The sequence below is a fragment of the Canis aureus genome, chromosome 8 (assembly GCF_053574225.1).
Source record: "Canis aureus isolate CA01 chromosome 8, VMU_Caureus_v.1.0, whole genome shotgun sequence".
Taxonomy (NCBI): Eukaryota; Metazoa; Chordata; class Mammalia; order Carnivora; family Canidae; genus Canis; species Canis aureus.
In genome coordinates this window covers 38,058,413-38,178,474 of record NC_135618.1, presented here as the reverse complement: position 1 = coordinate 38,178,474, position 120,062 = coordinate 38,058,413, and the positions used below count along the sequence as shown (strand labels likewise).

At 67.5% G+C, this 120,062-nt stretch overlaps 4 protein-coding genes and 5 long non-coding RNA genes across 19 annotated transcripts; 6 read left to right on the top strand and 3 right to left on the bottom strand.

Moving 5' to 3' along the window:
• Positions 1–16,483: 16,483 nt before the first annotated feature.
• Positions 16,484–20,757, bottom strand: LOC144318771 (uncharacterized). The gene is made up of 3 exons (XR_013384798.1): positions 20,252–20,757; positions 16,809–19,226; positions 16,484–16,547 (listed from the first exon to the last, which is right to left on the bottom strand). It is a non-coding gene; the product is annotated as an uncharacterized LOC144318771 (long non-coding RNA).
• LOC144318770 (mast cell tryptase-like) lies at positions 17,694–20,398 on the top strand. Its single transcript, XM_077906039.1, has 3 exons — positions 17,694–18,457; positions 18,730–18,875; positions 19,824–20,398. Exons 1-3 carry the CDS (start codon positions 17,839–17,841, stop codon positions 20,016–20,018), a joined length of 960 nt encoding a protein of 319 aa, XP_077762165.1. The 5' UTR covers positions 17,694–17,838; the 3' UTR covers positions 20,019–20,398.
• A 3,672-nt stretch (positions 20,758–24,429) lies between the features above and the next one.
• Positions 24,430–26,417, top strand: LOC144318095 (tryptase). 2 transcript variants are annotated; one of them, XM_077904920.1, is made up of 5 exons: positions 24,430–25,052; positions 25,196–25,367; positions 25,483–25,748; positions 25,861–26,024; positions 26,123–26,417. In XM_077904920.1, the coding sequence occupies exons 1-5, from the start codon at positions 24,992–24,994 to the stop codon at positions 26,399–26,401; spliced, it is 942 nt and encodes a 313-aa protein (XP_077761046.1). In that variant the 5' UTR covers positions 24,430–24,991; the 3' UTR covers positions 26,402–26,417. The 2 variants fall into 2 exon arrangements, with proteins under 2 accessions (XP_077761046.1, XP_077761047.1); XM_077904921.1 differs by having other exon boundaries at positions 24,437–25,052; positions 26,094–26,417.
• Positions 26,418–29,644: 3,227 nt separating this feature from the next.
• Positions 29,645–79,043, bottom strand: CACNA1H (calcium voltage-gated channel subunit alpha1 H). 8 transcript variants are annotated; one of them, XM_077906030.1, is made up of 34 exons: positions 78,748–79,043; positions 52,447–52,557; positions 52,227–52,360; positions 51,817–51,914; positions 49,963–50,122; positions 48,970–49,285; positions 48,758–48,850; positions 46,971–47,763; positions 45,714–46,156; positions 44,094–44,245; positions 43,255–43,440; positions 42,637–42,754; positions 42,261–42,416; positions 41,962–42,052; positions 41,615–41,823; positions 40,214–40,624; positions 39,697–39,797; positions 39,430–39,553; positions 39,282–39,350; positions 38,991–39,175; positions 38,722–38,848; positions 38,439–38,564; positions 38,152–38,241; positions 37,701–37,923; positions 37,164–37,181; positions 35,725–35,876; positions 34,955–35,064; positions 34,658–34,791; positions 34,455–34,525; positions 33,528–33,606; positions 32,458–32,579; positions 31,883–32,306; positions 31,624–31,787; positions 29,645–31,431 (listed from the first exon to the last, which is right to left on the bottom strand). In XM_077906030.1, the coding sequence occupies exons 1-34, from the start codon at positions 79,027–79,029 to the stop codon at positions 30,424–30,426; spliced, it is 7,080 nt and encodes a 2,359-aa protein (XP_077762156.1). In that variant the 5' UTR covers positions 79,030–79,043; the 3' UTR covers positions 29,645–30,423. The 8 variants fall into 8 exon arrangements, with proteins under 8 accessions (XP_077762156.1, XP_077762157.1, XP_077762159.1 ...); XM_077906031.1 differs by having other exon boundaries at positions 31,889–32,306; XM_077906033.1 differs by having other exon boundaries at positions 37,731–37,923.
• On the top strand, positions 38,966–49,644 carry LOC144318769 (uncharacterized). 2 transcript variants are annotated; one of them, XR_013384797.1, is made up of 6 exons: positions 38,966–39,136; positions 39,307–42,095; positions 42,549–42,738; positions 42,845–43,800; positions 43,879–49,367; positions 49,408–49,644. It is a non-coding gene; the product is annotated as an uncharacterized LOC144318769 (long non-coding RNA). The 2 variants fall into 2 exon arrangements; XR_013384796.1 differs by lacking the exon at positions 38,966–39,136 and having other exon boundaries at positions 39,257–42,738.
• Positions 79,044–85,376: 6,333 nt separating the features above from the next.
• On the top strand, positions 85,377–88,923 carry LOC144318767 (uncharacterized). The gene is made up of 2 exons (XR_013384795.1): positions 85,377–85,588; positions 85,866–88,923. It is a non-coding gene; the product is annotated as an uncharacterized LOC144318767 (long non-coding RNA).
• A 5,799-nt stretch (positions 88,924–94,722) lies between these two features.
• LOC144318094 (uncharacterized) lies at positions 94,723–96,481 on the top strand. Its single transcript, XR_013383943.1, has 2 exons — positions 94,723–95,453; positions 95,891–96,481. It is a non-coding gene; the product is annotated as an uncharacterized LOC144318094 (long non-coding RNA).
• Positions 96,482–100,678: 4,197 nt separating this feature from the next.
• On the bottom strand, positions 100,679–110,422 carry LOC144318766 (uncharacterized). Of its 2 annotated transcripts, XR_013384794.1 has the most exons (5): positions 109,425–110,422; positions 109,068–109,165; positions 106,498–108,478; positions 104,470–106,129; positions 100,679–102,662 (listed from the first exon to the last, which is right to left on the bottom strand). It is a non-coding gene; the product is annotated as an uncharacterized LOC144318766 (long non-coding RNA). The 2 variants fall into 2 exon arrangements; XR_013384793.1 differs by having other exon boundaries at positions 109,068–110,421.
• Positions 109,791–115,488, top strand: TEKT4 (tektin 4). The gene is made up of 6 exons (XM_077906028.1): positions 109,791–110,445; positions 112,154–112,224; positions 112,601–112,744; positions 113,182–113,404; positions 114,183–114,337; positions 115,174–115,488. Exons 1-6 carry the CDS (start codon positions 109,795–109,797, stop codon positions 115,388–115,390), a joined length of 1,461 nt encoding a protein of 486 aa, XP_077762154.1. The 5' UTR covers positions 109,791–109,794; the 3' UTR covers positions 115,391–115,488.
• Positions 115,489–120,062: the final 4,574 nt, after the last annotated feature.

The following is a 120,062-nucleotide window of genomic DNA, read 5'->3' as shown; positions in this document are numbered from 1 at the left end:
AGGACCTCAGCTGGTCCCTGTCCCCCAGGCCCCACCACCTTCAACCACATTAACGTTAAACTGAAAGCATTTTGACAGAGAGCACAGTGCTCCGCGCTCCCAATGCGCTCGCAGCCACTAAACCAGATCCCAAGTGCCTGGAGATGCCCCCGAGACGTGTCCACAAGCGGCTGGGGTCTCCTGGGCACCCCTCCCTGCACTGGGGGAAGGGGGTCTAAGAGGGGCCATCCTGGGCTTAGCCATGGGGGGCCCATGCCCAGCTCCTCCCGAGGTTGGGGAGCCCCTCCTGAGGGCTCCGGGGGCACTGCTTTCCCATTTCCCCGGGCGTGGGTGTGACCTGGCTGAGCGAGGGCAGGAGCGCCCACGAGCAGACGAGGGCGTGGGTGGGGATTGGCCGTAGGGGTCGGTGCCGGTGCTGCAGGTGGCTGCGGGGACGATGCGGTGGGACAGCTCCGGGTGCCCCCTCGTCCCTCACCTCCCAGGTTTCAGTACTGCGCGGGGTCACACCCAGGGTCGTGATGACCGGACCCTTCCCTGGCCGCAGCACCCTCACCTCAAAAAACCTGAGCCAGACCCTGGGGCAACCTTCTCCGAGGTGCACTGGTCCCGGGCGTGGGGGGTGGGGGGAGGGAGGGGGAGCGGGACAGGAATGGAGGATGGGGAGGGGGGAGGACTGCATGCTGGCCGTGCTGGGTCCCCGGGGACCTCCCTGTGCCTCGGCGCCGGCTCAGGCCACGTTCCTGGAACTCTTGTGGGGCTGCCTGGGGGAGTTGGGAGTCCCACAGGGCTGACCTTCCCGGGTGGATCCAGGGGGGAGGCGTGGACCTAGGGCCTAGGGCTGGGGAGCCCGGCTCAGGCCTTACCCCTTGGGTCTGCACTCTGACGAGGCTCCCGGGTTAGGCCTTTCCTGGCCCCAGGCACCGCCTGTCCCCACGCTGCCACTCGCCACCACGGAGAAGCTCGGTTCACCCCAGGACGGGCATTTGTCCACTTTGGCCACAGCGTCCCCAGCACCGAACCCTGGGCCAGCCACAGTGTGTTCTCTGCAAACGCTGATGCTCTGACCCCTGGGGGGAGGGAGCCTGCCCCCCCAGACCCCCCAGCTGTTGCCCCACCCGCTTACCCACGCCAGGGCGGGGGATAAAGGGCCTCAGATGCCCCAGGAGCAGAAGGCAGAGGACCTGGAGGGGTAAGGGCCGCGCACACCCCTGCCCTCCCCCCACGCAGATGCTGGGGCTGCTGTTTCTGACCCTCCCCTGCCGGGGGGCTCTGTGCCTATGACCCCAGGTGCGTCCTAACCCCAAGCAATAACCCTGCTGCCCTGGGGCCCCTTGGTGATCTCAAGTCTGTGCCACCCTGGGCTGGGACAGGCGGTGACCTCCACGTGAGGACAGCCGTGGGAGAGACTACGCGCGGGAGGCCGTGCTGAGCTCCAGGCAGGGGCATCCGGGGCACTGAGGGCTCCCCACTGTGTGGCCCCAGATCCTGGCCTGGGGGCTAAGCCAGTGGGTGTCGGGCAGCAGGACGTCCCCGCCGGGAAGCAGCTGTGACAGGTCAGCCTGAGGATCCTCAACCAAGAGAGTGGCCAGGGGCAGCTCACCTGCGGGGCTCCCTCATCCACTCCCAGGGGGTGCTGGCCACGCCCCACTGTGCTGGACCGTGAGGGGTTCCCCTGGCTGCCCCCTTGGTGGGGCGGGTGGAAGCACGGCCAGGAGAAGGGCAGAGCCACGTGAGGACGGTGTCCTGGGGGGGACTCAGAGCCCCTAGAGACATTCCCAATGCCTGTCCTGTAAGGTGCCCGACACCATCCGCCACCCTGAGTTCAACGTGAGCCTGTGTGCCCGGCGAGGCGCGGACATCCCCGTGACGCTCTCCAGGGGGGTCGGGCCTGTCACCCCGATGCTCATCCCTGGAATGAAGTGCCGGGTGACCGGCTGGGGCACCTCTGGGGGCCACAGTAGGATCGGGAGAGGCCACAGGCAGGGGCGGGTGGGGGCCACACGGCCAATGGCCTCAGGGGGGTACGGCCCGGGTCACAGACTCCGGCAGGATTCCTGGCCGCCCGCTACCCGCCGGGCTCGGGGACGCATCTTAAAACGTACTCGTCTGAACTTGGACAACATCCCGGGACCCACGGGTCATCTCTGTCTGCTGCTTGGGACGTCGGTTGCTCGGGACTCAGTCTCAGGAGAGGGGCTTTATTCCTGTGTTTTCCCAGTAAAAATTGCTTAGGGAGAACAGGTTCCCTCATTTCCCTGGCCTATTCCTGTTTACCCAGGCTGTTTGCCCCGGGGGAGGGGGGAGGGGAGAAAACAGGCGCGGGCTCTCAATCACACAGTGATCCCAGGAAAGGCTCCTTCTCCACTCCGGCTCTTGGCTCCAGAGTGGGTGTCGCTGGCCGTGGGGCAGCCCCCCCGTGAGGGCCTGTAGGGTGAGCGGGAGGGCACCCCCCCATATGGCCCCGTGTGCTGATCAGACCCCAGGGAACTGCGTGGCTCCAGATGCCCGAGGCCCAGCGCCAGCTGTTCGCTTCTCCTGAGTAAAGTTGCAAACTCCTCAGAACACGGGCCGCACGACTGTCCACCCGTCACGGCAGGGACTTTGCTGTGGCTCTTGTCACACGGCTTTCGTCCTCTTTCTTCAAGCCGGGGGTCGACTTCCACAGAGTAGCTTTCAGAGCCCGACGCTGCACTGGCCATGACTCCCATCCTTTTTCTATCCAAACTCTGGTGTCATGTGTGAGTCTGAGGGGCGCGGCCCAGGCCGGCTGCAAGGACACGGCCCCGTCCCCGGGACGCCACCTGCAGGAGGCCGAGGTCCCCATGTGAGCAACCAGGCCTGGGGGAAGACCCACCCCGGGGCTCCCGTGGCAATGTCAGCATCTCAAGCAGAACATGCTGTGTGTGGGGAGGAAGTGGGGGCTCCCGCCAGGTGAGACCCAGGCTGGCCCACACAGGGTCCTGCAGCCACCTGCCCTGTGACCGCCCTGTACGGGGTGATGCCGGGGGCCCCTGGTCCGTTACTGGCTGGACACTCGGATCCAAGTTGGAGTGCTGAGCGGGGGCGCGGCCTCCGGGCACATCAGCTGTCCTGGGTCTACACCCGAGGGATGAGCCACTCATCCTGGATCCACCAGCACGTCCCCCTGGAGCCGTGATGGACGCGTATGAGCCAAGGAGCTGGACACCCCCGCTGCTTCCCCCGAGCAGCAGCACCGGCTCTGCGGGGCCCTGTCCTCCTCTGACTTTGGGGCCCGGAGGCAGGCGGGTTGGGTACGAAGCTCCGGGGACCTCGCCTCCTCCCTGCTCCCTGCGGTCCTATTAAGCCGCGTGCAAAGCAGCCTCAGGATTTCTGCATGTACTTGACCGTGCCGAGGGTGCCTCCTGGTGGGGGTTCCAGGCGCTGAGAGCCTCAGGGACAGCCTGGACCAACCGCACTGGCAGGCAGGGCCGGGCACGCCCTGGGGTTACTGCCCTGCCCTAGGCAGCGCTGTCTCCAGGAGGCCACGTTCTAGGCTCCCCCAGCAGCTCAGCATCCCTCCCCAGGCTTCTCCCCCAAACCCCAAAGATGAGACAAATGTCCTCTCCCAGCACCCCTTCTCCTGGTTTGGACAGTGTCCCCTGTCTGCACCCTTAGACCCAGGTTCCCCTGGAGGCTGGACACCAAGAAAATGTGACAGGTGGTCCTGTGCCCGGTGCCAGGAAAGGGGTGGTTGCTCCCACTCCCCCAGGACAGCCTGGACCCACCCCTGCCGACGTGGGGCCCCGGGAGCACCCACCACGTACACACGACTCAGCTAAGAGTGAATTATGTGAAAACTGCCGTCCTCAGTGTCACACACTACACGCCCCGGATGTAGATACAGAGACACGGTCCATTGTCCTGGAAGGTTCCACGGGGCGTTTCTGTTCACAGTTTAGAAAGCAGACTGCAGCATGATCCAGAGGTGGAGGCAGGAGGAGAGCCCTCCTCTCTGGCTGGGTGGCTGCCCAGCTTCCCGAGAATGCAGCTCCCTCCCTGCTCCAGTCTCCGTGCTCCTCCCTCCAACACCTGACTCCTCCCTGCTCCTCCACGTCATGGGGTCCTCATCCCGTCTGCCCTGGTGGACGCTGCTCCTTCCTCCCTTGTACTGAGGAGAGAAATGGAAGCTGCTTTGAATGAGGCTGTGATTAGGAACAGTGGGGTCTGGGGCCAAGTCTTCGTTTTCTTTCATTAAGCTGCTAGCAAGGCAAGGTGCCCAGTGATTTCTTGGGGATGTGTGTGGCGGGGAGCGGCCCAGCGACCCCAGGGCTTCCTCACGGGGGTCCATCTGCTCTGAGAGTTGAGCTGGAGACATTGCTGCTCCAGGCCGGACCCTGACTGGGGGTGGTAGTGGGAATGGCAGGATGGAAGGGGTGCAAGAGGGAGGAATTCTCAGTGACTATTCCACTCCTGGGGGCCCCTGCTTGCAGCCTGCCCTCCACTAGAAGGCCAGCCTCATGTCAGCATTGCAACCACGACCATCCACCCACCCACCCATCCACGTGTCTATCCATCCACCCATCCACCCATCCGTCCATCTACATGTTCATCCACCCAACTACCTGTTCATCCATCCACACAGCCATCCACCCACCCACTCACCCACTCACCCATACATCCATATATTCATCCATTCATCCATCCCCCCACCCATCTACACATCCATCCACACATCTATAGATCTACTCACTCTCATCCACCCATCCACACACACACACATCCATCCATCCATCATCCATTCACACATCCACCCATCCACCCACATATCTGTGCACCCATTCACATTCATCCATACATCCATCCCCCCACCCATCTACACATCCATCTACACACCTATAGATCCACTCACTCTCTCATCCATCCATGTATCCATCCATCCACCTGCACACTCACACATCCACGTATCCCTCCAAACATCCATCCATCCATCCATCCATCCATCCATCCATCCATCCATCCATCCCCCTACCCATCTATCTGCCCCCCCCATCCATCCATCCATCCATCCATCCATCCATCCATCCATCCACACATCTATCCACCCACCCATCCATCCTGAAATGCTTTGTGGCAGACCCTGGGCTGCATATGGAAGATACAGATAAGAATAGAACATGACATCTGCCTTCCTCAGTCCTCTAGTCTAGCAGGAGGCCACCTTTTAAACAAATAATGACTACAGCATGTGGCATACAAGCGGCACCCCAGAGGTAGATCCGGTGGCCGTGCTGAGGACCTGAGCAAGCTTTCTAGAGGTGTCAGGGGAAATGCTCCAGGGAGGAGATGCCTGCCTGGCGCTCCAGGGAGAGATAGCATGTCCCCTGGTGGACATGCTAGGCAGGCTCCCCACTGCCAAATGCAAGGGGCGTGAGCTGGTACAGGTTACCAGCAGGCGCGCACCTGGAGTGTCAGCTTGAGGCAGGATCTGCAGGGCACCTGAGTGGAGGGGAAAGCAGGGGCCACACAAGAAATGCCATGAATTGGCTGGGAGTCTGTTTGTGGATGGCTCACCCAACGCCATCTCAGAGTCACTCCGAGGGCTTTGTCAGGTCCGCAGGGCCGTGTCTCCCCTGCCCGCTCCCTGACTTGTAAAGCTGCTTCTGGAGTGTCCACCTCACAGACTGCTTGCCAGGGCGCACAGGGGGGTTTGGCACCGCAGCATGGGTCGGGGCCTGTGTCCACCCTGGGACCGGGTGCCGGGCCAAGAGGCTGCTGGGGGTGTGGGCAGCACAGGGCAGCCCGAGCTGCCTCCCCTGCTTCTCCCTCTTACAGCTGTCACCTGGGGGTTGCTACACCGGAGGCCCAGGGGGGCTGGTCTACACCCCATGTGCTGGGGAGGAGCGGCTCCGGGGGGCAGGTGCAGGAGGGGTCTTCCCACTCCCCCATGGGTGAGGCAGGGAGGACCCCAGTCTTCCCTGGAAGGTGTCTCCCAACCACCCAGGCAGGATCTCTGTGCTGCAGGCAGGGTGAGGGCCTGAGGGGCCCCCGTGTCTGCGAAAGGGGTGGCGGCACAGAGCGAGGGTGGGGGTGCTCCGGGACGGGACGAACCAAGCTCCACCAAGGGGAAGCCCGCGGGCTGTCTCCTGTCCCTGCCCCCGAGCCTGGGGGTCACTGCGGCCACACTGGAGATGGGACAGGCCCCTGATGTCCGACCCCGTGCCCACCCGCCTGCGGCCAGCTCTGCGGCACGACACAGGCTCCCCTGAGTCTGACGGCCTCCGGCTGGCTTCCAGGCTGACCGGCTCCGCGGGGACGGCCCCGGGGCCCCCACCGCCACGGCTGCCCTGTCACCAGCCCCTGGCCCCTGAGGTGCGAGCCTGTGACCCGGGCCTGTGCTGAGCTCCACCGTGACCACCACGTCCTGCAGCGCAGCCGCCCTTGGGTCCCCGGAGCGCGTGTCCCTGCAGCCTGCTGGGAGCGCTGTCCGCCGTCTGTCCCAACCCCGGGGACCTGGGCCCTGCCCCGGCTGGGCTCCGCTAGGGTGCCAGGCTCGCCTGTGCTCCCTGGCGTCTGCCCGGGCAGTGTCCCACTTCCTTTGTTGGTGTGTTTTCCCCTGAGGTCATTCAGTTTCCTCGTAGCTGCCCCTGGCTCCAGGGCAGGGATGGGGAAGGGAGGCCGGAGTCTGGGGCCCTGTGTGGCCCTCCCAGGGCTGCCCTCCCTATGGGTCTGTCGCTGGGTTGTTGGACTGGGAAGGTCCAAATGTCTCCAGCAGAAACGAAGTGTCTGGACACATGCACGGCCCATCTGCACGCACGGGCGCAGCGAGGCAACTTGGCCGGCCCCCCGGGCGGCCCGAACTTCCCGGGAGGCTCCTGGGGATGCATCTTCGGCCGCTGACCTGGGGCGTCTGAGGTCAGCGCCTGGAGGCACCCTCAGTGAGCACCAGCCTGCCCTCTGCTCCCGAGCTCACGATCGCCTGGTACCCAAAACCAAGAGCTGGTGACGTTGTTATTTTAGACTCGCCCATTTTTTTTTTTTAAAGATTTATTTATTTATTCATGATAGACACAGAGATTGAGAGAGAGGCAGAGACACAGGAGGAGGGAGAAGCGGGCTCCATGTCAGGAGCCCGACGCGGGACTCGATCCCGGGACCCCAGGATCACGCCCTGGGCCAAAGGCAGGCGCCAAACCGCTGAGCCACCCAGGGATCCCCCCAGACTCGCCCATTTTTATATCAGATTCCGGATGCAAGCTCCCCTGCATTTGGAAATTTAAAAATACACTTCCCAACAAGGCCCAGGTCAGAGATGTGCCGTCAGAGTACGGGATGTTCAGAACCAAGCGCAGCAGGCACCGCCTGCCGACACTTACAGGGATCGACGCGGGCGCCTGCGGGGATTCCTGGGTCATTCCCGGGTTTAGGAAAAATGGGATGACACAGAGTGCAAGGTCCAGGTGACGAAGTGAGACGACAGTAGAGGGAACTGAAAGGAAGCATCAGGGTGGAATAAAAGACAAGACGACTGAAGGAATAAAGGAAAAGTCAATTTAAAATAAATAAAAGAGGGATCCCTGGCTGGCTCAGCGGTTTAGAGCCTGCTTTTGGCCCAGGACATGACCCCGGGGTCCCCGGATTGAGTCCCGCGTTGGGCTCCCTGCATGGAGCCTGCTTCTCCCTCTGCCTGCGTCTCTGCGTCTCTCTCTCTCTGTGTCTCTCATGGATAAATAAATAAAATCTAAAAAAAAAAAAAAAAGAAACAAGAGGGGGTGAACACATGGTTTAGCCGAATTTGCCAGCAGGTTCAATGGACGGCACGGGAGGTGAAAGAAGCTGAGCCCCGCCCAGACACAGGTCTGCGCCAACACGCCAACCCTTCCAGGGCATGGGAGACACAGCAGAGAGCCTGGGTGGGACTCGCACAACCTGGAGAGAAGTCCTGGGCACCCAGGATAAAGGACACTTTCGGGCCACGTTCCCCGACGAATAGCAATTTGAAACCCAACATCAGGCGACAGGACCCGGTGCCAGCTGCGTATCTCAAACACACGACCAACCGGCGGAACGCGTCTGAAGCAGGATGTTTTGACGCCCGAGAAGTCTCCCGGCACAAGTGACCACAGCAGCGGAGGGACAGGCGGGCAACTGCGCGGGCGTCTCGACATGGGAGAAAACGCATTTGATTCTTCAGGTTGATCAGTTCAGCCGCCGCGCTGATATCACGCGCGCGTGATAAATGTCTGAGCAAACTCAGGCCGCCGGGGACCTCGTAGATTTGATAAGAGGCATCTCGCCAGCAACCAGGCGCCTGGTGTCTCCCGGAACGGGCCCCTCGTGGGGACGGCAGGCCACGCGGTGGGGGGGCAGGGGGAATAAGGGAAGGGAGCCCACGCCCCGGCACCCGCCCACCTGGAGCCTAAGGGGTGGTGTCCAGAGAGGCCCTCCCTGGGCTGTCACGTGCCCCCGCAGGTGTTCTCAGCGCCACATGGCTATGTCAGGGCTCTGTCCTCCTGGGAGCAGCCTCTGGGTGTGAAAAGGCAAGTGGAACCCCCATTCCAAGGATGGGGAGGGAGTGAGGAGCCTCCCGTCGCCCTGATCCAGTTCCCAGGTCAGCTGGCCAGGGTCCCCCTGTTTGGCCCGGCTCCGGGAACCTCAGCTCCTCTTCGTGCCTCCGCAGTTTCCTGCACCCGGACCCCCGGCCGCCTGCCCTTCCGTGTGGCCGAGCTCGCCCCCCTGCCAGGCTTACGAGGACCAAGTCCCCTTGGGCACTTCCTCGTGTAGGGGTGTGGGCGGCTGGGGCTCCGGTCCCAATGGGGGGTCTGGGGGCTCCACGGGGCGTGTGGCCCTCGTCTCCCCACCCCCCCTCGTGACCTCGCTTGTGCTCTGTCTCAAATAAATACAATGAAAGAAAATAAAGCTCCTCGTGTAGATGCTCTCTGTGTCCCCGGCTTCCATTGCCTGACGCTTCCCCGGTCCCAAGGGGCCCTCTGTCCGCTTGGCCCTCCTCCTCCCGCTCTGCCCTCGGTGCCCTGGCGTCGGGTCCCGGAGGGAGGGTTTGAGCGGTGCGGCCGCTGCCTCATGGGCACCCAGGGGCCTGGCCCTTGAGGATGACGCGACCCCTCCCATCCAGAGCCCACCCGTGGGCGCCTTACCGTGTTCGCTGCTCCCTGCCTCCCGCCAACTTCCAGGGTTCCTCTCGACTGGAAATGCCACCCGGACCCGGAGCGCTGCACCTGCTTGCAATGGGTACTTTATTTGAACACAACAGTGAGAGCTACTGACGTCTTTGCTCCTGCTTCTCCACACTTGTGCTAGTCCCCGGGCCGCGGGTCGGGTGGGGCTCCTACAGCAGATGCCCCTGCAGCCCTGGGCTGGGGGTGGAGGTCGGGGCGGCCCTGCAGCCCTGGGCCGGGGGTGGAGATTGGGGTGCCCCTGCAGCCCTGGGGTGGGGATGGAGATCGGGGCAGCCCTGCAGCCCTGGGCCAGGGGTTGAGGTCGGGGCGGCCCTGCAGCCCTGGGCCAGGGGTTGAGGTCAGGGCGGCCCTGCAGCCCTGGGGTGGGGGATGGAGATTGGAGCACCCCTGTAGCCCTGGGGTGGGGGTGGAGATCGGGGGACCCCTGCAGTCCTGGGCCGGGGGTGGAGATCGGGGCGGCCCTGCGGCCCTGGGGTGGGGGCCTAGGTTGGGGCACCCCTCCAGCCCTGTCTCTGGAGCCCCACCAGCCCCTCTCCTGTGTCTCCCTGTGTTAACCCCCTCTCCTTTGTCTTTTAAGGACCCCCGTCACCGGATGCAGGACCTCATCCTAAGATCGTCAACTCAATCACACCTGCATAGACCCCGTTTCCCAATAAGGTCGCCATCGCGGGTCGCGAGGGTAGGAGGTGGACGCGATTCAGCCCAGCGCCCCACTACTTCCCAGGGTTCATGTGTCCCCCTGCAGGACACCGAGCCGCCCCCCGCCCAGCCTTGTCGGGCGAGAATGCCCAACCCACCCAGACCTCCATCCGCCTCCAGGAGGTAAGGGACGCCCGCGGGCTGCTCCCAGCCCCTAAGGACCTACGTGGCCGCTAGAGAGCAGCTCCCGTCGGACTGTGTTCCCGCGCTGCCCCTCGGCTCAGGCCTCACCCCCATCCTGACGGCTGCCGTCCCTGCCTTTCCGGACCCCCTAGTGCGCGCTCCACAGGCCGTCGAGGGCGGGAGGCCTGGTCTGGAGTCTCGGGGTGTGCTCTGCGCCCCGGCCTGAAGCGCTGCACCTCCACACCACCTTCCCCCGTGTCTCGGGCCCGAGGTGCCGCGGAGAGCTGAAACTCCAGGCTTGTCCCCGTGTCCCCTGAGTCTCCTGTGGAGTGGGAAGGGAGCAGGGCTGGCGCTCCAGGGGCCTCGGGCCTCAGGGGCTGCTGTGCCTGCAGGGCAGCCTCTCTGCCTGCCTCCTCCCCCCGGGATCCGTGCCCTGGGGACCTGCTGGGACCATCACATGCTGGCTCTTGCACACGTACAATGAGACTCCTGATCCAGAGAGACGTGCTAGGCTCCCCTTGGTCGCCTCGGCCCCCAGAAGTCACTGGGCCACAAGGCGGGCACGGGCGCTGGGAGCCTGGCCGTTTTGGAGACGCGTGTCCCAGGCGTCAGCGGGGCCGCTGGACAGCGGGCTGTCCCTGCATGCCTCCGACGTGTGGCACCCGGCACCCGGCACCGGGCGGGATCTGCTGGGCGAATAGGCTGGGCGCTGGGCTGCGTCACGGGCTGTAGCTTCTGAGCCCCCAGCAAGAGCCGAGCGCCAGGCCTCCCCCGGGGGAAGATTCAGTTTCTCCGGGTGCCCAGGGCCGCCTGCCTCCGTGGCCTCCGGGACTCACCCCCAAATGGCTGCGCCTGGACCGGGGCCATTTCAACCTGGGCTCTGGACACGAGGGCCTGACGACCTCGCGTTGTGGGGGCTGCCGTGCGTTGGAGGGTGTTTAGCGGTGTCCCTGGCCTGTGCCCGAAGGGCCCCTAGTCCGGCACCCAACATGTCTCTGATGTGTCCAGTGGCCCCGGCTGAGACATGCTGGTCTGGACGGGGCATCCTGCTGGTCCGCTGCGTCTGCCCCAGGAGCTGCTCTGGGCCCAGCCAGGGGATGGACGGGCTAGGGCTGGGGCAGGGCCCTGACCGCTACGCGGGTCGCAGCAGGAGCGTGGCACCACTCCCCACCCTGGGGGGAGGCAAGTCTGGCCAGACCCCACCCACTTCCTTGGAAGGAGAGATAAAGGGACTCCCAGGGAGGACAGAGGGGAGGGCCGCGGGTCCATCCGCGGTGAGGATGCTGTCAGACCCCTGAGGCTGGCTCTGCAGACCCTGGGATCTTGCCTTGGTCTCCTGACGCCAGCCATCCCCCTCCCTTCTCCCCTGCAGATGCCCTGGCTGCTGTCCTTGACCCTCCCCTGCCTGGGGGGGCTCCGTGCCCACCAAGGGCCCGGGTGAGTCCTAACCCAGTGCAGTGCCCCCCTCCCTGGACCCCAGCCCTGCCCCCAGGCCAGCTGGCTGTCTGACGAGGTGAGAACAGTCTAGAAAGCTCCCGGGCTCTGTAGGATGGCACAGCCGCGTCCCTGACCCCTGCCCATTGTTCCTCCAGCGTCCGTCCCCAGCGGGCATCGTCGGTGGTCACAATGCCCCCCAGGGGAAGTGGCCACGAGGTCAGCCTGGAACACGAGTACCCCTGGGCCTCCCAGGTGCACCACTGCGGGGGTCCCTCATTACCCCCACCCCCCGTGGGTGCTGACCACCGCCCACTGCATTTCCCGCTGGCTGCTGGGGAGCCGGGGGGTCAGGAGGTGTGAGATCTGGGCTCAGACAGGATGCGGGCCGCAAGTGCCAAGGCCAACCCTGCGGCATCCAGGGCTGTCCCCCCTTCCCGGGAACTCCAGGTGGGCGGGCGGCTGCAGGTTCCAGAAAGGAGAGAAGGGGCCTCTGGCTCCTGCTCACCCCCCCACCTCGTGCACCCCACTGGAGAGATCTGACCCCGAGGTCAGCCTGGAGGGTTTCTGACCAGCTGGCAGTCAGTACTGGGACGGAAAAATGAAATGTTTATATTTTACAACTTAAAAGAAGCCATTTTGGGGGAAAAAAAACAAAAAACCCCTCAGCTCTCTATTGTCTTTCTGGTCCTTCCATCAACAGAGTCTTAGGAATTTAGAGGTGGACGGGGGGGGCCCTATGCCCTGGTGCCCACAGGGGCAGCTGTGCTCTGCGGGGACCCTGCCAGCCTCGGGTCCCCTCTCTCAGAGCTACTGCCTCTGCCTGACCCCCCGTAGCAGGTGGGAGTGGAGGTGGTGGGGAGCCTCCTCCACCACCAGCTGTACCTTGTTTCCAGGCACCGCCGGCGGGATCATCCGGGAGGACATGCTGCATACGTGGAGTGAGGGCTCAGACCCTGCTCCGGGAGTCCCTCCCCGTCCCCCTCCCCCTGCCCCCACCCCTCCCTTGAGGCCCCCTGGTCTGCAAGGTGAGGGGCGCTTGGTACCTGGCGGGAACAGTCAGCTGGGGCTACAGCCGTGCCCTGTGTGACATTCCCGGGGTCTACACTGGGGCCCGGACCTACATGCCCTGGATCCAGCAGCAAATCGGGGGGTGCCCCCTCCTCCTCCCCGTGTCTGCGGCTTGAGCCCTGGCCCCCCTGGCCCTGGCCTGGGCACCACCTTCTCTTCCAGCCTTCTCAGCGTCCGGGGTTTCCCCACTGCTGGGGGAGGGGCAGCAGGATGCAAGGGAGGGGGTGAGGGGCTCCTGGGGTGGGCCGTCCTCTCCATGTGGTCTGCGTCAGATTAGAGAGCTTGGGGAATGCCCAGAGTGTGGCCACAGTCGTTCTGGGATGGGCTGGCCCCGGGCAAGGTGGCTTCCCACAGGAGTGTCCCCAGGCCCATGTGGTGACTGTGGTGCAGGACAGAGCCAAGGGCTGTGACCCATGAGTAGAGCTCACACTGACCCTCGCTCGCCCTGTCCAAGTCTGTACGGTGGTGGTTCCAAGGGGCTTGACCCAAGTCCCAGGATTAAATCTACCACTCACCCACACATCCCTCCCTCCCTCCGTCCCTCCATCCCTCCATCCATCCCTCCCTCTATCCCTCCATCCCTCCGTCCCTCCATCCGTCCATCTGTCCATCCATCCATCCATCCATCCGCCCATCCACGTGTCCCTCCATCCCTCCATCCGTCCATCCATCTGTCCCTCTCCCTCCATCCGTCCATCCATCATCCATCCGTCCACCATCCATCCCTCCCTCCATCCATCCATTGGCCCATCCACGTGTCCATCCATTTGTCCATCTCCATCCAACTCCTCCCGTGAGGCCAGGTCTGTCCTCTGAATTAACCAGTCGCCATGTAAAGGTGGCCTGGCTATGATGCAAATATCTCTTCCTCCCTACAGGGGGGTGTCTGCTTGTCTGGGTACCACTCAGGTGACAGCCTTCGCTGACCCTCCCAGGTACCTTCCCTGGCTGGGCTGAGTTCCAGATGCCAGGCACGGCCAGGCAGAAACGCCCATAGGCAGCTGAGTGTGGGGCTGGAGGCAGAGCAAGGGGTCAGGAATCAGGCTCAGTAGAGCTGCGGCACGGGGCCCCGAGAGTGGAGGGGCAAGAGGAGGCCAAAATGTGGGTGTGCTTTCCCGGACTGCCCCACAGCGGGCACCACGGCCACGATGGGGGAGCCTCGGGGCACCCAGCCTCCCCGGCCTGCGCCCCCTGGGGCCTCTGTCCTGGGCATCTGTTCATGGTTCTTGGATCCAGCAGAGCTAGAAAGATTGCCCACACGGATGAGGGAACAAGTGAACTATGATAAATTCCCCGGGTGGAAATGGAACAGCTGGATTGCTCCCTCGTTGGGCGGGGGGGGGCGGGGCGTGGGGGCAGATGTGCTCCGGGGACCCCGAGAGAGATGGCACTGGGGTCTGGGTGGCGAGAGGAGGCGGAGAGCCACAGCCCCAGGCGGGAACAGCTGTCAGCGTGTGGGGCTCCCGGGGGACCCGAGCCCCTGGACGTGGGTCCTGTGGATCTGCCAGGATGCAGATGCAGGGGCTCAGCACAGCCCATGACATCAGAGTCCACGGCCCTGGCGGGCAGCCCTGGGGCGCTTTTACTGCTTCCCCGGGACTTTCCAAACGTCTGCACCTTCTGTTGTGGAGCACATGTGGGTAAGCAGAAAGGAAAAAAGTTACTATTTTTATCATGAAGACAAGGGGACATTTCCTGGTCGGGTTTTTAAACCATGGAAGAGGGAACTTGTGCCACCTCAGGAAGCCCCCGCCCCCCGCCATCACCCTGTGCCAAGGCCCCGGGCTGGGGACGGGACGGCTGCGTGGCCGCGGTGGGCCCGTGGGGCCCGCTTCCTGGGGGACAGAACCTGGGGCTCAAAGGCCAGCAGGTGGATGGGACCGTGAAGGGATCAAGGGCTCTGAACTGTTTCAGGGGTGGAATTTGTGTCATGGGTGTGTTACCATGGTAACACCAAGTCCCAGCATCGTTCCCTGCATGTCAGGGGTGGTACAGCGAGGCCAGGCCGGCGGAGGGCCCCCCACCCTGCAGGGCTGCCCCCGCGGCCCCTGCCTCAGCCAGGCCCTGCCGTCCCCATGCCTGCCGAGGCCCACCCGGCCTCTCCTCCTCTGTGGCCCCTGCGGGAGGGATGGTGGTCACGGGAAGCCAAGGCCCATGGGGCTGGGGTGGGCCTGGGAGGGAGTACCCGAGATAAGAGGGCTCCGGTGTCCCCGGCCCCCCCAGGATCAACAGGGTCGGCTCCACGGGGAGGCGGCTCCCGTAACCTGCCAGGCCTTCCTGCTCCGTGTTTGTTCTGCACCTGGTCCAGGCAGATGCTTCGGGTCACCACACCCCAGGCTCTCCCCTCAGCGCCCGCCCGGTCCCTGAAGCCTGCTCCCCAACCCACCCGCGACCGCAGGCTGGCCTCCCTGGGGCGGCTGCAACCGAGCTGCGTGCTCAGCACACGGGTGCACAGCGGGGAGGGAGCCGCTCTCGTCGGCAGGAGACCCCTGCCCGGCCCAGGCCACACAGGGCACTCAGCCCACGGTGGTGCCCACACGGCAGGGAACGCTGGCCCTTCCTACCTGCAGCCTGGCCGGGCAGCAAGGGAGCCAAGAGCTCTCCCAGCACATCCGGAGCGAACTGGTCACCTCGTCCGGCTGCCAGCCCTGGGGGGACCCCGGATCCCTGTGCCCCTGTGCAGCCCCCACCCCAGGGCTTCCTTCCCTGCTCCGTGCTTCTGGGACCTCGGAGGGACAGGGAAGAGGGTGGGAGGCCAAGGGGAAGGGGTTGGGTGTCGTTCCCAGCCAAAGTGACACAATGCCAGAGGCAGGTGCCATCGGAGTCAGGTGCCACCGAGGTGCAGGGAGAACCACGAGTCCCCACCAGGCCCTGGGTGGACGCCTCTCCAGGTAAGGAGGGGGTCCCTGGAGAGCAGGAGGGGCAGGCTCGCCCTGTGGTCCTTCCTGGGCTGGGGTGGTGCGGACCCCACGAGGCCAGGGTCACAGGGGCCCCCGTGTGTTTGCGGCGGGGAGTCCTGTGGGAGGCTCTGAGGGCTGCGGCAGGTGGGGGGGGTCAGGCGGCAACACCCCCACCCTGCCGGTGCCCGCAGATGCTGCTCTTGCTGGTGCTCCTGTTGTTCGTCCTGGGAGACGGGGGTGAGTCCCCAGATCACAGTGTCCGGCTGCCAGCGACCCCGACCTCCAACCCTGGGGGCCCAGGCCACGACTCCTGGTGGGCTCCTTGCCTCGCGGCTCTGCCCCGGGGACGGGGCAGGTGGGGTGGGTGCGGGGGTCACACTCCACCCAAGCTGTCCTCGGAGCTCCACAGCCCGGGCCCCCTGGTCTGTGTGAGAACTGTTGCGCTCACGTGCCCTTCTGTGACCTTCAACGCTCTGAGGGCTCTCCTGGCATCAGCTCCCCCGCGGGACAGAGGAGGATGTTGGGAGGCACAGGATGGAAACTGAGGCTTCTTGGTGCCCCCTCGTGCCCCAACCTGCCAGAACCACATGCAGGGCCTCCCCTGCTTCCAAATAACAGCCGTGGGAACGTCCACCTCCTTCTCCACCCGGGCCCCCAGCCACTCTCGGGGCCCCTGACGTCCAGATGCCCTGAAATTAAGGGGAAAACTCAGCTCCCATGGCCAGGGCACACTTCACGTGGCCAGGCCCCGATCCCACTGGACGGCAGAGAGGGTGCACGCCGACCACTGTGGGGCGTCCCGGGCAGTGCCGTGGGCTGTGCCGTCTGAGCGGGGGTGGGAGGGGACCCCACCTCTGCAGCCCGACCTGGGCCCCGATCGCCCAGGGGGAGGCCGGCCCGGTGACCCCCTTTCCCTCCGGCAGCGAGAGGCTTCACCCCGGAGGCCCGCATCGTGGGGGGCGCGGCGGCGGTGCCCCGGCAGTGGCCCTGGCAGGTCAGCCTCTGAGTCGGGGGCCAGCACGTGTGCAGAGGCAGCCTGGGCGCTGGGTGCTGACCGCCGCGCACTGTGTCTCCGGGTGAGTCCCGCCCGCCCGCCCACGGCTCCTGGTCAGCCGCAGGCTCCCCGCTTCGCACCTATGCCTCGATGCCGGCCATTTCCTTCAAACTAGGAAAGAAAACATATTTTGATGATCTGATGCTCCTTGGAAGTAGGAACTTTTTTTCCACTTTTGGAATCACGGTTAAATGCACAACATGCAATTGGCCGTCTCGATCCTCTCTCAGCGCGCGGTTCCGGGCAGTAGCTCCATCCACACTGTCCAGGGACCACCCCACTGCCCAGCCAGGACCCCCCACTTCCCAAACCGAAGCTCAGTCCCCGTGAGCCCTCACCCTCACCCCCACTTCCCGGCTCCACAGTTCTCACCTTGTGGAAGTGGATCCTATGACGCCGGCTTCCCAGTTTGGCTTGTTTCACCGAACGGGAGGTCTTTGAGGGTCATCCATGCTATCACGGCAGGTGTCAGAAGTTCCCTCTGTTTTAAGGCTGGAGACTATCCCCCTGCGGGGACAGGACGGGCTTTGTGGGTTCAGCTGCCGCAGGACACTTGGCGGCTCCGTGTCCCAGCCACCGTGCACGAGGCCGCGGGGAGCACGGGCGGAAGAGAAAGTAGCAAATTTTTCAAGAGCAAGACCCCTCCTGACAATACTTGCCAACCAAACGCAAAACAAAACAGTCACGAAGCAACCCACAGTCAAGGCTGGCCCCTCCTGAAGCCCAACTATGCTGTCGCGCGACCTTCCCAGAGGGGATGATTAAAATATAAGCAGCTGTCCCAAGTGTTATTTTGGGGGTATATAAATAAGCCTTTTGCAATTCTTTTTTTTTTTTTTAAGATTTTATTTATTCATGAGAGACACAGAGAGAGAGGCAGAGACACAGGCAGGGGGAGAAGCAGGCTCCCTGCAGGGAGCCCGATGCGGGACTCGATCCCAGGACCCTGGGGTCACACCCGGGGCGAAGACCCTCCACCACTGAGCCCCCACCGGAGCCCCGCCTTCTGTAATCCTGCGGGTACAGGGCCCCTTCCGGAACATCCTGGGCAGACGTTAAGTCCTGATACGTGCCCAGCGGTTACTGGGGGCTTCCTGCCCCCATGTGCTGACACCGGCGCACCATGCAGCATATTTTCCGCTCATGACAGCCTCCCCAAGAAGCTCCCCCGTGCTTTCCAATGGGTCCTCTCCACGGGAGACACCCTTCCTGCGGCCCCTCCCAGGCCACTGCCCCCCCCCCCACTGCCCTCGGAGGCCTCAGCAGCCCCAGGGTGCACCCCTGCCCTCGCTTATGGGGCCCTGACCCCAGCCTCCGCCGAGACCGTCATCTCCCATACCCTGCTCCAGCGCAGCCCCGACCTGGTCCCCTGGCCCCCGGGTGTCTTGGTGCCGCCTCCCCGATGGCTGTCCATCTGGCCCCAGGCAGAACGGGGCCACTTTGTCCTCCCAGTACGGGCCCTGCTGCATGGGGGGCTCTGCACTCGAAGCCTGCACCACCCGCTCTCGCGGAGCTGGATTCCTCCCTAGAGCCTCTCCTGGCCCGACGGGTTTCTCAGGGACAAGGATGTCCCCGGCGTTCCTCATGCCTCGCTCCGACCTGTGGGCCAGGGTGGAGCAGAGGGTCCTTCGGGGCGGAAGGAGGTCCCGGGCGCAATGCCCTCTCCCCGGCAGAGCTGGGTGGGTGGAGTGGGGGCCGCCATGCCGCCATCCTCAGAGCCCACCGTGTCCTCTGCCCCTTGCCCAGCGTCGTGACTCTGCAGGACCTGAGCGTCCAGCTGGGAGAGTCTGTCCTGTACACGCATCCCCGGGACTCCGTCTCCGCGGCGGTCATCAGAGTCATCCAGCACCCCTCCTTCAACGGGGATGCACTCCAGGGCGGTAACGTGGCCCTGGTGAAGCTGGCGCGCCCCGTGGCCTTCTCCCGCACCACCAGACCCATCCCTCTGGCTCCACCGGGCTCCTACTTCCCCGCAGGCACCCTCTGCTGGGTGACCGGCTGGGGGGACTTCAGGCAGAATGGTGGGTGAGGGACAGGGGTCTGGGGCAGAGGGAGGCACTGCAAAGGGGACTCCCCTCGGCCCCTCACCTCACCTTAGGGGCCGGCCTGGGCCACATCCTGCACCGCTCAGCCGGCTTTGCTTAGGCATCTGCCCCCCGTGACACCTGCGCCGGCCCCGGGGGAGGACCCGCGGAGCTGCTGCCCTTGGCTCCTCCAGAGTGCAGGCTGGGGGCCTGGCGGGTCACTGCCAGGTGGGCCCTGAGGCCCCCAGCCACAGTCCCGTGTCCCGCAGAGGCCCTGCTGGAGCCCCACAGGCTGCAGGAGGTGGATGTGCGCACCGTGGGTCTGGAGAGCTGCCGCAGGCTCTACTACCCAGAGCCCATCGCCGCCGACATGCTCTACGCCGGCTCCTCCCGGGGCCAGAAGGGATTCTGTGAGGTCAGTCCCCCGCCACTGGTGCTCCTGCCCCTGACCCCCTGCAGCATCTGGGAGAGCTGGGGACACCTGTAGGCCTCAGTTCACCCTTAGGTGCGGTGGGAGCGAGGCAGCGGCCCCCTTCACAGGGAATCTGATGCACCTGCTCTGTGCTTAGCAAATAGCTGTCCCGGGTCACCTCCCTCGTCCTCAGTGACCCCGTGAAGCAGGCCGGATCCTGGGCCTGGGGCAGAGGAGGCATCCAGAGATCCAGCTCCGGGAGGCCGGGGGCTTTTCTCACCCAACGCAGCACAGTGTCTGGCTTGGAGCTGGAACCTGACAAATAATTCTCGTAAGAATGAGATCAGATCCATCCTGACAATAAAAAGCAGAGAGTGTCGGCTCCGGCTGTCACAGGGCTGTGAGCAGGTGCCACAGGGCGCAGAGGGATGGGGTCCAGGCCCAGAGACACCACATGACTGGTAAGGGGGGCAGTACGTATTGGAAGAAGCAGGCAGGCTTGGCAATAATAATACGTATTAATGCAATTATTAAATAATTATATCATTATATTATATGTAAATTATAAATATGTAAATTAATTAAATTAATTATATTACTACAATAATTATATTAAATAATAATAATAATAATAGATTGCATCTTAGCTCTGCTTTTACTAGCTAGGTGACCTAGAACAAGTTGCTTGACCTCTCTGAATCTTAGAGTCCTCAACTGTCCAAAAGAAAAAAGAGGCAGCTAGAGCCGGTTTGCAGGCTGCAGGGAGGCACAGCCCAAAGATGGAAACCGAGCCCTACCAGGCCTGTGCCTGCAGCCCCAGGGGCTCTCCCTTGGGCGCCCTCCCGGCCTCTAGCACCGGGCCCCTGGGATGGCAGCCTCGCCCGAGAGCGCCCACCCTGCTGCATAGACCTGAGTCCCATGGGACCCATTTGTTATTCCTGCTTCTTCCAGGGCGACTCTGGGGGCCCGCTGGTCTGCCAGCTGTGGGGCAGGCGCTGGGTGCAGGCAGCGGTGGTGAGCTTCAGCCGCGGGTGTGCCGAGCCCGGATTCCCGGGGGTCTACGTCAGGGTCTCTGCCTACTGGACCTGGATCCAGCGCCACCTGCTCCCGCGGGGGAGCCAGAATCGGGGGAATCGCAGGGGCTGACCCCTGCCCTCGCCCTCTGCCCTGCTGACCTCGCTCCTCCACTCCCCCACCGCCCACCCCACTCTGTGCCTCCTGCCCCCACCCCCATGGGGCCAGAGGCACCCTGGAGCCCAAGTCCCGGCTTCTGTGGAGAGAACAGGAAGGAAGGCTGGCACTCGGCCTTGTGCCGCTTAAAGAGCTGGGGCAGGGTGGAAGCACACGTGGGGGGGAAGCCAGGGGCTGCCAGCACCCACCTGCAAGGAATAAATGCTCCGTAAGCTGCTCTTCTGGCAGGTTCTTTCCAACCGTTGCTGGGGGTTTGGGGGGAGGAGCAGGACCCACATCTACCCCAGGCACAGGCCCCAGGAGTGCACTGCGTGTTGGCGGTCCTCTGGGGGTAGGTGTGTGCAGGAGTGTGCAAGTGTGGGCAGGTGAGGGCAGGTGGGTGCAGGTGGGGGCAGATGGGGACAGGTGAGGGCAGGTGGAGGCAGGTGGAGGCAGGTGTGGGCAGGTGGGGGCAGGTGGGGGCAGATGTAGGAGAGGCCTAGGGCTCTGCTAGATTGTCCCCGCTGCCAATATCTAAGCACTTTTTGAAACATAGAAAACAATTTTTTTCCCGCTCTTCTGGAGACTCTCTTCGAGTTTTCTGTTTGCTGTTTAACGTCTGACTCTCGGGCTCGGGGACCCCCACAGAGTGAGCACAGACCCCAGGGGCGCGGGGCGGCCTCGGCCTGGGAGGGCGGGGGCCAGGTCTCCTCTCGCGGCGCCGCCCGCCCCGCCCCCTCCGTGGCCCCGCCCCTCACCACAGCCCCGCCCCATTGGCCCCGCCCCTCCCCGCAGTCCCCCCGCGGCCCCGCCCCTAACCACAGCCCCGCCCCCTCCGCAGCCCCTCCCCTCGATGGCCCCGCCCCCTCCCGCGGCCCCGCCCCTCGATGTGCCCCGTGCCCCCAGCCCTGGGATCCCTCACCCCGGGGCACAGGCCGCTCCGGCTGGCCTGCAGGGTGCATATCCCGCCCTCCCATGGGCAGCTGGAGGGGAGGGCGGCCTCTATTGGCTGCCGCCTTGCTTTCCTTCTCTCTCAAATGAATAAATAAAACCTTAAAAATGTTTTTCAAGTGTCCAAATCCATTTGAGTTGGACAAATATATACAATCAAGTAACCGCCACCATAATCGGTTTAGACCACGTCCCCTGTCTCCTGAGCGTCCCCTCCTGTCCAGGGGCAGCCAGCACCCTCCACACCCCTGGGGGGGAAGGGGCAGGAAAGGCCCCCAAGGGAGGGGGGAGGAGGGGCTGAGGATCGGCTCCGCGGGCGTGGCCTCCCCCTGCACCCCCGTGAATGCTGCCACCTGGCAGTACAGACCCAAGGTGACCTGTGGACAAACCCACGTTGTTTTCGCCTCCCTCAGGCAGGGGGGTGGGGATCCGTGCCCCCTCTTCCAGGAAGCCCTCCCCGGGTTCCTGCCCTCACCACACATCAGATGGGCGCAGCTCCCAGCTGCCCCGCTCAGGGCCGCCCCTTCCTAACGGTCCTGGTCCTCCGCGTGGCCAGGGCCTCATGACCCAGATGATTAGGGGTCCTGGGAGGGGCTGACCTTGCCTGCACCCGCCTCACCACCCCCACCCCGCAGAAACTCCAAACTTCACCGGCTGTGCGGGCTCTGTGACACCGAGCTGCTCTGTCCCCTTTGATGGAGAGCAAACTGCAGCATGGGGAGTGCTGTTCTGGCCCGCATGCTGCCTCCCCTGCCCTGGGGATGCCCTGCTGGCCGGGTGGCATCTCCTGGCACCCAGTGCATGTGGGTCAGGTGGGCCTAAGTGGTGGCCCCCGGGGGGAGCCCTCCCCCGCGCCCCCATCCTCACACTAGCTGCTCCTTTGGCCCTGACCGCTCCTGGTCCGAGCTGGGCTCACCTGCATCTGGGAACAGGAGCAGGGCAGGGTGGGTGTGGTTGTCAGGGACTCGGGGCCACCTCTGCTCACCCCCGCCCTGCTGCCCTCCCTGGCCCCAGGCCTCTGGAGTCTGCAGCTCTGCACTGGACCCTCCCCAGCCCCGTCCCCGCTGAGCCTTTCTTCCTGAAATGCCCCTCCCCCACTTCATCCAGCCCGAGGCCCATACAGGCTGAGGAAAGTTCTGCAGGTCATCACCCCAACAAGGGACCGTGATTACCCTGGGTGGGAGGGAAAAGGAGGAAGGAAGATGGATTTCTTGTGTTTTTGCCTTAAGGTGTCTGTATCCGTCTAGAGCGGGAACGTGCTCCCCTTGTAATTGGAAATAACTTCCGGGGCCACCAGGGCTCAGCGGTGGAGCGTCTGCCTTCAGCTCAGGGCGTGACCCCCGTCGGGGGATGGAGTCCCCGCATGGAGCCTGCTTCTCCCTCTGCCTGTGTCTCTGCCTCTCTCTGTGTGTCTCTCAGGAATAAATAAATAAAATCTTTAAAAAAAAAAAGAACTGGGATCCCTGGGTGGCGCAGCGGTTTGGCGCCTGCCTTTGGCCCAGGGCGCGATCCTGGAGATCCGGGATCGAATCCCACGTCGGGCTCCTGGTGCATGGAGCCTGCTTCTCCCTCTGCCTATGTCTCTGCCTCTCTCTCTCTCTCTCCCTGTGTGACTATCATAAATAAATAAAAATTAAAAAAAAAAAAAAAGAACTTCTGGATTAAGAGGGAAAAGGAGCAGCCTGTTCAGTGGGCAGGCTCGGAGCGCGGGATGGTACAGAGCCGGGGCGGGTCTCCCTCACTGGGCTGCGGAGGCTGAGGAACAGCCTGGAGGGGCAAAGGTGGAGCTCCCGCCTCAGGGGCCTAGAGCCTCACCCAACATGGAGCTGGGTTCTAGAAGGATTCGAGTTGAGGCCTATGTGTCCACATGGATGAATAATCATTAAATCTCTGTCCAGAAACACAAAGACCTCCAACTTTAAAAAGAGGACAAAACAGCTTTCAGCCACTGTGAAAAAAAATAAAGTGTACGTGCATTTATTTAGATGAAAATCTCCAAATGATGAAGGGAAGCCAGGAACTCTAGTCGACAGAGGAGGCCGGCACTGCCCGAGGAGACAAGCCGCTGACCGCGGGGCGCCTCCCCCAAGGCCACCCACCAGGAATCTTTGCTCCACCAAAACTCCGCCCGGGCCCAGTGTGGCAGGAGTCACTGCTCTGAGGACACTGAGGACAATTCTTCACTCCCCTGCCCCCCGGTGCTGAAGGTCATGCAAGAGTCCCCAAGGGAGGTCCACCCAGAAGCCCCCACGTGTCTCCTCTGAGTGGGTTCCCATTCAGAGCCCCCCCCCCCACCGCGTTGGCTACAAGTCCCTCCTTGTCTCTGCTTCATCAGAAAGGAGCCCCGTCCCACACCGGCCTCTCCGCTCCCCTGTCGCCCCCGTCCTGAGGCAAGGCGCTCTCAGCTCTTGACCTCTGAATCCCACAATGGATGCAGACGTGGGAGGCGATGTGTCACAAGCCAAGTGTAGTCGTGATGCGGGATACATAGCATAGAATACGTGAGGGGGATGTGGTGCAAGAGATGTATTATTCGATACATTATGGGGGGAAAAGCACAAAAGAGACTCAATGTTCAATGTATTTTTTAATTTTAAATTTTTAAAAAATTTTAAGTACGCTTCACACCCAATGACATGGGGCTTGAACTCACAACCCTGAAATTAAGAGCGGCACACTCCGCCCACAGCGCCAGCCAGGTGCCCCCAGACGCTCCACTGTTGAAGTCCTTGTAACAGCATCCTTCTGCTGCTCCAGTTTGAAGGTTGGGCTCATCTCATTTCTGGGGGAGCTGAAAGCGTTGTGGTGTTGGTCAGTGGTGTGAGGGGGGGGTGCAAGTCCCCAGGGGGCGTCCGTCAAGGTGAGTTTGAGGCCAAACGCCCCACCTTCCACGTGGGTGCGCTGTGTCAGTGGGGAGGAGGGCAAGGGGAAGAGCTGCGGTGCCCCATCTCAGCCCCATCACCGTGCCTGGGCCACCCTACAAACACCTTCTCAATGATAAGAGAACTGACGTCCCGGGACAGACAACTAACCCCAGATCTGGAGAGGATGAGGACTGAACGTGGACCACCTGGGACAGATGCTGCAGGGGCCACCCAGAGCCAGGCTGGTGTCCAGGCAGGGTGGGGCACAGCAAGGCTCCCTAGAGGAGGGGCCACTCCATGGCAGGGGGAGTGCAGGGGGCCCAGGGTCCGTGAGGGAGGACGTGGGCTGGAGGCCCGGTGACCAGGAGGCCCAGGGGAGAGGGAGGAGGTGGGTGGAGGCACGGGTGGGGTGGGGGGCCCAGCCCTGGCCACGGAGCCCAGTGGGGGCAGCGTCCAGGGGCCAGCACCGGCCTTTCGTGTTATCTCATTGTCACGTGCATCCGCCCCTCCCTCTGCTGAGAGCCCTCAGACTGCGCGTCCCTCACAAGGCGCAGATGCAATCGGGGGCACTGCTCAGTAGCACCCAGGGGTGGGCATTGTGGGGTCCCCAAGGAATCGGGCCTGCCATGTTGGCCCCCTGGGAGGAGGGTGCGGAGAAGTGGGCAGTGTGAGCATTGGCAGGGGGTGCTGTCCCTGAGGGCCCCCCTGCCCTCGCAGTGTGCCCCCCCCCACCCCCATGAACTTCTCCGAGGGAGACAGCCCAGGGAGGCATCTTAGCCATCCAGAGCCCGAGGCCATGCCCGCCCTCCTCGGGGGTGGCGGGTCCTCTGCTTGGCCAGACGCCCACCCTTGGGGTCCGGGTGGTGGGGACGCAGGTCACGGGAGCGCCTTCATGTGAATCATCCTGTTCCTCCACTCTGGATTGGAGACCGGCAGGCTCCTCCCCGCCCCCTCCAGCGGCCTGGCAGGATAAGTGGGCGGGGGAGAGCAGCTGGGCTCAGACAGCAGTGGTCTCGGCCAAGGTGAGCCCTCTGCCCAGAGCCCCGATCCAGGGCACCGACCCCTGACCTCAGGGGACCCACTCCATCTGCAGACCCCAGCCTGGCCCCGCTGCTCCCCCACTGCTCCTTTCAGATGCCCAGTCCGCTGGTGCTGGCGCTGGCCCTCCTGGGGAGCCTGGTCCCCGTGTCCCCTGGTGAGTCCTGGCCATGGGCTGCCCTGCCCCTGCCCCCTCTTCCCACACGCCCAGCGATGATTGGGGGGTTGGGTTTGGGGAAGCACAGGGGGCGGCCGAGCCCGGGCCAGGCTGTGTCCGTCCTAATGGCACTTCACCCTCAGCTCCCGGCCAGGCGCTGCAGCGAGTGGGCATCGTAGGGGGGCGGGAGGCCCCTGGGAGCAAGTGGCCCTGGCAGGTGAGCCTGAGACTCAAAGGCCAGTACTGGAGGCACATCTGCGGGGGCTCCCTCATCCACCCGCAGTGGGTGCTGACCGCTGCCCACTGTGTGGGACCGTGAGTGGCCGGGCGGGGGCTGGGTGAGGGTGCTGTGGGGCGGGCGGGGGCTCCAGCCCTTCCCCCGGGGTCCAGTGGCCTGCTCAGCCCCCTGAGTGGGCGCCTCTCTCTCCAGGAACGTCGTGTGTCCTGAAGAAATCAGGGTTCAGCTCAGGGAGCAGCACCTCTACTACCAGGACCACCTGCTGCCCGTCAACCGGATCGTCATGCACCCCAACTACTACACACCCGAGAATGGGGCGGACATTGCCCTGCTGGAGCTCGAGGACCCTGTGAACGTCTCTGCCCATGTCCAGCCGGTCACCCTGCCACCCGCCTTGCAGACCTTCCCCACGGGGACGCCGTGCTGGGTGACGGGCTGGGGTGATGTGCACAGTGGAAGTGAGTGCGAGAGGCGGCCGGAGGGCGGGGTGAGCCGACCCCCTCTGGGAGCCCCTGGACAGCCAGGCCAGGCCGGCTCCCCTCCTGATGCGCCACCCGCCTCTCCCCGCAGCGCCCCTGCCGCCGCCCTTCCCCCTGAAGCAGGTCAAGGTCCCCATCGTGGAGAACAGCATGTGTGACGTGCAATACCACCTGGGCCTCAGCACGGGGGACGGCGTACGGATCGTCCGCGAGGACATGCTGTGCGCTGGCAACAGCAAGAGCGACTCCTGCCAGGTGGGCACCCCCGCCCTGCCCTGGCCCCCGCCGCCCGGCCCCGGCCGCCCTGACCCTCCCGCTCCCCAGGGCGACTCTGGAGGGCCGCTGGTCTGCAGGGTGAGGGGCGTCTGGCTGCAGGCGGGTGTGGTCAGCTGGGGAGAAGGCTGCGCTCAGCCCAACAGGCCTGGCATCTACACCCGCGTCGCCTACTACCTGGACTGGATCCACCAGTACGTCCCCAAGGAGCCCTGAGCCCAGCCCCCGGGCCGCCCGGGTTGGTGGGGAAGCCGGCCTCCACAGCGCCTCACCCCTGCCCCCCGGCCCGGGGGCCGCCCTTTTCCCCCTGTCCCCGTGGCCTGTCCCCGGAGCCCGCCGTGGGCGCCCACCCTCATTAAAGTGCATGGAAGCAGACGTGGTTGTCGCCTGGCTCTGGCTGTGCGGGTCACGGGGCAGAGGGGAGGGGTCCAGGCACCGTCACGGGGGCCCCAGGCCCCGAGCACGGGGTGGGTGGTGTTGCTTAGGCGCCCCCTGCCCAGCCCCTGGGACTGGGGCCAGTTCTCGGCTCATGGCTTGTGTCTCTTGAGTGACAAGCGTTTGGGACAGAGGCAGCAACGGTGATGGTGATGGGGTTCAGATGGGGCATGACCCCTATGCCCCCACCCCCTCCGCGCTGACACTGTGCACCCATGTGGGTGCGTTTGGCCTCAGGCTCACCCTGGCTGAGTGTAATCAGGTGTGGTCCCCCTGGAGCCTTGCTCCCCCCACCCCCGCCCATGGCAGTGTGTGTCACGGTCACGCTGCTCCTGCCTGAGCCTGTCGTCCCGCGGCCACGGGGCCCCCCCGGGCTGCCTGCCTTCAGGGCCTCAGGACCAGGTGGCCGCGGCCGTTCCTGTGTCCGCGGCGTGTGCTGGGGGCACTGCTGAGGTCCGGGGTGCACACGTCCTCCACTGTGCAGGCGAGGCCGTGCACAGGGCTGCCCGCAGCTGCCCGCGGTGGGGAGAGCGCCCCTTCTACCCCGCCCCGCAGTCCTCGTGCTGACAGGCAATGGGCGGTGGCGCCTCAGCAAGTGTTCGGTTTCTGAGGTTTGAGGAGAGGAGCCCCCTGCGGAGCTGTTGCACTTCGGGGCCCTTGTCCACACGAGCTCAGGCTCCTGGCGGCCAGGCGGCCCTCCTCTTGGAGCCGGGGCTTCTGCCCCACGCGGACCCCCACCCCCCGGGCCACCCTGCCCTCCAGGCCCCGGGGGTGAGGGTCTCTGGGTGCAAAGCGTCCCCAGCAGCAGAGTCTCCGTTCATCCGCGGGTCCTTCTGTAAAGCAGGGTGCTAACCTTGGTCACTGGAAGGGCGTCCTGCTGGGCCCCCTGCTCTGTGCACATGGTCGCTTGCATGAACCTACCGACAACCAGAGCAACACCGTCTTAGGGGGAGTTTCTGGGCTCTTCAGGCCAGGAAGAGCTTTCTAGATCCATCTTCCCCTCTCCTCTCCCAGTCGTCAGACGCGAAGATCCACATTTAATCTACCGAGGCTCTGGGAACCATCTCTGTCCTTAGCAGGGAAGCCCCTGGAATGATCCATCAGGGTCCTCCTCCAGCGCTGACTGTTCCCGCAGCAGCTCGGGGGGTGTGGGGGGGCGGGGACGGAGGGGGGCCAGGAGCCATCCCGGTCACAAGCAGGCCGTGGGGCCCGGGCCGCTTGGTCTGATGCCCGCAGAGCCCTCACTCCGGTGGAGCAGCAGGGACACAAGTGCCCACCCTCCTCTTTTTCCCATTTCAGCTTCCATTTATTGAACTACGGCCGTGATACCTGCGCAACTTAAGCCCGTGAAGGAAACCGGGCACCTCCCTCCTTCCTCCCATCTCGCCCCCTCGGGGTCAGGCCGCCACCCACGGGGCCACCTCCCTCTATCCCCAGCCTCACGGACGTACACTTACAGGATTTTTAAAAAACATTTATTTACGTATTTGAGAGAGAGCGAGCGAGCATGAGCGGGGGGGGGGGGGGGGGGTGGGGGGTGGGTGGGGAGGGAGAGAGACTCCCCACTGAGCGCAGAGCCCGACGCGGGACTCGATCTCACTCCATCTCACGACCCTGAGATCACCACCGGAGCCAGAACCAAGAGGGGGCGCCCAGCTGAACGCGCCCCCAGGCGCCCTGACACTTAGGCCTTCTTACCAGCTGGTTGTGCGGGGACCGGCCAAGGGAGGAGATCCCGAAGGGAAGCCCCAGGTTCCCGGAGGGGGGAGGCAGACCCCCCGCTGCCCCTCGATGCCCCAGGAGCCAAGGAACGCAGCCCAGCTTGGCCAGCGGCAGGTGAGGACAGTGGGCACAGCCTCCTATCGGGGAGCTCAGGCCCCTCTGGGGGGAACGGGCTGACCAGAGGGGCCCTGGGGTCAAGGCCTCCAGCAGGCTGGCCGGGTCCTCTGGAGAGGCCACCACGTTGTCCGGGTGACGGGTCAGCCCCCGGGAGCTGAGTGCGGGTGCCCGGGCGGGGAGAAGGGTCCCCACAGGTGGAGTATGGAGCCAGGTGGGCGAGGGCCTGAAGTCCCGGCTGTGGGGACACGGGGCGGCACGGGACTCCTCCCTTGCCCTGCCCCCCGGGGTGGGCGACATCAGGCACCCGGGCTCCAGGAGAGGCGGCCTGGGCGGAACTCTGCTGCCCCCCAAGCCGTGCGGCCAGCGTGGGCTCAGCGCAGGCCCAGAGCCGGTGCCGCTTCCACCGTCCTCCAGCAGGACAGTTACCGGCCACGCTCCACACAGGTCCTGGGGTGGGGGTGTCTGAGCCCCGAGAAGCCACATCCTGCTGGATTGCCAGGCAGCCACCCGGGCCTTGGTTTCCCCACATCTAAGGGGGGGACCCCTCCCACATGGCCTGTGATTTGGAGCCGGACAGGGAGCCACGGGGTCAAGTGCAGGCAAGGCCGGCCCCTCCCAGGGCCCCTAATCAGCTGGGTCACGAGGCCCTGGTCACACGGAGGATGGTTAGGAAGGGGCAGCCCTGAGCCGGGCAGCTGGGAGCGGCGCCCATCTGATGTGTGGTGAGGGCTACGGGAACCTGGGGAGGGCTTCCTGGAAGAGGGGGCACCGTCCCTGCCCCCCACCGGAGAACCACAGGTTTCCTTGGGTCTGCAGTGTCAGTTGGCAGCAAGCATGGGGGGCAGGGGGAGGTGACACCCGCACAGCCTGACCCTCAGCCCCTCCTCCCCGCCCCTCCTGCACAGCAGCGTATGGGCCACCTCAGGCCGTGGCCTCGCAGGGCGCAGGGCAGCCCCCCAGCTCCGCAGGGCACACGTCACGTACCCAGTGAGGGGCTGGGGTCACTTTCCCTGCCATTCGTGCAGCCAGAGCCCCTCATGGACAGCCCGGCCCGGTCCCAAGGGCGCTGTGGGCCCAGAGGGAGTAGGGGGAGGCTGGGGCTGAGATGAGGGGCTCCGAGGCCCCTGCCAGGGTCAGAGCAGAGGCACGGGGACGGGGGGCACCCCCCAGAGCCCCAGGTGGACGGTCCCGCCTTAGCAGCTGTCCCCGTGGGCCCCCGCTCTGCTCCCCCGCACCACCCCTCCGGGAGTCCCGGCGAACACTGGCCCAGCCCCGCTCTCGGGCCACCACGCGGGGTCCCACCGCCCTGCCGCCACTCATCCAATGCATTTCTTAAATAAGTTAACATTTATTCCATTTTGCTTTGCCCCCCACCCCTGCTTCCCCCTCCCTTAAGAAGCCGGATTTCCCGTTATCAGATTATTGCAACGTTTAACCTGAATTAATAAAAGAAACATACATGGAACGCAGGAGCGTCAGCACACACTGCTCACCCGGCCCGCGAGGGGCCGCCGGCAGCGGCGGGGGCTTATTGCATGGACCCCACTCCCCCGCGGCGCGGTTGTTTCTGGAATACCGAGGGCAGAACAGTGGGGCGTGGGCCCGCAGGGGGCCAAGACGGTGACGAAGAGTGTGGGGGGGGCAGACAGGTGAGGAGTGAGTGACATGAGCGTGGCGATGGCAGCCTTGGGGTGAAGCTGCCACCCGGGAGGGCACAGGTGGCCCCAAGCACGTGTTCCTTAGAAAAGCGGGTGTGAGAATGGGGCTCTGCTGGGCAGCCTTGGACTTCCTCCTTCTGGTCTTCCTGGTCTTTGTGTCGGGGGACCGCTGACCAGATGCGGGCATGGCTGCAGACCATGGTGGCGAAACTTGGAAAAACCCAAACCTGAATCCACCGGACGTAGGCTAGACATAGGCTCGCAGGCCGAGGGGCGTGTCCCCACTCTGCTTCGCCCAGACCCCATGTCTGCCTCCCTCCCCGGGCGGCTCCCCGCTTCTCCTCCGCGCCGGGCCCAGAGCTGGGGTCCATGCGCAGCCCTGCCCGGGCCGTCACCCCGCTGGGTGCACCCCAGCTCCGCTGCTGAAACCTGCGGCACTGCGCCCTGAGCTACACTGGCCTGTCCACGCGGTCACCTGAGGCGGGGCTGGCTGGGGGAGACCCTGCTTTCTTTGGGGGGCTCTGGAGGACTCTGAGGTGCAGCCCCCGTCCTTTCTCTGTGGGGTCACTGGAGGGCATGAGAGGCTCCATTTTATGGGGTTCAGGAGGCGCCGTGGCCCCCGAAAAGGAAGCTCTGGGTTCTGGGGCCACACCATGGCCACTGTCCAAAAACAGGTCTCCGCCAGGGCCCCCCTTGTCCGGCGGCTCAAAGGCGAAGTTGGGGACGGTCAGGTGTTCTGCGCGGCAAGGGGCCTGGGCCCGCCGGTCGCCCTTGGCGGCAGGGTCCACCCCGGCCCCCTCCATGGGCTCGAGGGAGTCCCTGTGCGGCAGGGCCTCGCAGGACGGGGTTCGCCGCCGCAGAGTGGTGGTGCTGCCCTCTGCCGCCGGGGGCCGGGCCGCACCCTCGTCCTCCCCGGGGGGCTCAATGGAGATGCAGGGGGGGCTCATCTTCTTCTTCCTGCGTGCCCCCAAGGCTGGCTCGGCCTCTAGGGCGCGGCCCTTTACCTCCCTGGTCTCCGCGTGGCCGTCCCCTCCCCCCGGTTCCCCGGAGGGCCGCCTCTGCTCCTCGGCCTGGCCAGGCGGGTCCAGGAAGCCCTGAGCGTCCACGCCGTAGAACCTGCACAGCTCGGGGTCGCCGGCCCCCAGGCCTCGGGAGGCGGGCGAGGCGGAGGGGCTTCGGGCCGAGCTGGTGATGTGGCTGACCTCCTCGTCGGCAGGATCCGGGGTCTCGGCCTCCTCCCCGCCGGGGGCTGGGGCCCTGCTGGAGACGCAGCGCTGCCCGCAGGTGTGCTTGCGGGTGCGGACGCTGGCGGGCCGCGGGGAGTGGGGTGGGGACCGTAGGGAGGCCCTCAGGGATGCCTGCCTCATCGGGGTCTTCCCGCCAGGCTCCCCCCAGCCTGGGCCGCCGTCCCTGGGGCCGTCCGTGTGCCCTTCCAGTGAGTCGGCAAGCGTGGGCTCCTGCAGGGATGACCCGGGATCCGATGAGGAAGACGGCCGGGAAGCCCCTCCCCAGGTAGGCCGCGGAGCAGGCTGAGACGTGGCTGGGAGCCACTGGTGGGGACTCTGCCCCAGCCCCATCCGGGGGGCAGGTGCTCAGGAAGCCCCAGGGGGCCCCCAGGCCTGGGCTGCAGGGCCGGGCGCTTCTCCTACCTGTCTGCAGAGCAGCCGGCCGAGGATGGGGGAGCGGGCTGCGCCCCGAGGGGACAGGGCGCGGAGGCTGTCGCTGTCCCTGGTTGGGGAGAGCGTGGCCGCCGAGGGGACCTGGAGAGACGTGCAGGACTCCACGGGCGGGGAATGCGCAGAGGTCACCGGGCCTGGGCAGGAAAGCAAGCGCCCTGCAGCTCCCATCCCCCCACCCGAGGCCTGCCTGCCCCCCGCCCCCCCCCAACAGCCCCAGCCCCCTGAGGACCTGTACCGGAGGCGGCTGTGCCTGAGCACGTCTCTGCGTCCGCTTCCCGCAGTGGGCGGGGGTGTGGGGCCGAGGCGGGCGCCACGGGCCGGAACATGTAGCTGTCATTGGGCAGGGACAGCATCCTGGACACGGACACCTTGCGTACAACCAGGAGGCCAGGGGTGTCTGGGCTCGGCGGGGCCTCAGGCCTGGGGCAGGCGGGGGGGCCCTGCGCCACCTCCAGTTCCAGCTCGGCGTCCAGCTCGGCGTCCTCGCGGGCCTCCTTGTTGCTCTCCTCCAGGTGCTTCATGAGCACGGCCACCACCACGTTGACCAGGACGAACTGGGCCACCAGCACGAAGGTGACGAAGTAGATGGGGGAGATGGCAGGCAGGTAGCTGAGGCAGTGCTTGTCCTCCCGGGCACATTCCCGCAGCGTGTCCTGGGCGGGGGGGGGGGGGGGGCGGCTAGAGCGCGGTGCTGGGGCGCCTCTCCCCCCTCCCTCCCCCCATACAGGGCACCCTGCCCCCTCCCTCCACCCTATACTAGGTGCCCCCCTCCGCCCGGGTGGTGCCCCCTCCCGGGGCCGCTACCTTCATGATCCCGTTCCAGTTGTCCCCCGTGGACACGCGGAACAGCGTGAGGAAGGCCATGCCAAAGTTGGAGAAGGTGGCGTGCCGGCTGAGGCCCTCGCAGGGGTTGTCCTCACTGCACTCTGCCGGGGAGACCCTCGCCCCGTCAGCCCGCACGTGGGGACCCTGCTGACCCACACGGGCGCTGCACTCCCGGGGAGGAGATGGTGTTGTGTTGGGTAGTTTGGGGGCCTGGCCGCTACGGGGACGTGTCCTTTCAGGATGGGGTGGGGGCGGGGGCAGGACTGCTCCTCTCCGGCTGTGGAGGCTGCCTCTGGGCACAGCCCAGAGCCCGGACCTCAGCCCTGGGACTGAGGTGGACACGGCTCCATGGGTGTACCGGCCAAGCCCCATCAGATGGCTCCCACGTGGCCCAGGCCTGCCTGTGGGTCCACACGCCCTCGGGCTCAGCGGCAGGTCAGGGCTGCCCTGGAGCGGGAGGCACCCTGCACCCTGGCCCTGGGGCCAGGACTCGTCAGGCCTGGGGTCACGGGCACCTGCTGCTGAGGCCCAGGAGGCCCTCGGGGTGGACCTGAGCTGGGACGCCCCCTCCCGGACAGGCCCACACTGGGGACTCCTGAAGCCACCCCAGTTCTCTCCAGTGCTCAGGGGAGCCCACCGGGACTGGGCTGTCACAGGAAGTCCCCACCTGCTCCTGCGCACGTGGGCCAGAGCCTCGGGCCTGAGGGACGAGGGAGACGGTGACAAGAAGGGATGTGTGGCAGTTAGGGTGCCCGGGGGCCTCACGAGCTCAGGGACACACGTGTGCTTGTGTGTGTTCTTCCCGTGCTCACGTGTGGCTGTCCCCCCAGCTGGCCTGAGCCCGTGTGTGTGTGCCCGCGTGTCCGTCAGGCATCGTGCTTCTGGCCGCTGTGCGTGTCCACGCTATGTGCTGGGCAGGGCTGTTGGGGCCGGGTGACGCCGAGGCCCGAGGTGTGCAGCCCGTCTGCCTGGCCAGGGCCCAGTGTCCCCCAGGGGCCCAAGAGCCTCATGCGTGTGGGCGAGGCGTGGGCGAGGCTGTGCACACTCACCGAGCCTCCCGAACAGCTCCACCCCCAAGGCAGCATAGATAAAAAACAGGAGCATGAAAAGTAGGCCGAGGTTCCCTACCTACACGGGAGAAGAAGCAGAGCGAGGTCAGGGGCCGCCACTTCCCCCCCTCACCCCCCGCCGGCCAGGCTCCCGGAGGCTGCCCTCAGGCCTGTCCCTGACCCACTGCTCCCGGCCCTGGAGCTCCCAGGGGCTCCCGTCCCACTGGACAGATGCCCAAGCCCCTCATCAGCCTCTGACCCCCGCCCCGCCCCCTGGACCCAGGTCCCCAGCCTCAGGGACCCCCGCCCACCCCCCGCTCGTGGGCAGCACATCCTGCGAGCACTGCCCAGGCCACCCTGGCTTCTCAGGCTTCCCAGCACCTGTCTACTCACCCCCGTCACCCCAACACGAGCTACAGGGGCTGCTGGGGCGGGGATGAGCGAGCCCCTGGACAGGAATGTGCTGGGCTAGGAGCGCTGGGTGTACAGACAGGTGGACACGGGATTGGGGGGATGGACGGATGGCAAGGGGGGTGTTGGCAGAGGGATCGGGCACAGCACAGGGGGACCGTGAGTCTCCTTTAGCTGAAGAGGACACAGAGGGTTGGGGTCGGGGCCATAAGCACGGGGAGGCAGACGCGGGGCCTGCGGCCACACGGGATGCCCGGCGGTGGGCCCCTGAACTCACACAACCCCTGTGGGCGGCCTCCTCTGCCCACTGCCTCCGGAACTGGACTGGGGGGGGCACTGGTTCCAGCCCTCCCCGGGCACCCGGCCCTACTCTCCGTGGCACAGCCGAGGGACTCCCCGCATGCGCAGACCGATTACCGTGGTTTTGGCAAGACGGTGGGGTACGTGAGCAAGTGGGTGACCAAGTGCTCCGGGGGCATCTGCGGCGGCCCCCTTGGCCCTGGGGTGCTGACCTACCTGCGGCAGGGCTTGAACCACCGTGTCCAGCAGGGCCCGCATGCCTGTGGCCATCTTGAGCAGCTTCAGAACTAAGGCCAGAAGCTGAGCGTCAGCAGGGGCCACCTGACCCTCTCGCTCCCGTCCCCGCACGGTCCCCCGGTGGACGCCGCGGGGGGAGCCGAGGAAGGACGGGGCCCGGGGAAGCACAGGCGGGCGCCTACCTCGGGCGATGCGGAGCACGCGCATGATGCGGATGATGGTGGGATTGATGGGCAGAGCCGCGTTCATCTCGATCTCCTCCAGTGTGATGCCCATGATGGACAGCAGCACGATGGCCAGGTCCAGCTGGTTCCACCTGCGGCGGGCGGGCGGTGGGCTCAGCGCCTCCTCACACCCCCGGCACATCCCACACGGCGACCCAGCGGCGACCCCCCATCTCAGGCCTCAGGCGGGGCCGGAGGCTGGCGGGGGAGACCCCGCCTGAGGGTCCTCCAGGCTCCGGGGCCCGCCCCACACACCTGTCCTTGAAGAACCTCCGGAACCCAAAAGCCACGAGCTTCAGCACAGCCTCAAACACGAAGACGATGGTGAACACGTAGTTGCAGTACTTGAGAGCCTCATCCAGCGACTGCGAGCAGAGCATCAGGCTGCGGACGCTCCCAGCCCGCCCGCCTCTCCCCTATGCGCCCCGGTTCGGCGGGACAGGACTCCTGCTACACGCAGGGCTGTGCCAGGTCGCCAGACGGGGCCCGGAGGCACCCTCGGGTGGGGGGCGTCTGCCCCGCCCAGACCCCCGGCCCGGCTGAGCAGCTCAGGTCTGAAGGCTGTTACCCTGAGACACTCCCTTCCACTGCGGGAGAGAAGGGGCGCCCCTTCGTCAAAAACTGACGGAGACACAGGCATAACGGGACAAATAAAAAGCTGACCACCTTCCCCCTGGCCGTCTCCTGCCCCGCGCGCTCCTGGGCAGCCAGACCCACGGACGTTCCCACAGCCTGTGTTTCCATGCTGAACCGCTGTGTGTGTGTATGGGGGGGGGGCCCTCCGGGGCGGGCGGCCCTGGGAGTTTCAACCAGTTTTAAAAAAAGGACTCGCTGCTCAAACCACATCTCCACACCCTGCAAACCCCAGCGAGGGCTCGGATAGGCTGCAGACCCGGGAGCCCCCAGCTCTGATCCAGGCCACCCGGCTGAGTGCCAGACCCCACCTATGGCCCTCCTGAGGCTTGTGTCCCCGCCACCCGTCCTGGAGGCAGGGAGGGCGGGCATCTACAGGCACCGAGCCCCACCTTGGGTTGGTTGTAGTGTTCCATGGACATGGTGATGACGTTGACGCCGATGATAAAGGTGATGAAGAGATCAAGGTAGTGGCTGGTGCACAGCGAGTGGATGGAGCGGCGGGTGGGTGAGTAGTCGGCGTAGTAGGGCCGGCGCTGGGCCTCTGCAGGGAGAGGGTGACCATGAGCTGGTGCTGGGCGCTGCCGGCACCCTCTTGGCACTGGGACGTCCCTGGTGGTCTGCCAAGGGGCTGCAGCGTAGGGACCGTGGGGGGAGGGCCCTGGGCTCAGGCATAGGGCGTTTGCATGAGCCTGAAGGAAAGAATTTCTCCCAGGAAGGAAGGGAGGTAAGAAGTGGCTCCCTGGGTCTCTGGCCCCTGCGGGAGTCCGGGGCAGGAGGGGGTCTCAGGAGCAGGTCTCCATCGGGTCTTCTGGGGACCCTGAGCCCGGGGCAGGCCCTAGGAGTATGCCTGGTGGCTGAGACCCCCCCTCACTCCGGGCCCTGCTTGGTCCCCACCCTGCAGGGAGCTCCTAGGCTGGCCCCTGTGGTCTGCTCTCCTGAGCTCATGTCAAGGTGTTAGGTGAAGACTAAGCAGATGGAGGCCTTCCCGGTGGCAGGGCCAGTCCTGTCCCCCGCTCAGCTGTCGCAGGGCAGAGTGGCCCGCCCCCTGCTCCATCTCGGTCTACACATGAGCTGCCCCCGGTCACCAGGCCTGGAGTATCTCCCCTCCTTGTCCGCCGAGGGGCCAGTGGCCACTGTCTGTTGTCTGGGCCCTGCTGGGCCTCTGGCCCATCTGAGGTTGATGACCGTGTCCTGGGAGGTCCTGCATCCCCCAGGACCTCTGCCTGCACTACATGTTCTATCTGCAGTAACCCTTTATGGCTCGTCAACGTCCAGCAGGTGAGGGCACGACCGCCATCACAAACATGGGAACGCACCCGGGCCCCAGAGCCCCATGTAGGCAGTGGCTGTCCCGGCTGGCTGCCTGAGGCCTGGGAGAGCAGGGGCTGATGGGAACCGAGCCCTCCCTGGGGCCCTCATGCCCCCTGGGCCGGCGTGCAGTCACTAAACAGCCTGGCTCAGCTCGCAAAGCCCAAGGCTGGCAGCCAGTCAGCTCAGGCCAGTGCCGAGGATGCGGAGCAGCTACAAACCGGCAGGCGTCCCAGGATGCAGCAGAGCAGCAGCCATGCATGCAGCCCGACAGGGGGACGTCCCCAAGCTTGGCAGCAGCGGCGCACACACCTGGCAGGTGAGCCAACAAGTCCTCTCCCCTCCCACCGACGCCTGGCGCCCACCCCATGCCCACCCGCAGGCCTGGCAGCGGCCTGCCATGTCCACCCCTCCCTTCGGCAGCCACGGAGGAACCGAGGCCGGGCCAGCCCACAGCCCCATGCGCTGGCTGGCGGAAGCAGGGGCGCTAAGGCATGCAGGGCGGGGGGTGGGCAGATACCTGGGCTGGGGAAAGTGCCTGGAAAGACAAGGAGATGGTGGTCTGAGCTGGCCTCGGTGGGGTGGGGCGAGAACACTCCACACGGGGCGGGGTGGGTGGGGATACTGAGCAGGCCCCCTGCTCGCCCCCAAGCTGGCTGGGACATCCCTAAGACCCTGTCTGACTCTGACGGCTCTGCTTGCTCTTCCCATGGTCTGAGAACTCACAGGCTGAAGCTGTCCTACAGCGACGGGTGGTGAAAATCAGGGGTCTCATTGACGGCCTGTGGCGCTTGGAAGGGGACCCCCACCTCCTGCCACGCTGCCTCCCCCGCTCCGGCCCCTCCTCGGGAGGCCCCTAGCCCCTGGGCAGGCCCGGGCACAACGGGCAGCACACAGGGCCACCTGGGAGGGGCCGGGAGGCAGAGGTCCTGCCTGGGCGCCCGCCACCCCGGCGTGGGAGGGAGACCAGGGCCGGGAGGCCGCCTCTCGGCTGGACCCGACCCCACAGGCACGGGGCTCGCGCGGGTGAAGCAGCCGCTCACGCGCTGGTACCGACCGGCCACCGCCGCCACTGGGAGCGCCTTACTCCTGCGTTTTCTCTCCAGGCGCCGCTGCCGCTTCTCCTCCCGCCGCCGCGCCTCCTCCGCCTCCTGGTGCTGCCGGCACTTGTGGAAGTTCTCCACCACGACGCCCACAAACATGTTGAGGACAAAGAAGCTGACGATGAGCAGGAAGGAGATGAAGTAGAGCAGCATCCAGGGGTTGTGGTTGGGCACAGGCTGTGGCACACAAGGGGCACATGGGTCCTCGTCCTCCTGATGGCTCCTCCTCCCAAGGACAGCACATGCGCTCCAGGCTCAGCGGAGGGGCCAGGCGCTGGCCAGCGCATCATCCCCCAAGATGCCTGGAAACGCTGAGGCCAAAAACAGCCCCTGGGGAGAGGCTCCGAGACCACCCAGAGGGCAGTGGGCTCCACCTGGGAGGCCGGGGCTGCCCGCGCCCCATACCTGCTGGTCTATGCCCACGGCGTCCAGCCCGTCGTACATGATGTTCACCCAGCCGTCCTTGGATGACAGCACGAACAGTGACATCAGAGCCTACAGGGCCAGATCCAGGACAGTCACCGCAGCCCTGCCCCAGCCCAGGCACCCAGGGGTCCCCACACCCCACCACCCATGCACTCCAGCTCCAGGTCTGACCAGCGCAGCCATGCTGGGCCAGGAGGAACCGAGGCTAGGGGGGCACCTGCCACCCCCTCCCCGCTCCTGCCTCCCTGATCGCCCACCCCGCCCACCTGGCCCAGGTTGTCGAAGTTGTACTTGCGCCGCACCCAGCGGTAGTGCGCCGCCCGGCACTCGGCCTTGGTGGAGATGTTCCTGGTGTCGGCGCCTTCGCAGTAATAAAACTTCCCCTTGAAGAGCTGACCAGGGCGCGGAGGTCACCCCGCGGGGCCGGTTCTGTGCCCCCCGTCCCCCAGACCCGTCCCTGCACGACCCTCTCCAGGCTGCAGCGGCACCGACTGCTGACTACAGACCACTGGCCACAGCCCGGCCCCCGCGGGCAAGCAGGGCGCGCACCTGTACCCCCAGGATGCCGAAGATGATGAAGAAGGCGCAGCAGATGAGGACGATGTTCCCGATGGGCCTCAGCGACGATATCAGAGTCTCCACCACCAGCTTGAGGCCCGGAGCGCGGCTGATGACCCTGCACGTGGGGCCCGACCCTGATCCGGCCGCCAGGCCCCCTGCCCTCCCTTCTGTCTCCTGACTGCAGCCCGCATCCGGCCCCGCCCACACCAGCGTAGCCCCGCCCACCTGGCCCCACCCTAACCGATGGCCCCGCCCACCTCAGGGGCCGGAGCGTCCGCAGCAAGCGCAGCACGCGCAGGATGCCCAGGATCTTGGCGCCCCCGGCCGAAGCCATGGCCACGATAATGTCGACCAGGGACACCAGCACCAGCAGCCCGTCCAGCACGTTCCAGCTGCTCTGCAGGTAGGCGTGGTCGCCAGAGACCAGGCCCAGGGCCACCACCTGGGAGCGCAGAGGAGGAGCCCAGGTGGGGGGGCAGCACAGCCCGGTATGGGGGTGGGTGGGGAAGCTGCTGGGCGGGATGGCGTCCTCCCAGGCCTGCAGGTACCTTCACCATCATCTCTGCCACGAAGATCGCCGTGAAGATGTAGTTGGACACGCTGAGGAAGACGCGCTCCTGCAAGCACAGGCGGTGGGCGGCTGGCTGCGCCCCTCAACCCCGCACCCCCACCCCCTGGCTGGGAAGGGCGCCTCACGGTGCTGCCCGGGTCGATGTCCGGCCTCTCGAGGGCGATGGTGATGCAGTTGAGGAAGATGAAGACCAGGACCACGTGATCGAACATCTTGTGAGCGATGATCTTCTGGCAGGAGACCCGGAACCTGGACGGTGTGGGGGGAGGCGCTGTGAGATGGGGGGCGGCCCCCTGGGGATGCTCACCATGTGGTAGGGGGCGCAAGGATCGGGGTGGGGGCGCTGAGGTCCGGGTCGGCTCCAAGGCCCCCCTACCTGGTGAGCCCCTCACCTGTTCTGCGGAGAGAAGAGGTACAGGGCCCAGGGCTCGCGGCTGCGGCACCACGCGGGCTTGTAGGGCTCCAGGACCTTGTGCAGACGCAGGCAGCAACTCTAGGGAGGGAGGGGGCAGGTCCACAGGGCCCCTCCTGGCCAGGCCAGCCCCTGGGCTCCCAGGCCTCATCCTCCGCACCCCAGCACCGAGAGCCCCTCACTGGGAGCCCACGCCCCTGCAGCTGACCCCCACCCTTCAGAACTGCTCTGGCCTCAGTGGGTGCCTCTGCCTCACCCTCCTGCTCCTGAGGGTCTCCCTGCTGGCGGCTCAGAACCACCCCTCAGCTGGAGGCCAGGTGGCCCCTGGGGAGAATCTGCTCCCGGGCTCCCTGTGCACAAGTGAAGGCCAGGCCACTGTGTCAGGTGCTGCTCAGCCTCCCCTCCCCCGTGGGGCGCAGAGCCCCCCACCAGTCAGGTGCCCCGAGTCCCTGCCTCAGGGTCGGCTTTGGGGAGGCATGGGTTGGGCCCCCACTCACGTCCTCCACGTCATCGTCAAAGTCAGCCGGATCCTCCTTGTGGCTGTCGATGCGCAGGAAGAACTCCGTGGGCAGGGCCAGGACCTGCCCGTTGCACTCCTGAAACTTGGCGGGTGCCAGCGCGGCCGGGCGGGGAGGCCGCAGGTCCAGCGTGCTGCGGGGGTCCAGGGACTCGGCGCGCCGCAGCGGGACGGGGCGCGTCCCGGGGGAGGCCCCCGCTCCAGGCCTGCTGTCCTCGGCCTCCTCGTCCGTGCTACCCTTGCCCTCCCCGGACAGCAGAGACTCACGCTCCCCGCACTGGCTCCGGCGCTTGAGGCTGGGGGCGCGGCCCAGGCTGTTCCAGCTTGAGCGCCGGCTGCTCCAGGCACTGCTGGGGCCCCACTGGGCACAGGGTGAGCTTCGGAGGCTGGACTGTGGGAGGGGGAGGAGTGAGCAGGGCCAGCCCCCCAAGTCCCCCCAAACATCCGGGCCCTGGGCACCCGGCCATGGGCCCTTCCTGACCGGTGGCATTACTATTAGCGCCGTGGGTGGCGTCTGCACGTGAGCCTCCTCCTTTACCAGGCAGTGACCCCACTGGGCAGCGGCCAGCGACACCGCATTTCCGCCGCATGCCTGTGGCACAGAGCCCGCCCACAAGGAGCGAGCGTGTCTGGAGGGCAGGTGCAGGTGCTTGTGCACCGGCCAGGGGCCAGCAGGCCAGGTGCCCTCACACCCCTGCCCAGAGCAGCTCCTTGGTGGCAGCCTCTGGGACACACGCAGCTGTGTCTCAGGAGGGACAGAGGGACGGGGATTCACCTCCAGGCGCCCCCTTCCCTGCTCACTCTCACTCCCCCTCCCGGGGCCAGAGGGCTGCATGCATCTGGGTGCTACGCTGCCCGGCTGTGCAGCTTCTCTGGTACGGATGCGCGTCTGTCCCCACGCTCCGCCTGGACTCTGCTGTGTCCGTACCCGCCCCCCCAGCTCCCCCCGCCTGCCGCAGTCCAGAAGCAGCACTGGGCTGGCAGCTAGGGTGGTGTTTCCTGGGCGTGCACGGAAAGCCCCGTGGCTCCGGCTCTGGGGGACGTCCGCCTGGCTTCTGTCGTGTGTCCCCTTTCTGATGTCCCTTTTGTTTCTCCTTTGATGTACGCTCTGCTCTGCCAGCTTTTATCTTTTATTTCAATTCGGAAGATAAACTCCCTGCCTGACGCTCTACTGGAGAGGAGAGGGGTGCCCCGCATTCCCATGTCTGGTCAACTCATACTCCTTCCACGAGAGCAGCCGCTCCTAGCTCCGTTTATAGGAAGACAGAGCGCTTACCTCCGCTCGGGGACAGGGATTTGTGGGCTATGACTGGGGGGGTGTGCGGGACCCACACTCGTCCTTGGGACAGGCCACAGGACCCGGGCAGGGAAGGGTGCCTACCAGCGACTTCTGGTCGCCCAGCTGGGGGTCCACAGAGCTGCTGCTGCCACGCCGCGAGTCCAGGAGGCCGGGGGCCGCATCCAGGTGTGGGGAGCTCTTTGGGGTGGGCATGGGCGTGGCCGCCGTGTGCATGATGAGGGGAGGGGGCAGGCTGCCTCGGCCCTCCAAGTGCCCGTTGGGGGTCACCGCCAGTGAGTACATCTTCATCTCTGGATGGACAAGCTGGTGGTGACCTGCGGGGCTTCTAGGAAGGGAATGTGCCCACCCAAGAGCCTGCCCACGGAGTCCCAGCTGTGCCAGGGCAGGGTGGGCAGTACCACCGCTGGCCCCACTGCCCAGATACTCACCTGTGGCCCGGAGATCTCGGAACTTGTCAAAATCTTCCTCCAAGTGGGTGGATGTCTTGTCTTCGTCTGTGTCGGATCTGTTGGCGTCACCCTGCACCCCGCAGAGCAGAAGGCACGTCTGAGACTCCCCTCAGGTGGGAGCCATCTGCGCCGGGCACCCGCACGTGGACTCCCCAGGGAGGGCTGGGCCGGCGCAGAGGCAGGTGTGACCACGAAGTCACGACCAGGGGCACAGGTGCAGCGGCTGGAGGATGGAGGAGGGGGACCGTGATGGTCTGGGCAGGAACCCCATCCCTCACCTCCGCCTGGAAGCCCTCCACCAGGATGGCCACCAGCAGGTTGAAGAGTACGTAGTTGCCAAAGGTCATCAGCGCCACGAAGTAGAGGGCGGCCCAGGAGGAGGTAGAGGCCATGCCGTTGTAGAGGACGACATTCCAGTCCTCCTGGGTGAGGATCTGCGGAGGGGCCATGAGGCAGAGCATGCCCAGACCAGGAGAGAGGGGTGGCGGCCAGCCCGGGGTGGCAGGGGCTCTGCACAGCCTCCCCACCACCCTTCACAGCCCCTCCACTGCTCTGGCCTCACACAGGCCAGGGCCTGCTCCAGAGCTGCCTTGAGCAGGACGGCTGTTCTCCTGGGGACCATGACTCCCCCTGGGACGCTCACCCAGGCGTTACCTGGAACACGGTGACGATGGCCCACAGCAGGGAGTCGAAGTTCTTCCTGTCGGGGACCGTGTCTCCGGTGTCTGTCGTCAGACTGAACTTGCAGCCAAACAGGTGCATGCCCAGGATGCTGAAGGCAGGGCAGGAGTGAGTGAGTTTAGGGAGGGGTGCGGGGAGGCGGGCAGCAGGTGAAGCCCTGCGTGGTCACCCCTGCACCCAGGGACTGCTCTCCATCCTTCCCCACTGGCCCGGCCGCCAGCCTTCCGGCGTACTGGGGCCTCCCTCCTGGTGCCCACGGCCCAGCGGTTTCCAAATCACAGGTGGGTAGACTGAGGCTGGGTGGGAGGTGCCTGGGGCGTCTGTCTCACTCAGCTGCTTGGGCTGTCCTCCCCGCCCCAGCCCATCCTTGAGGCTTGACCCCAGGCCAGACCACCCGATGGCGGGCGCTGTGCACGTACCAGGCGAAGGCTATGGACCTGGGCCTGGCTGTCCCACCCCTTCTCTGCTCTCCTCTGGGCACAGTCCCTGATCCCCCCACCTGGAGGCTCCTGCCCCCCCCCCAAGCCCCCAAGCCCAGAAGCATGGGGTGGCACCGCAGGGAGGCTGGTGTGCAGCAAGGCAGGCGGCCACCTGAAGATGAAGATGAAGAGCATGAGCAGCATGCAGAAGGTGGCCACGTTGTCCATGGTCTTCATGAGCACCACCAGCTGCCGCCGCAGCGCCGGCATGAAGCGCACCAGCTTCAGCACCCGCAGCAGCCGGAAGGTCCGCAGCACTGACAGGCCGCCGTCCGCCTGCCCGATGATCTCCCAGACGCTGTGGGCCGGGGCGGGGGTCAGCGGGGCCCATTCTCCGACCATGGGTCCCGCGGCCTTCCTTCACCCCGTGGCCGAGCAGAGGTGTGGCTGCATCCAGGCGCCCAGGGGGCTGGAGGGCCGTGGCGGTGTTGTCCAAGCCACCCACCTAACTGCCGTCCCCCAGAAGCTGCCGGAACTCGGGCTCTGGCCTGGTCAGCTTCTCTGCCCAGGGCCGGCCCCGTCCTGTGCCTTTCACACAGTGCCTCCCCACTCCCCGGGGGACCCCCGGACTCCTGAGGGCCCTGCCTCCTGGGGGAGGGTTACCCCAGACCCTCCCACTCCTTTCTGCATGGACTTGGCTGCAGCAGACGCCCCACAGGTGAGCTGGCCTTCCTCGCAGGGGTGAGGCCTAAGTGACCTCCAGCTGGGTGGCCAAGTGCCCACTCTGCTCCTGCAGGGCACAGCTGCACTACGTTCTAGAAACATCTGTGAGGTGCAGCAGACTGCATGGAGCTGACAGCGCCGGCGGGGAGGGACTTGGTCCCAGGGAGGGGACGCTGCCCATGACATCCTGTCAGAGCCTTCCTCTGACGGGGGCTCAGCTCTCGGGGGGTGGGGGGTGAGAGATGAGCTCCCAGGCCCCTGCGGCCCAGGCGGGGGACGGGGCACCACCTGATGACCACGATGATGCCATCGAAGATGTTGTAGGGGTTGCGGATGTAGCCCAGTGGGCCGCAGGCCAGCAGCTTCAGCAGCATCTCCAGGGCGAACATGCTGGTGAACACGATGTTGCTAATCTCCAGGGCACTGGTCAGCTCGTCGGGCTGCAGGCGGCAGGGAGGCCGTCAGGGCGCCCCCGCGGCTCCCCCACCACCATGCCCCCCCAGAGTTCAAGAGCAGCTGAGTCCACCTCGAGGGAGCAGCTCAAAAATCCCCTAACTGGCCGCTGTCTGCAGGAGGGCAAGGACCACAGCCTGCCCGGCCCATCCACCTGGCTGTCCCCAGCTCCCGGGGCCTGCTGGACGTTGCCACCAGTGCGACCGCTCACCAGAGCCAGGGCTGGCCACGGGAACAGGGCACAGAGCACCTGCCCCAGGGTTCTAGGGCAGGCATGGGGGAGCACGGGGTGCAGATCTGATGCACTTCCCTGGACCCTGGCAGCCTCACCCACCCCTTCTTGCTGGCGGAAGGCTCCAGAAGCCTTCTTCCTGGAGACGTGCTGACTCACCTGTGTGTGTGTATGCCTGCACATCTATGTCTGAGAGTACACCTGGGCTAGTGTAAACACTCCCACGTGTGCATGCCTGCACGTTTACCAACATGTGACCTTGTGTGCACACACGTGTGTGCCTGTCCATGTGTCCATGTGCACACCTGCACTAGTGTAAATACCCCGCACACACACACGTGCCTGTCCATGTGCATGCATGTCCATGTGCACACCTGCGCTAGTGTAAATAACCCTACGTGTGCACACACAAGTGCACGTCCATGCGCACACACCAGAGCATGTGCGCCTACATACAAGCTGTATGTGTAGTACGTGTGCTCCCACTTGCGTCGGTAAGCCTTGAACATGTGCACACGCATACTTGTGTGTATGTGCGCAGGGACTCTTCTCTACGAGGGAATCCCTGCCCTGATGCCTAGATGCCCCTGCCTGAGCTGCCCTCCCTCCCCCCAGTGCCTGCTGAAGGCCACCACTGCTTGGATTTTTCCCAAATTGTTCCACAATCAAATTCCTTACGTGGCCGGAAAAACCCCAACAGTGGGGCACGAGGAACTCCCATTTGGTCACCATGGGTGACCCAGCCTGGTTCCTGGAGAGACCCCCTCTCCTGGCCTAACCTAGCTGCTGCCCTTTCTGCTCCAGGGCAGGGGCCAAGGACAGCCAGCGTGCACAGGCGACCACTTCTGCGGCGGCTGGGGGGCCAGACACGGCCCCACTGCTTCCTCCTGGGGGCCACCCCACACTCTGGCCCTTGGCGGCCACCAAGGAGCATCCCAGCAGGCACAGCCAGTGGTCCTGGCTCACGTCAGGGGAGCCCCCCCGCCCCGCGAGAGCTGAGCCCGGGGCGTCCCATCCTCAGCACAGCCACCGGCTGGCTGGCGGATGCCCTTGACCCTGCTGCCCCCGGGCCTGTGGTGGCCTCCTGGGACCCCAGAACCTCCACACGGGAACCACTTGGTACCCGACAGGGACCCAGCCCCGGCAGGAGACGGGAGCGTCTGAGCTCCAATGGCGTCCCTGGCCCCTCCGCGGCCCCACGGGAGGACCAGCCCCACACCCACCTGCTCGTGGTACTCCACGCCCATGCTCAGCGTGTTGGTGAGGATGGCCACCATGATGCCGCGGTTGAAGTACTTGCTGTCCACGATGCAGCACAGCTTGGCGCTGAAGGTGGCCCACACGTGGCCCAGCCCGCCCTGCTGGCCCGGGGCCGCCCGCCGCTGTGCCCGCTGCCGCGTGCTGCCCTGGCCGGCCGTGTCCGTCGCCGGGGCGGGCTGCATGGGGTCGCGGCGGTCCCCGTGCCGCACGTCCTGCGTGAACTCGTAGACCGCGTTGCCTTCTGAGCCTCCGCTCTCGGAGTCGCTGAGCTCGAAGTCGGCGTCCTCCAGCGCGCTGGCACAATACGGGCAGTTCTTCAGCTCGCACGTCAGCGTGCCTGCCTGGGGGCTGGGCAGGGGGCAGGGCACGCTCAGGCCCGACAGGCGGCTGGGAGCCCGGCCCAGTCCTGCAGGGACAGGGGCACAGGCAGGGTCAGGCCGCGAGCGCGGGGCCCCGCCGGGGGCAGCGCAGCGCACACGCCCACCCGGGAGCCACCCTACGCGGCTTCCTCGCGCGAGACTCCAGAGCCCAAGCTGTGTCTCACACCAACGGTAACGCCGTGGCTCCGGGGCCGCACAGAGCAGGCCGCGCCACGGCCCGCCGCCCACCCGCTCCTGGGGGTGGCGTGGGACGGTGCACGTGCAGGCCCTGCATGCTCCAATGCGCCCTGGCCGCACACCCGCACACACCCACCCCCCCGGAGGCCTCCTGTCTGCAAGAGACCCAGTGTCCCTCCGAGGTGGGGGGAGCTGGGCCCCAGGTGGGAGAGGCGGAGTGTCTCGGGTGACCCCCGGCCCCTCTCCCCGGCCCCTCTCCCTGACCCTCAGGGGCTCTGTGACCTGTTTCACCTTCCCCACCCCCACCTCCTCTAAAGCGGCCAGAGGCAGGGCTGTGGGTTCCCTGGGGACCAGGTGGGGCGAGGCAAAGGCGTGTGGCCTTGATGGACTTTGTCAGCCTTTGTTGGCAAATGCTCGGGCCTCACTTGCCCTGGGGCCGCTTGGGCTTGGTCTGGGGCAGAGTGAGGCCAGGCGCCCTCCCCCCAGGCCCTTGCCCCCTTCTTCCAGGGCTCAATAGGAGAAAGGGGAACGCGGGGCTCGCCAAGGTACCCAGGGCCTCCCCGGAGAGCGCACAGGCAGAGGACGTCCCAAGAGGCCTGTCTCCTTGAGGCTCACCCAACCCCGGTCCCACCTCCTCCCCACAGCGTGGGGCTGGGTCCTTACCGTGTTCCCCGACCAGATGCTGGATCTTCTCATAGGGGTCGGGGCCCCTCAGGCTCAGGGGGCTCTGCTCGCTGGTGCCCAGAGGCCCTCCGGCCCGCTTGCCCTTGGGCCCCGGGCTGGCGCCCCCTTTGCTGCCCCCGGCAGGTGAGGGCAGGATGGTGGGGTAGTTCATGGCACCCAGCCCTGTGGCCAGCTTGAGGCTGGCAGCAGCAGCGGCCGCGGCGTGGGCCACTCGGGCCCTCTCCTGCGGCCCCTCCACGTGGCAGTCTGCGTGGTACACGCTGTGCACGGACTCGGCGTCCGGTGGCCCGCGGCCTGGCGAGGGCGGGGAGGGCAACGTTCCAGCCTGCACCAGCCTGGTGTCCCCGGGGCCGGGCTCGGGGCCGGGCCGGCGTGGGCTGCTGTGGCTGAAGTGGTAGTGGTGGTGGTGGTGGTGGTGGTGGTGGTAGACCAGGTGGTGGACGGAGGCCATGTGCCTCCCCGCCCGCCTCGGCCGGTGCCCGGGGCCCTGGCCGTGCAGGGCGCTGCTGGGGTCCACCTTCTTGCGCCAGCGGCTCTGCCAGCGAGCATAGAGACGCAGGCTGCGCCTCTTCACCTTGCGGCAGATGTGGCCCACGTACTTGAGCAGCTCCTCATAGCAACTGCCCGGTTCTGAGAAGCTGGCTAGCGTGCTGTCATTGGACAGGTAGCGCGCACGCTGCTCTCGCATGAGCTGGTTCTCCCGCTGCTTGGTCTCCGAGAACTGCGTGGCGATCACCACCAGGCACAGGTTGATCATGAAGAAGGAGCCCACCTGCAGCAGGCGGGCAGCGGTGAGCCCCCGTGGCCAGCCCAGGGAGCTGGGGAAGAGTCCTGCGGGCTGTCAGGGGCGGGCGGGGCAGGCAGCGGGGACAGGAGCCGCTTCCACACGGCAGGAACCGAGTCCCAGGGGAAACGGTGAGCCCTGCTGCTCACTGCCTGTCCTCGGGGCCGGGGACACAGCCGTGAGCATGGCCGGCATGGGCGCCGAGAGGGGTGGGGTCCCCAATGATGTGGTGCCAAAACTCAGCACCTGCCATGGGCAGCTGAGTAAGGGCTCCTGGCCCACGTGTGCAGCCCACGTGTGGATGGGTGGGGCACAAGTGAGGGGTGGCGGGGAGACCTTTCCTTCCCATCATCTGTACGGCTTGTCCTCCCCCAGGAAGTCCCCCCCAAAACCCTGGGCTTTATGTCCCCCACAGCAGGGTCACACTGCCACACTGTCCTCAGCTCCTGCTTGTGATCAAACACAAAAACATCTCCCCATCTCTATAGTGGGGTCCTTACAGACCCTGCCCCGGACACCCCTATGTCTGGAGACCCACATATACTATGGAAGACTGTGCCTGGCGGGGGCACCTACACCAGGGAGAGTCCTGCCTTTGGGGTACCTGTTCTTTGCAGGGCTGTGACCCCAAAATGTAGCCGGGCCTCTTCTGCAATCTCTGCATGGGACCCGACCATGAGAGGCCTGCTGGGGGTGGGCTTCCCCACAACCACCTCCCCCTGGGGGCTGAGTAGAAGCCCCCTGGTGCCCCACGGGCCGCCCCGGGCCTCTGTTGCCCACCCTGCAGCTCAGCTCATGCAAGGACGCCGAGAGTCAGCAGAGGCTGGGATTGCGCGACATTGGGGTCATGACGGCGCCCACTGACAGGACTTCAGGGGTCTGAGGCCAGCTGTCACACCATGAGGGCATCTCCACCCACCAACACTGGTGGCCCCAAACAACCCGCCCGGCCCCCGGGACTCGCCCCGTCGCCCACACTCACGATGATGAGCAAAATGAAGTAGATGAAGTTGTAGAAGGAATGGGCATCCATGACGTAGTACATGATGTCCACCCAGCCCTCCAGCGTGATGACCTGCGGGGACAGGCAGCTGCACACACGGACGGCCCTGGGAGGGCCGCAGGGGCCCCTCGCCCCCGCCCCCGCTGATGGGGAAACAGGCCCAGGCCCTCAGCCAAGGAGCCGGGCCCCACCTGGAAGATGGCGATCCAGGCATAGCCGATGTTGTCGAAATTGATGGCGCCGTTGTGGGGGTTGGAGCCGCCCGAGCGGCACACGTTGTAGTACTGGTTCCAGTTGATGCAGGCGTTGCGGGCGGCTCCGGGAGCATCGGCCTGCGGCTGCCCGTACGCCTCCCAGCCCAGCGTGCACTCCACGCGCAGCTCCCGGCGGCTGGGGATGTGCGAGCACTTCTGCATGCCGTTGTCCCGGCGCGAGGAGCAGATGAAGGGGTTCTCCTCGCCCTCCTCCGTCTGGTAGTACGGCCGCAGGAAGGTGAGGTTGTTGTTTCTGCGGCCGGCGGGAGGTGCGGACCCGGACACGTGTAGAGGCAGAGACGCAGAGACGCACAGGTGCACGCAGAGATGCACAGGTGCACGCAGAGATGCACAGGTGCACGCAGAGATGCACAGGTGCATGCAGAGGTGCGGACAGACGCAGAGAAACAAAGCGTGAGACACAAATGGGAGTCAGTGATAGCGACGGACGAGAGAACAGAAACAGCGAAACAGGTTCATAAAGAAAAAACACAAGAGAACACGTGAGATAGATTAGGTAACAAACACCCAAAAGACGGAACCGCAACTCCCGAGTAATGCAGGAAGACCGAGTCCATGGATTCAGGGCTGGAGGGGAGAAGCCTGCAGGGGCGGGGCGTGTGGGGGCGGGGCCGGAGGGGAGGAGCCTGCAGGGTGGGGCACAAAGGGGGCGGGGCCGGAGGGGAGGGGCCTGCAGGGGCGGGGCTGGAGAGTAGGAGCTTGTAGGGGTGGAGCTGGAGGGGGGAGGAGCCTGTGGGGCGGGTCTGGAGGGGAGGGGCCTGTGAGGCGGGGCACAAGGAGGTGTGGCTGGAGGGGAGGAGCCTGTAGGGGCGGGGCTGAAGAGGAGGAGCCTACAGGGGCAGGGCTGGAGGGGAGGAGCCTGAGGCCACCCCGCCCCCCCCACCCCCCACGGGCCCTCAGGGGCCCCACCGGGCAAAGCCGCTGTCCAGGAAGCAGCGGTTGCGGAGCAGTCCGGCCCACAGCTGGACGCCCACGATGCCGAAGATGAAGAAGACGAAGAAGCAGAGCAGGAGGACGTTCCCGAGCATGGGCAGAGTGTCCAGCAGCAGCGTGACCAGGATCCGCATGCCTGTGGGGCGGGGAAACAAGTGAGCACAGTGGAGTCCTCCAGGGGCTCCCGCCAGCCCCCCACCCCTTCTGCCGTCCACACACGGGAACTCTGGGGGGACTCGCGCCAGGTCCCCACACACTCGGCCCTGAGAGCCAGTGACGCCCTACGCGGGGCAGAGAGAGGCTGTGGGCCTGGGTGATCTCGGGTCTGAATGACCCACCGCCAGGACCAGGCACATCTGGGGCCCCCGGGCACCTCAGGGACCCCAGTGGCTCCGTGCTGCCTCCAGGACTCAGGAGCCAGGGGTCTTGCCGTGGGTACGGGGTTCAGGAAGCACCTGTTCCCACGCCCTGCGTCAATCACACAGGAGCAGGGCCCGGCACTGGCAAGGGGACCCCAGGGCAGGAGCTGGGGCTGTACGAATGCAAATCAATCCAGCAGTGGGTTGGCCAAGCCCCCTGTGTCCCCCACTTACCTGGGCCTATCCCCTCCCAGACCTCAGAAGGGTGACTCCTTTCCCAAAACGAACAAGGGCAAGGCTGAGGCAGCAAACCATGGCCTGGGCCAGGGGGGCACCTGCCCTGGGCCCCCAGGGTCACTGACACGATCCAGGGCTCAGAGCGAACCCCAGGCAGCTATGGGACACAACCCTGAGCGTGACACCTGGGACTCATGATGAGGAACACCTGGGCTTGTCTAGGGCAGGCACTGTTTGGAACGGGGCAATATCCCCAGAGGGAGACCAGGCTGCCAGTGGCCACAGGGGGGCCTCTCACAGGGGGGCCCAGGTGAGCAGACCGAGGGCGTGGGGGGTGTGGGGGGGCGCCAGGCACAGCCCAGAGCCTCACATGTCACCTCATCTCGCACAGCCTCTCCAGGGGACCCCTAGTGCCCTCCTGTTACAGGTGGGACAAGGGGAGGCTCAGAGAGGCTCCGGGACTTTCCCAGGCTCCCAGGGCATCTGAGCCCCATCTGAACCCTGAGGATATGGTCGGGTGGGCAGGTGGAAAAGAGACCCAGGGGATTGCACCACACGGCACAACTCCAGGACGCCTGCCCTCTGGTGGAGCTGACCGGCCCCGGGGAGGGAGTGCCTGTCCCCGAGGGTGTGTGATGTCCAGGGCGAGCTGTAGGACCAGCCCTGATGGCCTAGCCTGGGTGCTGAGGACACCAGGACTCAGGCCCAGCAGCTGGAGAGGCCGCGTGCACACCTACGCGGGCTCAACACCTGGAAGGTGCAGACCCACGCACATGCACCCCCCTTACACGGAGCCCTCCTGCCCAGGAGAAGTAACTGCTGGATTCAGACACAGCAGCGAATCCTCAGAGATGGAAAAATCCCAGACCACCCCCGCCCCCCGCCCGTGCGGGCAGATGACCAGCGTGAGGACAGGCGGCTTTCCAAACAAGCAGCCACGTGACTTCCCGGAAGCTTCTGGACGCTTCCCTCCAGCAGCCCCCAGCATGACCCCAGATGTTGTACAGACGAGGCCTCAGCTGGCATTGCTGTGGGGAGACGGGACCCCACGCAGCCTGCCTGCCACCCCCAACCCGGTCCAGCCTCGGGGGGTGAGCGGCAGGCAGCTCGCCCCTGCTCCCCCACGGCCGGGGGTCCAGAGGCAAGCAACGTGCGCTTCCTGCGCTTCCGGTCCCACGGCCCGGGGACCTTCGAGAGCACTGGGGAGGGCTGTCCCAGGGGAGGGGCCACTCACTGGGCACACGGTTGATGGCGCGGAGGGGCCGCAACACACGCACTGTCCGGATGGCCGAGAGGCTCACGTTGTGTCCGTCCAGCGAATACTCCATCATGCTGGGGGGCAGAGGGATGGACTCTCGGGCAGGGCCTCAGAGCCTACTGGGGCACCGCTGGGCGCCGTCCCACTCACAGCCATCTGTGTCTGTCCCGCCACCCTACTGCTGGCACCGGGAGCTCAGGATGCGTGTCGGGTCCCCTGGCAGAGGCCGCGCCGGCTCCCCACCCCTAGCCACCTCCCCTGGGCCCCTGCAGAGTGCACCCCCACCCCCGGGGCCTGAGCGGGGGACAGGCTGGGCCAGGTGCGGGTGCGACTGTGGGCGCGAGGGTCTCCTGGGCCCGCCCCGGCTCTGTGGGCGGGGTTTGTACCCCGCCATGACGATAAAGAAATCCAGCCTGTTCCACGTGTCCCCCAGGTAGCACTTCTGCCCGAAGAGCCCCAGGGCGATCATCTTGATGATCATCTCCACCGCGAAGAAGGCAAAGATGAAGTCATCGAAGGCCTGGCGGGAGACAGGGCCTGAGAGCCAGTCCCCCCAGCCCGTCCCCAGGGGCTGGCCGTGGCCCGCGGGCCGCGCACGCTGCCCACCTCCAGGATGCTGCAGCGCTCCGACTGGCACTCGACGTCCTCGCAGGGCCGGAACATGCCCAGGGTCACGCAATTGAGCATGATGACCAGCATGCTGACGTGCTCGAACCACGTGGGGCGGGCGGCCGAGTTAAGGGTCAACGCTGAGGCTGGGACGCGGCCGAAGGGGAGCAGGGCCCCGGGACCCGCCCCCTACCAGCCGGGCTTTGCAAGGTAGAGCCCTGCCCCCGGCCGTGTGCGCAGCACCAGCAACCCCCGTGGGCCTGGGGACACTGCTGCCAAGCCCTCGGGTACAGAGGGCAAACCAAGGCACAGAGCGGGCCCCTGGGCAGGTGCCCCAAGCTGAGGTGGAGCCCTCGGTGAGCCATCTCGTCTCACGGGCTCAGCCAGCCCGGGTCCTGACGTGTGCTTCAGGTGCACATAGACTGCGAGGTGACCTGAGGGTGGCCCCCTGCTGACCACAGCTGCTGCAATGGGACAAGAGCTGCGGCTCAGCTCGGCAGCTGGGCCTGGGGGAGGTGCACCCTCCTGAGCCCCTGGACGGATGGGGACCAAGGAGAACACCCCCCCACCCCTCCCCAGCCACCCAGCCCCAGAGTGTGACCGGCCATGGCCAGGGGTCCTCTGCAAGGGGGGGTCCAGACAGGGCGGGGGCCTCGGGAGCTGGGCCAGCAGGCAGTGCCGCGTCCCCACACGCTGGCACCAAGGCCACCCCGCAGGCTCCCAGGTTTGGGGCCCAGAGCCCAACTGTGACCTCCTAGACATTCCGCGGGCAGCCAGCCGCCAGGGGGCGCCGGGGCTCCACACAGACTGCACGGCCAGTGCGCAGGGTGGTGGGCTCCGGGGCTCTGGGAAGGGGTGCGTCCCACGCCCTCATGTTCTCGGGGGACTCCAGGGGGCCCTGTCGCAGGCCGCCTGTGCACCCCACACGCCGTCCCTGCGGCAAGAAGCCCGGCACCCGCACCCACCTCCACAGTGGGCTTTCTGTGGGGCCGCTGGGGCAGGAGGGTGGGGGCCCCAGAGCCTGGGGCTGTGGTCAGGGCAGGGACGAGGCCTGGGAGGGGAACGGGCTCAGGGACACGGGGCGTGAGGAAGCCGGGGCCCGGGCACCCACCCTTTGCCGGAGCTGGAGGCGGCGCGCCCCCTCCCGTCTCCCCAGCCTCCCCCCAGCCTCCCGGGGAGGGCGGGGGCGGCAGTGCAAGTGCAGCGCGGGGTGCGGTGTGGGGCGGGCCACCGCTGTCATTTCTGTCATTTGGGTCCTGCCGAGAACGCGGTAATTACTGCTAATGGCTTCGGCGGTAGCAAGTGCCTGTGCGTCCGTCTGGCTGCGGGGATGGAGAGATCAGCTTCCGGCTACAGCCGCACAGCCTCTGGGCCCACACAGGTGCCCAGGTACTGGGCTGGAAGGACGGGCGGGGGCGCGGCGTCCCGTCGGGCCAGGGGTGGGGGTCAGGCTGGGTTGTGGGGCGCTCAGGCTGTAGCGCTCTCCTGGCTCCTGACCCCTCTCTGTCCCTAACCTGCTGCAATAATCCCCCTCAGGAGGGGGGTCGTGCACGGGTGGGACACTGTGTGTCACCGCGAGAGCTGAAACACCCCCTAGGGCCCCAGCAGGCACAGCGGCGGAGCAGGTGGCTCTGGGGGGGGCCAATGGTCGGACGATGGGGGGTGCATCCCACCCCCTGCAGGAAGGTAGTGCACATCCGCCTGCCCCTCCCCGGTGTGTGCGCCCACCTGCGGGGGGGTGCTGTGCACCCTGAGGAGCCGGGCACCCTCCCTGCCCAGCACTCCGAGCTCTCCCTGGACCCTAAATGTTTTGGGGCTGGGCTGGCTGCCCCCTCCCGCTGCCGCACACGCCCTGCCCCCTAGGCCTCCCTGTCCACCAGCATCATTCACCCCCACCTGGGACCCTCGTCTTCAGCCCGTGCCCGATCTCTCCGCACGCTCACTGCGATGGCCCTGGAGACCCTCCTGCAGGAACGCCCACACCAGGGAGAGGGTCCTGACTCGGTGTCCTCTACCCTCCCTGCACCTGCCCGCAGGAAGCCCACCAGCTGCCCTCGCGGCCCTGATCATCGCCGCCACCCCCACCCCGCATCCTGCTTCAAGACGTAGCCAAGCTGGGGTGCGGCCCCTGTTCTGGACCCGGAGCAAAGGGAAGGGGCAGGTCAGCGCGGACGACCTCCACCCTCAAGCCTGAGTCCAGGGCTCCTTGTGGCCCGGATCCATGAGACTCCAGGTCAGGGGCTGGGAGGGGCCCTCTCTCCCCCGGACCAGCTGTAGGCGCGCCCTCAGCTACATGAAAAGAGCCCTGCTTGAGGTCCCCGAGCTGGGATCCCACCTCTACATCTTCCCAAACCACAAGCAAAACCCCCACCAGCCCCCCAACCTTGATGTGTCCTGACCGTGCTGGCCCTACTGGCCTGTCCCACCCATGAGGCACACCTGCAGGCCCAGGACCCCCTGGGGCAGAGATCTGGGTGCCCAGCCGCGAGGGCACTGGTGCAGGCTCATCCAAGAGGCGGGGACAGTACTGGGGTGGCCGGGATAACCAAACTGGTCAGCGTGACCCCGGCCCCTAGAGAGTTCTCCATCTGCCCCCGAGAGCCCTTGCCCTTCTGGGGTGACTACCCTAAGATACAGCCGCCCTGCCTCCCCCATACCCCACCCGCACACACCAGGAGAAGAATCCTCGGGTCCTGCACCCAGGCCCCAGACCTCACCCCGGTCTGTGTAAATGGGCGCACGTACGTGGTTCTCACCCAGGGCTGCAGACAGGGTCCTGCAGAAGCCGGGAGGCTCCCCAGGGATGCGGGCAGCCAGCCTGGGGGTCAGGGGCTGCGTCGGGCCCTGCAGGAGCAAGGCCACCCCCGCCACCATCACAGCCGTCCCCTGGCCACACCTTAGCGGGCAGCTGAGGACAGGCAGTGCCAACCGGCGCCTCGTCCTGAGCCCGGTGACTTTCAGAGACTTAATTACACAGATGGATTTTCTGGGTTTTAATTAAAAATCCTTTAGGTTTTTGGACCAACTTCTACAAATTGGAGTCAATTTCCACTACAGGTCCAAGGAAGCCCGGCTCGTTTGCAGCTGGGAGGCGGTGGCCGCAGCAGCACGGGGGGGTGGGGGGGTGGCGAGTGCAGAGCTGAGGGACATGCTCTATGCCGCAGGACCCAGGCCTGAGAGGCTTTCTGGCCGCGGCCGCCTGACCCACCTTCTCTGATCCCCCGGCTGGGCTGACCGCACCCCCAGGCAGGCTGGCAGGGGGCCGGGGGGCTCACAAACGAGACCCAGGGTCCCAGAGCCTCTGTCGGCACTGGGGCAACAGGGGGGCCTCTGTATGCTGGGGGGACGTCTCAGGCCCCGCGCCCACCCTGTGAGCCCTGCACTTCCAGTGTGTTCCACCCGCCTGGCCTGTCGCCAGCCCTTCCCACAGCCCTTCCCCCCCCCCTTCCCGGGCTGGGGGGCCGGCAGGTACCAAGACGTCACGGCACCGCCTTCCCACCATGGCAGCGGTGCCCCCGGCCGGGCCTCCCCCAGCAGTGGCGCAGGGGGCCGGTCCCGAGGCTCTGGCATCAGCGTCACGGATGCGCAGACGGGGCTCTGAGGGGCCGCGTGGACGCCCTACCGCCAGGCCCCAGGGACACGGAGTCCAGGGGCTGCTGTCCGTGGTGCTGAAGCGGTCCTGTGGGTGCTGGGGGGCGGGGGGCTCAGGGCAGGGGCACCGCTGAGCGGCCTGGGGTCTGCCGGCCGCGGCCGAGGCGCTACTGGAGGTCGCCATTGACCTGCCCTCCCTCGTTCCCGGGCTCCCCGCGGGCCCAGCCAGGCTTCCAGGACGGACGGGGCGGGGACGGCCTGGCAGTGGGGGTGACCCGGGGGGCCGCTGGGCAGCCCCGGCCACCGCCGCACGGAGATGCCATCAGTCCTAGAAGCCAGAAGGGCTCAGGCCCCTCGGTCCACGTCTTGGGGCTGTCGCCCCTCACAGCAGCTGTGCCAACAGGGGACCCTGACGCCATGGGACACTGGTTCAAAAAGCCTGGAAGGCGGTGGGGGTCCCCACAGAGGCCAGCGTGGCACAGGACAGTGTGACCCAACGGTGGGCCTGGACTCCTGAGCCAGATCTTCAAGGTCACACGCAGGCCTCCAAGGCCACCCAGGGCTGCTGGTTCGGGGCCCCCAGAGCCGTGCCGACCATTTCTCCCCTTTGCGCCCAGCTCTGAGCCCGGGGACGAGCACCTACCCCTCACACTGAGCCTCAGTTTCTCCACTCGTGGGATGGGAGCAACGCAGTTAGCCCTCAGGTGCTGAGGATGCATCCCGCAGGCTCCACGTGCCCCATCCCCCTTGTGCTCCCCTGGCTGGTCGCCAACACTGGGGGGGGGGGTGCATCGTGTCTTCTCTAGGGGAGCCGCAGGCCATCAGGGAACAAGGGGGCTGGAAGGCTGCAAGGATGGGGCCCTGACCCCACAGGCTGGGCCCCCTGGGGGGTGGCCGTGAGATCACACACATAGAGCTGCAGAGCCCTGTCTCTGGAGGCCGAGTGCCCTGCCTGCCACCCCCCAGAGCAATCTGCTCGCCGGCTAAGCTCCATTAGGCCAAATCCACAACAGCTTGGCGCGAGCATCCCTGTGCCCAGGAAGGCAGCGGGCACGGGCAGCAGGGAGGACAGAGTGCAGGGTGGGGTGGCCCAGAGACTCCAAACTCAGGCCTCCCAGGCCGACCCCACCGCCAGGATGTCCCACTTGGGACACCGCCCCTTGGGGACTCATTCCGATCTGCTGTGCATCGGGAACGCCAAGTGCAGACCCCACTCCAGGCCCTCAGGGACCAGCCCACATGCGCACGCACCTGCCGCGCCCCCCGGTCCCCTGTTCTCTTGTGTGTTTGTTCAGTCTTCCAACTTGCAGAAGAAAGGCATATGTTTACTCCTGGGGCAGAAAGCCCACCCTGCAGGACAAAAATCCCCGGCTGCTGAAGGGGGGACATCCCCTGTGCCCCAGCAGCTCTGCCACAGACCAGACCCGGGGCCCAGAACCAGGCCGCCTCTCAGCGCACAGCGTGGCCTCCCCAGCCCCGGCCCCTCCCAGCCCCTCCATCGGCACGACCGTGGAGAACCGGGGCAGGTCCAGGGAGCCGGGGAGGCCGCCAGATGTCCACGCGGCCAGGAAGCACGGCTTGTGACCGCCGAGGGCTGAACGCCACCACGTCTGCACGGACGGGGGGGAGGCCGCGATGGTGGCACCGAGATCAGAGCAGAAACCCCTCCCGGGTGGACGGAGGAGAACAAGGCAGCGGCGGGACACCGTGCACGAGCAAAGCCACAGTGCAGAGGCTGGCTTTGCTAGGACACGTTGCGTGGAAGTGTCCAAAGGGGCACGGGAAAGTCCCAGGAGAAGCCCTCATGGGGGAGCCATGGCTCAGCATGGGGCACGGGGTGGGGCCCGGGCTGGAGGCCGCCTCTGTGGCCCCCCTGGCTGGGCCCTCGGGGCCTCCGCACGGCGTGTGCACCTGCGCCACGGCGTCTCCAGGCCTGGGGGTCCACTGTCCGCGCGGGGGAGGCCCGGGGAAGGGCCCACCCACCCGGACACATACCTGGCCCCTCACCCCCGGTGGTGGGTGGTGGGAGCCCCCAGGCCTCCTGCCCCGCACCCAGCTGGCCAGCCCCTCCCGGGAGATGCTGCAGCCACACGCCGGGGCAGCCTCCTCCCTGCCCGGCACCTGAACAGGAAGCCACGTGCTTTTGTGCACGGCTGCTGGTGGGGGGACCCGCCCGGGCGCAGCACCTGCTCCCCGTGCCACGCGGACCCCTCCAGGGAGCCCTCGAGGGGGCGGGAGGCACCAAGACGGAGCACCGCAGGCCGGGCACAGCAGGGCTCCACGCACGCCCAGCTCCCAGGGGAGCGCAGGCCCCAGCCCGCTCCGGAAGCCCCTCAGACGGCCGCCTGGCCATTCCCCGTGGATCACGGGGCCGCCCCGACCCCAGAACGGGTCCTCCGACCGCGTGTCCAGCAGCGGGGCCCTGAGAGCCAGAGCGCAGCAAACACGGCGCGTCCACTAACGCACAAGCAGAATGTGGCCCATCCATGCGGTGTTACTCGGCTGTAACGGGGTGGTGCACGGACACCCGCTACCACACGGGTGATCCCTGGGGACGGGCTGCTGGGGGGAGGCGGCAGGCGGGCGAGCGAGGGTATGTGGGACTCTGTCTACGAGGCGTGCAGGCCACGGACCCATGAGCGGCGGGGGTGGAGGACACAGCTTCCCAGGAGGGACGGAAGGTTCTGGAACGTGGCGAGCTGGAGCACGCACCAGTCACTGCACTACACTCCCCAGAACGGCTACACCTCAAGACGGCGAACCTTCCGGGAAGGGGGTGCAACCTCAGCGTCCGTCACAAGCTGCGTCTTTGGGGCTTTTGTCTGCAATGGCTCCATGTTGCCAGGGTCCCAAACCATCACGGCTGTCGCTCCGCCCCACAGGGCGGAGACTGGGCGCAGTGTCCACGTGGACGTGGCAGGCCTGCTCCCGGCCCCCTGGGGCACAGCCACCCCACCGTGACACCAGGCACACGGGACCCCTGCTGTAGTACCCTCATCGGCCGCAGTTGCCCAGAGCCCCCGGAGGCCGGGTGACGGGGTCGAGGTGTAAGGGGCAGCCCAGGCCCCATGGCACAGCCTTCAAAGGCCCCTGGGCTGTGAGCGGGCTAACCGCCACGACCCCCAAGGCAGGCGGGGCCCCACGGGGCAGCCCCCCGTCCTGGCAGGGTCAGGGCTCCAGCCCCACAGCACAGGCCGCGGCAGGTCCACACCGGCGCGTCTGCCAACGATGCCCCACGCCTACGGGAGCCAGGGCCCCGCTGGAGCCTCAGGCAGGGGTCTCTGCGCCCCGGCAGGGACCCCGTCCTTGAGCTCCGGACCAAGTGAGCTCCCTGGGACGGCCACCGTGCCAGAGAGCCTCCTGACGGCCGTGGGGAGACGGTGCCCACGGAGCTCCTGCAGCAGGGCCTTGGCGCCAGCATCCCGGTGCAAGGAGGGGGAGGCGGCCACCCCGGGGCGTGAGGGAGGGTGGTTCCCCTCCTTCCCGAGGTCGCTGCCAGGATGACAAGCTGCTGAAATGGCGAGGAGGGGACTGTGGGAGGGGATCCCCACCTCACCCCCTCCAGGAGCCCCAGAGCTCAGCCGCGACCCCGGGGGCTCTAACTGGGGAAGGGGTGCAGCCCAGATCCTGCTGGTGTCTGGGAAGACGGGGAGGAGGGGGCTGAGGGCCGGGCCGCGGGCGGCTGCAGGCACACCACGCGACGTTAGCAGCAGAGCGGCCCCTGCACGGGGCAGGGCCTCGGCCTCCTGCGGCCAGCTCCCACTCACGCCCACCTGTGGGGACCCAGGGCCACGGCCCCCAGCGGCCACCGGAGCCCCGGGACCCCCAGGCCCGCCCGCCCGCAGGAGGCCGCAGCCACCGGGGTGCAGGACCGTGTCCACTCTGTCCTGCCGCCTCTTCTACACCGTGCCCTCTGCTCCGAGCCTCCACAATGCTGTCCCCGTCCCTGTCCCCCCACCCACAGTCTAGGCCTGCGTGACTCATGCTCACTCGCTCCGGCCGGGATTGCTGGCCAAACATGGAGCTGTTTGTTCTCGGCCAGCGGCTCAGGGTCACACGGCGGGGGCCGGGCCGTTCCTGGGAGAGCACCTCCCCCAGGAGGCTGGGGCACCGCGAAGCCCACTCCCCACTGGAGCCGCCGCCCCAGTGGACGCCCCCCGCTGCCCCAGGAGTCTCCCTTCGTCCTGAGAGCTGCTCCGGGTGCCGGCGGCCGTGGGGACCCCCAGAGCTGTGCCCGGGGGATCCCCGGAAGCCAGCCCGAGCCCCCTCCCCAAGCCCCGGCCCCCAGGGTCGCGGCCTCCCTCCAGCCAGCAGAGCCCGGCGCCCGGAGACCCTGCCGCCCGCAGCTCTGGCGCACATGCCCCCCAGCCTGCGTCATTTCCCAGCTACTCCGGGGGCCGCCTTGTCCTTGGCCCGGTGGCATCCATGCCTATCTGCCCCGGGGGGGGTGGGCATGGAGGGTGGGCAACCCCCCGCCCCCACCCAGACCTCGGCAACAGCGCGAGCCTGTGGCACGTCCACAGCGAGTGCGACGTCTGGGCGCCCGTGCCCACGCGTACTACTCCACTCCGCGCACGCCCCACGCACGCCCGTGAGCAGAGCTGGCGCCCATGCTCACGCCCACGGTCACACGCACAGTTGCGCGCACTCAGACGTCAGGGCCGAGTGCGGCCCCAGCTCCCTCTAATTGTGCACATTTCCGAGCCCATGCTAATTAGGAGAAGCGCTAATGTCTCTGCTTGGCTCTTAATAAAGAGCTTGACGCGAGATTTTTTTTTTCCAAGGCATAATTGAGTGGAAAAGCACCCCATGTCCACCTCCAATCAGCGCACCTGCAGGAAGCCCGGCCGTGCGGCCACGGACCCTCGCAGGGCCCTGCCAGCCACTTGGTGGCAGCACGTGGAAGTGCCTCGGGCCTGCCGCCCCCCAGCCCCAGGGTGGGGGGGGTTTCCTGTCTGAAGCTGCAGCTAGCACCCAGCCCTGCTCCTTTCCCACATCTTGAGCTCCCCTGACGACGCCCAGGTCACCGCGCTGGCGGGGCTCCTGCCCAAGCAGCTGAGGCCTCGGGTCCTCGGACCTGGCCGCCCCCCCAGGCTGCTCGGTCCCGGGCGCAGAGGGCAGGAGGGAGGCCCTGCAGGTGAAGCCTCCTTCAGGCGCCGTGCCCGGCCGGCTGGCATCCCCGAGGGGGCTGTGCGTGGCCCCCGGCCCGGGAAGGGACAGGCGTGGGCAGGGGCACAGTGCCAGGAGGGCCCCCGGGGAGCCGATGGGCCGCCCGTGGGACAGGCCTTCGGGGCCGCTCCGGGCAGGAATTCTCTGGGCCAGAAATAGCTGCCTCAGCGCCGCCGCACAGCTGCCCGAGGCCTGAATTAGCGACCCCGGGGGACTGGACGCTCCCTGCATGGGAACTCGGCCTGGAGCACGCCAGCCGCCCCCACCGCCACGGCCCCGGGGCCCGGGAAGCTGAAGGAGGCCCCCTCCTGTGGGGGACCCGGTGCCCGAGCCCATGGGGGGGCCTGGGTCCCTCACAGTCTCGCACACAGCGCACGTGAGCCTGCCTCACCCCCGGGTAGCCCAGGGGCCCCGCAGCCTCACCCCATACCGCCGGCCCCTCCCTGCAGATCCCCCGGGTAGCCCAGGGGCCCCGCAGCCTCACCCCATACCGCCGGCCCCTCCCTGCAGATCCCAGCCTCCCCACCAGCGTCGCCGGGCAACGGGCACTAGCACAGGCCTGGGGGCAGCCCCGGCCGTCCCTCCCACGGCGCACGGGGCACCGTGGCCCACGGTGTGGGAGGTGGGACCCTGACCTCGGGGACCCATGAGTTCACCCCACACACGGGCTCACTGCTCACGGGGCACTGCCTCCCCAGCCCCCCCGCCTGCCCTGGACCCCACAGACCCTCCAGCCTCACCCCCACCCCCACCCCATCCCTTCAACAGCAGGGACGCTTGAAAACGATGGCCTGGAGCCCCAGACCTCGGGCTCGGACTGAGACCAGCCAGACCTGAGCTCAGTACCCGGTGCCACCGCCTGTCCAGGGCACCCAGGGCCAACCCCTGGCACTGACATTTGCACATGGTCACTGCCGCCAGCGGCCTTGGGGAGCCCGCCCAAAGCTCAGGGCTAGTGTCCCTCTGAGGGCAGTGGACCGCCCTGGCGTGGCTCCCTTCTGGCCGTGGCTCAGGGTCACCCCGTTCATCTCAAGGATGACAGTCCTATTCCGGCCCCGGCTGAAGTGGGTGCAGGATGTGCTCATGTGGGGCCTCCCAGGGTCATGGCCACCAGCGATGGGCCACCCCTCCCATCCCTCCCAGGGCAGACCCCCTGCCAGGGGCCGCGCCGCATCTCCCCAAGTTGCCGCGTAGAAGCCCTAACCCCTGGGGCCTCAGAACGGGGTCACATCTGGAAAGGAAGCATCCTAAAGACGTCGTCGAGATACAAGGGGAGGAACCGGCACACGTTGTCTGGGCCACGCAACCGTGGCGTTCGTCAGGGGAGCCCCGAGCACACAAATGCAGCCCTAAGCGCCATCGCACCCCCCAGGCTGGGGTGGCCCTGACGCCCCATCCCCACCACGCTCCGGGGGGCGAAGAAGCTCTGGGAGCAGTGAGGGGGTCCTGCCGCCCAGAGGGACGGACAGCGGGCTGTGCACGCTTCCCCGACACGCAGGCCTGGCCTGTCCGTCCCACTGCAGGACGACCTGCGGCGAGGCGGTGCTCGCAGGTCCAGGCCCCCGGGACCTGAGTCCCCCGCGACCTGAGTCCCCCGCCAGGCGGGCCGTGCGCACAGTAGGGCCTCCCCAAAGATGCGCCTGAGCCCTGCTGCCCGGGCCCCAGGAGCCTCGCCGCCCCACAGTGTGTGCTGGGCCCACCTGGCTCCCCTCCAGCCACCGGAGCCTGCGCTGATCCCCTAATAACTCGATCCATTATGTCGGAGCACGGTCCCTGGAAACCGGCAGGAAAGGAGAGGCCTGTGTGCATCATCTCAGCCATTCTCCCTCCACCAACAACAGGGCGGCTCTGTCCTCTCCAGGGCAGCGGGCCATCCATGCTCGAGGCAGGGGCCTCACACAGCTGGGCCCCAGCGGCCCGGGCAGCGCGGCGTCTCCCCTTCCAGAGCCCTCGGCCCCGTCCCTGCCCCCAGCCCCGAGGTCAGCGGAAGAAACGCCACGGGAAGGCATGACGGGCTGACAGGCTACTGACCACCCTCATTGCTTGCCGCCCGAGGATGCCTAGATCCGTCGGCTTTAAATCCTAAGAAGGTGAGTGGTGAGATGACCTCCTGGGGCCCGTCCCCGTGCAGACCCCACCGGTCATCCCAGGCCAGCAGCTCCCGTGTGTGGAAGGACATCTCCGACCACCCAGGGGACACCCCCCCAACGGCGCCCACCTCTGCACCACCCCCACCACACCACCCACGTCCACAGGACACGGGCGCCTCCGGGCCCATCCGGCCACATGGTGAACACGCGTGCACACCCCCGACCCAGCATGGGTCTGCTCTCCGCCATCCTCCTGCCTAGACTCACCTCCTGCGTCTGCCCAGGGCCTGAGCAGGCACCCAGGGCCGGGCCTGAGGGTCCCACACGGGCTCCCACCCCCCGAGCCCCTGGCTGGGGTGCCTCGGGTGGGAATGCGGCCCCCTTCCCACGGCAGGCCCCAAAGCAACCCCTCTCCGGGCAGGCGCCCGCAGCCCCCTCCCCCGGCGCTGGCTGCCGGCAGTTTGTCTCCGCGGCTGTAGGAAGCCGGCACGGAGGAAGCTGGCGCTTTCATAATAAATCCTGTAATTAGGGAATCCCCGAGCTCTGAGGAGCGCGGGCATGTGGTCGCCTGCTGTGCCCACGTCCCCGGGTTCCCTCCGCCACGTGCGCAGCGTGCTGCCCGGGGAGGTGGGCCAGGCCCTGTGGGTGGGAGCGGGTGCGGAGGGCGGGCGCCGGCCGGACCCCGAGCAAACCCGAGGACTGTTCGCGCTCGGACACAGAACGCACATTTCCAAAGCGGCTCCGACCTCCCAACCCCCTTGCATGTTTCTGGAAGCTTCCACAAAGCAGATGTTCGGGAGTACGAGGCTCCACGTGGGGTAGAAGCTCCAGCAGGCTGGACCTGGGGACGGTGGCCTGCGGGTGGGCCGAGGGCAGGGCATCTGGGAAGGTGGCCCCACACACAGTGGGGCCTTCCCAGAGACGGCGCATCACCAACTCCCCATCCTGGTGACCCCTGACCTGCAGGGCCTCCAACCCCGAGGAGCAGGGCTGCCCAGGAGGCATCCATGAGGAAGGGGCCGCCGGGCACCCCGAGAGCACTGTGGGAGCACGGTGTGTGCAGGGGTGCGTGCAGGGGTGTGGGTGGATGGCTCCAGTGACACAGGCCCTGGGAGGGACCAGACAGGGCAGCCCGAGCGGCTGACGGGGGTGGGGGGCGGAGCTGGCCTTGGGGACACAGCCTGGGGGCCAGCCTCCCCGTCCCCAGCTGCGGCTTCCCTGCCCGGAAGGACTCCACGCTGCGCTGCCCGTGGCTGTGACTTACGGCAGGAACACGAGGGGCAGCCCACACAGGATGGCAGGGTGTCCGCCTGGCCCCGCTGCGGGGGCCCCCACCGAGCACCCCTTCGGAGCACGTGCAGGGAGGGGACACCAGAGCGGTGCAGACCCAGTTGGCGTGGCAACCAGGAAGCCAGCCGAGATTGCCAGGTGCAGAAGCGCGTCCTTCCCAAAGTCGGAGACGACGCGGATCCTAGGGTGGCCGTGGTGACGCGGGAGCATGACGCAGCCGTGCGGTTAGGTGGTTAATGACCCGGTCCCCACTCCCGCCCCACCCCTGACGTCATTTTTACATTAAACTCCTGAGCCGACCGGAGGCCACTGCACTCCGGAGTCCACGGGCCTCGGGGCCCAGCCCTCTCGGGGGCAGGCGGTGCTCGCTGACCACACAGACACGCGTGGGGGACGCGGGAGGATCCGGAGGCCAGGGCCCCCTCCCCGTGCCCACCCGGAGCATGCTGGAGGCAGTAGGCGCCCTCGGAGGCGTGGCGGGGGGGCACCGTCTCTTCCCGCCTGGCCTCCAGAGCCCTGCAGATAAACAGTCTAAATTAGGAATTAAAACATCCCCTGTTCCCACCAGCCGCCAGCCCGTATTTCAAACGTACAGCAAACACGCCTGCTGCTGCCACGGCCCCAAACTCCCCGGCGAGATTTCGCAAGGTCTCTGGAGCAGTGGGGACGGGGCCTGGCCGCGGCACGACCTGCCCACCTGGGGTCCCGCCACCCCCCCAGACCTCCCAGATGAGCGGGGGGGGCGGCACGAGGCCCCAAGGCTGGGCTGCCCCTGGAGGGGTCCGGGGACCACGCAGCCGGCGTGGGGAGCCCCGCGGCCATCAGGGCCTGAAAATAAGCATCCCCCTGCCTGCCCCAGCCCCCCGCCCGAGTCCCAGCCTCAGGCACCCCCTAGGCCCGTGGGGGGCAGGCTGCGGGAGCCCCCTCCTGCCAGAGCTCCAGGGGGACCTGACCCCGGCTTGCCGCCCGCCCGGATCCCAGGAGGACCTGCAGGAGTCGTGTCCGGGACAGGGCACTCTGCCGCGGTGGATTCCAGGCAGACGGCAGCCTGGCCCAGCGCCGGGGGTCAGCGGGGGGCCGGGGGGCAGGCGAGGGCCGTGGGGACATCCAGGGGCCGCCACCTTCACAGGGTGGTCGTGAGAGGGCTCGGGGCCCAAGGACAGGTGGGAGGGGCGGCCTGTGAGGAGCGGGGGACGGAGGCGGGTCCCTCTCAGAGCCCCCCCACATCACCAGCCTCCGAGTCTACACGGGGCAGGCAGGAGGAACTGCTTTCTGGGGCGTCTGCTCCGTCTCCTCCCCAGCACCCCATGCAGGGACAAGCCAGGCATGGGGCCCTGGGGCCTCTGTCCCCCTTGGGCCGCCCCCCACTCCCATAAATCGCAGGCACGACGAGCAGCATACACAAGCCTCGGCGCAGCGACCATGGGAGGGACCCGGGCTGACTCGGAGCGGGCACCAGGGCGGCGGCTTGGGCTGGGAGGGCCACAGAGCCCCGGGAGTCAGCCCGTCCCCACGGCCACTCGCCCAGTATCTGCTTGGACGCCCACCCGGCAGCAGGGGAGCCGCCGCTGCAGCCCCCTCCACCGACGGATGCCCCGGTGACCAAGCTGCAGCCCCCACCCCCCGAAGGAGCCCAGTCGGTGCCGAGAAGTCGGTGCAGGTGCCTCTGGGGCCTGTGGCTGTGTGCACACAGGGGGCCCCAGTCCTGGCTTGATGCGGGTCCCCAAGACCCTAGGCACGAAACCGTCGGGCCCGGCAACTACAGCACGTGGGCAGGAGCAGATGGCCAGGAGGGGCCCCGTGTGGCGAGTCCAGGGTGGCCCCAGGACCAGTCTCCCGCTCACACTGCCCCTCAGCCCACGATGTCAGCCCAGGGGTGAGACGCACCACAGGCAGGGCTGGGGTGCCGCAAAGCTGCGGGGCCGCCCTGCCTGCACCTGCCCACCTCCCGCCCGGAGCCGTTCCCAGACCCCCTCATCCGGCTGGGGCTCCTGGTCGGCCCGGCCCTAGACACCCAGACACAGCGACAGCGACGTGGGGAGCGGAGACCTCGGCCCTGGGGACCACCGCCCAGCCGCCCACCTTCCCTCTCTGGTCCTCACTCCCCCGACATCAGCTCACCCTGCCATCTAGAATCATCTAGAATCTTCCCCACATCCTCCCTGCTGCCCTGGGCCACTAGCCTCAGGCCCCGGGCAGCAGCATCCCCAGAAGCGGGGTGGGGGGCCTCTCCGGGACCTGAGACCCCAGCCCAGGCTCACCTCCCCGTGCTGCCCGCTGGGCAGGAGCAGCTGCAGGGCCGCCTCTGCCCCCGCCCCAGGTCAGCAGGACCCCACGAGGAACGCAGTCCATAGAAGGAAGCCCCAGACGAGGCCCGCGGAGGCCCTGCGTCCACTGCAAGAAGCCGTGACAGCAGCTGCCCCAGGGGCCAGCTTTGGGCCTGGGGCTCAGGTGCTCATCAGCCAGGGTATTTTGGAGAGGGTGTTCCCGGGGACCTGGGGGCAGTGCAGAAGAAGCAGCAGAAGCTGGACCCACAGACGGAGCCCGGGGGCCGGGAACCCTGCCCAGGACTCCAGGGGGAAGGCCGGAGAGCCCCAACTCCGAAAGCAGGATCCGGCTGGGACCCCCGGGCAGATGCAGACATGCGCACAGATCCATGCCGGGCTCCTGGACGTACGTGCAGGGGACCCCACCCCTGCAGTTTGAGCGCCCGGGCCAGGCTCCTTTGTCCCAGCAGCCCGAGCCCACTGTCGCAGGAGACGGGGGCCCCACTAAGGGCGTTAGGACATGGAGCCCCCGGCAGCCCCCGGGGCAGGACCTGAGGGGCCCAGAACACACGCTGGGTACCCCCGTGACCGGAACCGCCACCCCTACAGAGCCGTGTGTGACCGCCTCCTCCAGGAAGCCTATCGCACCGTCACATCTGCCAAGCAGCACAGCCTGCCTCCCCCCAGCACCTGCCCAGGCCGCCGCAGGGTGTCCCACACTGACCGGGGTCCCTTGGGGTGGCACCTGCAGCCTCCCAGTGGGCCCCGAGCTAGGGGGGTGGGGGGTGGGGACGACCAGCTCCCAAGAGCAGGGTCCACCCGTGCACACACATGAGGGCGGGACCCGGGGGGCTCGATGACCCCAGCACCACCGCCCTCTGCACGGAGCCCCCGGCGTCGCACTGGCATCACAGCAGGCTGCCCTCTGGGCTCCTGGGGGCGAGCGTGATCCTGGACGGTCCCTGTGGGCGTCCACCCGGCCTCCTGCCCATCAGGACGGGCGATTCCACCCTTGCCTTGGAGGTGCAGGTATCCGCAGCCCTTCTAGAACGTTCTCCACCGCCAGGCCTAAGGCACACACGGGGCAGAGGTTAGCTCCCACAGCCCCACCGGCTGCACTGCTGCCCTGGCTCAGCATTTACTGAGTGCCCACTGTATGCCAGCCATCCACGCACAGGACGCGTGGTGGGCCCAGCAAAGGACTCTGCAGTTCCTCTTTCCAGCAAACACCACACACCACGGGCTCTGGGTGCCTCTGCTTCCCGTGGTGGAGGGACCATGCGTGTGGCCCTGGGGCGGGGGGAAGGCCGGGTGGTCATGAAGACAGGTGTCGGGGCCGAGGGGTCTCCGACCCAGGAGCGGCCCTGCGCTCACGAAACTGTTTTATGTAAGTGGGGCCAGGCCAGGAAGCCAGGAGCGTGGCTGGGGATTAGTGACAGGCGTTGCCACGGCAACCTGATTAGTGGGAAACATGTCGTCTTTGGGAGAGCAGCTCCGCTCCACAAAGGTAAAAGGAACCCCAGAGATTCATTAGCAACAGGTTCCCATGGCAACCGCTCCAAGCTCATTAATAATTTTTTTTTCCCCTCGTTCCAAGCGTGGGTGTTGAAATTCTCCAGAGGGCCGAGGAAGGGATGGATGCTGGACGGATGGACACGCACGCACACACCCGGCCGTGCCTCCCACCTGCTGCCGGCCCAGCACGCGCCTCGCCCCACCTGCGTGCCCATCTGGCGCCAGGACACCACACCTGGCGGGCCGCGTGCTTCCCGTGGCCCAGCCCCGCCAGAGGGTCCCCCCAAGGGAGGTCCGGACCCAAGGGCCCCGCTCTCCCCCGGGGGGCTGCCAGGACCACCCCCGAGGGGACACCCTGACCTGTCGGCAGGAAGCGTCAGGCGGGGCATGGTGCCCAAGGCTCACAGGCGGCCTCCTGTGCGACCACCCCCAAGGCCCCCGCAGAGCCCCTCGGGGACCCCAACCTGCTGGGGCTGGGGGTTAACAAGCAGATAGCGCCTCGGAAAGCACCCTGGCCAGTCCTCCGTCCGCGTGGCTCTCCTATGACCTGGTATGCGCCCAAGGGCCCCAAAAATGGGTTCAAACAAAACTTGCCGACGGCTGCACAGCGGCCCCGCTCCGCACCCCAAAGGGACACACGGCCCGAGCGCGCACGGATGCTCGCACGGACACGCCGCGGCCCCGCCACACGACAGGAGTGATGCCCGGTCACAGGCCACCACATGGACCTGCCCGGGGCACGGGCCGGAGACAGGAGCCACACGGTGAGCGACGCCGTTTTCATGAAACGCCCAGCAGAGGCAGAGCCGGGGTCAGACAGCAGACCTGGGGTCGCCAGGGAAGGGTCGCGGTCTCTCTGGTGGGGGGATGAGAAAAGCGTGCTTTCTGCGTGAGCCGGCGAGGTACAGGTGACCCCTGCACGTGTCTGTGAAAGCAGCGGCTGCGCTCACCCAGAGGCCACGTGGCGACCTGCCCTGAGCTGCGGCTTCCCATCGGGACGCAGACCTTGGGTGCTGAGTGCCCCCCAGGGTGGACGCCAAGGCGGGGCTCCCCATGGTCAGACGCACCCCCAACCTGCAGGGCGTGCCAACCTGCCACTGGCAGCACCGGGACCCCAAGCCCGGCCACAGCCTCCCTCGACGGCGCGGCCCCCACTGCATCGGCCCAGTCCCGGCGCTGCCTGGGGAACCGTGAACCCACAGGACATCCCTGCGGCTACGTGGTGGCTGCTGGGACTGAACCTGCACACGGGACACTCGTGCCACCCGTCGGGGAACGGCCACACCGCGAGTGCGGGGCTCGCCGTCAGAGGGCACTGGGCCCCCCACCCGCCCACGTTACCCCGGCAGGAGCCACAGACCCAGGGCTGCACAGTCACCAAGAGGCCGGCAGCCGGCGGCCTGTCCAGCCCCCGAGGGCGACAGATGGACACCGCAGGGTGGGAGGCCGGCAAATCGCTGGAATCTGGACACTAGGGCTGCGGGGTGCAGGGTGGGGGGCCCCACCCGGGGGTGCTTGGGGTCAGCCTGGGCCATCCTGACCCCCCCGCCGCCCCACTGGGCCTGCACCACACAGGTGCAGGAAGGACCTGCCCCCTTCCCGGGTCCCTGCCTCTGCCCACGGGTGCCCCAGTCTGTGTCCCCCTCCAAGCAAGTGACCCACGTTTTGTGATAGACTAAAAAAATTTTAAAAAGCTCCAGACCAGTCTGGAGACCAGGACAGCCCGGTGCTCTGTGGTTTGGGGTGCGTGAGCCTCTGAGCCCCCTGTGTCCTGCCCCCCTTGGTGCTCCCCACACCCCACACCCCACCTGCCGGCACCTTCTCGTGTCCCCACAGCTCCCCTGTCCACCTCCTGACGGCCAGGCCGTGTGCCCCAGGGAGGCGTCCTCCACGTCCCAGACACCTGAACCCCGTATCTGTGGGACACGGCTTCAGGGCACTGCCACTCCCCCAGGACCTCGGGAGGGGACCCGCCGTGCCTGAGAGCACAGCACCCACGGGCCAGACCCAGCCCGCGTCCACGAGGCGCTAATGCAGGCTGACTCATCAGACTGTGGCCAGCCGGCGACCGGTGCAAAGACAAAGGGACGCAGCGGGCACCGCAAGCCGCGTGGCCCCCACCTGGCCAGGGACGCCCTCTGTGCTTCCAGGCTGGGGCGCCATCTCTGGGGGGCTGGGCCTTGGAGCAGCAGTGGGCACAGGCCAGCGGCTCAGCGGACGCTCCGGGTGCCACAGATGCCAGGGCCCCCTTCTAGCAGCTCACCGAGACGGCGCCGGACCTGCCCCCTGCCCACGGCCACCCCTGCCACCTGGGAGCACAGCCTGGCCCCAGGGGACCGTCTGGGGCCGCACCTCATGGCCAAACCCCACAGGGACACCCCAAGAACAGAGGGCTGGGGTCAGAGGGCGATCCTCGGGGACCCTCCCTGGGCCAAAGAACGAGCCAGGCCTCCCAGGCTCTGCTGACACGATGGGGGGTCCCCAGCTGGGCCTCCAGCCCCGTCAGCCCTGCCCTCTGCCCATGCAGGAGGCCGTGCACTGGCCGCAGCTCGTGGTGGGCTCACCTGCGGCTCTGTCTGCCACGTGGAGCCCCCATGCACCTCCCAGGGGCCTCGGGCGGCCCCGCTGCCTGTGGCTTCAGGGCCACACCCTCCATCCACCCGGAACGGCCCAGCACGGCTAATGTCACGGTTGGTCTCCCTCTGCCCCGGGGGCTCCTCGCCGGAGAGCCTGACACAGTGCAGCTGAGCGTGATTCAGCCTATAAAGGGCTCCCTCCCGTGACGGCGCCCAGCGCCTCATCTCCCTCCCCGTGGGGGGCGGACAGCAGCGCCCGGGGTGTGCGAGCTGGGGCAGGGGCCCTGACACGGACCCCACGGCCCAGGGGAGGTCAGGCTGGAGGCCAATGTCCACGCCAAGGGGTCGGCACGCCGCTTCCCTCGTGCCTCCAGGTGCTGGAGGCTGCAGGAGAGGCCGGGCAGCCCGGGGCAGGGGCCACGTCACCCCGCCACCCGCCACCACCGTCACGGGGCTCGACACATGCCCTGGGCCCGTCTTTCCTCCCTCCTGAGGACGCGGCCACTGCCCCAAGGGCCCCCCGCTCCAGGCCGACCCTGTCTTGACGTGATTACATCCACAAAAACCCGACTTCCAGGAAGATCCGCATTCTGAGGGTCCCAGTAGACGCGGACCGGGGGGTGCCGCGCTGCTCCCAACCCAGGCCGCCCAGGGATGCCCAGGGGTGGAGCCCAGCACCGCCGCCTTTGCGCCTCTGTGGCTCCTCGCCCCTCTGTGGGCTCCCGGGGTCCCTGAGGACCCCTCCCCGGGACTAAGGGCACAGCCCAGAGCACGCACGTGGCGCCTGGAGCCTGAGGAACGTGGAGTCGCCACGCAGCCACCTCACCTACCTGCCGTCGCCACGACCAAGTCCAAGAAGGTCACCTGAAGGTCGCACAGCTGGGGCACAGCTGGCTGCGGACCCGCCGGGCTGCCCGGGAGGCAGGAGGGGTTCAAAGGTTGCCCCTGGGGCGCCGGGCGGGCAGTCGGGCCACGGCCTCAGGCCTCATACTGGTAACACCCGCCCGAGAACCTCGGGGGCTTGCACACAGGTCATCGGGGAGCACGGTCTGTGTCTGGGGGAGCAGAGGAAGCCCCCCCATCAGGAAACGCCCCCAGGACATGTCCTCGTCCACCACGGCCATCAGCTCCTGGGTGGTGGTGACCCCAGCACCTCAGCCTCTGACCCCGTGATGGGGTCTGGAATAGAAGGGCCCCCACTGCCTCGGATTTCAGAGATACACATCCCGTCCTTCCCCAAAGCTCTGCTCTCTGCAGCTCCCCCGCCCCTGGCTAACGGGTCCAGGACCATGCACCCTACACGCGTCCTGGGTGCTCCCAGAGCCGGGTTGGGACAGACAACAAGGCCAGTGGCTTCCAAAGCCTCTCGCCGGCCAGCCGTGCACTGGACTGCACCCTCACCCCGACCCAGGGCCCCCGGAAACCCCATCCCAGCAGCGACCAGAAAGGACAATCGGGGCCACGTGAGGGACCCGATGCAGGCGAGGCAGGCGCCAGCAGCACACAAGGAACCCCGGAAACTGCAGGGCCTTCGTGGGGCGAGGGGGTGCTGACGCGGGCCAGCAAAGGGCTGGAACAGACGGCGCGGCTGGAGACCACGGAGCGCCCTCCACACTGACGTCCATGGCGGCGTCCACACCATCTAGAGTGCTAACCTCCCTGGACAGGGGGTGGGGGGGGGCAGGAGAACCCAGGCAGTGACCGTGACTGTGAGCAAGGAGGCCCGCCGCTGGCCAGGCCCTCTCCACTCGGCCGCACCTAGACAGGGGCTGCGCCACCCAGGAGCTCCTGCCCGTCCCCCACCCTGCACTCCCGCGGCCACCAACCCCCCTCCGCCTGAGCAGGGGCCTCCCATGCGAGCAAGACGGCAGGTGGGACCACAGGCCGGGGCTGGGGGTGGCCGGGGGCCACGGGTGTCACCCTGGGCAGTCCCCAGACTTCAGGGCCCTGGGAGGGGGCTGCTGAGGTCGTCTCTTTGCCTACCTCACCCCAACAAGCCTGGTCCACCGCAGAGGCTCAGGCTGCAGTCGGGGATGGGCAGCGGGGCGCCCCTGGACACAGTCCTCACGTGTGTCACCCAGAACGAGAGGCTGCTCCTGGAACCGAGATCCCCCCGCGGCAGGAGCCACCCACATCACAGGGCTCCCTGCTGCATCCAGCAGGGAGAGGGCGGCGTCCCCGTCCTGTGCCCATCAACCGCGGGTGACAGCTCCTGGCTCTGATGCTCCCCCCTCAGCACAGGGGCGAGGGCCCGGCGGGTCCTGGGTATGCGCAGCCCGGCCTCCCCCGCAAGGCGTGCGTCCGCTCCGTGGGGCCCCTTGAGCAGAACGGGGAGCTGCTACTCACTCGGCGAAGACGGCACGGCCCCCATCTGTCACCCACGGACCCGCCGCCAACTCACAAGGGCCATGCCGTCCCCGCCTGCACCCGTGCCATCTGCGAGGCCAAGCCCACGTCGCCGCGGGGCCGACGCCTGACTCCACGGCCCCTTGCCAGCAATCCAACCCGTGACTCGGGTCGTTCCCAGGCAATTAACGACCAAGGAGGGATCGCCGGGTCCTCCGCGCCCCTGATTTACGCGCCCGCTCACGGGGAGGGAAAGCAGGAGCGTTCCCGACCGGGCCTCTGGGTGGACGGGTGGGCCGCGAGCACAGAGGACATCTCAGGCCTGACCCTGGCTGCCTGGGGTCGAGGCCTGGTCCCCGAGTGTCCGGTGCGGGCTCCGGCGTGGGCTGAGTGGGGCTGCCGAGCGTACAGCTCCAGGACGTCCCCCCCGGCCCTCCACCTCCTGACCCCACGGGGAGCCCCGCCAGCCCTCTGCTCCGGGAGGTGGCCGTGTAGCCTGCCGCGGCACAGGCCGTGCTAGGGAGGGCGCCCAAGGCTGCCCTGGGTCAGGACGGATGTGGGTGGTCCGGATGTGACGCCCACAGAGCTCAGAGCTGCCCCTGAAGGCCCGGCTGTAGCCCTGCCCTCGGCTCGGACCTCGCGGGCATCCGAGGAGGCACCAGCACCCTCTGTGTCCCGGCCTCTGCCCTGCGGCGCCCACCAGCTGCTCGCCTCTCCCTATCGCTCCTCCCTCGTCCCCCAAGCCTGGTGTCCACACCGACCCTCCCAGGAGTGACCCTGACCCCACCACCCCGCCCACCGTGCTGGCTGCCTCAGCTCACCTTCACCTCGCAGCAAACCCCTGACCCCTCCAGCCTCATGGATACATCCCACCTGCCTCAGGACCTTTCCTTGTGCCATCCCCCTGCGGAGGACCCCCTGCTCTACATCCTCCTACCACCACCGGTGTCTGCGTCCATTCAGCTGCTGGAACCTCCCTGGCCTCCAGGCCCCAACAGTCTCCATCTGGGGCACCCAGCCCGGCGCCTCCACCAGGCTCAGGCCAGCCGCCCAGGATGGCCAATGGCCAATGGCTGGACAGGCTGGGCCTGCGGCGGAGCTCGGCGAGTCCTGGGGCAGCCTGCAGGGCGAGGCACTGCGGGCCCAGTGTGGGGGGCGGCATGGAGCTCCGGCCAGGACAGGTCTGCTAAGTGGAGGCGCCTCGCGGCGGGTGTGCCCAGGAGCCCCACCTGGCTCTGACCGCCCCCCTGCGTCCCCTGGTCCCGCTGGGCTGCAGATGCAGGGATGGGGGCTGCGCTGGGGCTCAGCACGGCCCCCGGGGCTGGAGTCAGGCTCCCTGGCCTCTGTCAGCTAATCTGTCAGCTCGACCTATACCAACTGTTTGCCCAACTCGGGGCTGGAGATGCCAGGGGGTGGGGGGGGTGTAGGGCAGGGGCAGCCTCGAAGGCCCGGCCCCTGTGGGGAAAGCGAGGTCCAGGCCAGGTCCCCCCAGCCCTCAGAGCTCACCGCACACTCACTGTCCTTCCACGGCCTGCTTGACGCCAGGGCCACGTGGGCACTGACTTGGACCTTTGATCAGAGCAGGATCCTGTGGTCACAGCCTCCCCGTCTGCGTGGGCCGCGGAAGCCCTGGCGAGACCCATAAACGCCCTCCGGGCTGCAGTTCCTGCTGTGCACACAGCCCGGCTCAACCTCGCTTCCTCCAGGAAGCCCTCCTTAGCTGCCCCAGAACCCAGCTGGGTTGTTGGACGCCTCACAGCCCAGCTCCCGCTCAGGGACCGAGGGGAGGTGAGGCCCGTCCAGAAGCGCCCACCACACCCCCAGCAGCACCCACACTAAGGAAAGGCCTCCCCCAGCCCGAGACCTGCCGCCCGCAATGCCCTCTGCAGGTCCGCGGGCACAACCCATCCCCGTGAAGCCCCCGCCCCCACACCAGGTGCCTGAACCTCTGCTCCCCGCCCCCCATGGCGCAAGCCCCAGGGAGCAGCAACGGGCCATCCCCGGCCAGGCCTCGGTCAGGGCTCAGCGACCCCACTGGGCCTCAGCACCACAGGGAACAGCAGCGGACTCGACACACGTGCACCCCGGGCCACTCTGCCTTCGCTCGGACAACGCAGGAAGATGGGGGACCCTGCCTGCAGGGTGCTGAGTGCATGGTGCTGAGTGCAGGGTGCTGAGCGCAAGGTGCGTGCACACCTGGCCAACCCACAGCCAAGACCCTGCCCCAGCCACACCTCTCCAGCTGTCGCCCACCGAAGGCCCGGCCAAGAACCCCTCGAGGACCTCCCCCGAGGGGCCGGCCGGGGGCTCCCAGTCCAGCGTAACAGACATGTTGGCACCGGGAGGACAGGGGCCCGGGTCCAGGAACGAGGTGCCGGGACGAGGAGGGGCTGGGAAGGGGGGCACCCCGGGCCCACGTCCCCGGAGCACACACAGGAGCCCAGTGCGTGGGGCAAAGCGCTCAGGGGGTCGCAGCCCCGAGGTCAGGAAGGCGAGGACAGCTCGTTGCCGGCCTGTTTGCATCGGTCTGTGGGGCCAGAGCGGGCCGCAGGGCGGAGGGAGGGCTGGCCCCTTCACTGTGGATGCCCCCAGCGTCCCCACAAGGACCCCCGCACCACCATGAGCCCCGCGTACCGGTGGCAGCCGGACAGCCTGAGGCATCGACGTGTACCAGACGCTCTTAAGAGGCTGGACAGGTCCAGCCTCGCGCTCCTGCTGGACACGGGACCTGAGTGTCACACCGGGCTCACTGAGCTCTGCCCTCCGGGAGCTGCGTGACCTTGGCGCGTCCTTCGGCTTCCCTGGGGGGGGCTGCACTGAGGCGCGCTGGGTACCCAGCCCCCGGGAGGCACCTCCTGCAGGTGCACGCCACCCCTGAGCCCCGGTGGGGGCACCTCCTGGTTCCTCGCTGGGCTGCGGGCCGTCTCTCCGGGCATCCCCCCTTCCCAACACTGAGTGTCCCCAGAGGCCCTGCCTGGCCCAGGTGCTAGGACGCAGGCGAGAGCGGAGTCAGGAGCCCCCGGGGAGCCCGGGCAAGAGGTAACCCAGCCACGAAGGCGACAACACAGATCCCACCCACCTTCCTCTATAAATAAACCCACGTAGGAGAAGCAGCACTCGCCCTAAACTTCCAGCACGGTAGTGTTTTCAACGTGCCGAGGGAATCGATAAGGACATGGGCTGCCCTTGCCGGCTGCTCCACCCCGCCTCAGAGCCCCCTCAGAGCCGAGGCGGCCCACGCGCGTCTGCCCAGCTCGGGTCGTCCCGTGGGTGCTCCCGAGAGCTCAGGGCTTAGGGAAGGCCCCTTCCTGCATTCCGATCGCCGGCGTGGGGCCCGGCTCCGAGGCTCCGAGACGTCAGCTGGGATGCGGCCAGCCTCCGGGGAGTGAGGAGCCGCTCCACGGAGTGTGGGTTCCCAGAGCAGACCCAACGATCCCGTCCCCCCCGCCCCCGACTCTGCCCTCTGGAGGCTCCAGGACAGGGCGCGCCAGGGGCTGGAGGTGCAGAGGCAGCCTCCGGCTGCAGGACACCCCCCTGTCTGCCCTGGGACAGCCTGCTGACCCCCAGGAACGTGGAGAGCTCTGGAAGGCTGTGCTGAGGTCCCCCAGGCTCCCCGGGGGGGGGGGGGCAATCCCCACCTGTCCAGGAGCGCCAGCTTATTTTAGGTTCTCCCCAGAGCCGACACACACCCCCACAGCGCGGCCTGGCATCTGCTGGAGGTCAGCAGCCGTCTCCGCCAGGCTGGAGACCGGGACGTGCCCACCCTGCCTGACAGATGCAGGATTTCCACAGAACACCAGTAAGCTGATCCGGGGAGCTGAGCCCCTCAACCCCCCTCCACTCCCAGCCTGCTTGCCCAGGGCCACGGAGCATCCTCCTCCTTGGGTCACGAGCAAGCATGGAGACGAGGAGAACAGCACACAGCCCTGCCGACCCCCCTGGGCTTCACTCCTGCCCCCCTCCTCCACCGAGTAATGCAAACACCCCCGTCAGACGTCCTCAGAGACACAGCCGGCCTGAAGCGCCTGGAACACCCAGCACCCCTGGGTCAGGCTCCAGAGAACACAGCAGCCAGACACGGGGACTGTCAGAGGAGACAAAGCCCAGGCCCCACTCGGCCCTCTCCCTATCTGGTCTCTGCACACGCTTGAAAATGCCGAACACGCAGACAAAGCCAGCCGCCAGCCCTGTCCTGACCCGGGGCCCTCAAACACCACCCTGTCACCCAGCACCACACCCAGCCATGCCACCTTCCTGCCAAAATGAGGCGGCCGGGCCGTCTCCAGGCCACAGTTCCAGGCAGAGGACAAACCTACAGGCACCCTGCAGGCCAAGCCCCGATACCTGGGCCCCCGGGGATGCCCCCCCGCCGAAGGGCTGCCAAGGCTGCAAGACAGAGGGGCCGGCCCTGGGGCTGCGACCACGACCACCTTCTTCACAACCGGGAAGTGTCCTGGACTCAGCCAATGTTTGGATTTAAAGGAAAGAAAAAAAAAAAAAGCCATGCATTTCATTACTTTTTTTGGTACAGATTCCTCTTTTACATTTAATATTTATACAGTCAGACACACAAGGTAGATAAAGTACACACACGTCGCTCATTTTGTCTCTGTCTCTACTCAAAGAAAGAGAGCATACAAGGAGGTCCCCTCTTGGGTCAACCTCCTGGACGTGGCCACATACCCCCACCCCGCCTCCCCACCTGTCCAGGGGCCCGGCCACCTGAAGACCAGCTCCCACCAGCTGCAAGAACCAGCAGGGTGGGATGCAGGGGGCAGAGACAGCGCCAAAGACCACCTGCTGGGGGACCCCCACACCTGCCGTCTGCATCCCTCTGGGGACCCCCTGGTCTGACCCAAACCCCTCTGGAGCCTTCTCTGCAGGTCTGTGCCACTCTAGCCAAGAGCAGAAAGCCCAGGAGGGGCCCCGGGAGCAGGGACTCCGCGGACAGAGCCAGCTGCTGCGTCCCTGCCCCCCACCCCCAGCTGCGCATGACTTAGATCAGCCCCAGCCCCGAGTTCAGCCTGGAGCGGCGAGTTCACAGCCAACGTCAGGGCACCGCTCCCTGGAAGGGGGGTCCCCCTCCCCGCAAATGTGCCCGGCCTTCCCCCGCCCCAGCCCAGAGCTCAGGCTGCAAACTTGGGTCCCCTCGCTCCACTTCCTTCGGGCCTCCCCCTCCCCAGCCAGGGTCCAGCCAGGGTCCCCACAGCCCGGGGGCAGCGCCCCATCCTGACCGCCACCCGAGCGGGCGCAGGGGGTCCGCCCTCGGCCCCGCCGGTCCCTCTACCCCCAAGCCCGCCACGCTCCATCCCCAGGCGGTCCGGGGGGACACCCCGTGCGGGAGGAAGCGGAGCCCGCGCGCCCCGCCCCGCCCGCTCCGCTCCCACGGGTCGCTCCCGCGGGGGCACGGGGGGGGGTCCCCGCGTCGCCGCAGCCGGGCGGCCCAGAAGGATATGGGTTACAGACCAGCCGGAGACACCAGCTACGCGGCCGCGTGGTCTGCCCGAGGCAGAAGAAGACGGTGGCCGCCAGCGCCGGGTACGGGACGGGCCGCTCCTCGTCGGCGCCCAGCTCCGCGCCGCGCTCGGCCTCCGGGCTCCCGGGGGGGGACGCGCCGGGCCCCGACCCCGCCTCCGCCTCCCGCGCCGCCGCCCCGGGGCTCGCCGGGGCCACGCCCGGGGCCGGGGCGCCCAGGGGCACTCGGACCTCGCCGGCCGCCTGCGCGCGCTCGCTCATGGTGGCAGCGGGAGGCACCTGCGGGGGCACAAGCGCTGGCCCGGGCCCGGGGCGACCGCGCTCGGCGCCGCAGGAGCCGCCTTTGTCTCCTCTTATTAGACACGAGCGCGCCCCCCGCCCCCCGCCCCCGCCCCCCGCGGAGGGCTGCGCCGCCCCTCCCGCCGCCGGCGCGCGGACCCCGGACCCCGCACCCCGGAGCGCGACCGCTCCGCTAAGTTGCCGAGGGTCCCGTCGCGTCTTACCTCGCTCCGGCGGCCGGCGGCGTCCCCGCGGGCATCCCCGCTCGGCGCTCGGCCCCGGCTGGAGCGCGCCGGCCCCCGCCCCCCGCCCGGCCCCGGCCCCGGCCCCGGCCCCGGCCCGCGCCCCCGGCCCGGCCCCGGCCTCGGCTCCCGCTCCGGAGGGCCCCGCGGCGACGGCAGCGGCCCCGCGCGCAGGGGGCCGCGGAGCGCACAGGCCGGGCGCGGGGGACGGGGGGGCGCGGGGCGGGGGGCGGGGGCCGGGCCGGCGAGAACCCGGAGCGTGTCCGCGCGCCGCGCAGGAAACTTCGGAGTGAGCGGCGGAGGGCGGGGGCGGGGCCGCGCGGGGGCGGGGCCGGGCGGGGGCGGGGAGGGGCCGCCTCCCCCTCCCCCTCCCCTTCCCGCCCCCTCCCCCTCCCGGGTGCGCGGGGCGCCAGGGGGCGCGCGCGGGGCGGCTGGCGGGGGCGGGGAGCGGCGCCAACGTGCTCCCGCCCCCAGCTGCGGGGGCGGCCCGGGCCGCGGAGGAGGGCCCTCCCCTCCCCCGCCCCCCCTCCCGCCGCCGCGCGCCCAGCCCCACACCCCGGCGGACGCGGGGCCGGGGTCGCCGAGGGGGCGGGGGCGCGGGGGCGGGGGCGGCGGTGCTGCGGGCTGCGCGCGCCCCTCCCCCCGCGCGTGTTTTGGGTGTGCCCGTGCCCGTGTGATGCGCTGCCGTGTCCGTGGGTGGGATCCGGGGTGCGCCTGCATCCGCAGCTCCCCCGGCACCGGCGCGCGCGCGCACAGCCATCCGGCCGTTTCTGCGAACTTGTGCGGCGCCGGGCCCTCTGGGTGGGTTCCCAAGAGGCCCCGGGGCGGGGAGCCCTCCCGCAAGGCCTCCGCTGGCGCACGGGGCGCGCACAACGGGTCCCCGAGTTCCTGTGTGCCAGGCGCCCCTCAGCGGAGGAGTCCGCGTGGGGCCCCCTCCGCCCGTGGGGCCGTCGGTACCTGAGCCTGGGCCGGGCCAGGCCGCCCCCAGCAGGCCCGCGGGGGGATCTGCACCCCGGGGGTCAGCAGAGAGGGGGGTGCCCGCGCCTTGGCCCCAGGGGAGGCTCCTAGTGTCCCCGGGACCACCAGGCACCGCGGGACGGCTGGTCTGTGCCACCTTCCCCTCACCCCGGGCGGCCCTGGAGGGGCGGCTCCCTGGTTCCCTCCAAGCCCATCCTCAGTGCAGACAGAGCCACCTACTCTGGCGAAGGGCGGCAGCCGGTCCTCACCTGCAGGTCCAGGAGCCGTGGTTGAGCCTAAGCAGCTGCGGGGTGGGCATGGAGTGAGGCCCACCTGGACCCCCCCCCTCCCCCCCACACCTGGAGAGGCTCTGAGCTCCCGCACCTGCAGGGCAGCAAACCGTGGCCTGAAGCAGAAGGAGGTGCTGTGCCGGCAGGGGGGAGGCCCCCGGAGGCAGCTGTGGCCTGGGGAGGGCGGCCACTCTGTGGGGTGGACCAAGGTGTGACCGCCGCCGCCTGGGTGCCGGTCCCAGGGCACCAGCTGCGCCACTCAGGAGCACTTTCTCTTGTATATGTGAACTTTTCAAGAAAAGGAAAACATTTACGCTATTGAATGCTACTACTTAGCGTTGGAGGGCCACGGCCAGTAATTAAGGTCCTGCTCAAGCGGCAATTAGGGCTCTGCCAACTGACCGAGGAGCGCAGGGGCCTGCCGCTCAGCCCTGCAGGGAGCCAGTTCCCCGGCCGGAGCCCCTGGCCTCCCTGATCTTCTACACACTGGTTAAAATTTGGGGTGAACTTGAAGATTTGGTTTTAGCTGGAGGCTCTTGGGGATTTGCTGGACAGAAATCGGTGGGAGGTCAACAGCATGCCAGGTCCTGGGCAGAACCCGGGATGCAGTGACAGGGACCAGCACAGGCCCTGTCCCTGTGCCCTGGAGCGTCATTCTGGGAAGCCAGTAGTGCATCCCTGGGTGCGGCATGAAAACATTTACAAACCGCGCTAAGTGCCACAGAGAGCAGAGAAAGGGAGCCGCAGACCTACTGAGCACGAGAAAGCAGCCAGAAGATGAGCAGGGGGTTATGACTAGCAGTGAAAGCAGCCTGTGCAAAGGCCCGGTGGCACCCGGGAGAGAGCCTGGGGGCCCCTGTGTGGTGAGCCAAACGTGAGGTGGGGTGCCGGGGTAATGGGAAGGCGGGACGGGGTTTCTGCAGGATCTCGTGGCCCCCGGAGCCACGTGTCATTGTAAATGAGACAGGCTGTCATCCCCTTGTGTCACGCTCCATCTTCGTTGTGTTGTCTGCAGGACAGACAAGGCCATGGATTTTTTTAAATAGACATTATTTTTTAAAGACCGTCTATGGCCTGACAAAGCCTCCGGCCTGCAGAAATCCCATGGCCCGTTTACAGACAGGGGGGTGGGCGGAGGGGGCTGTGCAGACACCCAGGGGTCACCGCGCACCTCCTGCCATCTTCTGCTCCGTCTCCCCAGCCGAGGACCCGCCTGGCATGCCCCAGGGGCCCGTGTCCCCTGCACCAGTGCCCCTGATACAGCATCCACGGGGGCAGGTGGGAGTGACCCGACAATCCCCGGTCATGCACAGGGGCCTCCCTCGGGCCCGCAGGGGTCCAGCCAGCCAGCAGCAGGAGGTGGGGAGTCTGCTGCACGGGCCGACAGCCTCGGCCCAGACGAAAAATGAAAAGCAGACCGTAAGTTGATAGGAGGGAAAGACACGGAAAACAAGGAAACAGTAATACATCCACATGCTAGGAAGGAATGTTCGAGCGAGATGAGGCATAGGACAATTTGGAAATTGGCATTAAAATTGTTTAATTAAACTGTACAGAGTGTTCAGATGCATTGTCTTTTAAATCCTCCAGGCCTCTGGAAAATTTGGTTCTGCTTTTTGCTATTTACTCTCTTTTTTTTCTTTTTTAAGGGCAAAGCTTTTCCTTGACAAAGATCTGGTGTGTGCATGGGGAGGGGGGGCAAGTTCAGGCAGTGGAAGGTGGGAAGGAGACCCCGCCCCCCAGAGAAGGATCCAGGCCCTGGAGGTGCGCGGTGGTGGGGGCAGCGGAGACCACTCAGGCCCTTGGGGCCCCTCCACCTCTGCAGGCCCCACTGTGGGGGGACGGGGGGCAGCGTGGCCGCCTCCAGGACCTGTCCCCACCAGCCACGGCATGCTCGGTCCTGGGCACCCCGGCTCCGTGTGGGGCACCCTGTCCCCCGGGGGGCTGGCCAGAGCCCCCAAGGCCACTCGCCAGCGTCCATCCCTCACCTGCCCTCTCTGGGCATCCTCTTGCCTCCCCACACATCCCTCTTCTCTCCAGGAGCCCTCACGGTCCCAGGCTCTAGATAGAGGCTCCTCGAGCCAGTAGGAAGATCCCCTTCTGGGCCCTGTCCCTTCAGACCGCAGACCCGCCAGCCCAGCAGCCCCTCCAGGCGGCCAGCCTCGGCCCTGCGGTGCCCGCCGCAGGGATGCCCCTGCTCGCCCTGTGTCGTGCCAGCCACGCCCAGCCTTGGGTCTCGGAAGCCAGCCCCGCAGCCCTCGCCTTGCCGTCTGCTGGTCCTTGTCTGCTTTCTGGCCACACCGTGGTGTCCCATGATGCTCGGCACGTGCTTGTCCCTGGGGGAGATCATTAGAAGCAGTAACCTGAGCCACGGCCGGGGCAGGGGAGACCAGGGTCACCCGGCAGGTGAGCGTGCCAGGCCGTGGTCCTAACGGGGCAGCCACGCAGCACATGGGGCAGGAGTGGACGCCGAGTGGCGCTGTGCCCTCGGGGTACTGAAGGGTCAGGCCTCCAGGCAGGGGCCTGGGCCGCAGGTGGTCAAACCGCCAGGGCTCCCCCCAGCCCCTTCAAGCCCACATCGCCTCTGGACCAGGCCAGTGTCACCGAGAAGCTGGGCCCAGCCCCATGCCGCCTGCTCACCGTGGGTGGGGGTTGGGCAGGCAGCCTGGACCCTTGCCCGGCCGGGTTGCCCCCAACGACGGGTGCCTTCCAGTCACACGCCTGCCTGGTGTCACCAGGGCCGCTCTACCCTAGAGTTTCCTGTGCCCGGCCTGGACAGCAGTGCCCAACAGGGGTGCCCCTTCTGTGCCATTCCACCCCAGGACAAAGCAGCAGCTAAAGGAGGGGCTTCTGCGAACGCACGTTAAACTGGCCGTCCGGTCAGGATGGTGTCGGTGCTCGCGGCTCCCTCAGGGTGCCAGTGGCTCCGGTTGCCTTCTGTGCCTGCCCCGCCCCCTCCCAGACAGGCCACTCTGCTCTGCAGCCCCCGCCCCAGCTTGGTCCCGACTCCTCTGCCCGCTGGGCCCCCCGAGGGCAGTGTGGACTCAGGGACAAGCAGGGGACAGTCCCCTGGCTGTGGAACGGACCCTCCGCCCTGTGCACGGAAGCCTCAGGCTGGGCCTCACAAAGCAGGTCAGAACACAGGCTGCCCAGTTCACTTTGGGTTTGTTCTGAGAGAGAGCGAGGGGCAGGGGCAGGGGCGGGGGCGGGCACAGAGAGTCCCAACCAGGCCCCACGCCCCGCACGGATCCCACGACCCCGATGAGCTTGTGACCTGAGGAGGAACCAAGAGTCCGACGCTCCCCGATTGCACCCCCGGGCGCCCCTGCAGTTAACGCTAAGCTGCAAACGATGATTAATTGGGGGGCGAATAAATCTCACGTAGCATTTGGGACACGCTTTTACATCTGAGATCCTGATTTAACTGGACTCTCTCTGTTCCCCAGCGACCTTCCTCCCCGCAGCACGGGGAGACGCGTGGCAGGTCTGGGAGTGGCGCGAGGGGAGCAGGGGCCAGGCCCCACCTGCTCGCCAGGTGCCTTCTGCAGGGCCCTGCGGTGCTCACCCCGGCCTGGACTCAGCGGAAGCTGAAATAGCACCCCAGGGAGGGGCACCCTGAGCGCCTGTCCTGAGCGGCCACACCGGGCAGGCCGGCCCCTGCCCATCTGCTCACCCACGGCAGACTCAGAGCCCCCGGCCTGCCAGCGCAGGTCACCTGGGGTCACTGCGGGGGCAATGGAGGCCTTGGGGGTGGCTTCAGCACTGACCCTCTGAGCCCCCCGGGCTCCAAAAGCAGGTAGCTCTGAGGTGTGAGTGGAAGCCTCTAGACGTTTTTCTGCAGCTGCACAAGTCCACAGGGCTGGAGACCACAGGCCAGGGAGCAGGGGGCGGGGGCTCCACTGCAGGGTGCCTGGCCTGCAGCCAGAGCAAGGGGATGTGTGCTGCCTGCGTGGCCGGGGGGCCCGGGTAGCCCCGAGGGGACCCGGGCCGGGGATCCCACCACCCGGGGCCAGCGTCCCAGCGGCTGGCTGACTGCCGAGCACCCCGCCCTGCACTTGCAGGGAGGCTCAGGGGGCCCCGGGGTTTCAGATGTTCTCTGGAGTCTCAACCCGGCAACAGGGATTTTTTTAAAGTTTTGATATTAGATGATCAATCGGGAACAGGGCTGAGTGCGGAACCGTTCCGTTTGACGACCGCTGGGTGGCAAGGCATAGGCTGTGGGCGCCCAGAGCTTCCTGCCGTCGCTGCACGTGGGGCTTGTCCTGTCCTGCCCGCGCCGCACACGGAGCTCGGGAAGGGCGGAGAGACGGCGGGGAGCATGGCTCCGAGGCTGAGGACGTGGTGCGGGAGGGGACTAAGCCGGGTGGGGTCAGCTCATGGGGGGGGGTGGTCCCCGGGCCGCCTGTGCTGGGGGTGGGGGGGCGGCTCAGGCCTCGGGCCCCCCGGGGAAATCACGTGGGTGGAAGGGCTGCGTGGGAGAGGGCCCCTGACTGTTCCTGGGTTCCCCACACTTGAAACAACCGGAGTGACCCGCGGGCACATGGCGACACAGACGTGGGCAGTCCCGTGACGGAGCGTTATTCAGCAGTGAACGGGAGCGGTCACCGCGCTGCTGGGACGAGGCGGCGCGGGGACCTGAGGCTCCGAGGCGGGAGCGGACACAGGGGCCGCATGCAGGCGGTTCTGCCTCGGGAAGCATCTGGAAGAGGCACGGCCACGAGTCAAGGGGGATGGATCGCTGGGGCCCAGGGAGGGGGCGGAGGTGAGCGTCCTCCCGAGTGACGGAAATGTTCTAAAAATGGGCAGAGGTGATGGTGGCGCGGCCCCGTGATGTGCTGGAAGCTGTGCGTTCCCCGTGGTGTGAGGATCACGCTCAGTGACGCCGAGGGGCCCCGGAGGGGAGAGCTGTGCAGCTGCAGGGGTGCCCGCCGCGGGGCCGGCCGGGGTCGGGGAACGGAGCCCCTGGCCTCCCAGCGCCTGGCGTCCCTTGGGATCCTCATGGCTCTGGGGCCACATCTGGGCGAGCCGGGGCAGCAGTAGACTCATGGGAAGGTAGCATCTGGGCAGCCTCTGGCTGGCGTGGGGGCCTCCTCTGAGGGGGTGCTCAGCCGGGGGTGCGGGGGAGCCGGGTACAGGGCCCCCCAGGATCACAGCCCGGGGGAGGGGCGAGGGCTGACCTGGGTGAGCAGATGGGGGTGAGCCCTGGCCGGGGTGCTTCCAGGACTTGGATGGGGCCGTGGGAAAGCGAGCAGCCGGAGGCAGATGTCAGGCCTCCGTCCCGCCCCGAGTCCTCCCGGGCCGCCAGCTCCACCAGCCCCTCTGCCTGCAGGAAGGCCCGGCCCAGAGAGATGCCCTGGGTCGCTACCGGCCCCACGCCCCAGCCTCGGCAGCCTGACCCTCCCCAGGAACCCCGGGACAACTCACACCCTCAGGGCACCGAGAACCCCGAGATGCGTCCCCAGATCCCTCGCTGTGCCCACCCCCGGGGACCAAGTGCTGGAGCTCACAGCCTCACCAGGAGGAGACCCTCAGACCCAGGGGACTCGGGGCCACCCCAGGACCTGGCGACACCTGCAGGACGAGCTGGGCAGCCCCTGACGTGCAGACAGGTGATGCACTGCCCCCGCCCCCCCCCCCCCCCCCCGCACTCTGTAGCCCTGTGGGCTGTGCACCTGAGCTCAGCCATGGGGTGGGTGGGGGCGGGACGCGGGGCTGCAGAGTGGGGGGGCCCTGCCCGGAGGCCAGCGGCTGATTCCCGCTCCCCTTCCGCATGCGCCCCAGGGCACATGTTCTATCTTTACGGATCAGGGGCCATTTGCACCACCCTCAGCTGTGGCAGAGGTAGGGAGCCCGCCCGCCCCTGCACCCTCAGGAGGGGCCTGGGGCAGTGGGTGAGGTGCCCGCACACCCCAGCCACCACCCGGCAGGCAGAGCCGGGACCCCAACGGTGTTTCCATGATTTACTGTGAGGCGGGCCCGCTTGCTTACCGTTCCCTTAGGTCCACCTAATGCCGGCTTCCCTGCCCTGCTGCTCGGCGGTTCGGGGGTGGGGGGGCTGCCACACCAGGCCCACCAGCCCGCCCAGCGGGGGGATGCCTGCCGCCCTGGCAGGAATTTCCCGTGGTCGCTGACTCGGCCTCGGAGGGCTAACCCTGGCGAGCGGGCGGCCCTTGAAGGAGATGCTGCGGGACGCGGGACCTGGCCCCGAGGAGAGCTGGGCCCTGGAAGCCGCGGCCCATGCATGGGCAGCAGGGGGACTCCAGCCTAAAGTGGGGGCTTCCAGAACCCTCCTGCGTCCTCAATGGGCAAGCACTAGTCCTGGCTAAGTCCCGGGTGGAGTCTATGGGCTCCCGTCCCCCCCACGCGCTGCCCCCACCTGGGGACGGCCCCGTGGGACCAGCCAGGGGCACGGAGTTGGGAGGTGGGATGGAGGCTGGCCAGGGGAGGCCTCATAGCAGCTGTGGTGGGGAGAGGGGGGTGTCAGACTAGCGCCCCCGGGGTTCCCGGCTGCTGGATGGACCCTGCGTTCAGTCAGCGCACCAGCCCCTCCGGGACCGTCCCTCAAAAGCCGTACTGTGACCGCCGTGCAGCATGTAGGGGCAGCCCTGCTTCCCCAGCCTCAGGAAGGGAGCCCACGGGAGCCACAGCCAGGGCTAGGGTGCAGGACGCGCATTGTCTTGAAAATGCAGGCGGCCCGGAGCCAAGGCCCCAGAGAGTGACCACTGGGCCACTCGGGCAGATTGGTGCCCAGGGAGCAGGGCCTGTCGGCAGAGCGCAGCCCAGGCCCACGGAGGGGGGGACAGAAACTCCCCCAGCCCCGGGGAAGACCCGCCTTAGCTTAGAGGCAGAGTCAGCTGCAGGTGCGCAGATCCTGCGCCAGGCTGGACCCAGGGAACCGAGGACGTGGGGCATGGGCCACACGCTGCGTCCAACTAGGGGCGTGAGCAAGGTGCTCTGGACGTGGGGGTCCTGGGGGACCTCATGAAGTAATGCGGGGGCTCCCTGGCTCCCAGCGCGGTCCACGGCCTGGGCACCCACACACCTGGGCTCGTAGGCGGGCGCCACGTCCCCACTGAGTCAGGGGCTGGCGCCGGGAGCTCAGCCCCTCAGGGTCCCTCTTTGGTCCTGGGTGTCCCCGGGCAAGGCCTCCCTGCTGTGCAAGCCTACCAGGACAGGGCCCTGGACACACGTAGGCCCGCGGGCAGCCGAGGAGCGGGGGAGCATGTCCTCTCCGGGAGCCTCTCCTAGCTCCGGCCCCCTCCCCCGGCCGAGAGCAGCTGTAGGACGTGCTGATTCCGATCAGCAGATGCCCATGCTTTAATTTTCCTGGATTTATGGCCTCTTCTGTGGTTTCATTACTGAGATAAGGAGGGAGCCCGTCACTGTCAGGCGGCGCTGGGGATGTGCAGCCGATAAACACCGATGTGGCTTGGTCCCGCGGGGGGGGCAGAAGAGCAGGGAAGCCCCCCACCTCACTCAAGGCGCCTATGAAAACCCCACAGTGAGCGTCCCGCTCGATGGGAGAGACTGAAGCTTGGCCCCTAAGATCAGAAACAAAGCAAGGGGACGCCTGGGGGTTCAGCGGTTGAACATCTGCCTTGGGCTCAGGTCGTGACCCTGGGGTCCTGGAATCGAGTCCTGCGTCAGGCTCCTCGCTCAGTGGGGTGTCTGCTTGGGATTCTCTCTCCACCCCCCCAAATAAATAAAGTCTTAAGACATGTAAAAATTCAGGAGCACCGGAGGAGCCCAGTCACTTGAGCACCTGCCTCTGGCTCAGGTCGGGGTCCTGGGGTCGAGCCCCGCATCAGGCTCCTTGCCCCATGGGGAGTCTGCTTCTCCCTCTCCCTCTGCCCCTCCCCCTGCTTGCTTGTGCATGTGTGCTCTCTCTCTCTCTCTGTCTCTTTCTGTGTCTCTCAAATAAATAGAAAAGTCCTTTAAAAATATAAGACCACTTCTAAAAAAAAATAAAATATGTAAAAATCCATTTAACGAGAGACGTGCAAGGCCTCAGGAATGAACCAAATCGCTGAAGCCCTGAGGGGAGTCAGAGCTCTGGGACCGAGTGCGCGGTGTCCGTTGGGTCGGCAGGTGCGGCAGTGAGGCCACCGCGGCCCCCCAGGTTGCTCCGTGACCTCGTGAAATACCCCCCAGGGGCTGCTCATAGGATGGAAGCAGCCAAACGAAAGGGACACACAGACGTGCTGCGAGCCTGAAGCAGCCAGCGTCGCCTCGAGGGGGAGGCGGGGCCAGCACAGCTGCTCCACAGGGCCAGTGCCAAGGGGTCAGCGCCACGGGGTCAGGCCCAGGGCCATCAGAGGGCCCTGCCCTGAAGGCTCAGCTGGGAAACTCTGGGAGGAAGGGGCGTGTCCTCAGCAAATGGGGTGGGAGGCGTGGCCCAGGCGGGTGGGCAGTGACCTTGCACCCCTACCTCACACTGCATGCAAGGTCATCTGCAGAGAATCCGGGAGCTGGGGGGGTTATGAGAGGAGCCCCCCCCCCCAGACTTCGATGTGGACGGACATTTCCCAGGGAAAACGCAGAAAGCGGAAAGGAAACAGGTCCTCTGCCTTAATCAAAGTAGAACCTTCTGCACCGAGAGTAAGTGGTGGGCCGGTCTGGGGGAGGAGGTGGGGGTGGGGGCTGGTCTGGGGAGGACGTTCTGGGTGCCTGGAGGGGGCGGGGCCGTTGTGGGCGCAGAGGGGCCTTGGGTCCCGGAAGGTGAGGAGCAACCCCATTTCAGAAATATCCAAACATTGGAAGCAATGTGTCCGCCGAGATGTGCAGCTGGCAAGCCCAGGAGCCTTGTCGGGGAGCCCCCCTCCCTGCGCCCCCTCCCGCCCGGACCCTGGTGGCTGGAGAGCAGCGGCCACGGGAGGTGGTGGTGGGGGGGAAGAATTAGGCCCTACACCTTGGGGGACCGAGACCTGTCTTTCTTGCTGGGGGGTCCCTCCCGGGTGGATGGAGGGACGACAGAAGCGTGTGTCTGTCAGAATGAAGGTCGGGGCCACGTCCCTGGGGAGAGTGCTCCTGGTGCAGGCTGCTACAAGAGTCCTGGGTCCTGGGTACTTGTCACGGCCTACGACGCCTGACCACGGGGGGCAGAGTGGGCGGGCGGGGTCCCCAGGGAGGCCCACCCCATGGCCAGGGCTCCTCTGCCTCTCAGGGTCGGGGAAGGTGGAAGTGTGGTGCCTCCAGGAAGACCCGGCCCCGCCCCACCCCGCGGCCCCTCTGCCCCCCTGGCCCAGCAGAGCCCTGCGTGTCCTCCCAGCACGCTGACTGGCCTCCAGCAGCCACACGCTCCGGCCACCTAAAGTCAGATGAGCAGCACCCCCAGGGGCTGCGGGGACCTGGGGGGACCTGGGGGGATCTGGGGGCAAGGGGCACTGGCGGGGGCTGAGCCCTGCGTGTGGAGGGAGCTGGGACAGCAGGCCCACGTCTCTGCTCCCGCCAGTCCCCAGGGCCGCAGGACCAGGGCAAGGCGCTGACCGCTGGGAGCCCTGGTTGCCCCTCTGCACGAGGGGGTGCCAGCCCCTCCGTCCCTGCCGACCCCGCGGCGCTACTCTCCAGCCCGCCCCCTGGGCAGGTGACCCGAAGCAGCAGCATTAGGTCTGCAGCGACCCCCTGGGGCCACCAGCCCGTCAGGACCCAGGAGCTGCGACCAACAGCAATACTCCTCCCGGATGCGGAGGCTGAAGTGCGGAGGGGCCAGCAGGGCGGCGACTCCCTGCCGCCCCCGGGGCAGCCGCCTCCTGCTCCTGCTGTCTCCGTGGCCGCAGCACCGCACACGCCCTCCACCCGGCGTGTCCCCTTCTCTCCCAAGGACCCTGTGGTCGGGTCTCGGGACCATCTGATTAGTCCAGGATGATCGCATCGCACGGTCGTCCACTCGTTACGTCTGCAGCCCTGTTCCCCAACAAGGACCTGGTTGGGGGTCATGGACATTAGCACGAGGACATGTTTTTGGGGGGGCTTCTGTCTGAGCCATCTCAGCCCCAGGACTCCTCCCGGGGTCCCAGCCGCCCGGCCCCTGCCCGTCCAGCCCCCCCGCCCCTGCACCCAGACCCCAGCCTGGGGACCCCATGGTGGAGCCGGGCGGGCGGCCTAGGCGAGGGCCAGGCAGCTGGGGGGCCCCGGCGGACGCCACCTGCTGCCGGGCGGATCTTCTCAGCAGCCTCCTTGCGGCTTATGGGGCGGCCACCCGGCCAGGGATCCCCCCGCGTTGCCGGGGCTGGTGCCTCCTCGCTCGCTTACTTCTCCTCAGTGGGACCATAGACGCTTTATGTTTGATGCACTCATCGGGTGAGAAACAAATGTGCCCTGGGTCCCCAGGGTCCCCATCTCTGGGGGCGTCCAGATGCCGCCGAGGGGCCCAGACCAGGGCGGGGGGGGGACACTTGGGGTGCACGCGGGACGACCCAGGGCAGTGGCCCCTGAAAATCCCAACCAGTGACGTCCAGAAATGCCGGTGACTAGACATAAGGGCCAGCCCGCAGCGAACCCGGGGTGCGGACCCCCTTTCCCCACTCACACGAGAGGTGAGTAGGCGGCCCCCAAACCCAGGATATTTCTGATCGCGGCCTCGCGAGGAGCCTGGGAGGACAGCGCGTGTTTGCAACGGGCGGCAGTGGCTGCGCAGTTGGCAAAGCGCGGGGAGCCCCACGCTCAGGAGCGAAGCAAATCCCAAACACACGTTTTTGTAAATCCCCCTGGGCTCGGCCTGGGGACCCCAAGCAACGAGAGGTCGCGGGGTGACAGGTAGAGAGTCTGAGGGTTCTGAGGGCTGGCAGGTGCCGGGGCACAGACTCAGCCCCGGGTGGGCGGGCGCCGGGGAGATAGGAAGCTGCCCAGAGGAGCTCCCGCGGGGGGTGGGGGGACACGGGGACGGGACAAAAGAATAAAAGTGTCGTTATTCAGGGCACAGAGGAAGATCTGAGGAGTCGGGAGCTCTGATCCGCGGGTGGAGGACTCAGGGGGCCACGAGGGAAACCCACCGAGATGAACTGCAGGACCCCAACGCCATTTCCATTGGGAGCCCCGCGGACCAGCGGGTCTTGACCAGTGGACCCCCAGCCTGGGTGCCCGGATGGGGGCCGGGAGTGGCCACACCCTGTGCAGAGGGGGCGACGGAGGATCCCTCACCTGGATGTGGGGCCTCCCCGCCACCTGCCGTCCTTGGGGCACCTGTGGTGGGCAAGCGGGAGCGGGCGCCGTGCCCCCGGGGGTCTGGCTGGAGCCGCCTCGTGCAGCCCCGTGGACCAGGGTGACATGGGCTGGGGGTCAGGTCAGGCCCGGCCCCGGCGGGAAATGAACCGGTGTGGACTCTGTCAAGGGCAAGCGTGTCGTCTGTGCTGATTGACCGGCGGCACCCCTGGGGGTTCCAGCTCGGCGGCCTCGGGTGGGCCCTGGTGCGGGAGCAGGGGCGCCCCGGGACCCGTCTGGCCATGCGGGAGGTACAGCAGGTGTGTCATGTGTTTTATCGCTCTTTGCAAACTGTGTGCTGCGTGTGTTTGTCTCCATTACATTGACGGTGAAGTGGCTGCGCGTCCGTACCCGCGGACCGTTGTGAGTTGCGGGGTGACCCTCGCACGGAGGGGGAAACGGGGACTTGCAGGGGATGCACGGAGCAGGCCGCGGACACACAGCACCGACCGCCCGGCGCTCACGGGGCTCCCAGCTCCCAGGAGGCCTCGGTGGCCGCGGCCACTCTCCGTGCCTCTCCGAGGGATGTCTGGAACGTCGCGTGATTTGAAAGTGGCGTCAGACCGAGGCGCCCCCTCCCCCGTGTGGCAGGACCTGCCCTCCCCCCCTCCGTGGGAAGGCCCCAGGGCTGTGCCCAGATGTGTGCGCTGTGTCCCCAGCCCGCAGTCCCTGCCAGCCTCCCACAGGGCCCTGAGCGCGGTGGCGGGGGGGGGGCAAGTCAGCACCCAGGGCAAGAGCAGCCCCCCCACCCCCTCCCCCATGCTCCAGCCCTGCTGCTAAGCCACAGCCCAGAATCGATCCCATTGTAATTGGGACTTGGAAGAGGTTTAATATTTAACTGGATTAAATATTTAAACAGGAGGAGATGACAGGTGCACGGCAGCCCCCAGGAGAGGACGGCAGCTTCTACAGTTGGGGGGCAGCGGGGGGGCGCGCCTCCAACACCTGCCTTCCGGAGATCAGGGCGGGCCAGGGGTTTCCTGCTCTCCACTGGCTGGGCGGACCGAGGGCCTCTCCGGTGCCCTATTTATTGAGTGCCAACTGTATGCCCTGCAGGGCCGGGGGGATGAGCCTGCCCTGCAAACACCCTCGGGAGGCCTGGAGGGGCTGCCTCCTTCGGGAAGCCTGCCTGGACTGGGCCAGCTCCCCATTACTCATGCCATCCCCCCCAGCACGTCCCCTGCACCAGCGTCATTTGTAAGGATGTCTGTTAGGCCCAGTTTGGCTCCAGAGGACGGGACGCCGTAGGGACAACTGCACGGCTGTCTTCATGGGGCGTGCAGTCAGCTGGACACCTGACCTTGACCCTGGGGCTCCCCACGCAGCACAGGTGGCCTGGCTGGGGGCGCGAGGCTGCGGGGGAGGCCCTGCTCCCCACTCTCCGGGGGCAGTCAGGGCACCGTGCCCTGGGAGGGCACAGGTCCGTGTCACCCCAGTCAGGAAGGCTGCCTGGGGGTCGCTCCCCATCCAGCTCCCCGTGGGGCTGTCCCTTGTCCTGAGGCCCCATCCCCTCGTCTGTGCCCCACAGTCATGGGGCTGCCTCCCCGCTGGTGTGAGTCTAAATCCCCTCCTCCTATGAGGACACCGGCCGGGCCGTGGGTGACAGCCGACCCCAACGACCTCATCCTAACCCCACTGTCTACAAAGACCCTGCTTCCAAGTAAGGTCCCACTCGCAGGCACCGGGGAGTGAAGACGAGGACTATCTGTTGGGGGGACACATCCACATCCACCCCATTGCCAGGGGTCACCTCCGCGAGGATGAGGGGCTCAGACAGGTGGGCAGCAGGCAGCCCCAGCCCCTCAAGAGCCCCCGCTCGCCAGTCCCTGACTCCAAGCTGACAGACGACACTGAGGTGGGGGGCAGGTGGGACATGGGAACGCGCTGGGCAGCAGAGGCCCCCCAGGTGGTCAGAGACGGTGGCCTGGGCCCCACCTGTCCCCAGGAGCCAAGAACAGGGACATCCTTGCTGACTCTCATTGTTCTTCCTTCCACACTTTGGAACATTTGCCCCGCTCCTGCCCCCCGAAAGCACCGGCGAAGCGGGTGGGGCTGTTCTAGAATGCCCAGGTGCTGACACCACCCCGACTCAGGCTCCCCGTGCGGGCGTCCTGGGCTGGGCTCTGGGAGGGACAGGACGGCCAGGCAGGGTGCAGCCCCCGGCCACCCGGCCACCCACAGGGCTCACGGGGCCTCCGGCGGGGTCGGGAAAGCCAGTGCAGGGCCCGGGGGCCTCAGGCTGTGTCCTGGCGGGCGGTGGGGCGCAGGGAGGCCAGGCCAGGCCGTTTCCCACCCAGCACCCCCGCCCCGGGGCCTCGCTGCACCGCATCTGTGCAATGTCAGCTCCGTGCGGGAGGAAGTGAGCAGGGCGGCCGGGCCCTCGTGATGTCTTGCAGACCCCAGGAACCCAGAGAGACAGAGCCCAGGGTGACGACGGTGTTCCAGGTGGCCCCGGGCTTCCTGACGGAGCCTCGTCCTCGTGGGGGCGCTCCGGAGCAGGCATGCGCTCCCACCCGAGCCTCAGTTTCCCAGACTGTGACGCCAGCCAGGGGCACCGATGCCCGACTCTGGGCTTCCTGCTGCAGGTGTGGCCCCGGGGGGAGCAGAGGAGGCGAGCGCTGGCCGCGGGAGTCTCCACGGCCCCCCGCCCCCCGCCCTGGATGCCCGGGAAACCGTGACCCCGATTGCCCGAAGCTGCTGGTGCCAGAGCAGGGCAGCAGTTTGCTCCCTTCTGCCCCGGGCGCCCGGCCACCCCGGGGTGCAAGCCGTTCCCGGAGCCTCGATCCTCATTCTGGGCTCTGACCAGCTCTGCGGGCCGCTGGCCCTGGGGTCGTGGGGGGCTCCGCGGAGGTGCAGGGTGGCAGGAGGCTGCTTGCCCCCCAGGCTGGGCATGCGGTGGATGGAGGCCAGGACAGGGCTGCCCCCCGCCCCACCCCCCACCCCACCCCCGCCGTGAGCCCTGCCCCACCTGTCCTGGGGTGAGCACTGCTGCCACAACCTGGCCAGGCCTACGGATGGGTCCTCTCCCAGCAGGAGCCCACCAGCCAGTCACCAGGAAGGGGCAAGTCCAAGGCAGCCTTGGGGTTCCACAGGTAGCCAGGGACCCTCCGAGGGAAGCTGAGGCACAGTGCATAGAGCCAACATGGTGGGCAACGCGGGGGGGATTGTGGCCCACACGGCAAGCAGGTGTTCGTGGGGCGGAATCCCGACCCTCTCCCCCCAGAGGACGTGGCCCGGCTCCCTGTTCTGGTCTGCTGGGCTCGAGGGGGCCCCCAGCCACTGCTGCACAGGTGACCAGATGGATGGACAGATCCTGGCTCACCTGGGAAACCCTAGAACCGGTGCACTCACGTATAAGGTCCCGTGGGACCCTCTGGCTGGGTTAAAGCCCAAACCCGGGGGCTTCCCCGGGGACCCTGGTGGGCCTAGTGTCCCCTCAGGGGGCAGCTGCCTGCAGGGCCACGGGGGTCCCATGGGAGAGGCACGTGGGGGTGTTGTATGGGGGCCCCTGCTCTTCTGGGGGGGCTGGCCCCCTTCTTCTCCCTGGTGGACGGACGGAGGACACCAGGACAGCGTCCGGAGCAAGCTGCTGGCTAGGCATCTGTCACCAGGGCGCAAGCTCCAGCTCACCTACGTCAGAGTGTCCGCCCGGTCCCTGACCACCCAGCCCTGGCCTGGCTCTTCCCTGGGGCCAGTGGACCACTGGCCGCACCCCGCCGTGAGCCATCAGCTCTCAGGGCACCGGGTGGGGGTGGTCCCTGGGGTCGTCGCCCGCTGGGGAGGGGCTGGGGCTGGGTCTAGAGCACAGGGCTCGGGATGGGCCCGTCCTGGCCGGGCCCAGGCAAGGGCTGCAGGTCCCCAGGGAGCAGTCCCTCGAAGCAGGGCTCAAATCAATCCAAAACGTGGCTCTGGTCGCCGTCCAGGGACTCAGCCCGCGTTCCAGGGAGCTGGATCAATGCTGAGGTCCCTGGAGCCGGGGAAGAGCGTGGCCAGGAGTGGCGGGTGGTGGGGGGGCTCCCCTTGCCCTCACCACTGTCTGCCCGCCCCACGGGGATGTTGCAGGTGCTCACGGCTAGAGAGGGGCCCAGCCGGGGCAGAGGTGTGTGGGGCTCAGGGCCCGTCTGGACCAGTTGACCCCCGTCCCCTCCTCCACAGGACGCCTGTCTTGAGCCCCTCTGCCCCCCAGCCCTCTCGCCCTCTCTGGGACCCCAGCCTATCTCCCCGCTCATGCTGGGGGAGTCCCCTCCATGCCCCAGGGGCCTGGATCCCCGCAGAAGCACAGGCCTGGGCGCGACAGGGACCTCACCATAGGTGCTGACCAGGTGGTGCGCTCACCAGCTCAGGAACATGCAGTTGGCCCCGGGGGGCCCCGGCACGAGGGGGTGGTGGGGACGGCGGGCCCAGACACCAGCCCCTCGCTGGCCGGCCTTCTGCCTCTGGACGGTCCCACCTGGCCACCTGGATGTGGACGTGGACAGAGAGGCCTGGGGGGGACGCGGAGCTCCAGACTCTGCCCGGGACCCAAGGGGCAGCCTGCCAGCAGGGAAGCAGGACCCCTGCCAGCTCTCGTTCATGGGGACCATCGGGCATTGATAGCCCCCCGAAGGTCAGAGGGCTACCATGAAGCTCAGGGTGGGCTCCCTCTGGCTCGGTCCTCACCCACCTCCTCCCCCAGATGGGTCCTGGGCGTCTGTGAGTCATGGCACATGTGGCCCAATCCCAAAATAAAATATTTGGATTCGAGGACTGATGGCCTTGAAATGCAAATATTGCTTCTCTGTTTCCAACGGTCGCATTCGGGCCTCCTGGAGCCCGGACAGCTCCTGGCTGAGATGCCCAGTGCCCACGGCCCCTGAGGGGAGCCAGGCGGGGCGGCTCTTTGCACCCCTGGGTTCATCCAGGGAGTGGGTGCGGGAGACGGAGGTTGATCGGGAGGCGCCCCGAAGTCCGTACCCTAGGCTCTTGGGGGATGCCCACCATGGCCGGGTCCCCGGGCATACTGGCCCACCTCTGCGAGGCCTGTTGGCCGGGCGGTCCTGCACCCCGAGGCCCCTCCCCACGGCTGTACAGGGGTGCTGGACGCGGTGGGCAGGCTGCGGGGACCCCAGGGCCTGGATGCGAGGGAGAGGCGGGAGGCAGGGACCCGAGGGCCCAGCAGCCCTCTTGAGGCTGCCAGGTGGCCTCCCGTTGCCGATTCTCTAAGGCCTTCCTGGGGAGCTGTGTGTTCTGCGGCCCGGTCCCCCGACCCTGGGGAGCAGGGGCTCAGTCGGTGAGGGCAGCCATTGTCACAGGAGGGCCGCCCGGAGCTGGGGTGCAGCTGGGATAGCCCTGGGCTGTGGGCTGCAGGGCCCTGAGGACACCCGGGCATGTGTCCCTGACACGGAGGGTGGGGGGTGCTCTCCAGGCTCACCTTCTCTGGAGGCGAGGGCGGGTGGGCCGCTCGGGCTGGGGGGCACGCAGGGCTCTGTGGCCAGCCTGCTTCCAGACAGGACCCCTGCGAAGAGCCCCCAGGCCCCACCAGAGTAGGGGTGGCAGGGAGGGAGGGCCAGACCCCAGGCTGGAGGGGGCTGGAGGGGGCCGGAGGGGGCTGGAGGGGGCGAGGCGCCCGGGCTGGGGGCACAGTGCAGGGGTGAACCGGGGCATGGGCAGCCCCCGTGGGCAGGCTGAGCTCTGCTGGGGCAGGGAGGGGGCTCCGGAGCTGCGACTGCAGGGCCACCCTCAGCTCCGACGGCTCCGACGGCTCCAACGAAGTCTCTAGTGGGGACACGCACCCACCAGGTGAGCCCCAGGTCCCACGTCACGCGTGGGGGGCACGCCACCCTCTGGCCTACACTTGGGTTTCCGCCTCTCAGGGAGCAGATGCAGCCCCGGATCTGGGCCAGGCCGCTTGTGACCTCGGCCGCTCCGCCGTGGATTCGGCCTGAGGACGCTGGCGCCTGAGCCCCAGGGCCGAGGGTCTGGGGGCGCGTTCCCTTCCTCCTTCTGGCCCGGGCATGGAGGGTGAGCGGGCTGAGGCCTCCAGCGGCCCCCCACCCGGCCGGGGCATCGGACACGCGGCGGGTCCTCGGCCGGGCGGGGCCCCAGGTGTGGAGGGAGGTGGCCGGCCCGTGTGCGCGGGGCTCGGACACAGGGGCGGGGTTGTCAGGCAACCGCCAGTGGGGCTGCGTCGGGGCTCATGGGGCGAGGAGCTCAGCCTCCCTGCTCACCCCTGGCCACTTGCTAAGGTGTGGTCACCGGACGGAGCCGGGACGGTGTCCCTCGGGCTGGGGTGGCCGGGGCCCTGGGGGGGAGGATACTGGTCCTGCGCCCCGAGTCCCGCCCTTGGACGCGGGCTGGTGAAGCTCGGGGCCCTGCCCAGCACCCCACCAGGCGAGCCGGACGCCTGCTCCTGCACACTCAGGACCTGCCGGGTGCCCAGCCCTCGGCCTGAGTCTTGTAGGTCAGGGCCTCCCACACCAGGCCTGGGCTGCAGCCGGGGGTCCCTGCGTCTCGGGACCCTCAGGTCTTGGCACTGGGGGGGCCCCCCAGTAGGGGTCAGGGCACTAGCTCACTCCGGGGTCCTGGAAGCACCGCCCCGGCCACATAAGGAGCGTGGCGCCCAGACATCCGGGCCCTGACCCCCCTCGAGGCCGCACCGAGCCCCCCCTTGTAGAGCCGGGGGTTCTCAACACCCCCAAGCTTGGGGTCGGAGCTCCGCAGGAGCAGATGGCCCTGGCGCTCCCCCAGATGGGAGGCGGAGCAGCCCAGGTGCACCCGAAGCTGAGGGGCTTCCCCTGCATGGAGCTCAAGGTGCTGGTGGAGGAGGACGAGCTCCTGTCTGGTCCAAGTGCGCGGCTGACGGGACCCTTCCCACCTGGGGGTGTCTGTATGCGGGAGGCCCCCCCAGCCCGGATGCCCCCCCCCAGCCGCCCAAGCCGCCTGCCAGGAGCACTGTGCACTGACGGAGAGCCCTCCCCGCTGCCTCGGTGGGGAGGTTCCGGCCTCAGCACCAGCCTTCTGCGTTAACTGCGGGTTCCGTGGGGTTTACTCCCCCCGTGATGTTCCGTGGGCATGTCCCGGGACTTTCTACGGCCCCGGGGCACAGTCTGGGCGCCAGAGACCGTGCACGGGGGGCCGGGCCTTGTCAGGGCCTGGAAAGAGCCGGTAAGGGCGCCCAGGGCTGAGAGGCGGGGAGCCCAGGCTCCTTCAGATCCGCCTGCTGGATGCTTGGCCTTTTGACCCGCAGCACCCCGGTGTCCTCCCAGGGGCGGCCACGGGGGTCCGCAACCCCTTTCCCCTGGCCCTGGGGTCTCTGCTCACACTGGCCTCTCTGGAAGCCCCCGAAGAACCCCCCCTGCAGAGCCTCCTAGCACCCGACTGCGCCTGACGGCCGGGACGGGGCCGCTGCCACCGAGGGCAGAGGATTCAGGGTATGGGCCTGTGGGCTGAGGACCGGCCCTGCCCGGCCCGGGAATTGTGGGCATCGTGCTGCTCACAAGCCTGTGCTTCTGGACCCGAATGGAGGGATCGAGGAGCATCTCACCCCGGCTCTGGGGGTAAGCCAGGCGGTGCCAACCTTGGGGCCACCCCCCCCACCCCAGCGGGAGCCGGCCTGCGGAAGCCCCGGGGCCCTGGCTGCACAGGTGCCTGCAGGCTGCCCTCTATGCCTGGTACCGAGCCGGGGACCCCGGGACCCCTCCTCCCGGGCTCCCCACTTGCCGCAGGCCCCTTGTGGGGAGGGCAGCCTTTCATGGGGGCTCTGAGGCCTTCGGTGCCTCCAGGGGAATCGGAGCGGGTGTGCAGACAGCCGGGCGGGGGCCACAGGCCGGTGACGTCCAGCTCCCCCATCCTTGCGGGGCTCTGTGGTGCAGCCGCGCCCCCCCGCCCCGCCCCAACTCTGTGCTTCCAGAAATGGTTTCCTGGGCCACTGGGTCTCCAGAACCTTCCAGAGCTAAACCTGACTCTCCCTATTGATCTGAGGACAATTACCCGACGGCAAACCCCATTAAGCCCTCATGCACCATTAAAGAGTTTAAAAATAACAATCGATCATCCACGCCACTGGAGGGCCAAAGTTCAGGGCGGGCAGCCTATGCCTAGGCGCAGAAAGGCACCTGCCACCTTTGATGCGGGGCAGGGGTGCTGCAGACCGGGCCCCCCAAGGTCGGGGAGGGGCAGACCCCGAAGCTGTGCCCAGGCCCATCCTGGCCCCGCCGGGTGTCCAGCACGCCGGGAAGCGGGGCGGGCCCAGGGCTAAGCCCCTGCCTCTTGCTCGGAGGTGAGGGCCCGCGTGGCCTCCACCCCCTCACCCCCCAGTCCCCAGGCCTGGTGAGCAATTCTCCAGCAAGAGCCGGAGACCGGTCGTCATAGAAACAGACCGCATTCCCAGAGTAAACCAGGGCCATCTGTGTCCCTCTCTGACCGGGGCTGGGAGTGGGAGGCCAGACGCGTGGCCTCCCCGCCCCAGATCTGCTGGTGGGACACATAGGGTGAGGCCCCCACTTGCACGGGCACCGGTGCCAGCATCCCCTCGAGCAGGAGTCACATCCCACAGGCCCCTGCACCACCTGGACCCCAGACCCGTTGTCCCCTGGCCCCCTAACGAAGCGCCGGGGCCCCGACTGGCCGGCAGGGACGCCGGGCCGGGCCCACGCCAACATCAGGACCAGTGCTAGCCACCAGCCGAGGGACAGCGGGAGCCACGGGGAGCTGGACCAGGCAGGAAGGCAGGAAGGATCCCTCCCCGGGACCATGGCCCCGTGACACCTTGATTTAGAGCTCGTGGCCTCCAGACTGGGAAAATATAAATTTCAGTGTGAAGCCATCCCGTGTCTGCTCCTTTGTTATGACAGCCCTGCAAGCTCGCGCGTTTCCTTAAATAAAGGTTATCGTGGCGATCCCGAACGCGGACGCTTAACGCTTTATGTGGCGGGAACAAACGCGTCTTTAAGTCTTTTGCCGCATTTATTAATCTGTGGTACACAAAGGGGACTCTGTGAGCTCAGGACAGCCCCACCCTCCGGCTGCCTGCTTCTGCCCGCAGGCCCTCCTGGCCGTCCCCCAGCCCCCGGCCTCAGTGCCAGCCCTCGGGGCGCCAGGCGACGCTCGAGGGCCTGTGGCCGGGGCTCCCTCTGTGCCCGTGAGCGGGAGGGTCCACCGGGCCTGGGGTGGCCGGGCTCTGCTAGCCCCGATGCGCCCACACCTGCTGGTGCCCCTGGCCGCTCCCTGACGGCGCGCGGTGGCCCCTCTGGGGCTCTGGCAACCATCACCGTGTGCACAAGGGACACTGGCTCAGTGCAGTGGGGGCCCAGCCCCTGCCCCCGTGAGTCTTGTAGGGCTCCCTGCTGCTCCCTGGGGACCTTCGTGCTCGCGGGGCCACTTGCTGTGGGGGACGGAGGTGCGGGCGGCCCTGGAGGCCCAGCTGGAGGGCGCAGGAGGATCTGAGGACAGCCCAGAGGGCTTCCTGGAGGAAGGGACCCCAGGGCTGAGCCCTGAGGATGGAGAGACACAGGAGGGAGAGCATCCTGCGCAGTGGCCTGGGCCGTCGGGCACCACGAGGCCAGCCTGTCCGGAGGAGGGTCCCAGGGGCTGTGGCAGGTGGCGAAGCAGGAGCTGGGGCGGAGCTCATCGGGCAGGAGCTTCCAGTAACTGTGGAGCACGTGACGTGTGTCGGGACGCGGCGCCCGCTCCCTCATGGAGGCAGGGTCCCCAGGGCGCCTCTCGCTCTCCTCCAGGAAAGCAGGACTTGCAGTAATGCACAGTGCATTAGCTGGGTGGAGGGCTGAGCCACCCCGGGGGCGGCCCTGACCACCGGGGGGAGTGGGGGAGGCTGCGAGGGCGGAGCTGCCCCCGTGCCCCCCACCGGGACCTGCCTGGGGCACAGACCCTTCCTCCTCGGCCAGACCACATCTGCATCTTGCCCCTACCCACAAAGACCCCGATCTTAGTGACCTGTGGGCCCTACGGGGTCCCGGGGGCAGATGTGAGCGGGTCCACGGCCCACCCGAGGAGCCCTGGCGGGCAGAAAGCAGGGCTGCTGTAGGCCTGGGGGGCCAGGGCCCGTCTCGGTCCCACCACCTGGACTCTGGGGCCCAGGGAAGGGCTGGGGACACACTGGGGGCTCCGTGTCCTTCTAGAAACCGGGCCTGATGGCCGTCGTTGTCATCTGGGTCTGGCGACGGTCACCGAGCAGTGTGGGAGCTGCTCACCCGGTCATCGGTGGGGCAGGCATAGGACAGGGCCTCCCCCCTGCCCAGCGACGCCCCCGGGCCCCCCCAGCCCCTGCTCAGCCTCAGGGATGGTCCTGGCATCCAGAGGGCAGCAACTGAGCCCCTGCCTCTTGGTCCGTGTCCCTCTGGGGACCACGCTCGTGGCCCCACAGCTCCACGTGCCCACGTGGCCAGGCGGACGGGGTGACCGCTGACCCTGAGACCCAACCATCGGGGGCCCGCCTCACCGGGGGCCGCCTGCCTGCTAGGGGTGGGAGCAGCATCCACGCCCAGGAGCTAATTTGGCACCCGAGGCCACTTTAAGCTGCGACAGGCAGTTGGGGAGAGGGTGGGAACTCCTTGGGGGCTGCATCCCCCCCACCTCTAGGCTCCGACCCCAGGAGGACCCTCGGCTGCCCCCCCCCCGCTGCCCCCGCCCCTGCTGCATCTCCTGCTGGAGGCACTGAGACTCCTGACACCGAGCCCGGGTTCCTGCTAAGTGGCTCCGTCCTGCGCTCCCCGAGGACAGTGGGGCTTGGTTTCCCTGTCCCTCGGCATCTGTTTCCAGGGCCTCCTCGGGCTAAGTGCTGGGCGGAGCTGGCCCTGCGGAGGGGCTGGAGCGCGGGTCTGTGGGCGTCCTCTCCCGGGCCACCGATGCCCTTGGGATGCCCTTGGGCTGTGATTCTAGGGAGCGCCGGCTCTGCTTTGCTGCCGGCCCAGTGTTGTCTCAGATGGAACATCTGCAAACAGAACACCCCCGTCCCGGACCTCGGGCAGGACAGAGCGGGGCGCCCCTTCCCAGGAGGGGCTCCCCAGGGACTCTGGCTGGGTGACCCCTCGTGGTAGGGCATCGGGCGCTGCAGATGGCTGGCAGCACCCAGCTCCCCGCGCCCCTATGCGCCCCTACACGCCCCTGCCCCTGCGGCCGTGACAACCGAAATGCAGCTAAACATCCCCGGGGCCGGGGGGGGGGGGGGGGGGGGGGGGGGGGGGGGGGAGTCCCCTCTGGTGGCGGCGGGCAGCCCTGCTGCAGGGGACAGTGAGGCCCTGACCCCGGCCCTGCCCGGGGATGGCCCTGCCACTGTGCCCCCACAGGTCCAACCCCTGCAGGATGCGGGAGGGACGTGGGACTCCTCCATCCATCTCTGTCACGGGCCCCTGGGTCCCCAGAACGCCGTCAGTGGTGGGACAACAGGAAGCAGCAGGCCTGCTGTGGCCCTGCAGCCACCAGGCCGAGTGGACACCCCTCCGTGGACACCTCATCAGGGGAGGGGACCGCGGCCCCCGATTTGCAGACAAGGCACAGAGAGGAGTTTCCCAGAAGTCACAGAGCACACGGGCAGGAGGTGGGGCCTCCGGGCAGCCTGGCCTCATGGCAGTGGCGTGCCCTTGACCGGACAGCTCTGCGGGGTAGGACGAGGGGGGGTGCCGGGCACAGGGAGCAGGGGACAGCCCGCCCTCCACCGTCCTCCGAGGCCGCCCTCCAAGTGATTCTCCAGCCTCTTATCTGGTGCCCACATGCCCCTAATCGGCTCAATTACCCACAAAAGCATCTGCAGATGATGTTTCTGGAGCCTCTTAGCATAGAAGTGGCTCAGAGCTCAGAGCGGGGCTGCTCCGCCCCGACGCCTGCGCGGGGGCGCCCACAGCCAGCGGGGGTGGGGTGCACAGCTCCCCTACCGGCTCCCCAGGTGGGCGTCTGAGGACACGGTCAGTGTCAACCCGGGAGGCTCCCCAAGCCCTGGGTCCCGGGGTCCACCTGCACCTCCCTGGCTGCCCTTACCTGCCTGCCTGCTCCTCGGGCCAGGTCCCTGGGGTCGGAGAGCACTCCGCCCCCTCCCCTCCTGCGGTCTGAGGGCCAGGACCTGGGTGCCCTCGGCTGCAAACCAGCTGGGTGCTGGGGGCCAAGTGAAATCCTGTACTGCATGTGACGGGGTCAGGTGTGCACGCACCCCAGCCAGGGCACGGGGACCCCGGGGACACTGCCCCACCAAGCCCTGCCCACCCAGCATCCTCGCTCAGGCCGCTGAGCCCCCAGAGACCCGGCAGCTAGGACTGGGTGCCCCCCTGCCCCCCTGCAGCCCCGGGCACTGGCCCCCCTACGTCAGCAAGCTCCTGGCCCCGCTTGGGCAGATGCAAAATCTCTCCTAAATCCTGTATTTAATTTTGTTCTCTGGGAAATTGTAGGAGGTTTTGGAGATAAAGCTGAGCTGATAAATCAGGGATTTGGCTGTTCTTGCAGAAACGCTGGGACCTGGGGCGGGCAGCAGGGCCCCTGTAGGTCCCCCTGCCAGCAGGCTAGGGCGGCAGGCTCCCCAGGGCGGCAGGCGTGGGGCACACCGGGTGGCCATGACACGTGCAGGCCAGGCCACCCGGACAGCCCCGGTGCTGCTGGAAGCTGGGTCCGTGCCCTGCAAGAGCCTGGGGGCTGCGGACATTCTTGGCCACCCCAAACCCGCAGAGACCCTCCCCCGAGAGCGATAGGTGTCTGTCCCACCCTCCCCGACTATCTGCCTTGGGCATACGCCCTGCTTAGCCAACACCCACCTTCTGGAACATTCTCCTTCAGTCTCACAAGCACATTCCGGCCGGTGTGTGTGGGGTTATCACTTCCCTCCTCTGGGACACCGTCCCTCTTCTAATGGGACCCAGGTGGCATCTGGTTGGTCAGCCCTGAAACCCACTGGCTGATATCTCCTGGGGCGGGGGGTGTCTGGTTCCCTCGTGACCGTTGGGCTTGTCATATTCATATGAGACTGTGACGATGAACACGGGCAGGTGTGCAAACCCGAGACTGCGCTGCATCTGAGCACCTGACCAGCACAGCTTGGGGCCAGCTCTCTGTCATCCGTTCACACTCCTCAGGCTGCCCTCTTTCCTTAGCTTCTCCGAGTTCCTTTTATTTGCGTCAAAGCCTTGTCACTGCCAGGACGTGCAGTTGCGCCAGGTCCCTGAAGCCAGAGGAGGAGCCAGCCCAGGGACTGTGAGAAGCAAACAGGGCAGACTGCCTGGAGGAGAGGTGTACTCGCAGGAGGTGGGGCCGCGGGCATTCCGGGAAGGGGCAGGGAGCATGTGACCCTGCGGGGCAGGGGGTGAGGGACCCGGGATGTCCTGGGTCCTGGTTGGGCCTCGTCCATCGGGACGGGCCGGGCTTCCTCGTGGTGACGGGGCTCTGGTCCTCGATGGCGTGTCCTATGGCAAAAGTTTCCTTCTTGTCTTGCTCTTTGTCTGCCCCGTGACACCCTGGTGCAGGGGGTGGAGGTCACAGGTTACCGGGCAGGGGTGGGGCAGATGGAGAGTTGGTCCAGCAGGGACCTGAGTCACCCGTCCCATCCCTTTGACCCGAGCAGAAAAACAGCCTCACGCAGCTTCAGAGGGACAGAGGATGCGGGGCCTCTTGGGGTCTGGCCCTCGGCTCCCTTCGCCCTCAGCTTGAGCAGCTGCAGCCCTGGAAAAGGTTCTGGAGTCTTCTAGTGCTCTGGTCCCTGTCGTGCAACACGGCGGTGACTGTTTCCTCATCTGTACTTGGGGACCCAGAAGCACCCCCAGAGCGAGCGTCCAACAGATGCCGGTAGGGGCCAGAGGAGCAGGGGCGGGGGCCAGTGGGCAAAGGCCGGTGGAGGCCACCGGCTCGACGACGAGCACCCCCCTCCACCCCCACCAACACGCTGGGGCCCGAGGATGGGAACCCTGGGAGGCCTCCGCAGAGGCTGTGGTGGAGTTGGGGACTCAGCCTGCCGCCCCAAGGCCCAGCACGGACCAGGCTGGGCCCAGAGCGCGGACGGGCTGCGAGCCTGCGGGCCCCGGGCCACTCCCTTCTGCGGCGCCTGCTCAGGTCTTTAAGCACAACGGGGCCGGTGTGCTACCCCGGGGGCTGGGCTCCTCCCACCAGCTGCGGGCACGAGCTTCACGGGAACGGGGAACACGTGTGCGCAGGGCAGGTGCAAGGACCCAAGTCCTGGGGGCCTGGGCGGGGAGACACCTGGCAGGGAGGGCGGCTGCCCGGTGAGGCCCCCCTGACGGAGATGGGGACCTGAGACCCGAGACCCGAGACCGGAGAGGGCCCTCCTTCCTCTGCCAGCCGTGCTGGGGGTGGGGAGCTCGAGCGCTGGGGGCATCGCGGACGGATGGCCTGTCCTGCTCCAGGTGTCCACCGCGTCCTCACCAGTGGCTGCCTGGACCCCTCCGAGGACAAGGAGCTCAGTCCCTGCGGGAAGCAGAGCCTTGTACCTGCCACCTGTAGTTAGGGCGCCAGGCACTCTGTCCGGGTCTTAGGGACACGGTTTCCTGTTCCCGTCTCAGGCATCGTCCGTCTGAGTCCAGACCCCAGGTGCCCAGGGTCCGCAGAGCTGAGCCTTCCTGGCAGCTCCTCGCCCAAACCATCAGTTACGCGGCATCTTATAAACCCCACTGCTGCATAGCTTGGTCACTAACATTTCCGTCTCCTTTGAGAAATGCCCCGTATTCACCATCCTGTCGTGGGGTGGGAGTGACGGGCCTGGGGTGGCCAGGCCGGGTGCTGGGCACCTTAGGTCTCTCACTGCCCCCCGACGAAACCTCTTCTAGGGAGCTCACCTGATGCACCAGGCCGCAGGACACACACGTGTGGCCTGTTCCGCAACCCCGCCATCCTGGGCGCGCGGTGCTGCTGTCCCCTGGGGGATGGGGCCAGGTGAGTCTCCAAGTGGTGTCTGGGCAGTGAAAACATGAATTGAAAACGATCCTTCAGATAAAAATGGGGTGGGCGCCCAGGACGAGGGGCCTGTTCCCCCCCAGATGACCACAGGCCATGCCCGCGAATGACCTCTTGGGACCTGATGCTGAGAACCTCCGGGTGGGAACGGGGTCAGAAATCAGGCCACCTCCTGCACGGGGGATGGCATGGGAACGGCCACCCCAGGACCTGCACGCACACTGTGTGGCTCCGTCCTCAAACACCCACGAGGGAGGGACCACTCTAACCCCCAGCCCACAGATGGGGAAACTGAGGCACAGCTCATGCAGCCTCGGGGGCTGCGGTCTAGACCTGGTGCCCACGCTGCAGACCTCAGAACCTCATGTGGCAGAGCCGGGCCACGGTGGTGGGGACGTCCTGGGCGACGAAGCCGGGCTCTGCGGGGGGACACGGCTGCCCAGAGTGGGAGGCACACGCAGGGTCCCCGATGGGTGTCCTCCCTGGGTGCAGGGTGGACAGGGATGCATCTGTGGCCCCGAGTCCCCACCTTCTACCCAGGGCCAGGTGGGGGGACAGGCCCGAGGGCTGAGCCGGGGTGGCCCCATCCTGCCAAGCACAGGTAGGTGGCACCGAGCCCCCAGACCGCCGCGCTCCCTCTGGCACATGTGCCCCCATGCACATCCTGTCCCTTCCTGCGGCAGCATCGGCCCCAGCGGCCTTGGAGGGGCCCCAGCAAGGCCTGGACGGTGCCCTCCGAGCCCCCAGGGGCGTCTCCCTCCCCTCTGAGCCCACGTCTGGTGCTGCTGGACCAGAAGCGGCCTGTCCTCTTCCTCCCCGTCCCCTGGTGGCACCCGCTGGCACTGGGGCCAGCCAGGCTCAGGGCTATCGGAGCAGCTTCAGTTCCTCCCGTCACTAAAATGTGGGCGGGCAAGGGGCACGAGGGGCGAGGGGGATGAAGACTTCTTGAGCTGGGGCTGCGGGTGGAGAGCAGAAGGCGCGCTGGGGCCTGAGGGTGGGCAGGCAGCTGAGTCTGGAACCCCCCGTCCTCCCAGCTGTGTGACCCCAGCCCCTTGGGGTGGCCACAGCCCGTGAAGCTGCGCAGAGCAGCAGGCTCCTGTCTCCCCATCTGGCCACTTCTGCCGCCCAGAGCAGGTGGGGGACACAGGGCGGGGGGCGGGTGGGCTGGACCCAGCATCCAGGGTGCCCTTCTGCAGAGCGGGGCTCAGGGGCTCTGCAGCCACCACCAGGCTGGCGGGGGCGGGGGGGCCAGGTGCCTGCAGGAGCCTGCTGAGCTCTAGGTGAGGGGCCAGGGTGGTTTCTGGCATCCTCTGTCCCACCGGTGCCCCCTGCTCCGTGAGGGGCTTCCCAGAGACGCCAGGGCCCACAGCTTTTCCGTGTCCATCCTCTTGCTGGGGTCCTGGTGCTGAGGCTGAGCTGGCCCGTGATGCGGTGTCAGCGGGGTACAGGCCCCAGGGAATCGTTACCGTTACCATGGCTCCTCCTGTCTCGGTTCCCTCCAGGCATCAGGGTCCAGGCTACAGGGGGCTAAGGACTCATGAGCGGGACCAACCCCAGAGGCAGGGGCACGACAGGCGGTGTCCTCCAGGGCCGCCCTGGGGGAGGAAGGAGCCCCGGCCCCAAGGTGTGCAAGCAGAGTCTGGAGGGGAGTGTCGGGGGGCCTCGGGGCCTCCCTGACCCCGGGGCAGGTCCCAAGCCACTGTCTGAACACGGCAGGGGGAGGGTGGCAGGCACGTACCTTGCCCCGGGAACCTCAGTGTGCCCGAGACTCAATTTTCTCGTCCCAAATGCAATTTGGACACAAATCCAATCAGCCTGCATAAGTCTCAGCCGCCGCTTCGAACCCCAACGCTGGCTCTCTGCCTGACTCAGGATTCAAGCCCAGAGACCCTGCTGGGGGACTGGGGGGTTGGGGGGCTGGGGGGCCGGGGGGCGTGAGGGCCGGGTGGGGATGCCGATCAGACTCCAGCCCAGCCATCTTCACCTGTGCCCTGGACGGGGGCGGGGAGCAGGGGGCCTGCCACCATGGGGTGGGGGCCCAGCCCCAACGGGCACCCGGTCGGGTCCTGTGCAGCAGCCTTGCTGCGGGGTCAGATCATCCGGGAGCGCCTGCCCTGGGGCCCACGTCCTATCACACCCCCAGGGGCTCCTGGGCTTGGCCCCAGCCCCATGTGCAGCAAGCCTCCCCGGGTCAGCGGGTCCTTGGGAGGCACGCCCCAGGCAGCTCCCCCGTGCTCTGGCCTTGGGGGAAGGATGCTAAGGGAAACTGGGGCCACTGGTCCCCACGTCGGCCCCATCCTGACTGGGCCCCATGTGTCCAATGCCGTCAGGAGAAGCAAAGCACAGAGAGGCCCCCCTGCCCTCCTGCCCTCCAGGACGGGCTCGGGTTCAGTCTTGGTTGGGGGAAGTCTGGGGTGACTGTCCCCAGGGCCCACATTTATGAAGCACCTACTGTGTGCCGGGGGTGGAGATGCTGGGCCCTGCAGAGGGAGGCTGGTGCCACAGGTGAGGGCTGGGCCGGGCCAGGGCTGCCGTATCCGAGGTGTGAGGCTGGCGAGGGCCAGGCAGGGAGGGACGGGGAGGGAGTGGGGGGCCAGGGCCACGAATGCGTTGGGAAGGGGCGCGCATGTCCTGCAGGTGGGCTGTTGAGGGCTCCCACGGGGCTGGGGGCTCAGGGGGAAAGGCCAGGCAGCGGGCCACCCAGGGTCCAGGTCCTCCACCCACCCACTGCCGCTGGCCGCCACTCCAGGCGACATTTTGCGGCCAATGGTGCCCTCTGCTGGGCACACTGGACAGGGCCCCGGCTCACCAGGATGGAGCAGGGCTGAGGCGGGCCTGGGGACCAGGTGGCCTCAGCCATGAGCCTGGCCCGGGGTGGCCTGGGGGACACCTGTGTGGAGAAGACTTGCGTGTCCAGCTCCCAGGTTTCCACTGGAGGCTGAAATTGACTACTCATCAAAGACAAGTCTCTGCCCGCACCCTCTCCCCGTGTCCAGGGGTCTCCCCACTGGGACAAGTGAGACAAGCAGGGGACAACTGGGCCTGGCTGCAGCCCAGTCCCAGGTGCAGTGCTGGGCAGGTGTGGGGCCTGGGCCAGGATGGGTGGGGGGCTGGGCCTGCCTGGCCCTTTAAGAGAGCCACGAGGGGATGGGACCTGTTGCCCAGCAACAGGAGGGCTTATGTGTACCTGTCGCTGGGAGACCAGAAGTGTCCTGCTGGGGACCAAGTGGCCCCAGCTGCCCTGGTTACCCAAAGGTCCTCTCTCCCTCACACAGGAGCGGGGGGTGGGGGGCACCATGGCACAGACGGACGTGCTCCTGACCAAGGAGCCCACGCCCCAGGCGGTGCCGGCATGCGAGCTGCCCCAGAAAGTGTACGACGTGGCCCGGAACGTGGGCGCCTGCTCGTCCTCGGGCCTGGCCACTGCCGGCTTCCGCTCGGCCAAGTACCTGGCAGACGAGTGGTCCCAGAACTGCTACGCCCGCTACCACCAAGCCTTTGCGGACCGCAACCAGTCGGAGCGGCGGCGCCACGAGAGCCATCAGCTGGCGGCCAAGACCCAGGCACTGGCCCGGTGCTCGCAGGAGGACGCCACCCGGAAGGCGGGCGCGCGGCTGCAGGACACGCACGGCTGGAAGTCGGAGCTGCAGCGCGAGGTCGGAGAACTGGGCACGGAGAGCGACCTGCTGCTGGCCCAGAAGCAGCGGCTGGCGCGCGCCCTGGACGCCACCTCCGTGCCCTTCTCCATCGCCACCGACAACCTGCAGTGCCGTGAGCGCCGCCAGCACCCCGACCTCGTGCGCGACTGCGTGGAAACGGAGCTGCTGAAGGTTCGTGGCCCCTTCCGCTCCCAGACACAGCATGCCCGCCGCCCGCCCCCTTCTCCGGGGAGCGTGACCTGCACGGGGCCGGGGTGGGCGGGCTCCCGGGGGCCTCGGTGCTCGTGCTCCAGGTGGGCGCACGCAGGCGCGTGGGCACACACCCAGGTCCACACGCGGGCACCGAGACGCTGTGTCTGTCTGTAGGCTGGGGACCTGGGGCAGGGGCAGGGCTCAGGCCATCCAGGAAGGAGGCACCATCCCCTACCCAGGAGGGTCCCATCTCCCCTTCAGAGCCTGGGCCCCACAGTGGACACTGGGTGAGGCTCGGCATCTTGGGAGGTGGGCCCCAGCTTGGATGTGCCGGGCTCAGGGCCCTGTGGCCTGGGTCAGGTCCCAGTGTGGGGGTTTGAGCACATATGGTGGCTGGAGCTGCACCCCACGCTGGCCCACCCCAATCCGATGTCCAGGGTCCCTGCAATGCCCCCTCCGTATTATGGCTTATACAAGGATGAAGGCAATAGAATTCACACCTGGATGTGTGTTGGGGACATTTGCCTGAGGATGGGACATTCAGAGGCCACTGAGGCAGGGAGGGCTCTGGCCAGGTCCATCCACAAGCCTGGATGCCCCTCTGCACACACGCCAAGAATGGGCAGCTGCCTGAGGTCTGGGCTACACGCAGGGCCAGCAAGTGAGGTCCTATTGGCACCTGCACCTGGGGGGGGGCATTGGTCACCCTTGAGTCCTGCACCCGCTGGTCAGACCCTCAGGTCACCCTGGGTCATATGAGTTAAGCCTGACCCTGAACTCTGAAGGCCCGGTGCCCCATGGCTCCCCTACCCTGGTTCAGGTGTGGATAGGTGAGGGGGATTGGAGGTGACCTTCATGCCCCAAGGAGCCTTCCCTGTTTCACCCTCAGCGGGACCTGTCCTAGGGGCAGCCCCAAAGGATCAGGGAACTGCCCAGGCCGGTCCCCTGCTCCAGGCAGGGCAGCAGAGCCTGGGGGCCTCACCTGTGACCAGCCTTCCTGGGCGACGATGCAAGGCCAGCTGCTCAACAACCTCTTGGGGCTCTGGGTGCAGCCTCTGCCCTGAGCACAGAAACCTCCCCCTGCTGCCATCCCCAGGCCTTGTCATCCCCCCACCCATATGAAAACAACAGCAGTGGTCCAGGGACAGGGAGACAGGCCCAGGGGACTGCCCCTCGACACGTGGGTTTAGATGGAGGTGAAAACTCAAATGGAGTGAACAGAGGCACGATAGCAGCAGAAAGACACTCTGGGTGCCCTCCCCCCCCCCCACCGCCGTGAGCTCAGTGGAGGAGACAGGGCGGCTCTGAGCCCAGGCCCAGAGGGGCAGCCCGGGGAATGGGGGGCAGGAGGTTGTTGGCCTCCAGTGCCCCATGCAGGCTGCAGGGATGGCCTCTAGAGCCCAGAGGATGCTGGGTGGATGCCAGGCGAGTGGCAGCAGCTGGTAGAGGCCCCCAGGGGGGAAACCCCGCACTCAGCTACACCAAACAGAACATTCAAGAGTCCAGGACAAAGCCAATGAGAAACAGCTGGGCTCACCCCTCATTTTCCAGGAAAGAGTCTGGGGGTTAACAAGCTGGCCATCTGGCCTCATGTTATGCAGCCAGGCCATTTCAGGGGCTGACCAGGGGCCCACACCAGCCTGGCCATCCTCAGATCCTCACTAGGGAGCGGGGTCTTCTCCCCCAGGAGGCCGAGCTCATCCGGAACATTCAGGAGCTCCTGAAAAGGACCATCATGCAGGCCGTGAACCAGATCCGGTGGGTGTCAGTGGTCCCTCACCCCTTGGGCTGGCTCTGGGCAGGAAGCTGGGGTGAGCAGGCCCCGAGTCTCAGAAGGTGGGGGCTCGTCCCAGGTCTCAGGCAGGGGGACAGGCCAGAGAGGGGAACCCGGCGCAGGTGGCAGGCTCCTGCACGGCCTGGGGCCTGGGTGTCCAGAGGCCAGGCCGGCTTTGCAGGGCAGGGAGCTGCTGCTCCTGGACATGTTGGCCGGGCAGAGCCAGGGTGGCCCGAGGACCCCGATACTGAGCAGATGAGGTGGCCTGGTTCTCGGTTGAGAACTGCAGGTGCACTTGCTCCTGGGAGTGGCCCTCGGGGCCCCCACGTCGCACACAAACGCAGACCCTGCCCGCCCCAGGCTGAACCGGGAGCAGAAGGAAACGTGCGAGATGGACTGGTCGGACAAGGTGGAGGCGTACAACATCGACCAGGCCTGCGCCCACTACCACAACCAGAGCACTGACGTGCAGTTCCACCCGTACTCCGCCAAGTTCGAGGAGAGGTGGGCCACCTCAGCCCCAGCCCTCCCAGGGACTGTCGTCTGAACACCTGCTCCCGTGGCTGGGGACCCTCGCACCACCCCCGGCCCCTGGGGCCCACACGGAGGGTCCTCTGTGCAGCTCTTCTGCACCCGGGGGGCACGGGCGCAGGACCCCTGCCTGAGGACCCAGCACCACACAGCCCAGCAGGGGGTTGGGGGCTGCGGCGGGGGCAGGACCCGGGGGGCTCACCCGCAGCTCCGCGGGCGGCTGGCGGGGGGCGCGCAGCCACCACCCAATGCAGCGCCACCTGGGAGGCGCGGGGCGCAGGGGGCGCAGGGGACCTTAGGGCACAGGGGGCCTGGGGACGCAGGGTCGGACGTGCGGGGCTCTCAGGGTGCGCGCCGGACCGTTGGCAGGGGCCCCACTGACCGGGGCGTCGCCCGCTGCCCGCCCGCAGCGCCTCCACGCCGGAGACCTGGGCCCGGTTCACCCAGGAAAACCTGTGCCGCGCAGAGCGCGAGCGCCGGGCCTCCGCCAACCTGCGGGTGCTCATCGACTGCATCCTGCGGGACGTGGCCGAGGACCTGCGGCTGCAGTGCGACGCCGTGAACCTGGCCTTCGGGCGCCGCTGTGAGGAGCTGGAGGACACGCGCCACAAGCTGCAGAACCACCTGCACAAGGTGCGGCCCCGCCCCGCCCCCGCCGGGCCCCGCCCCCGCACAGACCCCGCCCCAGACCCGCCCGCTCGCGTCCAGGCCCCGCCCACCCTGTCCCGCCCGCCTCGCGTCTAGGCCCCGCCCCAGGCCCCTCCCTGCCCGGGACCCGCCCACCTAGGGCCCCGCCCCCTTTAGACCACGCCCCCATCAGCTGGCTTCCAGGCCCCGCCCAGTCCCTGCCCAGGCCAGCCCCGAACCTGGGCATCTGTAACTACAGAGCGACAAGCTCCCTGTGGCCTGGCCCCGCCTCTGGCTTGGTCAGAGCCTGGCCTGGCCCCTGCCCCTCCTCTGTCCTGTCCCTCCTGAGGGACCCCAGGCTCAGGGCACCCACTCCTCCCTGGGCCCTCACTAAGCCAATAAGAAGCCAGGTGACACTGGGCATGGCTGTCAGGCATGAGCAGGAGGGACGGTGGCAGGAGGTGGCCAGGCCTAGTAGGGCTCTGACCCCAGGCTTCAGGGTGCCCTTTGCTGCCACCAAGTCTCTCCGGTTCTTCACCAGGGTTGGGGGCCTGGTGACCACCAGGGCGGGGGGCGCTCAGGGCACGGCTGCTGGACGACAGGCTTTGGGGTCCTGCCCCAGCCCTCTGGGTGCCCTTGGCAGAGCCGAGGAGGCCACACACGTCTTCCTGCCTGCATTGGTCCCCCAGAGCCAGTGGGCGGGGCTGCCCCCGTGGAGCCAGCCCCAGGGCTGGGGAGGAGGCTGGGGTGGCTGGGGTCACGCTGGCACCCGTCCTGTGTGCAGACGCTGCGGGAGATCACCGAGCAGGAGCACAACGTTGCGGCGCTGAGGCAGGCCATCAAAGACAAGGAGGCGCCTCTGAAGGTGGCTCAGACCCGTCTGTACCAGCGCTCACACAGGCCCAACGTGGAGCTGTGCCGGGACGCTGCCCAGTTCAGGTGCCCGCCTTGGCTGTGCCCCAGGCAGCCCCGAGCAGGCCTGCTCACCACCCGCCATCCATGCCCGTCCCCCCCGGCCGGGCCTCCCCTGGCCTCTGGGCCCCCCACAGCCTGCAGGCCTGCAGTGGAGACACGGGCTTGCCCACATAGGTGTCCCCGCGCCCCACCCCCACCCGGCGTGGCTAGACACGGAGGTGCCTTTGGGGGCACTAGGTGTCGAGGCTCCTTACCCCGTGGTGCACAGTCTTCCTGGCAAGGAGTGTTGGGGTCTGAGGGGCTAAGCCCCCGGGGCCCCAGGATGCCCCACCCACCCTGCCTCGGGGACAGACACCGTCCATACCCCCGAAGGAATGTGCAGCCCCCAGCCCTGGCTCCAAGCCGAGGTGGAATCGTGTGTCTTGCGTTCACTTCTCCTGTACCAGTTGCTCTAGTCAGCAGAACACCTCTGCCCCGCACTCCTGCTTCCCTGCCCTGCACACACCCAGGTCATGCAGCCTTGCCAGCGCCAGGGGCCCATGTGGCCTGCCCCCAGGCCCCAGGAATAAGGGGGCCAGGAGCCTCAGGGCACCCCTGCCACGTGCACAGTCACTGAACACAGCCCTGCCCGCCTGGGCTTTCCCCTCCGGACGGCGGGGGCTGGGACGGCTGGGAGGAGTCCCAGCTCAGGCCCACGTGGTGGCCCTGCGGGGGCTGCGGTCTGAGGGCTACAGGTTTCCCTGTGGGACTTCTGGGTCACTGCATGGACCAGCAGCATGGCCTGGACCCCATGCCAGTGCTCCTGGCCTTGCCCAGCCCGGCCTGGAGGCCCCGCTCACACCTCCCTCCCGGGCCCGCAGGCTGATGAGCGAGGTGGAGGAGCTGAACATGTCCCTCACGGCCCTGAAGGAGAAGCTTCTAGAAGCAGAGCAGTCGCTGCGCAACCTGGAGGACACGCGCATGGATCTGGAGAAGGACCTGGCCGTCAAGGCCAACAGCCTCTTCATCGACCGCCAGAAGTGCATGACCCACCGCACCCACTACCCCACCATCCTCCAGCTGGCTGGCTACCAGTGACCGGGTCTGGCGCCACGGAGGGTGCCTCTGTGGCCTGGCCGGACATGCGGCGGGGACTGTCCCCCGGCCCTTCAGATAAAGAGCATGTTAGCTTTTGATGTGTCACTTGTCCATGTGGTTCAGGACAGCGTCCAGACAGGGGCCCTCTGCCCACCTGTGCCGCCTGCAGGTCCTGCAGAGGCAGCGTCGCCTCCTGCCGCGGTGGAAGCCACAACACTCACTGTCACCCCAGTGATGAGCAAAGCCCCACGCTTTTCCTTCTGTGTGTCCTGGATGCTGTCCCCGTGAGGCTGGCAGGCTGGCTCCGCCCTGAGAGACTGGGCCCGGGGTGGCGAGCATCCCCGCAGTCCCAAAGCTCCTGCAGGGGGGCAGGCAGGGCCTGGGACAGGGCTGTCTCCCTGCCACCTCCACCTGGCACCGGGTGGGCACCCAGGGGCACAGATGCCTGGGGACCCTGAGCTGGGGGCCGTCCCCTCCCAGCCACCTCGGTCACCTTGAGTAGTCAGTTTCCTGGCCCGGCCTCTCCTCAACCAGGGAGTGAGGCAGGCTGGGCTCTGGTGGGTAGTGGGCTCCCACAGCCCCCTGGCTACGCGCCATCCCTCGCCCTGTGTCGGGGCTCCGTGTCAGGGCTGCGTACCTCGAGGCCCCTCTCGCCATGCCCACCCTGCTCCGGTGACCATCCAGCCGCTGGGAGGTGTCAAGTCCCCGTGTGCAACGGGCCACTCAGCCCCATCATCGCCAGCATGGGAGACGGTGTCTCCTGTGCCCAACGCCTCTCGTCCACCCCCCCAGGCTGTGTGGCGGCCGTTGCGCCCCGGAGTGCGGGGGGGGGGGGGTGCTGCGCACAGCTCACTCTCTGTCGGTGGGCCAGTGGCCCCAGGCTGAGGGGCATGGCTGTGTCCTCCGGGGCTGCAGCGGGGCACTCGCTGTTGGCCTGCGAGCTGGAAATTTTGTGCAGACAGACACCCAGGCCCTGGAGTGAGGGACGGCTCCCCGGAGGCCCGACCCCCACCGCCTGGCCGGGCTCGTGGGAAAGGTGAGGCCCGGAGGCAGCTCACCCACCCTGGCCACATCTACCTGTGTCCGTCTGGGGAGAGGCCAGGGAGCCCTGCGGCTCTCGGCCTGAGGGGTGCTGGGGCGGGGCCGGTGTAGCAGGGGGATCACCCCACCTGCAGGGTTACCCCGCACCGCTCCCCAGCCAGCCCCCTGAGGCCACAGGGCTGCCCCGGTGCAGCTGGCTTGGCCCTGGCTTCCTCCCAGATGCCTTGGGTGTACCTGCCTGGGGAGCCTTCCAGCCTCGTGGGGGAGCGACCCCAGCATGCCCGGTTTGGGACCCCCTGCGTGGCCCCCTGCGTGTGAAGTCTGCGGTGACAGGCACTCAGCCCGCTGCTGCGCCGGGGGTCATGGGGCCATCTGGTCCAGGCTCCGGGGTGGCCTTCCTGGCTGCAGCGGGGGGAGGCGGGGAGGGAGCCCAGCCCCCTCCATGGGCCACTGACCCATGGGCCTTGATGCTCAGGCCCGCTCCCGTCGTCACGGAGATGTCAGGCGGCGTGTCTAAGGGAGGCTATTTCTGTCCAGGTCCTCCCGCCACCTGCTGAGTCACCCTCCGCCCTCGGGTGGGTGCCCTGCACTCAAGCCGATGCTCTGCAGCCGGGGGCCCACCCAGACCCCAGGGACCCCCGGGTCCCATCCCTGCCCCCTTGGGGAGGTGCCCCCATGTACACTCACTATGCCACTCGTTCGGAAGTGCGTGACTGCCCACCTCTGGGTAGGGGGCAGCTGTGCCCGCTGGTGACAGGGGCGGTGCGGGGAGGGACCCTGGGGCCCTACAGCGTCGCCAGAGCCTGACCCCCAGTGGCTGTGCTCATCCTGCTTACGTCCACCTCAGGGGATGCCCCAGCCCCTTCTCGGCCCACGGATGTCCACGATACAGGTGGACACTGAGGCCCAGATGCAGGGAGCCGCAGAGCCCGGGGGTGGCCCAGGGGCCAGGCTGGTTCTGCCCGGGGGTGTCCCGAGGTACCCTGGCCTGCCGGCTCCCGCCAAGCTGCCCAGCGTCAGAGCCCAGCCCGCACGCAGCACGCGTGGAGTCAGGGCGCCTGTGTGGGCCACCTGCACACCATCCGTCCCCAAGGAGGCCGCCGTGCCCGCTCGGGGTGAGCCGTGGGCTCTAGTGGGTGTGGCCCCGCCTGCGGCCCTCAGGCCTCAGGGCCTTGGCCTGGCAGAAGCCCCCACGGGCGGGCTGCTCCTGCCTCCGCCTCCCCCTCCTTGACCCTCCCTGGTCCTCCGTCGCCCTGCCCCCCCCACCAGGGAAGCACACGTCCCTGCTCCGGAGGCCAAGGCGCTGGCCCCGCCCCTGGGCCCAGGGTCCATCTGTCCTGCGGTGGGCACAGCCCCTTCCTGCACGGCCTGGGGGCCTCACAGGGTCCCTCTTCTGAAAGGCTGGGTGAGGGCCAAGGACCCCCCGCCCCGGGGTCACAGCATGTCTGCTCTGCTGGACACCATAACTGGGGACGGCACAGCGAGAGGTGGGCAGACACCGGGCACCTGGCCAGAGACGGGAGCGTGTCCCCGTCACGGGTGGGCCTGGCACAGGCACGGTGGCCCCAGTCTGTGCCCCCCGCACTCCCAGCTTGGCCTCCGGCCCCTCACAGGCTCCGCCCAGTCTCAGCTCTGCCTGTCCCCCCCGCCCCCCGCCGCGTCTCCGCACCCCAGAGGGGGACGACGGTCAGCCCACGGAGCCATCCCCCAACCCAGTGGTCCCAGGCCCCCTGACCCAGGCCGTGGATGGGGCGGCAGGAGGACCCGGGGGCCCACCCCGCAGACCCAGGGCCGATGGTGGGTGGCGAGGCGGTGCACGGTGCCACCCAGGAGCTCTGCGGCTGGCCCAAGGCATGTGGGTCTTGGATGGTGCAGGGGAAGCCTGGGCACGGGGCGGGGGGAGGGGGAGCCTGAAGGGCTCCTCCGTGGTGACGCCAGAGGCAGCGCACCCGACTGCGGGATGGCCACGGGGAGCCGGGGGGGCAGGGGTCCTCACAGACACCGGTTGCTCCCCTCCAGGCCCCAGACTGTCTGTTGGTCAGGCTCGGGGGCACCACGGTGCCTGAGACGCCAGGCCCGGCCCTGCCTGTGGAGGGGGATCCCTGGAGGGGCCTGTCGCGAGGAGGGTGGGTCAGGCTCTGCGGCTGAGTGGCCCTCAGCCCGGGCACAGGTCGCAGGCCCGCTGTGCGACAGCAACACACTGGTCCTGGGCTGCAGGCCCCAGGGGCTTCCTGGAGGAAGGTCCGGATCCTCTCTCCACAGGGCTGCACTTCAGGGGAGACTGAGGACCCGACCACACAAGCCTGCCCTCCCCTCTGCCCCGACTGAGCCTCCCGGGTGCCTGGTGCATGGGCGGCCCGGGGTCAGCCAGGTCTCCTGGGGCAGGGGACAGGGGAGGCTGAGGCAGGAGGCCCAGGCGGGGGGGCCTTGGTGACCATGGTCTCCACCCTCTGCCCGCAGCTCCCGCCTGGTCTTTCCCCGAAGCAGCGCAGCCGCCGCTCCCCAGCGGCTGGGGGGGCCTGAGAGCTGAAGCGGAGCCTGCCCCCCAAGCCGCGGGGTCCCCAGGGTCAGGGGAACTGCTACGGCCCAGAGAGCCCCTGAAAGGTGGGGCTCTACGGGGGCCAGTGCCGGCTGACCCTGCATCTGCGTTGGGAGGATTCGGAGCCGCATCCGGGTCCAAGTGGACGTGCGCAGGGGGCTGAGCATCCAGGAGGCCACCCCGTCCCCCGTCGGTGCTCACCGAGGAGGCCCTGGAGGTCCCCCAACTGACCCTCCCCACACAGGCAGGGCCCTGGCCTTACCTGCCACCTCCCCCGGGCACAGGGGCACAGCCCTGCCAGCGGTGGGGCTCGGGGTACAGTAGGGGCCCCCCCGTCGCAGACACCGGCCCCTCCCGCCCCCACCAGCCTCTGGCACGGATAGCAGCCTCCGGCCCCCTGCTCCCCCTGGGGCCACCTGTGGGGCCTGATCTGGCCTGGGGCCGCTCGACAGCCAGGCGTGCGGTGCTGTCTACCCCCTTACACCTGGCCCCGCCTTGGCCCTCAGCGCCTACGCCCATAGGAGCAGTGGGGAGCAGTGGGCGCCCCTGCCCTGCATGCGGCCCCCCATTGACATCTCAATCCTCAAAGGTGTCTGTGGAGAGGCGGCCCCCCTGCTCCCACAAGGACATCCTGCACGGAGGGGGCAGGGACGGGGCAGGAGAGCCCTGACACAGGCCCGGGGGGCACAGCACCTGCCTCTGGCTCCTGACAGCAGCGTAAAGGGGAAGCAAGGTGTCCTGGGGAGGGGGCTGCGGCGGAGGGGGGCCCAGGCTCCTCGATCCTGCCCACCCGCCCCCAGCGGACCCTGGGCCCAGCCTCTGGGGGGGCAGGACGGAGGAGCTGGGTCCCTGGGTCCCTGAGCAGCATGCTCCCTGGAAGACCAGCTGCAGGAGTACTGGCCCAGGGGCCAGGCAGTGTCCACACTTAGCCAGACCCGCCCACCCACATCCCAGCCCCCCCCCCCCCCCCCCGTCTCTCCCAGCCCCTCCAGCAACGCCCCCATCCCCGCGGGCCAGGCTGCCAGGCCCCGGAACACACACCGTGGGGTGCAGTGTCTAGCCCGTGTGACCCCAAGCCTTGACGGATGGCTT

Coding starts and splice junctions, on each gene's coding strand:
- LOC144318095 (XM_077904920.1), top strand. CDS start 24,992: ATGCCCAGTCCGCTGGTGCTGGCGCTGGCCCTCCTGGGGAGCCTGGTC. Junction 25,368..25,482: donor GCTGCCCACTGTGTGGGACC/GTGAGTGGCCGG, acceptor CTCTCTCTCCAG/GAACGTCGTGTGTCCTGAAG. Junction 26,025..26,122: donor GCAAGAGCGACTCCTGCCAG/GTGGGCACCCCC, acceptor GCTGGTCTGCAG/GGTGAGGGGCGTCTGGCTGC.
- CACNA1H (XM_077906030.1), bottom strand. CDS start 79,029: ATGAGCGAGCGCGCGCAGGCGGCCGGCGAGGTCCGAGTGCCCCTGGGC. Junction 52,558..78,747: donor TCCGGCTGGTCTGTAACCCA/TATCCTTCTGGG, acceptor GCCCGCCCCACG/TGGTTCGAGCACGTCAGCAT. Junction 51,915..52,226: donor TTCTTTATCGTCATGGCGGG/GTACAAACCCCG, acceptor TCTGCCCCCCAG/CATGATGGAGTATTCGCTGG.
- TEKT4 (XM_077906028.1), top strand. CDS start 109,795: ATGTGTACCTGTCGCTGGGAGACCAGAAGTGTCCTGCTGGGGACCAAG. Junction 113,405..114,182: donor TGCAGAACCACCTGCACAAG/GTGCGGCCCCGC, acceptor TCCTGTGTGCAG/ACGCTGCGGGAGATCACCGA. Junction 114,338..115,173: donor CGGGACGCTGCCCAGTTCAG/GTGCCCGCCTTG, acceptor CCGGGCCCGCAG/GCTGATGAGCGAGGTGGAGG.
- LOC144318770 (XM_077906039.1), top strand. CDS start 17,839: ATGGCTGTCCATCTGGCCCCAGGCAGAACGGGGCCACTTTGTCCTCCC. Junction 18,458..18,729: donor GGGGGACTTCAGGCAGAATG/GTGGGTGAGGGA, acceptor CGTGTCCCGCAG/AGGCCCTGCTGGAGCCCCAC. Junction 18,876..19,823: donor GCCAGAAGGGATTCTGTGAG/GTCAGTCCCCCG, acceptor TGCTTCTTCCAG/GGCGACTCTGGGGGCCCGCT.